The following is a 115,532-nucleotide window of genomic DNA, read 5'->3' on the forward strand; positions in this document are numbered from 1 at the left end:
GCCCTGGGATCTTTTAAACACATTTGATGGAACAAACTCACCAGAAAGAAAGTACTTCTGACAACGTAGCATTCCTTCTGTTATTTGAGATGGTTTCATTCAATGTAGATTTTCTTTAATTTTGTCCTGAAATGTATAGCAAGTCCTTCAAACATTTAACATTACACCATGGTACATTTAGACATCTGCCCTAACTTCCTTCAGTCATGACTCCGAGTTGGCCGCATTCCCTCCTCGGAGTCGGACAGTTTTGGGATAAAGTCCCACATCAGAGCCTTTAGCACAAAGATGTGGCTGACACTCCAGTGCAGAGCTGAGGGAATGCTGCCTTGCCTGAGATGCATCCTTCAGATGAAGCATAAAACCAGTCCCCTTCTGTCCTTTCACCTGGATATAAAAGGGCCCATGGCCCTGTTTCAAAGCGGCAGATGGGAATTATTCCCAGTGTCTTGACTAATATTTATCCCTCAACTACCATCCCTTTCCAAAACAAAATGACCTGGTCATTATCCCTTTGCGATTTGTGGGAGCTTGCTGTGTGATAATTGGGTGGTGTTTTTCCTACGTTGCAATACAAAAATACTCAATTGGCCGTAAAGAGCTTTGGAATATCCTGAGGCCGTGTATAAATGGAAGTGTTTTTACAACACTTCCATACACTTCTCCTGTTTAACGTGCTATTATGCTTCCTGGTATATAGAATGATGCAAAGGGTCCCATTTGAGATGTCAACCTATGTGTTTTATCCACAGGTGCTACCTTAACTGTTAGCTGTTCCTAGAATTCTATGTTTCTGTTTCAAGATTCCCTCATGCCTGTTCTCTAAAAGCTAGAACATGTTAACTTTTTATAAAATAAACTTAAAGTACCCAATTATTTTTTTTCCCAATTAAGGGGCAATTTAGCATGGCGAATCGACCTAAGCTGCACATCTTTGGGTTGTGGGGGTGAAACCCACGCAGACACGGGGAGAATGTGCAAACTCCACATGGACAGTGACCCAGGGCCAGGATCGAACTTGGGTCCTCAGCGTCGTAGGCAGCAGTGCAAACTGCTGCGCCACCGTGCTGCCCCTGCTAGAACATGTTTACAAAGTATAGAGCTACATTTGCACCTCTTTAGCATTTCATAGCATAAGTGGACAGTGGCAGTAGTTTGTAATAAATTCACTATGTTAGAGTGTAAGGGTCCTTCCTGTTGATTCCTTTAGTTTCTATTTTTATTTTGCCGTTATCGATTTTGGTCCATGGATCGTTAATGGAGACATACCTTTAAGTCGAGCAGAGGAAGTAAGGAACTTGACGTGTCAAAATAGTACACTGTGTTACAAGGTTTTGTATTTTGGGCAGAAGAACCCAGACTTTGTGGCACCCAAGAGATGTGGCCAATGGATTGACCCGGGACAATATTCTGTTCGGCAACCGACAGCGATTAGTTCCTGTCGGGTGGATTTTTTTTTGGAGAGAACCGTGGAGATGCCACTGGACTCTCAAGGTGGAAGCCACACCCTCAGGCCGTCACTCTCTCACCCAAATGCTGGCTGCCAGCTATTTCTGTGAGCCTGCAGGGAAAACCATTTCACGTTGAAAGAAAAGATCATATTCATCTGAAAGCCTGGACTGAAGAAATAATCTTAACTGGAAGATGTCCATCTGTAACAAAGACTCTTATCCTTTTACTTGCAGTGTTATTTTACACCCCTCTTTCCCCTTGTCTGTGTGTGTGCAGAGAGTGGGGGTGAGTTAAAGGGATGGGGGGGTTAGAGATTAGATAGTAGTTAACCCGTTGTATTTGTTGCCTATTTAATTATAGTTATTGTTAATGCTAAAAAGTTAATTGTGTTTAAATTTATAAATCTACAGACTGCAGTTATTGGGCAGCTGAAGACCTCCGGTATTTAAAAGTAAAAGTTAATTTCACCTGTGTTGTGTCCGGGTCAAAAGTAACAAGAGGGCAGTCTTACAGTGAGGTAAAATCTGCAAAGGCAGAAGCATGTTCTGATTTGTAGCAAATCAAAGCAGAGAATGTGAAAATGTCTGTTAAAAATAATATTGACCGAGCTGTTTTGTGACGAGACTGAGATGGATTGCATTGTTTGATTTTTTTAAATGTATATTTATCCCCATTGTTTGTTTTTTCACGCTCCCCATTCCTTTTGATGCAGTGGGCTTCCAAAGTATTTCAGAATGTAACCGTGGTGCCCCCAGGAAGTGGAGTAGTGCACCAAGTAAACCTAGAATATCTATCACGCGTCGTGTTTGACCTAAGAGACGTTTTGTTCCCCGACAGTGTGGTGGGCACTGATTCTCATACGACAATGGTGAATGGTCTTGGAATTCTAGGATGGGGTGAGTGTGCAGTTGATTCTGTTTATCCCTTGACCACTTAAATCGTAGGACCAGCCTTCCCCTTAACTTTGGCAACACTCAAATGTGTCTAGTTATTTGCAGTCTTTTAATTAATTTGTTCACAATTTGTTTTAAGGAGAGATATATCAGCGGTTCCATGTTGTTGGAATGAATTAGTCGTTGGTTTTGTAAATTGTATTTGCTGAATGGTGCTGTCGGAGCACTCATGACATCGGTGGTTTTGAGGCGGAATGTGAAGGAGTTAAACCAACCGTGTTCATCTATAATGCCGTCTTCATACATTGATGCATTTCTTGTACTGTAAGCCTCACCTCTTCTGGCTCCTTTAGATTTATTGTCACGTGTACTGAGGTACAATGAAAAGTATTGCTCTGCGTACAATTCAGGCAGATCGCTCCATACATGAAAAATATAGAATATACGCTAAGTATATGAGGATACATAATGAAAATACATAAACATAGACAGCAGATGAAGTATATGGTATATAGTGCTACACCTGTAGAGAAGATGCGTAGAAAGGATCAGTTCAGTCCAGAAGACCAGTTCAGACCCTAGGAGGTGTAACCCATTACTTAACAGGAAGGACATTCAGGAGTCTGGTAACAGCTGGGGAGAAGTTGTTTTTGAGCCTGTTGGTGTGTTTTCTCAAACTTTTGTATCTTCTGCCCGATGGAAGAGGTTAGAAGAGAGAATAACCCGGGTGGGAGGGGGTCTTTGATTATGCTGCCCGCTTTCCCAAGCGGGAGGTATAGACAGAGTCAGTGGATGGGAGGTGGGTTTGTGTGATAGACCGGGCTGTGTTCACAACTTTCTGTAGTTTCTTACGGTCTTGGGCTGAGCAGTTGCCGTACCTAGCTGTGATGCATCCAGATAGGATGCTTTCTATGGTGCATCTGTAGATAGAAATTCGTAAGAGTCGTTATGGACATCCTGAGGAAGTATAAGGCACTGTTGTGTTTTCTTGTTTGTAGTGTTGCCGTGGGTGGGCCAGGACAGATTGTTGGTGATGTACACACCTAGGAATTTGAAGCTGGGCACCATTGATGCAGACAGGGGTGTGTACGATACTTCGCTTCCTGAAGTCAATAACCAGCACCTTAGTTTTGCTGACATTGAGGGAGAGATTATTGTCATTACACCACGCCACTAGGTTCTCTTGTACTCTGACACATCGTTGTTTGAGATCCAACCCACTACGGTCGTGTCATCAGCAGACTTGTAGATGGAGTTGGAGCCAAATTTTGCCACACAGTCGTGTGTGTGTGTGTGTGTGTGTGTGTGTGTATAGGGAGTATAGCAGGGGGCCAAGTACGCAGCCTTGCGGGGCCCCGTTATTGAGGACTATCGTGAACGAGGTGTCATTGTTTATCCTTACTGATTGCAGTCTGTGGGTCAGGAAGTTGAGCATCCAGTTGCAGAGACAGGGGACGAGTCCTAGGTTTTGGAGCTTGGATATGAGCTTGACTGGGATTATAGTGCTAAAGGCGTGCTATAGTCAATGAACAGGAGTCTGGCATAGGAGTCCTTGTTTTCGGGATGCTCTAGGGATGAGTGTAGGGCCAAGGAGATCATGTCTGCTGTGGACCAGTTGTGGCAGTATTCGAATTGCAGTGGATCAAAGCAATCTGGAAGGTTGGAGTTGATGTGTCGCATGACCAATCGCTCAAAGCACTTCATAATAAGGTTTGTGTTAATGGGCCGCACAGTGACTAGAACTGTTGCTTCATAGTGCCAGGAATCTGGGTTGGGTCACTGTCTGTGCGGAGTCTGCACGTTCTCCCCGTGTCTGCGTGCGTTTTCCTGGGTGCTCCGGTTTCCTCCCACAAGTCCCGAAAGACGCGCTGTTAGGTGAATTGGACATTCTGAATTCTCCCTTTGTGTACCCGAACAGGCGACGGAATGTGGTGACTAGAGGATTTTCACAGTAACTTCATTGCAGTGTAATGTAAGCCTACTTGTGACACGAATAAAGATTATTGTGTTTGAAAGACAAAACCAGAATAAAGGGGAAAGGCACTCACTTTTAATTGTATACAAATTGAGTTTAATTATATGCAGGTGGTGGGCATGGGGGGGAGGGGGGTTGGCGGTGTTCACTTGTGCTTCTATATGTAGGAGGAAATGGAGCAGGAGTGATTAGATTTGGATGCGCATGTTTAGAATGAATATCTCTGTAAATAAACGGGTGTAAGATTAGGCTCCAGCTTTATTCTTCATTACCTGATTTCTGGGAGCCGCAGGTCAGTGATTTTTAAACGGTGGTCCGTGATATGTCATGGATGCGACAGGCTGCTGTGACGGCCTTAGCTGGGTGTGTGCTGTCATCCATTCTAGTTACTGGCGGAGTTGCAGGCTGGCAAACCCGCAGAGGGGAAGAGCAAAAACCTCCAACATAGCAGCTATTCCGTGAGAAGGCGGGTGGTGTCACTTGATGAAGTATTCAACATGTTGCTGAACCTGTCAACTTGCCTTCTAGATGAAGGGAAGACAAAAGTTTTCACCCCGGCAATCACATCAATGTTCACGTAACCCAGGTAGAATTTCATGCAAGTCCCTCTGGAGGACACTGATTAACTTAATATTCAGAAATATAAATATGCAAAAGTGTAATTCAGATGTTGACAAGGTGGAGAATCCGTGGTTATGAAGTTTGAAAAGGAATGCTTCAATTGAAAATGAGAACCACTGTAGTAGCCAATTCCGATATTTTACGTGTGTTGGAGCTTGTAGATTTGAGCATATTATTCCAGTAAAATTTTCACGCAAGTGTTGGTTCAGGCAATCAGCATTTTCCCAATGCCGTTTCTACTTAGTATAAGGTAAATTCCTGACTTGTGAGAGAAAGAGATGCTACTTTAAAAGTTTTAACTGAAATCTTTTCCCAATTATCCAAAACAAAATTAACGGAAGCTTAAACTTGCTACGGAGGGAAAATGGTTGCGTAGTTTAGTTGCTCACTCAATGTTCAGAAATCTTGAACTATACTGGAAGTCCTTTTTTATTTCTGTTCTCCTGCTTATGCATGTGCCAGAAATTTACCGCCATCCCTAATTTCCCTGTGAAGATGATAATAAACCTTCTGATCAAACCTGTGTAGCCCATGGTAATGGTGTTAACATCGTGGTGTTAGATACAAAATTATTTTGCAGGGACAGTTCTAATCTGCCTTTCATTGACTTTGACATTCTTGTTAAATATGATGGGGACATCTGGTTATAGAACCATTAGTATTGCACCGATCGCTGTATTTTAACAGGCGTAAACATGCCTTTTGTTTTAACTCGTGTGATGCGCAAAAGAAATGCCAGCTGTTTTAGACTAGTTTTTGACCAGATCCAGTGTTCTTCACCAATAAAGGAATTTTAAAAAAAATTGCACCATGCTATTCATTTAAAGACACTTCAGTTAAAACATTGGGCAGCGCAATTCTTGGAGTGACAGAAGCAACCCAAACACCTGAAACAAGCCACACCTGATGTTGCTACATGCTGGCTCGAAAGGTGTTTGATCAATAAGACGGTGTCTGGTATTTGTGACAAAGTGAGAGCTAATTGCTGGGTGGAAAATTAATTCCTGCCTACGCATTATCCGGACTAAACTGTTAATGTATGCTAAATTTGCACACACTGTGCAGTTATATCCAAAAGCCTTATGCAACGTGCTTGCTGGATCGCTGTAAATGTGCTCCTTTCTTTATCCCATGTACATGAATAAAGTGAGTGTTTGTTTGTGTTCCAGGGGTTGGCGGGATAGAAAGTGAAGCAGTTATGCTGGGCCAGCCAGTCACGCTGACTTTACCTGAGGTGGTCGGATGCAAACTGGTGGGGGCCACGAGTACTTTGGCCACCTCAATCGATGTTGTTTTAAGCATAACAAAGGTACGAGAAGGTTTTAGCGTTTTTATTCTGACCCTTCAGGCTGTAGTATAAACCAAATTACAAGCAAAGCGAGCAGAGGATTCATTCACTTTCTTTTTCTCTTTTAACCCCCCACACCACCCCCAGCATCTTAGACAAGTAGGCGTTTCGGGCAAATTTGTCGAATTCTTTGGCCCTGGTGTGTCCCAGCTGTCTGTAGCGGACAGAACAACGATAGCAAACATGTGTCCCGAATACGGTGCTACTGTGAGCTTTTTCCCAGTTGACGATGTGACTTTGCAGCACTTAAGACAGACAGGTGAGAGGAACCGAAGGATTTGTCGAAACTCAACCTTCGTGAAGTTCGCTTTTCCTTCGGCATTTTTAAAGATGACTATTTGTTGTTGAAACAAACAGGTTATGGTGAAGCAAAGATTGAAGCCGTGGAAACGTATTTAAAAGCTGTGAAACTGTTCCGAAACTATCAGAATCCATTGGAGGACCCGGAGTATTCGCAGGTAATTCATTTCGGTAGGAAAAATGAGGAGAGGCAGCTTGAAGCTAAATGATAGTGTTGGAGATGGTGCAGAAGCAGAATCACCTGTAAATGGACGTAGGCAAGTCTTTGCAGTTGGCAGGAAAAGTTGAGAAGTTATCAAAAAGATGTTGTTAATAGGGCTTAGGATCAGAGGAGCAGGAGTAGGCCATTCAGACTATCGACTCTTGCTCCGTCATTCAGTAAGATTGTGGCCCCATGGGTGTCTCTTTATATGCTTGTGAGTAAACCAATTAGCTAAATTAATAAATTAGCTATTCCTTAAAGGGGTAGAATGTCTCTTTTTGTGCATGTCATTATCCAATGAATTGCCCCCCCCCCACCCCCTAATAATCGTAATTTCTCTGGGCGGCACGGTAGCACAGTGGTTAGCACTGTTGCTTCACAGCTCCAGCATCCCAGGTTCGATTCCCAGCTTGGGTCACTGTCTGTGCGGAGTCTGCACGTTCTCTGTGTCTGCGTGAGTTTCCTCCGGGCGCTCCGGTTTCCTCCCACAATTCCCGAACGACGTGCTGATAGACGAATTGGACATTCTGAATTCTCCCCCATTGTACTCAAACAGGTGCCGGAATGTGGCGACTAGGGGCTTTTCACAGTAACTTCATTGCAGTGTTAATGGAAGCCTACTTGTGACAATAATAAAGATTATTATTATGCAGTTTATCTAGCCTTGAGGAGAGCCTCATGGCGAGTGCAGAGGACCTTTACCAGAATTGCAGCGAAGATTTACAAATCTCTGTGTGCTCAGCTCTTTCTAACTCTAATCCCCTCCAGCCCAGATATTTGGGCTCGTCCAGTTCTGGCCTCTTAAGGGAACCACATTTTAATTGCTCCCCCATCAGTGGCCCTGCCTTATGCTGCCGAGGCCCGATGCTCTGAAATTATATCTCTCTTCCTTTATGGTACTGCTTAAAACCTACATTTTTGACCAAACCTCTCCCCTTTCCCCCCAAAATGTCTCTTTATGTGGGCTCTCTGTTGGATAGTCTTTGATAACACTCCTAGAGTACCTCTGAATATTTTGCTGCACAAAAATCACAACGCAGGTTGTTGTTGTTAGAGCACATGAAGGGGGAGGTTTGATAGAAGTGTTCAAATTCACCAAGTGTAAATAAGGAGAGACTGTTTCCGCTGGCGAATGGTTGGTGACCAGATTTAAGGTCATTGGCGGAAGAGCCAGAAGCAACACAAGGGTAGAAATTGATGCAGTGAATTGCTACCATCTGGAATGCATTAGCTGAAGGGGCGGTGGAAGCAGAGTCCGTAGTAAGCTTCAGAAGGGAAGTGATAAATACCTGAAGGGAAAATTTTACAGGATTGTGGTGAAACGGCAAAGGAGTGGGACTAATTGAATAGTTCTTTCAAAGAGCTAACGGGCACAGTAGGCGAAAGGCTTGCCTCTGTGCTGTATCGTTCTACGAATCTAGGTTGTAGCCCACTAGAGTTGGTGTTACCAATTCAGTGGCACTATCCTGAAAATGGACCGGGGAGTTCTCCCCTTGTCCTGGATAATATTTATCCCTCAATTATCACCGTTAAAACAGATTACTGTTTGCACATTAGCTTGTTGCGTCACCTACAATACAACAGTGGTACAAATCAAAAGTGTTTAATTTGACTGTAAAACACTTTGGGGCATGAAAGGTGTGCAGCATGGTAGCACAGTGGTTAGCATTGTTGCTGCACAGCTCCAGAATCCCAGGTTCGATTCCTGGCTTGGGTCACTGTCTGTGTGGAGCCTGCACATTCTCCCTGTGTCTGCGTGGGTTTCCTCCGGGTGCTCCGGTTTCCTCCCACAAGTCCCGAAAGATGTGCTGTTAGGTAATTTGGACATTCTGAATTCTCCCTGTGTACCCGAACAGGTGCCGGAATGTGGCGACTAGGGGCTTTTCACAGTAACTTCATTGTAGTGTAAATGTAAGCCTACTTGTGACAATAAAGATTATTATATATTATAAATGCAAGTTTGCTGTGTTGTAGCATTTTTCGAGTGTTATAATCCCATAAAAACAATTATTGGATCATGTCTACCTAATGCAAAGTGATTAAGAGTGTAAAAACCTGAGGTACAAACAGAGACAAAGAATCCCATGGTTGAGTATGACCATTTTTGGGGAGAAAAAGTTTTTGTATTAAATCTATCAAAGCTCTGCTTACTCAATCCTACAGTTTGTGATTTTGCATTGCTGGTTAGACACAGCTTGGAAGCAGAAGTTTAGTGTCAGGCTCCCTCTGATTAAAATGGGGATTCCGAGTACGGCTGCCCACTTATATCACTGATGTTGAACATTGTGAAAACAAAGTTTCTTATGGAAACGGTATACCCCACAACTTTGACCAGATTCTAAAGTCTGAAACACCAACAAGAGCCAACTGTCAAAGAACTGTCTGCGTGCCCGATCTCTTCATGTGAGATTCTGGGAACGCAGAATAAAATTCGACACGCTTGTTCTGTTGAGATTTGTCTATTTGAAGTCTAAGCAGTTTATACTGATGTCTTCTGTGTCTGTTCCTCAGGTAATAGAACTAAATCTGTCAGCTATTGTCCCGTATGTGAGTGGTCCAAAACGGCCGCAGGACAGAGTCGTGGTAAACGACATGAAGAAAGATTTTCAGAACAGCCTGAATGAAAAGGTGTGTGCGCCTGGACTTATTGGAGATCGGCAAACTGCACCGTACTTTAATTCTCGATGTGGGATCTTGTGGCGGGTCACGGGAAAATAATTAATTTTACTTTCTTGGTGGAAGCTGGGGGAGATGCAAATCTTTTTCGTGCAGATGATCTTCACAGAACCAGTTTTTTAAAAAAAATTGCCTCATGTAGAGAAAAAGGAGATTTGCGCTCCACATTACAGTGAAGCTGTACATTGTAAATTATTCTCGATGTAAATTTGTCCAGTTCACATGGCTGGCTATTTATTCATTGAGTCATTAGATCTCGGACCCAGAATATCACTGATTTGTTGAGGATCATTTCACGGATAGGGAAATACAGATTAGTTTTGCCAGTGGCGAGTATAGTTCGCAGCTCAGAATCGCAGAATAATACAAGGTAGAAAAGGCCCTGCAGCCCATCCAGCTCCGGGACTTTGTTCGTGGAACCTGCTAATTTAACAAGAGAATTTAAAATGTTGACTTAACCCTTTGAGTTCTTGAACGCCTTTTGGCATTTGAACTCCTTATTAACTGCCAGAAAAGAAGCTGACTAACAAGAGGATCTTGCTCCAGGGTAAAAATTGCACTGGTGAGGTAGCTGTTTGTAACATTTCTTTGCTGCTTTAAGAATTTTTTACCAGTTGGGACAGTTGCAAAAATATCAATGTTAGAGGAAACAACTTTACACTGTATGAAAAGAGGATGCTGATTGGTTGGCAAGTGGACTCTGGTAGAGGCCTTGCCATGGAGAATGCACCAGTTGATGGTGGCTGACCGTTAACTGCCAAACATTGTCTGAAATTACTGGTTTAAATTAGAAACAATGCTTGCCAGTTAACTGTCAGTCACTAACAACTGATGCATTCTTCATGGAAACGCCTCTACCAAAGATCACTTTCCAACCAATCGCACTCGCTTCTCATACAGTATAAAATTATTGTTTCCCTTGATAATGGCACTTTAGCGATTGTCCTGATGACTGCAAGACAAAAAGCTTCGACAAAATATATTTTCAGCAATACTTAAGTTCTGTACTGCCTAACGACTAATTACCAACCCATTTAAACAAGTTCACAGCTCCTTATAAAGCAAATGGAAAGAGATTGGCTACCACATACTAAACACTGGACGTTAATGTTGCAGTGTTTCAGAACCATGGGGGGAAAACTGCTCTGTCAGGTGCTAGAAAATTCAGGTTCAAGTCTGCGCTGTTTCTTCAACTAAAGCTGCAAATTGGAAATATAAGCGGAGAATGATACAAAACATTCAGTATCCATGGAGTTAATGTTTCAAATCGCTGAACTTCCATCAGAACCAGCACTTGCTACCCAAGCAAATGGGGGCAATGGTTATGGTTTTTGTACTCCCGTGTTGAGGTTAGAAGGGTGTAAAGTGTCTTGTCTTTCAATGAGGTGTTGCTCCCCGAGCTTACGTTGCACTTCATTGAGCTCGGAGAGGGATAGAGAATTGAAATAGTAGGCGATTTAATCCCTATATACCTCCAACCTTCACCAGGATGTGGTGGAGAGCCTTGCAGGATCAAATACTTGTCTGGCCCTTCTCTTCATCCTGGGTGCAGTCATTGCTCTCCCAATTACTTACAATGACCGACTGAGTCACTCAGACTGGACAGGCTTCAAGCACCATCTGTGCTGAGTTACTTTACTGGATAGCAGGTGTAGTACTAAACTTGATTGGTGCATCGCTGATTTAAAATTGTACCTAGCGACCCTATGTGTAGCCTGCTGATATCAGTAAGCGTCATGATCATGGGCTCTTTCCCTTTCCCCTTCCTCCTCCCCCTGCCCAACCTGTGGTTTAATAGATGGCATTTGTTGCTGAGGTTCACACGTGATGGGAAATTAACATTGAAGGAATGAAGGGGATAGAGCGGGGGATTTCTCCACAGAGAGCCAGAATAGATTAAATGGGTCAAATGGCCTCCCTCTACCATAAATGACTCTCCATCATACCTCGGCTGGGCCACTGAAGGACTCTTGACACTCCACCCAATATGAGCTCCACGGACCTGGGAATAATTGGAACAGCAATGACTGAAGGATTAGTAGCTCATAGTAACTATATTTAGTAAACCACATTAGACCTTAAGTTTATTCAAATATCTTTTTTATATCCCGTTCAAAAGTGTATAATTCTGTACCATTTGTCTCGAGTTGTGTCTGACTGCATTTTAATTTCCATTGTGTGCAGGTTGGTTTTAAAGGGTTTCAAATTCTCCCAGCGAAGCAGAAGGAGATTGTTGCTATTGAGTTTGAAGGAAAAGATTATAAGCTGGCCCATGGTTCTGTTGTCATTGCTGCTGTAATAAGTTGTACAAATAATTGTAATCCATCCGTCATGCTTGCGGCAGGTAAAGTATTTATATATTTGTGATCAAAATGGTTTACGATGAAATTACATTTATTTCCTGTCTGGAACTTCTCTGACCCGGGGGGTACAAGATGTTGCCAAAGGTTTAAAGTGTTCCGAGTTCATCCTTGGGACCTTTGGTTTGAATACAGCTGAAGACGGATGAGAATGGAAGGAGTTTGGCGTTCTGAACTAGTTTCCTTGAAGATGAAAGGCAACAATCGGAGCTTGCAAGGGCAGCAGGGTGGTGCAGTGCTTAGCACTGCTGCCTCACGCCGCTGAGGTCGCAGGTTCGATCTCGGCCTTGGGTCACTGTCCGTGTGGGGTTTGAACGTTCTCCCCGTGTCTGCGTGGGTTTCGCCCCCACAACCCAAAGATGTGCTGGGTAGGTGGATTGCCCATGCTAAATTGCCCCTTAATTGGAAAAAAAATGAATTCAGTGCTCTAAATTTATTAACAAATGAGAAACCTATCCGAGCCTGCTAATTCAGCAGAAGTGGCATTTTGAACTGGTAATCAGGATGTTTGATGTGGGGAAGACCCTGGCAAGTTCAGGGAATGGAAGTAATGATTGATATCAATGGTGAGAGAGTTTCTCCGCCGTTTTGAGTACGGTGTGATTAAACCATGATTGTGACCAATTTCCCTGTTTCTCCCCTCTCTGATCCCATCTCATAGACATGGCCAGGGGGCTAGTTCCAAGTTCACTGGTCACCCCGTGGAAACTTGTCTGTTATTCACCTCTGTGAGGTTGACTGTAAGAAGCAGCAGGTTGTTCAGCTACTTCGGGTACAGCAGAGCAGTTGTAATATTTCCGCAGATAGCACTCTACACGCTGAGCCAGGGGTTACAGGTTAAGTCTCACTCCAGGGACTTGAGCGCAGAATCCAGACTGACACTCCAGTAAGGGATGGTTGTGGTATCGGAGGTGCTGTCTTTAGCCGAGACCTCTGCCCTAAAGCAATAAGCTGCAGACACTAGAAGTCTGGAATAAAGTCAGAAAATGCTGGGTATACTCGACAGGCCTGTCCGCATCTGTGGAGACTGAAACAGAGAAACTCTTTCAGGTTGTGGAGTGCAAGTTCCACCATTTTCTGGTCTTATTTTCCAACCTTCCTCTCGGGTGGATGTATCCATAGAACATACAGTGCAGAAGGAGGCCATTCGGCCCATCGATTCTGCACCGACCCACTTAAGCCCTCACTTCCACCCTATCTCCGTAATCCAATAACCCCTTCTAACCTTTTTGGACACCAAGGGCAATTTAGCATGGCCAATCCACCTAACCTGCACGTCTTTGGACTGTGGGAGAAAACCGGAGCACCCGGAGGAAACCCACGCAGGCACGGGGAGAACGTGCAGACTCCGCACTGACAGAGACCCAGCAGGGAATCGAACCTGGGACCCTGGCGCTGTGAAGCCACCGTGCTATCCACTTGTGCTGCCCAAAAGGTCCCATAATGCTATTCGGGGAAGAGCGAGGCAGTTCTCTACCCTGTCTTGGCCAATATTTATTCCTCAACTAACATCACTGCGGATTATGTGGTAAATCTGTTTTGCTGTTTGTGGGACTTTGCTGTGCATTATTTGACTGGCACCCCGCCTACATTCCAGCTGCACCTATACTTCCGAAAGTATTTAATCAATTGTACCTCTCTTCGAGACAGACAGCCTGAGGTTATGAGAGGTGTTAAATAAATGCAACCCTTTTGAATTGAACAATTGACAGTCCTTGCTCTGACCACATTAGATGCTCCTAGAGATTAATTCCTGCCTTTCTGTAAAACATATTGATTCAGAGTGTGATTATTTCCACCAGGTTTGTTGGCTAAAAAGGCCACTGAAGCTGGCCTATCTGTCAAGCCTTACATTAAAACCAGCTTGTCCCCCGGAAGTGGGATGGTGACCTATTACTTGAATGCCAGCGGTGTACTGCCTTATCTGCACAGACTCGGGTAGGTGCTTTCAAATGCTCAAATCGGCAGGTCCTATTGGGGTGGCACAGTGGTCCACACTGCTGCCTCACAGTGCCAGGGACCTGGTTCCATTACGGTCTTCTGTGACTGTCTGTGGAGTTTGCACATTTTCCCCTTGACTGCGTGGGTTTCCTCCGGGTGCTCTGGGGTCCTCCCACAGTCTAAAGACGTGCAGATTAGGTGGATTGCCCATGCTAAATTACCCCTTGGTGTCCATAGATGTGCGGGTTAGGTGGGGTTACAGGGATAGGGTGGGGGGAGTGGGCCTAGGTTGGGTGCTCTTTCAGAGGGTTGGTGCGCACTCGATGGGCCGAATGATCTCCTGCACTGCACTGAATATGGTTTTATTCTATGGTTGTATTCAGTAATGGAGTTAAGGTGACTCCAAATAAATTGCCTCTGTTAAAGTGAGAGGAGACCAACTACTAATGCTTTCGGTTCACATTCTTGGGTAGATTTACTTTGCTCGTTTAGGGGTAACAAACGGAGTTGAGGTTCCAATCCGACCATCCATGATCTTATTGAACAGTGGCCCAGGCTCGAGGGGCCGAGTGGCCTACTCCTCCTAATTCATCCTCACCCGTTCCATTTTCAAATATGCGCTCAAGTGCAATGAGTTTTTTTACCCGTTCATGGTATGTAGGCTGCGCCAGCATGTATTGCCCATCCCCGAGGGCATGTAAGAATCACTCACATTGCTGTGGATCTGGGGTCACATGTAGGCCAGACAGGGCAAGGATGGCAGATTTCCTTCCCTAAAGGGCATTAGTGAGTCCGATGGGATTTTATGACAATCGACCATGGTTTCAAGGTTCATCTTTAGACTTTAATTAGGAGTCCGCTACGTCACCACCTCTCCCAGAGTGAGACACAATAGAGAGTTCATTAACCACACAAGTGCTGAAAGCTATTTGTAGGTTGTGCAGGGAGAACTTGGTGATGGAATAGCTGCTAACTACAAGAATAAGACACGATCGGGTCGGGTCCTGCGCTCTTTTAGTAAGGTTGTGAGTTTTGTGTAGACTTTGAGTGGACTGAGTCCAGGAAAGCTTGTTCCTCTTTTCCATTTTGCAAATTAACATGGCACCTCTATGAAAATGGGATGCATGTAACTAACTGAATGACTTGTATTGGGTCACAATACTGGCCACCTATATGTATAAGCCACCCCACTGGTCTGGCATATACACTGCAAATGGATCGATCACTGATGCTTCTACAAAGGTAAATGTTAAGTGTATGTTAAGAATAGTAAGCAGCACAGCCGATTCTTTGAAGGATTAGAAGATGTGTGTGAGCATTGCAGGGGGGGGGGGGTTCCTTTTTGTCATTTTATTATGTGAACATGCGGGCTAATGTTTGGGGTTTGTTGGGAGGATGGGATCGTTGTTATTGATATGGGGATTTACATATTTGTTACTGATTATTGTTTATTGTTGGTGGGTGTAAATTTGGGGGGAAATGTGAAAAAGGAGGCGGAAAAAAAAAAATTTATTTAAAAAAAAAAAAAGAATAGTAAGCAACACTTGTCTATCTTTTTACAACAGGTATGACGTTATTGGCTATGGCTGTGCCACCTGTGTTGGGAATACTGCTCCTTTGCCAGAGTCTGTTGTTGCTGGAATCCAAAAGGTAAAATCAGGTGTTTTGCTTCGTAAATATCATTGCACCAAAAGGAGTCTCCTTTATGAGAGTGGAGACACGTGCGCTAAGAAACACGCATCAAAATGTCACTAAATAACCTACTTAATGCTTGGACAAAATGAATGTTACCATAGAAAAGATTTGGAAATGTTTGTGGCTAGGGGAACATGTCGCAAATGACCCAGCATTTTCAGACTTAATAACTTTGCAGTGATAGTGTGTCTCTCATTTAAAGTGCAATTACATCAGCATTGCTTAGAATCTGAAACTCTGCAAAGCTGTTCACTTGTACGTTTTAATTTGGGACCATCGTCTTTTTCCCAGCTCCAAACTCCTTTTATGAAAGAAGATTATTTGTTTAATCGATTACTGACTTTCTCTCTTTCCCTCTTGTCTGTCTGTCTCTCTCTCCCCCTCTTTTACCCACCATCGTATTCCGTCTCTTCCTCTGGCTGTCTCTCTCCCCCTCGCTGACTCCTTCCCCGCTGCCTCCCTGCCCCTCTGCCTTCTCCTGCCCCTCACCGCCCTGCCCCTCGCCACCTCTCCGGCCCCTCCCGCCCTACCTCTCTGCCCTGCCTCTCCCGTCTTGCCTCCCTGGCTCCTCCCGCCCTGCCCCTCGCTCTGGCCCCTCCCACCCGGCCTCTCCCACCCTGCCCCTCGCCACCTCCACTGCCTCTCCCGCCCTGCTTCTCTTCGCTCCCCCCCCCCCCACACACACACACACGCACACGCACACGCACACACACACACACACACACACTCTCCCTCACTATCTCTCTCGCCCCTCCACCTCCTTCGCTGTCTCTCCGGCTCTCTGTGATACAGGGTGACCTTGTTGCTTGTGGAGTTCTCTCTGGAAATAAGAACTTTGAGGGCCGCCTGTGTGACTGTGTTCGTGCCAACTACCTCGCATCTCCTCCATTAGTGGTAGCATATGCCATTGCTGGGACAGTTAACATAGACTTTGAAAAGGAACCTTTAGGTGAGTTCTTAATTTGTCAGCAGATCTTTGCCCTTTGGATACTTTTCATCTTAATTTGTAAAATGAGTTTAATATTTTTCTGCATTTTTCCAGGTGTAAATTCCAACGGGAGAGAAATCTACCTGCATGATATTTGGCCGAGCAGGGAAGAGATTCAGCAGGTGGAGGAACAGCAAGTGATCCCATCCATGTTTAAAGAACTGAGAGAAAAAGTGGAGGTTGGTAACAACACAGCTAAACTACACGAGTTAGACAACAAAACCCAAGAGGCCCTTTCTTCAATTATGAATTGAATGGCAGGCATTCTCCTTGGGTTCAATGTGAATTGGGGTCAGGCAGAGTGTGCCTATACCTATCCAAACCCCAGGTAAATGCAATACGTTTCAAGGGTTGAATAGAGAACCTTTGTCATCCATTCGCAGTTTCTCAGATATTGCAGCAAATTGAATCAAACAACGTTGGTGCCATGTAAGTGCCAGGTAATGAAAACCTCCCCCAAAAAATCGAACCGCTTCCCCTTGACATTCTATGGCAATTACCATTACTGAATCCACCAACAGTTGTTCAAGAAGACAGCTCACCACCACTTTCTAAATGGTAATTAGGGATGGGCAATAAATGCTGGCTTCGCCAGAGACGTCCACATCCCGTGAATTGAGTTTTTATAAAATCAACTAAGACAAAGCAGCCCACTTGATAGGTACCCCATCCACCACTGTAAGCATTCACTCCCTGCATCACCGACATACAGTGGCAGTAGTGTGAACTACGTTCAAGATGCACCGCAGCAACTCGCCAGGGTGACTTCAACAGCACCTTTCAAATCTGCAATCTCTACCATCTAGAGGTCCTTCATTGTCACTAGGTTAAAGTTCCTCCTGCACTGAGGAAAGTTACCACCCAGGTTGAGAGGGTTGTTAAGAAGGCGTACGGTGTGTTAGCTTTTATTGGTAGAGGGATTGGGTTTCGGAGCCATGAGGTCATGTTGCAGCTGTACAAAACTCTGGTACGGCCGCATTTGGAGTATTGCGTGCAATTCTGGACGCCGCATTATAGGAAGGATGTGGAAGCATTGGAAAGGGTGCAGAGGAGATTTACCAGGATCTTGCCTGCTATGGAGGGAAGATCTTGTGAGGAAAGGCTGAGGGACTTAAGGCTGTTTTCGTTAAGAGAGAAGAAGGTTAAGAGGTGACTTAATAGAGGCATACAAGATGATCAGAGGATTAGATAGGGTGGACAGTGAGAGCCGTTTTCCTCGGATGGTGATGTCTAGCACAAGGGGACATAGCTTTAAATTGAGGGGAGATAGATATAGGACAGATGCCACAGGTAGGTTCTTTACTCAGAGACTAGTAGGGGCGTGGAATGCCCTGCCTGCAACAGTAGCGGACTCGCCAACACTAAGGGCATTCGAATGGTCATTGGATAGACATATGGACGATAAGGGAATAGTGTCGATGGGCTTTAGATTTGTTTCACAGGTCGGCGCAATATCGAGGGCCGAAGGGCCTGTACTGCGCTGTAATGTTCTATGAGTGTATACTCTCACCAGATGGAGTGCAGTGGTTCAAGACGGCCATAGAATCCCTACAGCACAGAAAGAGGCCATTCGGCCCGTCAAGTCTGCATCGACCCTCTGAAAGAGCACCCTTAACCCCTTTCACACAATCTCTCAGATACTCTGGCCCCCACCAAATACTATTATTCCAAAAACTGGAATACCGAAGCCAACCTTACAATTGCTTCAGATCTTTGGCTTTTTCCTAGCCATTTTCACAGCGTCTGCCCTTTCCAAGTCTGCCTTTAACTTCAGTGAGCAGTATCCTGTTCAAGTTGCAGTTCCTGTTTTCCTTTTCATAGATCATAGAATTTACAGTGCAAAAGGAGGCCATTCGGCCCATCGAGTCTGCACCGGCTCTTGGAAAGAGCACCCTACTGAAGGTCAACACCTCCACCCTATCCCCATAACCCAGTAACCCCACCCAACACTTAAGGGCAATTTTGGACACGAAGGGCAATTTATCATGGCCAATCCACCTAACCTGCACATCTTTGGACTGTGGGAGGAAACCGGAGCACCCGGGGGAAACCCACGCAGACACGGGGAGGATGTGCAGACTCCACACAGACAGTGACCCAAGCCGGGAACCGAACCTGGGACCCCGGAGCTGTGAAGCAATTGTGCTATCCACACATCTGCACATCTTTGAACTGTGGGAGGTACCCACGCAGACACGGGGAGAAAGTACAAACACCGCACAGATATGATCCAAGATTGGAATTGAATCGGATCCCTGGCGCTGTGATACAGCAGTGCTAACCACTACCACCGTGCCATCCGTAAAACTTTACAACTTTGGTTGTCTACACCCCGACTGTCCAGGGTCATCTGATGTGCCACATAGCCCTTTGGACTTCATGCTGGCTATAGTCATACTCCAGGAACCATTTGAAGAAAACCCAGGAGAAAAATAAACTCACAAACTGTATTTTCCTTAATAACACTGGATTTAAAAAGCCAATTTTTTATCCCATTAACAAATAGCCGAGGATTAAGCGATGGCTGTAAGTAACAGCCCTATTGATTGGTATTGAATAGAATCAGCTTGATCCATTGATCAATTCCCAAGCACTTAGAGCGACCTGTTAGAAGGGTCCCCATTGTAGGACAGGGAAAGTAATCCATCACTGTAGCCTGCCTGTAGAAACAACAGGAAAGGATACATCTCCGTCTAGCTCATATGTTGCACAAGGGAAGTGCATCCAGCGCACGGACCTATCTTCCTTATATCACAATTTGCTTGTCACATTTTTCCGGTCAACTATTTCCATTATATAGTTCTGTCAATGTTTCCCATTCAAATTTGCAGTGTCGGCTCTCAATATAATTTCAGGCTCCAGTCAGTTAGGGTTTTTTTAGGATCGAGTTTCTGAACGGTCTCTTTCCCTCAACACTTCTAACCATCTTGTAAATTAGAAGCTTCTGTTCACCAACTGTGCGCTGGCCGTAGAAAATTTACTAATTGTAGCGAAAAATGCTTTGAGTTTTGTATTTTATTTTTGTGTTTGTAGAGTGAATGGCTGAATGAGGAACCTTTGCTCTGCCATAATGTGGCAATGCATTATTCTTGGACTTAAGAAAAAAAACACTAGTAACCTAAGTGTATTTTACAACAAACTGCAACTGTTTTCACCAGAAATTCCCTATTCTTGCTTCCTAGAAAGGAAATAATCGCTGGAATGCCTTGGAAGCCCCAGAGTCGCTTCTGTATCCCTGGGATTCAAAATCAACGTATATCAGATGTCCTTCCTTTTTTGATAAATTTGTAAGTAATATCAACTCTATAATCAATGCTCTTCCTTTGTTTGCTATTATGTCCTTATTTTTAAATTGGCACCCTGCACCCTTTTCACCTCCCTTTCACTCTCCCTCTCCTCCCTTTCACTCTCCCTCTCCTCCCTTTCACTCTCCCACTCCTCCCTTTCACTCTCCCTCTCCTCCCTTTCACTCTCCCACTCCCCCCTTTCACTCTCCCTCTCCTCCCTTTCACTCTCCCTCTCCTCCCTTTCACTCTCCCTCTCCTCCCTTTCACTCTCCCTCTCCTCCCTATCACTCTCCCTCTCCTCCCTATCCCTCTCCTCCCTTTCGCTCTCCCTCTCCTCCCTTTCACCCTCCCACTCCTCCCTTTCACCCTCCCACTCCTCCCTTTCACTCTCCCTCTCCTCCCTTTCACTCTCCCTCTCCTCCCTTTCACTCTCCCTCTCCCCCTTTCACTCTCCCACTCCCCCCTATAGCTCTCCCTCTCCTCCCTTTCACCCTCCCACTCCCCCCTTTCACTCTCCCTCTCCTCCCTTTCACCCTCCCTCTCCTCCCTTTCACTCTCCCACTCCTCCCTTTCGCTCTCCCTCTCCTCCCTTTCACCCTCCCACTCCCCCCTTTCACTCTCCCTCTCCTCCCTTTCACTCTCCCTCTCCCCCCTTTCACTCTCCCTCTCCTCCCTTTTGCTCTCCCTCTCCTCCCTTTCACCCTCCCTCTCCTCCCTTTCACCTTCCCTCTCCTCCCTTTCACCCTCCCTCTCCTCCCTTTCACCCTCTCTCTCCTCCCTTTCACTCTCCCTCTCCTCCCTTTCACTCTCCCTCTCCTCCCTTTCACTCTCCCTCTTCTCCCTTTCACTCTCCCTCTTCTCCCTTTCACTCTCCCTCTTCTCCCTTTCGCTCTCCCTCTCCTCCCTTTCGCTCTCCCTCTCCTCCCTTTCGCTCTCCCTCTCCTCCCTTTCGCTCTCCCTCTCCTCCCTTTCGCTCTCCCTCTCCTCCTTTTCGCTCTCCCTTTCGCCCTCCCTCTCCTCCCTTTCGCTCTCCCTCTCCTCCTTTTCGCCCTCCCTCTCCTCCCTTTCACCCTCCCACTCCTCCCTTTCACTCTCCCTCTCCTCCCTTTCACTCTCCCTCTCCTCCCTTTCACTCTCCCTCTCCTCCCTTTCACTCTCCCACTCCCCCCTTTCGCTCTCCCTCTCCCCCCTTTCGCTCTCCCTCTCCTCCCTTTCGCTCTCCCTCTCCTCCCTTTCGCTCCCCCTCTCCTGCCTTTCACTCTCCCTCTCCTGCCTTTCACTCTCCCTCTCCTGCCTTTCACTCTCCCTCTCCTGCCTTTCTGTGTCCCTCTCCCTTTCACCCTCCCTCCTCCCTTTCATCCTCCCTTTCACCCTCCCCCTCCTCCCTTTCACCCTCCCTCTCCTCCCTTTCACTCTCCCACTCCCCCCTTTCACTCTCCCTCTCCTCCCTTTCACCTTCCCATTCCCCCCTTTCACCCTCCCACTCCCCCCTTTCACCCTCCCACTCCCCCCTTTCGCCCTCCCTCTCCTCCCTTTCGCTCTCCCTCTCCTCCCTTTCGCTCTCCCTCTCGTCCCTTTCGCTCTCCCTCTCCTCCCTTTCACTCTCCCTCTCCTCCCTTTCACCCTCCCTCTCCTCCCTTTCGCCCTCCCTCTCCTCCCTTTCGCCCTCCCTTTCGCTCTCCCTCTCCTCCCTTTCGCTCTCCCTCTCCTCCCTTTCGCTCTCCCTCTCCTCCCTTTCGCTCTCCCTCTCCTCCCTTTCGCTCTCCCTCTCCTCCCTTTCGCTCTCCCTCTCCTCCCTTTCGCTCTCCCTCTCCTCCCTTTCGCTCTCCCTCTCCTCCCTTTCGCTCTCCCTCTCCTCCCTTTCGCTCTCCCTCTCCTCCCTTTCGCTCTCCCTCTCCTCCCTTTCCCTCTCCCTCTCTTCCCTTTCGCTCTCCCTCTCCTCCCTTGCGCTCTCCCTCTCCTCCCTTTCGCTCTCCCTCTCCTCCCTTTCGCTCTCCCTCTCCTCCCTTTCGCTCTCCCTCTCCTCCCTTTCGCTCTCCCTCTCCTCCCTTTCGCTCTCCCTCTCCTCTCTCCCTCTCCTCCCTTTCACCCTCCCTCTCCTCCCTTTCACTGTCCCTCTCCTCCTCCCTCCCTCTCCTCCCTTTCACCCTCCCTCTCCTCCCTTTCGCTCTCCCTCTCCTCCCTTTCGCTCTCCCTCTCCTCTCTCCCTCTCCCCCCTTTCACCCTCCCTCTCCTCCCTTTCACTGTCCCTCTCCTCCTCCCTCCCTCTCCTCCCTTTCACCCTCCCTCTCCTCCCTTTCACCCTCCCTCTCCTCCCTTTCACCCTCCCTCTCCTCCCTTTCACCCTCCCTCTCCCCCCTTTCGCTCGCCCTCTCCTCCCTTTCGCTCTCCCTCTCCTCCCTTTCGCTCTCCCTCTCCTCCCTTTCGCTCTCCCTCTCCTGCCTTTCACTCTCCCTCTCCTGCCTTTCACTCTCCCTCTCCTGCCTTTCTGTGTCCCTCTCCCTTTCACCCTCCCTCCTCCCTTTCACCATCCCTCCTCCCTTTCACCCTCCCCCTCCTCCCTTTCACCCTCCCTCTCCTCCCTTTCACTCTCCCTCTCCCCCCTTTCACTCTCCCTCTCCCCCCTTTCACTCTCCCTCTCCCCCCTTTCACTCTCCCTCTCCCCCCTTTCACTCTCCCTCTCCCCCCTTTCACTCTCCCTCTCCTGCCTTTCACTCTCCCTCTCCTGCCTTTCACTCTCCCTCTCCTGCCTTTCACTCTCCCTCTCCTGCCTTTCACCCTCCCTCTCCTGCCTTTCACTCTCCCTCTCCTGCCTTTCACTCTCCCTCTCCTGCCTTTCACTCTCCCTCTTTTCTCTTTCACCCTCTGTCTTCTCCCATTTGCCCTGCCTCTTCCTTTTGCTCTCCCTCTCCCCCCTTTCACTCTCCCTCTCCCCCCTTTCACTCTCCCTCTCCCCCCTTTCACTCTCCCTCTCCTGCCTTTCACTCTCCCTCTCCTGCCTTTCACCCTCCCTCTCCTCCCTTTCACTCTCCCTCTCCTCCCTTTCACCCTCCCTCTCCTCCCTTTCGCCCTCCCTCTCCTCCCTTTCGCCCTCCCTTTCGCTCTCCCTCTCCTCCCTTTCGCTCTCCCTCTCCTCCTTTTCGCTCTCCCTCTCCTCCCTTTCGCTCTCCCTCTCCTCCCTTTCGCTCTCCCTCTCCTCCCTTTCGCTCTCCCTCTCCTCCCTTTCGCTCTCCCTCTCCTCCCTTTCGCTCTCCCTCTCCTCCCTTTCGCTCTCCCTCTCCTCCCTTTCGCTCTCCCTCTCCTCCCTTTCGCTCTCCCTCTCCTCCCTTTCGCTCTCCCTCTCCTCCCTTTCGCTCTCCCTCTCCTCCCTTTCGCTCTCCCTCTCCTCCCTTTCGCTCTCCCTCTCCTCTCTCCCTCTCCTCCCTTTCACCCTCCCTCTCCTCCCTTTCACTCCCTCTCCTCCTCCCTCCCTCTCCTCCCTTTCACCCTCCCTCTCCTCCCTTTCACCCTCCCTCTCCTCCCTTTCACTCTCCCTCTCCTCCCTTTCACTCTCCCTCTCCTCCCTTTCACTCTCCCCCCTTTCGCTCGCCCTCTCCTCCCTTTCGCTCTCCCTCTCCTCCCTTTCGCTCTCCCTCTCCTCCCTTTCGCTCCCCCTCTCCTGCCTTTCACTCTCCCTCTCCTGCCTTTCACTCTCCCTCTCCTGCCTTTCTGTGTCCCTCTCCCTTTCACCCTCCCTCCTCCCTTTCATCCTCCCTTTCACCCTCCCCCTCCTCCCTTTCACCCTCCCTCTCCTCCCTTTCACTCTCCCACTCCCCCCTTTCACTCTCCCTCTCCTCCCTTTCACCCTCCCACTCCCCCCTTTCACCCTCCCACTCCCCCCTTTCACCCTCCCACTCCCCCCTTACGCTCTCCCTCTCCTCCCTTTCGCTCTCCCTCTCCTCCCTTTCGCTCTCCCTCTCCTCCCTTTCACTCTCCCTCTCCTCCCTTTCACCCTCCCTCTCCTCCCTTTCGCCCTCCCTCTCCTCCCTTTCGCCCTCCCTTTCGCTCTCCCTCTCCTCCCTTTCGCTCTCCCTCCTCCCTTTCACCATCCCTCCTCCCTTTCACCCTCCCCCTCCTCCCTTTCACCCTCCCTCTCCTCCCTTTCACTCTCCCTCTCCCCCCTTTCACTCTCCCTCTCCCCCCTTTCACTCTCCCTCTCCCCCCTTTCACTCTCCCTCTCCTGCCTTTCACTCTCCCTCTCCTGCCTTTCACTCTCCCTCTCCTGCCTTTCACTCTCCCTCTCCTGCCTTTCACTCTCCCTCTCCTGCCTTTCACCCTCCCTCTCCTGCCTTTCACTCTCCCTCTCCTGCCTTTCACTCTCCCTCTCCTGCCTTTCGCTCTCCCTCTCCTGCCTTTCACTCTCCCTCTTTTCTCTTTCACCCTCTGTCTTCTCCCATTTGCCCTGCCTCTTCCTTTTGCTCTCCCTCTCCCCCCTTTCACTCTCCCTCTCCCCCCTTTCACTCTCCCTCTCCCCCCTTTCACTCTCCCTCTCCCCCCTTTCACTCTCCCTCTCCTGCCTTTCACTCTCCCTCTCCTGCCTTTCACCCTCCCTCTCCTCCCTTTCACTCTCCCTCTCCTCCCTTTCACTCTCCCTCTCCTCCCTTTCACCCTCCCTCTCCTCCCTTTCGCTCTCCCTCTACTCCCTTTCGCTCTCCCTCCTCCCTTTCGCTCTCCCTCTCCTCCTTTTCGCGCTCCCTCTCCTCCCTTTCGCTCTCCCTCTCCTCCCTTTCACCCTCCCACTCCCACCTTTCACCCTCCCACTCCCCCCTTTCACCCTCCCACTCCCCCCTTACGCCCTCCCTCTCCTCCCTTTCGCTCTCCCTCTCCTCCCTTTCGCTCTCCCTCTCCTCCCTTTCGCTCTCCCTCTCCTCCCTTTCGCTCTCCCTCTCCTCCCTTTCACTCTCCCTCTCCTCCCTTTCACCCTCCCTCTCCTCCCTTTCGCCCTCCCTCTCCTCCCTTTCGCCCTCCCTTTCGCTCTCCCTCTCCTCCCTTTCGCTCTCCCTCTCCTCCCTTTCGCTCTCCCTCTCCTCCCTTTCGCTCTCCCTCTCCTCCCTTTCGCTCTCCCTCTCCTCCCTTTCGCTCTCCCTCTCCTCCCTTTCGCTCTCCCTCTCCTCCCTTTCGCTCTCCCTCTCCTCCCTTTCGCTCTCCCTCTCCTCCCTTTCGCTCTCCCTCTCCTCCCTTTCGCTCTCCCTCTCCTCCCTTTCGCTCTCCCTCTCCTCCCTTTCGCTCTCCCTCTCCTCCCTTTCGCTCTCCCTCTCCTCCCTTTCGCTCTCCCTCTCCTCCCTTTCGCTCTCCCTCTCCTCCCTTTCGCTCTCCCTCTCCTCCCTTTCGCTCTCCCTCTCCTCCCTTTCGCTCTCCCTCTCCTCCCTTTCGCTCTCCCTCTCCTCCCTTTCGCTCTCCCTCTCCTCCCTTTCGCTCTCCCTCTCCTCCCTTTCGCTCTCCCTCTCCTCTCTCCCTCTCCTCCCTTTCACCCTCCCTCTCCTCCCTTTCACCCTCCCTCTCCTCCTCCCTCCCTCTCCTCCCTTTCACCCTCCCTCTCCTCCCTTTCGCTCTCCCTCTCCTCCCTTTCGCTCTCCCTCTCCTCTCTCCCTCTCCTCCCTTTCACCCTCCCTCTCCTCCCTTTCACTGTCCCTCTCCTCCTCCCTCCCTCTCCTCCCTTTCACCCTCCCTCTCCTCCCTTTCACCCTCCCTCTCCCCCCTTTCGCTCGCCCTCTCCTCCCTTTCGCTCTCCCTCTCCTCCCTTTCGCTCTCCCTCTCCTCCCTTTCGCTCTCCCTCTCCTGCCTTTCGCTCTCCCTCTCCTGCCTTTCACTCTCCCTCTCCTGCCTTTCACTCTCCCTCTCCTGCCTTTCTGTGTCCCTCTCCCTTTCACCCTCCCTCCTCCCTTTCACCATCCCTCCTCCCTTTCACCCTCCCCCTCCTCCCTTTCACCCTCCCTCTCCTCCCTTTCACTCTCCCTCTCCCCCCTTTCACTCTCCCTCTCCCCCCTTTCACTCTCCCTCTCCCCCCTTTCACTCTCCCTCTCCTGCCTTTCACTCTCCCTCTCCTGCCTTTCACTCTCCCTCTCCTGCCTTTCACTCTCCCTCTCCTGCCTTTCACTCTCCCTCTCCTGCCTTTCACTCTCCCTCTCCTGCCTTTCACCCTCCCTCTCCTGCCTTTCACTCTCCCTCTCCTGCCTTTCACTCTCCCTCTCCTGCCTTTCACTCTCCCTCTCCTGCCTTTCACTCTCCCTCTTTTCTCTTTCACCCTCTGTCTTCTCCCATTTGCCCTGCCTCTTCCTTTTGCTCTCCCTCTCCCCCCTTTCACTCTCCCTCTCCCCCCTTTCACTCTCCCTCTCCCCCCTTTCACTCTCCCTCTCCTGCCTTTCACTCTCCCTCTCCTGCCTTTCACCCTCCCTCTCCTCCCTTTCACTCTCCCTCTCCTCCCTTTCACTCTCCCTCTCCTCCCTTTCACCCTCCCTCTCCTCCCTTTCGCTCTCCCTCTACTCCCTTTCGCTCTCCCTCCTCCCTTTCGCTCTCCCTCTCCTCCTTTTCGCGCTCCCTCTCCTCCCTTTCGCTCTCCCTCTCCTCCCTTTCACCATCCCTCTCCTCCCTTTCACCCTCGCTCCTCCCTTTCACCGTCCCTCCCTCTCCTCCCTCCCTTTCCCTTTCACCCTCTCTCTCCTCCCTTTCACTGTCCCTCTCCTCCTCCCTCCCCTCCTCCCTTTCACCCTCCCTCTCCTCCCTTTCCCTCTCCCTCTCCTGCCTTTCACTCTCCCTCTCCTGCCTTTCACTCTCCCTCTCCTGCCTTTCACTCTCCCTCTCCTGCCTTTCACTCTCCCTCTCCTCCCTTTCACTCTCCCTCTCCTCCCTTTCACCTTCCCTCTCCTCCCTTTCACTCTCCCTCTCCTCCCTTTCACTCTCCCTCTCCTCCCTTTCACTCTCCCTCTTTTCTCTTTCACCCTCTGTCTTCTCCCATTTGCCCTGCCTCTTCTTCCTTTTGCTCTCCCTCTCCTCGCTTTTGTTTCCCCTCGCCTCCCTTTTGCACTCGCTCTTCTCCCTTTCACCCTACCTCTCACTCCCTCCCTCCCCCCCTATCTCTCACTGTACCTCTCTTCCGCCCTTCGTTTCGCCCTCCTCTATCTCCTCCCTTTCGCCCTCTCCCTCCCTCCTCCCTCCCTATCACTCCCCCTTCCTTCCCCCCCCCTCTCTCTCTCTCTCTCTCTTCACCCTCTCTCTCTCCACCCTTTCTCCCCACCTTTGTCTCTCCCCATCCCTTCACTCTGCATCCTCTCCCTCTCTCCTCTGTATCTCTGTCTCTCTCTCTCTGTCTCCCCCCCTCTCTCTGTCTCACACACACACCCTCTCCCACCCTTCCTCATTCCAGTTTACAATGCTTCCAAATTTTGCATTGTTTGCAAAAATTGAAATTGTTTCCTGTGCAAAAATTCAAGATTATAAATCGAGATGCAGAAACTCAAGAGCCTAATACTGACCCAGGGGAATTCCACTACAAACCTTTGTCTCGCTCAGCAGACATCCGTTAACCATTTCTCTCCATTTCCTGTCACTCAACCGAGTTTGTATGCACGTTGCTGCAATCTCTTTTATTCCGTGAGCTATAATTTTCCTCACAGGTCTGCCATGTATCAAACCTGTATCAAATGCCTTTTGGATGTCCATATGTACCACATTAACAGCACCACCCTCATCAACCGCCTCTGTCTGCTTTTTCGCAAAATTCCATCAATTTGCTGTACTCAGGATTCTGGAGAACATTAACCGAACTTGTGCTGTTTATTGAAACCGTATTGTATTTCAAACTGAGCTTTTAATGTTTACAGATTCCATTGGAAGGTAAAAAAGATTGTTTTTTGTCTGAGCATGTCCTGTATTTTTGTGCATATGATTTGAACAAATGTTACTTAAAATGCCATTAGAAATTTGAAGTTCATTGTTAGCAGGCTAAGTATTGTGTTTTTTGACTTGTGTCATATTATTATTAAAATTGAGATCCACATGCCAGCAATACCACAACAAGAGTGACACTCGCATGTTGCAGAAGTCACCCGTTTATGTTCCTTTGTTCCTTATGCATTTTGTTTCTATGTTTTGGCCTATCTTGTTACCATTTCCTGCTGAAAGTAGAACAGCTACCAGCTTCTTGCTTGTAATTAAATGTTGGAAAACCAAGTGATGAAGTGATCTTCTGTTTCGGAACATTGGAATGTGCAGGATATTGGGCAGGACCATTTCGCCATCTTACAATATCCGTGAAGAATATAATGCTGTTGTATCACAAATCAATTAAGTTTCACTCCCCCAAAGTTTGATCAAGCCTTTATTTCAATAGGAATGGTGTATAAATTAGGGACGTCTTGCTTAAACTATATACATAATAATCTTTTATTGTCACAAGTATGAAGTTACTGTGAAAAGCCCTAGTCACCACATTCCGGCGCCTGTTCGGGTAAGCTGGTACAGGAATTGAACCCACGCTGCTGGCCTTGTTCTGCATTACAAACCAGATGTCTAGCCCCCTGAGCTAAACCAGCCCATGAAAGGCACCAGTTAGACCACACCTGGAATATCGTGAACAGTTTTGGTCCACTTATCTAAGGAAAGATAATCTGGCATTGGAGGCAGTCCAGAAAAGGTTCACTAGGTTGATCCCGGGTATGGGGGGATTTTCTGATGAGGAGAGGTTGAGTTGGTTGGGCCTGTACCCATTGGAGTTTAGAAGAATGAGAGGCGACCTTATTGAGACATCTAGGATTCTCAGGGGGCTTTGACAGGGTCGATGCTGAGAGGTTGTTTCCCTTTGTGGGAGAGTCTAGAACCAGAGGGCAGAATCTCAGTAAGGGGTCACCCATTTAAGACAGATGAGGAGGAATTTCTTCTCTGAGGGTAGTGCATCTGTGGAATTCTTTACCGCAGAGGGGTGTAGAGGCCGGGTCATGAAGTGTGTTCAAGGCTGAGATGGACAGATTTTTAATCAAGGTAATCAAAGGTTATGGGAATAAGGTGGGAAAGTGGAGTTGAGGATTATCACGTCAGAGAAGTCATGATCGCATTGAATGGACGATACAGTGGTTAGCACTGCTGCCTCACTGCGCCAGGGATCCGGGTTCAATTCCGACCTTGGACTACTGTGTAGAGTTTGTACATTCTCCCTGTGTCTGCATGGGTTTCCTCCAGATGCTCCGGTTTCCTCCCACAAAGATGTGCAGGTTAGGTGGGGCTACAGGGATGGCGTGGGGGAGTGGGCTGGGGTTAAGGTGCTCTTTCAGAGGTTCGGTGTAGATTCGATGGGCCAAATGGCCTCTTTCTGCTCCTATACATTAAAGTTTAAGCCTTCAGTTTTTGTCCTTGTCACATGTGAATTTAACATCTTTTCCTATCCCAAGACCAAAGAGCTCAACTGTCCTCAGTCCATTGAAAATGCCTACGTCCTGCTACACCTGGGAGATTCTGTTACCACTGACCACATCTCTCCTGCAGGCAGTATAGCCAGAAACAGTGCTGCTGCCAGATACCTCACCTGTAAAGGGTAAGTGTTTTTTAGTCATAGAAAGTATTTTAACTTAACTCTCAATTTATTAATTTGCAAGCATGACACTTAAAATAAAACTTGTTGGAATCCCATAGTTTCTCTCAAGCTTCCTGACCAAAAGCACGTGAACTTCTCTGACAAGTAGAGATAATTAAATCCTTGCTTTTATAAAAGGTGACAAAATATTCTTCAGAATGTCAAGTCAGCCCAATTCATTCCATCAGTGTTTAGTTCTTGGCTCGTTACACGTTTTGAGGAACATAGGAATAGGAGGAAGCCATTCAGCTCCTCTAACCCCTTTCACCATTGAATTAGATCATGACCAATCTGGCTAACTCTATCTACCTGCCCTAGCTCCATATCCCCAATTAACTTTGCGGACCAGTCTCCATATGGAAAGTTCCATTGACCCAGCATCCACGGCATTTGTATGCCAGATTTCTTGTGAACAAAACCCTTTCCAGATAGGCACAGTCACTGGAAATGCTGGCACAGAGACTGACGGCACTGAAAAGTAGAGGCAATCACCTACCCAGCTCAAAGCTATCCCGTTCACTTCATCAAGAGCAGAGTGGCGGGTTCGCAGAGCAGTCTTGAAAATCAGACTTGTGATTATCATTTATGTTTTTCTGTCTTATTTTCATCTGAACACTGGGAGAGTGACTAAACTAGACAGCATGTAGAAGTTCAATTACTATGTGTGGTAGGCTATATTAGGGGTATCGCGGTACCTAGGTGGGATGTGCCTTATACTGTAGTATGAGTGGTAGAACCTGCCCGTTCTGCCCAGCAGGCGGAGCATAAGAGTCTGTGTTTCACCCACAGCAGTCATCCTGTACCGGAGCTGTTGGGGTAACTACTTGTTCATTAAAGCCTTCAATTGGACTACAGTCTCGCTTCAGTAGTGATTGATCGTGCATCACTATGTACAATGGGATAGTGTGCAGAGCGGATCGCTGCATGGAATCCAGTGAGATGTGGACGCTTTGGAGAGGGTACAGGAGAGGTTTACCAGGATGTTGCCTGGTATGGAGCGCATGAGGAGAGGTTGGATAAATGAGGTTTGTTTTCACTGGAACGACAGAGGTTGAGGGGTGACCTGATAGTCTACGCAATTATGGATAGAGTGGATAGTTAGAAGCTTTTTTCCAGGGTGGAAGAGTCAATTACGAGGAGATGTAGGTTTAAGATGCGAGGGGCAAAGTTTAGAGGAGATGTACGAGGGAAGTATTTTTACACAGAGGCTAGGAGGAGGTGGTGGATGCAAGTGGGATAGTGACGTTTAAGGGGCGTCTTGACAAATACAAGAATAGGATGGGAATAGACGGTTACAGACCCCCAGAAGTGTAGAAGGTTTTGGGTTAGGCGGGCAGCGTGATCAGCGCAGGCTTGGAGAGCCGAAGAGTCTGTTCCTATGCTGTACTTGTTCTTTAAGCAGAAAATCACTGGTCCTGCATATGAGGTTCCCCTGGGTCTCTGCGAGCGGCACTCTAAATGGGGTGCGTGAATCACTATTCTTCCGATGTACTTCATATCAGGGAGCACTTTAGGGTTAATGACTACTTCTTCTGATCAAGTGGCTCACAGTGTCAGTTTATTCGCACCAATAACCCTCATTGAAACAACAATATATTAACTCTGAATTGTTTTCTTTTACTTAGTCTCACGCCCCGTGAGTTTAACTCTTACGGAGCACGAAGAGGCAATGATGCTGTGATGACCCGAGGGACCTTCGCCAGCATCAAGCTCCTGAATAAGTTTATTGGCAAAACTGCACCTAAAACAATACACATCCCGTCTGGGCAAACAGTAAGTATTTGGTGCCATTGGTGCTTTGAAACAGAAGTAGAAGTATTGCTGGAAAAAAGATACATTTTGTTTAAACTTTTTCTCTGCGGTCATCAGGACAATTTGCAAAACATACCAATGTGATGGGCAAACAACTGCTTAGCAGTTAACTGTCAGTCAACAACAACTGATGCATTCTCCATGGCAATGCCTCTACCAACCAGAGTGCACTTGCCAACCAATCAGCACTATCTTCTCATACAATATGAATTTGTTGTTTTCCCTGATACTGAATTGCTCTGATGAGTACAAAACTAAAAGCTTCAACAAAATGTCTTTATTTCAGCAATACTCCAGTTCTGTATAACCAAATGACTAAAAGTGTTAATATTTTCCTTTATTTCCTAAATTTAAGAAAAAAACTCCTTTTTTAAATCTTTCCAGCTCGATGTGTTTGACGCAGCTGAACGGTACCAGAGGGAAGGCTTTCCACTGATTATTTTAGCCGGGAAAAGATATGGCTTGGGTAGCTCGAGGGACTGGGCAGCCAAAGGACCTTATTTACTGGTAAAGCTCGATTGTGTCTGCCTTGTGAGAACTGTCCTGGGTTGAACCAAATTGCCGGTGTAACCCTACTGTTGTGCTCTTGCATTGCAGGGTGTCAAAGCCATTCTAGCAGAGAGTTACGAGAAGATGCACAAGAACCACTTGGTCGGTATGGGCATCATTCCCCTTCAGTTCCTTCCAGAGGAAAACGTAGACAAGTTAGGACTAACCGGAAAGGAGCGTTACACAATAACAATCCCTAAGGAACTGTGCCCTGGAACAACAGTCAATGTAACGGTACGGATATCAAACCGTGATAACTTGTGAATTGTGCTCATATAGTTTATTATAGTTTTCTTTTGCCTGTGCACGCACCTCGGATAGTATTGAAGGAGAGTTTTCAAAGGAGACGGTTCCCTCCTCGTGTACTCTGCCCAAAGAATCACGCATGGCTTTCTGTAACCACACATTATCTGGTTAAGACACAACATTTGGTCAAATTCTAAAAAGCTCATGAGATGGAAACTCACTTTTCTCTTTACCGCTGTAATCCTCTCTTCCTCCTTTCCAGGAGGAAGCAGTTCCATCCTTTGCATGTGAGCCTAGGCAGATAGTTTTGGAACATAATCCCAATGCTGCCCTCAAAAGCTCTGGTGTTATTCTCCCCGCCACCACCCCCAGGCCGCCAGAGCGGGAACCCCATCCCATTTAGTTTTCTTCCTTCTGCCGTCGCACCGTTAACAGTTCATATCGGCTGAGTTGGCACTGATGGGCGGGTGGCAGTGTCACGGTGTCGCATCCCGTGCATTTCGGGATTTACGTCACCCGGTGGTTGTCTTAAGCAGCTGAGAATCCAGAACGGGTCACCACCAGTTGATGCCCTGTCATTAGGGGGATTTGTTCTCATGATTTGTGAACAAGCAACAGTCGTAAACCACGTCAAAGTTTTCCCTTTTTAGTCCCACCCCTTTAGAGGTTGCCACTTGAATGGATGCTTTTTAAAGCAACAATTGGCGGGGGAAGAGTGGCACAGTGTAGCGTGAGGCTCTGTTGCACGGAGTTATTTTGAAAGGCATTTTATAAGTGACCACTTGTAATTCTTCCACTTTGCCAATGCAAAGCTGAAACATGAGATGTTCTGTCCACTTCTGCACAAGGGAACTTTCAATTTAGCTCAGTTGGCTGGACAGCTGGTTTATGACGCAGAGTGAGGCCAGCAGCAGGGGTTCAATCCCCGTACCGGCTGAGGTTATTCATGGAGGTTCCGCCTTTTCAACCTTGCCTCTTGCCTGAGGTGCGGTGACCTTCAAGTTAAATCAACACCAGTCAGCTCTGGACATCTTTTTATTAAATATAAATTTAGAGTTTCCAAAGAAGAACAAAGAAAAGTACAGCACAGGAACAGGCCCTTCGGCCCTCCAAGCCTGTGCCGACCATGCTGCCCGTCTAAACTAAAATCTTCTACACTTCCAGGGTCCGTATCCCTCTATTCCCATCCTATTCATGTATTTGTCAAGATGCCCCTTAAATGTCACTAGCGTCCCTGCTTCCACCACCACCTCCGGCAGCGAGTTCCAGGCACCCACTACCCTCTGTGTAAAAAAAAAAAACTTGCCTCGTACATCTACTCTAAACCTTGCCCCTCACACCTTAAACCTATGCCCCCTAGTAATTGACCCCTCTACCCTGGGAAAAAGCCTCTGACTATCCACTCTGTCTATGCCCCTCATAATTCTGTAGACCTTTATCAGCTCTCCCCTCAACCTCCATCGTTCCAGTGAGAACAAACCGAGTTTATTCAACCGCTCCTCATAGCTAATGCCCTCCATACCAGGCAACATCCTGGTAAATCTCTTCTGCACCCTCTCTAAAGCCTTCACATCCTTCTGGTAGTGTGGTGACCAGAATTGAACACTATACTCCAAGTGTGGCCTAACTAAGGTTCTATACAGCTGCAACATGACTTGCCAATTCTTATACTCAATGCCCCGGCCAACGAAGGCAAGCATGCCGTATGCCTTCTTGACTACCTTCTCCACCTGTGTTGCTCCTTTCAGTGACCTGTGGACCTGTACACCTAGATCTTTCTGACTGTCAATACTCTTGAGGGTTCTACCATTCACTGTATATTCCCTACCTGCATTAGACCTTCCAAAATGCATTACCTCACATTTGTCCGGATTAAACTCCATCTGCCATCTCTCCGCCCAAATCTCCAAACGATCTAAATCCTGCTGTATCCTCTGACAGTCCTCATCGCTATCCGCAATTCCACCAACTTTTGTGTCATCTGCAAACTTACTAATCAGACCAGTTACATTTTCCTCCAAATCATTTATATATACTACGAACAGCAAAGGTCCCAGCACTGATCCCTGCGGAACATCACTAGTCACAGCCCTCCAATCAGAAAAGCACCTTTCCATTGCTACTCTCTGCCTTCTATGACCTAGCCAGTTCTGTATCCATCTTGCCAGCTCCACCCCTGATCCCGTGTGACTTCACCTTTTGTACCAGTCTGCCATGAAGGACCTTGTCAACGGTCTTACTGGAGTCCATATAGACAACATCCACTGCCTTACCTGCATCAATAATCTTTGTGACCTCTTCGAAAAACTCTTATCAGTTAGTGAGACACGACCTCCCCTTCACAAAACCGTGCTGCCTCTCACTAATACGTCCATTTGCTTCCAAATGGGAGTAGATCCTGTCTCGAAGAATTCTCTCCAGTAATTTCCCTACCACTGACGTAAGGCTCACTGGCCTGTAGGTCCCTGGATTATCCTTGCTACCCTTCTTAAACAAAGGAACAACATTGGCTATTCTCCAGTCCTCCGGGACATCACCTGAAGACAGTGAGGATCCAAAGATTTCTGTCAAGGCCTCAGCAATTTCCTCTCTAGCCTCCTTCAGTATTCTGGGGTAGATCCCATCAGGCCCTGGGGACTTATCTACCTTAATATTTTTCAAGATGTCCAACACCTCGTCTTTTTGGATCTCAATGTGACCCAGGCTATCTACACCCTTCTCCAAACTCGACATCCATCAATTCCTACTCTTTGGTGAATACTGATGCAAAGTATTCATAGATTATCATAGATTATTCATTTAGTACCTCGCCCATTTCCTCTGGCTCCACACATAGATTCCCTTTGCCTGTCCTTCAGTGGGCCCATCCTTTCCCTGCCTACCCTCTTGCTTTTTATGTATGTGTAAAAAGCCTTGGGATTTTCCTTAACCCTATTTGCCAATGACTTTTCGTGGCACCTTTTAGCCCTCCTGACTCCTTGCTTAATTTCCTTCCTACTTTCCTTTTTCTTTTATTTCCAATTCGGGGGCAATTTAGCATGGCCAATCCACCTACCCCGCACATCTTTTTTTGGTTTTGTGGGGGTACGGCCCACGCAGACACGGGCAGAACATGCAAACTCTGGGATCGATCCCAGGTCCTCACGCCGGGAGGCAGCAGTGCTAACCACTGTGCACCTGGATGCTGGACGCCTGAGGGAAACCCAGAAAATGTTGCAAACATTCAGCTAGTCGGGCAACAACTGTGGAGAGAGAGAGACCGTGTTCAGATTACAGTTACCCACCTGCAGCATTAACTCCCGTTCTGTCTCCGCACTTGCTGGCCCGAGTATCCTCCAACATTTTGTGTTTCAAACGCAATAAGTTTGAAATCTTAATCAGCAGGAGGGTGAAAACTGAACTGTTGTTTGTTCCATGATATAACCGGAGACCCAATGTTTTGTCTTGCAGACGAACACAGGAAAGACTTTCAAAGTTGTAGCTAAGTTTGACAATGAAATGGAAATCACCTTTTACAAGCAAGGTGGCATTTTGAACTATGTCGCTCGAAAGATGTTATAACGGCTACTGAATCTTTTTGACTTGATCTGCGACTGTGATCGAAACGTGGCTTGGCGTTCGTTCCCATGCCCGGTGACATTATTTCCATCCGGTGCCCTCGGGGGTGATGGGTGTAATTGTTGAAGTCTCTCCTACTAGGTGTGCTGTATGTTTCAGAACTGTCTGCTTGCAGCTCAAGAAACCAGCTGTGAATGGAGTCCTGGCCTTGCAAGTACACATTGAATTGTTCCTCTTGAGTTTATAATCATTGTATTAATTTTTTCATTTTTTTAATATAACTTAAACTCGTGTATAAAATGTGTGTCGCAAAACTGACCCATTCAGACCTAAAGACAAACAACTAAAACAGCATTGCTCCTTCAGTTCACTACTGCCTTCCCCCGCGCAAGGTTTTGTCACTGTGGGATATGTACATTTTTTTTAAAGTAGTCTTGTTTAACAGCCGACACCTCTTTTTTTTTTTTTTTTTTTTTTTTTTTTCCTTTGTTTTGAGATTTTATTTGCAGTCTGTGCAGGCAGGCAAGAACCATCTCACATTTAAAGCCACAATGTATGGCAGTGTATGATAAGTGTCCAAGCAAATGTATTTCGGTGGGATGTCTACCGTACAAATGCCACTGGTGAACTGTACATTTTTAATAGGTTGTACGAATAAACGAGTCAAACCATCAACCTGGGTCATGCTGTTTGATGCTCTGTAAAATGTCTGACTTGCACAAAGCTCTCAGAATGTTGTTAAGATCAAGAGTTGCACTGAGTCAGTCATTGCTTTGCATGCTTTTGTTGAGAAGCAGTTTTCTTTCAGTGCAGATGTGTCTGGTGCAGTGCAGAATCGTGAAATGTTTGTTCTAATAATCACTAAAAGCACAGTGGCCCAGTGGTTAGCACTGCTGCCTCACTGAGCCAAGGGCCCGGGTTCGATTCCGGCCCCGGTTCACTGTCCGTGCGGAATTTGCACATTCTCCCCGTGTCTGCGTGGGTATCACCCCGACAAGTCCAAAGATGTGCAGGCTAGGTGGATTGGCCACGCTAAATTGCTCCTTAATTGGAAAAAAAGATGAATTGGGTACTCTTTTAAAAAATAAAAATAAAAAAAAAACATTTTTAAATCATTAAAAAAATAGACCCACCCCACCCAGGCCGCCGTTCCCCAAAATGTCTTTGATGCAACTGTTACCATGTGATAAAACTAACACTCCAGCTGACTTATTTCGAGGGCAACTTCTCCAGTCAGCTTGGCTCCCTCAGAAAATGTCCACTGACTTTTGAAGGAGTTACAAACTTGTGAATTAATGAACACGCAAATAGCCGAGGAAGTGAATGGTGATTCCCAATCGGCCTTTGTTGAGAGAATGCCTGCAAAGCGACGGTCTCCGAAAACTGAGTTTGGGTGTGTTTCAGATGAAGGGCCCTATTTACTAATACTGAATCTTATCATTTTACTGCACAGATCTATAAGCACTGCTGTCCTCCCAGCATTGACTACCATCTTGCAAAGACCTTTCCCCTGAAGCCAGCACTTCATCTCCCTATTAAGCGAACAAAAGTCACAGAATTACCAGAAATTGCACATGGGCTGTGTTTACCCTCCAAATAGGCTTTTTGGGCTTTCAATTGGTTTCACAGGTCGGCGCAACATCGAGGGCCGAAGGGCCTATATTGCGCTGTAATGTTCTAATTCTAATTCTAAAATAAGCAGCAGTCCTGATCCCATTGTTTCCTTCGACCACCTACCGAGGAGTTTAGAAAGAGGCCAAACTAGCCCCTCGTGCCTGTTTTTACAAATCAGAGCTGATCTGCTCATATAAACCCCATATCCAATTATTCCTTTGGTTTACTCGTAATCCAGAGGTCCAGGCAAATGCTGGGGGGCCACGGGTTCAAATCCCACCACCAGCACCCGGTGGGAGTTAAACTCGAGTTAATAAATCTGGAACGCAAAGTTAAGTCACAGTAATGGTGACCATGACAACGATCGTCGGTTGATGTAAAAACCCTTCGGCTTCACCTTGCCCGGTCTGGCCTACGTGTGGCTTCAGACCTCTTGACTCATAACTGTCCTCTGAAATGGCCCAGCAAGCCACTTAGTTCAAGGGCAGATAGGGATGGTCAACAAATGCTGACCTTGCCAATGATGCCCGCGTCCCATCAAAGAACATAGAACAAAAGTAACTAAAATCTATCCATCTCCGGTTTAAAATTAACAATTGATCTGTTGAGCTGCTCGCAGAAAAATACTTTTCACTGTACCTCGGTACACGTGACAATAAACAAAACCAATCCAATCCATCACTTGCCACTTGCAGAAGAGAGTTATAAACTTCTATCACCAATTATGTGGTAAAATTTAAATTTTTGCTTAATTTTACCTCGGAATAGTTGGGCTCTAAGCTTTAGACTCGTCCCCATGCCGGCCGAAGTGAGACTCAATGTACAGGAGAAGGTCACCTGAAGGAACAAAGCAGGTACATCTATTTTAGAAAGGATCTTGCAGAAGTGAAACAATGTCTCCATGGGGTGGACTTCATTAAAAATGGGCTTGCCTGGCACCTCAGCGACTGTGTGGGATAGGTGAGCGTGTTGTGACTGTTTGGCTCACTCTTAACAATGAACCAGCAAATCACTGTCATCAGAGCACATGCTCCGACAGGTCTCGCAACAGATAAGACGGAGGAAGGCTGGGAAGTAGAGTAGATTGGATAATACCTTTTTTGGCCAGCAAAGGCACAATGGGCTTAGTGGCCTCCTCAGCGATGGGCATGTTCTGTGTCTCTAACTTTACTCCACCGACCATGACCCTGCGGCTGTGTCTGGTCCATCACAGTTAGCCGAAATACTCCAACTGTTCTTGGGTCCTGGGGCTGGTTTAGCACAGTGGGCTAAAGAGTTGGCTTGTATTGCAGAACAAGGCCAGCAGCGCGGGTTCAATTCCTGTACCAGCCTCCCCGAACAGGCGCGGAATGTGGCGACTAGGGGCTTTTCACAGTAACTTCATTTGAAGCCTACTTGTGACAATAAGCGATTATTGTTATTGAGATTGAGATGTTCAAATATCAGTTTGGGGAACCCTTAAACCCCTCCGTGTTACTTTGTACTGTATGACCAACCACAGGCTGTACAGAGGGCTAGGGTGCAACTAGTATGAGGACGCGACTGCTGTCCCTGTTTGGAGACGCACCAATCTTCAATGGAAAAGCCTGTTCGCAATTCAAGAGCGTTTAAAACTATTTTTTTTAATGGGATTTGGGCATCATTGACCAGGCCAGCATTTGTTGTCCATCCCTAATTTCCCTTGAACTGAGTGGCTGGCCAGGCCATTTCAAAGGGCAGTTAAGAGCCAACCATATTTCTCTCTTCTAAGGGAGACATTTCTCTCTTCTAAGGGAGACATGTCCTCCATATCCACTTTGTATCATCCCCTTATAATTTTAAATAATCTTTGTTGTCACAAGTAGGCTTACATTAACACTGCAATGAAGTTACTGTGAAAAGCCCCTAGTCCCCACATTCCGACACCTCTTCGGGTTCACGGAGGGAGAATTCAGGATGTCCAATTCACCTAACAAGTATGTCTTTCAGGGCTTGTGGGAGGAAACCGGAGCACCCGGAGGAAACCCACGCAGACACGCGGAGAATGTGCAGACTCTGCGCAGACAGTGACCCAAGTCACGAATCGAACCTGGTGCAGTGAAGCAACAGTGCTAACCACTGTGCTACCGTGCTGCCCTCAATTTTATGCACCTCAGTTAAATCTGAGTTTCCTCTGTTCTAGAGAAAACAATCCAGCTTCTCCAATTTCTTTTGAACCTCCTTGCCCTCTTCGCTCACTTTACATCACTTTGGACCACCGCCCGTAAAAACACATTTTGAATCCTGGTCTTTATTCTTGCCTCTAGTTAAAGTGGCCTGCTGTGCCTTGAACCAAGTTCAAACCACGCAGCATTATTCGAAAACCGAGAACTGATCTGTTTGCAGTATCTGAGCAGCCGTCATGCGGAGCAGGTTAGATTGTCCAAGTTCTAGATGCAGTAGGGTCCCAGTGGACTGGAACTGTATTTCAGATGGTATCTCAGTCCTGGCAGGTCTGCTAGAAAACATAGATCAAAGTGATTGATTGACACAAGGCTGTTATGAAACCTTGTTTTTAGTACCTAGTCCAAAGCAAACAGGCATGATGAAATACGATAGACGATTGATGGAAGGCAACGAAATGGAGGTTGTTCACATGGACTTTAGGAAAGTGTTTGATAAAATACTGCACGATAGGCTGGTTAACAAAATAGGGGATTGGATTGGATTTGTTTATTGTCACGTGTATTGAGGTACAATGAAAAGTATTTTTCTGCGAGCAGCTCAACAGATCATTAAGTACATGGGAAGAAAAGAAAATACATAAGAGGGCAACACAAGATATACAATGTAACTACATAAGCACCGGCATCGGATGAAGCATACAGGGTGTAGTGTTAATGAGGTCAGTCCATAGAGGGTCATTTAGGAGTCTGGTAACAGCGGGGAAGAAGCTGCTTTTGAGTCTGTTCGTGCGTGTTCTCAGACTTCTGTATCTCCTGCCCGATGGAAGAAGTTGGAAGAGTGAGTAAGCCGGATTATGCTGCCCGCTTTCCCAAGGCAGCGGGAGGTGTAGATGGAGTCAATGGATGGGAGGCAGGTTCGTGTGATGGACTGGGCGGTGTTCACGACTCTCTGATGTTTCTTGTGGTCCTGGGCCGAGCAGTTGCCATACCAGGCTGTGATGCAGCCTGATAGGATGCTTTCTATGGTGCATCTGTAAAAGTTGGTACGGATTAATGTGGACACACTGTGTAGTACAATAGTGGCACACTGAATAGAAGGGGCAATGTCAACTTGGCTAACAAAGACTTAAGGGCAGAGGACTGAGTTGTGGTCGATAAAGCGGAGGCAGTGATGGTGGTATTGTCACTGGACTAGTAATCGAGAGACCCAGGGTAACGCTCTGGGGATCTGGGTTCAAATCCCGCCACAGCAGACGGTGAATTCAATAATAATTTGGAATTAAAAATCAAAAGATTTGGGGGGGGGGGGGGGGAAAGAGAGTGTTCTCCATTGCCGATTGATGTAAAAACTCATCTGGCTCACTAATGCCCTTTAGGAAAGGAAATCTGCCATCCTTACCTGGTCTGGCCTACCTGTGACTCCAGACTCACAGCAATGTGGTTGACCCTTAAATGCCCTCTAGAATGGCCCAAACAAGTCAACCAGTTCAAGGGCAAGTAGGGATGGGCAATAAATGGTGGCCCAGCCAGCAATGCCCACACCCCATGAACAAATTTTTAAAAAGAGTATTTTTCAGACTGGAGGACGGTAGACGGTAGTGTCCCCCAAGGGTCAGTGCTCGGGTCAATGTTTTGTTAAACTTGATACTAAACTTGAAGTGAGTAGTAAACACTGCAGATGTAATTGACTGCAAAGGAACATAGGCTAGTGGAATGGGCAGACAAGAGGCAGATGGAATTTAATAGGGAGCTGCAAAGTGACAAAGGATAGGGAGATGCAATTTTTAAAAAACATCCTTTTATTGATTTTCAAACAGGGAAAGGAGCAGGGAAACCGAGAACGATTCGTGGCCATAAATTCAGCTCCTGTCCCTGTTAACAGACAGATCTACAACACACAAAAATACTACAGATAGAAAACAGTAAACTTAACAGTCAGCAGTAATTGATTCTTTAAAGAAAGAGACAAATGGTTGCCCGCTACAAATACATTTCTCAGTTGAACCCCTCATGACATGTTTAATCTTTCCAAATATAAAAAAAGGACAGCAAGTTTTCCAACCAGGGTGGAGCACTGGGTGGGGAATTTCCAGCTTAATAAAATCTGCCGGCAAGCTATTAATGAAGCAAATGTGATAATGTCTGCTTCAACCTTGGTGAAATTGGTCAATGTAGATGAGATTCCGAATATGGCTGTTAAAGGACAGGGCTCTAGATCAATGTCCAGAATATTGGCGAGTGTGTCAAAAAAGGATGACCAGCTTTGGACAGGACCAGACACGCAGGTGTGGTCAGCAAGAGCATGCGGGCATCTGTCGCATTTGATGTCTGTCTTGGGGAAAACTAATTCTGGCTTTGGTAATGAGAATCCTGTGCAGAACTTAACCGAGCACAGGAGGCCATGGAATAACCCTAGATAGGGCCTCCCTGTAGGTTCAGAACTCAATTCAAATCTTCCCCTGATTCAACTGGTGTATATCCATTTCTGGTATAGCCTCCAGGATCCTCTTCATGAACGCCACATCCTCCCAATTCGGAGCGTACACACTCGCTAAATCCACGAACGTACCTTCCAATGTTCCTGTAACTATGACATACCAGGGCAGCATGGTGGCGCAGTGGGTTAGCACTGCGGCCTCGTGGCGTTGTGGTCCCAGGTTCGATCCCGGCTCTGGGTCACTGCCTGTGTGCACATTCTCCCCGTGTTTGCGTGGGTTTCGCCCCCATAATCCAAAAATGTGCAAGCTAGGTGGATTGGCCATTCTAAATTGCCCCTTAATTGAAAAAAATGAATTTGCATAGAATTTACAGTGCCGAAGGAGTCCCTTCAGCCCATCGAGTCTGCACCGGCTCTTGGAAAGAGCACCCTACCCAAGGTCAACACCTCCACCCTATCCCCACAACACAGCAACCCAACCCAACACTGAGGGCAATGTTGGACACTACGGGCAATTTATCACGGCCGATCCACCTAACCTGCACATCTTTGGACTGTGGGAGAAAACCGGAGCGCCCGGAGGAAACCCACGCACACACGGGGAGGACGTACAGACTCCGCACAGACAGTGACCCAAACGGGAATCGAACCTTGGATCCTGGAGCTGTGAAGCAATTGTGCTATCCACAATGCTACCGTGCTGCCCTATTGGGTACTCTAAATTTAAATTTTAAAAAACAAAACTATTACATACCCACCACCTTTCCCTCCTGAAACCAAACTCATTATTAATTAATTAATTATTAATAATTAATGTCTTCTTCAATGCCAGGAGCATCCGGAATAATGTGGGTGAACTTGCGGCATGGGTTGGTACTTAGGACTTCGATGTTGTGGCCATTTGGTGATAGTGACCACAATTCGATTACGTTTACTTTAGTGATGGAAAGGGATAGGTATATACCGCAGGTCAAGAGTTCTATCTGGGGGAACGGCAATTATGATGCGATGAGGCAAGACCTAGGATGCATCGGATGGAGAAAAAAACTGCAGGGGATGGGCACAATGGAAATGTAGAGCTTGTTCAAGGAACAGCTACTGCGTGTCCTTGATAAGTATGTACCTGTCAGGCAGGGAGGAAGTGGTCGAGCAAGGGAACCGTGGTTTACTAAAGCAGTCGAAACACTTGTCAAGAGAAAGAAGGATGCTTATTTAAAGATGAGACATGGACGGTTCAGTTAGGGCGCTCGAGAGTTACAAGTTAGCTCGGAAGGACCTAAAGAGAGAGCTAAGAAGAGCCAGGAGGGGACATGAGAAGTCTTTGTAGGATCAAGGATAACCCTAAAGCTTTCTATAGATATGTCAGGAATAAACCAATGACTAGGATAAGAGTAGGGCCAGTCAATTGGCTAGCTGGAAGAAGACAAAGGGTGGTGGTTGATGGGAAATGTTCAGACTGGAGTCCAGTTACTAGTGGTGTACCACAAGGATCTGTTTTGGGGCCACTGCTGTTTGTCATTTTTATGGAGGGCGCAGAAGGATGGGTAAATTTGCAGATGACACTAAAGTCGGTGGGGTTGTGGACAGTGCAGAAGGATGTTACAAGTTATAGAGGGACATCGATAAGCTGCAGCGCTGGGCTGAGAAGTGGCAAATGGAGTTTAATGCCGAAAAGTGTGAGGTGATTCATTTTGGAAGGAATAACAGGAAGACAGAGTACTGGGCTAATGGTAAGATTCTTGGCCGTGTGGATGAGCAGAGCGATCTCGGTGTCCATGTACATAGATCCCTGAAAGTTGCCACCCAGGTTGAGAGTGTTGTTAAGAAGGCGTACGGTGTGTTAGCTTTTATTGATAGAGGGATTGAGTTTCGGAGCCATGATGTCATGTTGCAGCTGTACAAAACTCTGGTGCGGCCGCATTTGGAGCATTGTGTGCAATTCTGGTCGCCGCATTATAGGAAGGATGTGGAAGCATTGGAAAGGGTGCAGAGGAGATTTACCAGAATGTTGCCTGGTATGGAGGGAAGATCTTATGAGGAAAGGCTGAGGGACTTGAGGCTGTTTTCGTTAGAGAGAATGTTAAGAGGTGACTTAATTGAGGCATACAAGATGATCAGAGGATTGGATAGGGTGGACAGTGAGAGCCTTCTTCCTCGGATGGTGATGTCTAGCACGAGGGGACATAGCTTTAAGTTGAGGGGAGATAGATATAAGACAGATGTCAGAGGTAGGTTCTTTACTCAGAGAGTAGTTAGGGCGTGGAATGCCCTGCCTGCAACAGTAGTGGACTCGCCAACACTAAGGGCATTCAAATGGTCATTGGATAGACATATGGACGATAAGGGAATAGTGTAGATGGGCTTTAGAGCGGTTTCACAGGTCGGCGCAACATTGGGGGCCGAAGGGCCTGTACTGCGCTGTAATGTTCTATGTTCTATTAATTAGTATTTCCAACCCCAGGCCCTGCTATCAAAGCCTGAGTGGAACACTTGGCTCACCCAACCCTTACGGAGCCTCATCTGGGCCCTCACCCACAGGTGGGTCTCCTACAAAAGCACCACATCAGTCCTCAAACTCTTCAAATGAGAGAAAGCTACTGCCCGCTTCACTGGGTCTCCCAAACCCCGCACGTTCCATGTAACCAATCGAATCGGGGACCTCTCAGCCCCCCTCCCCTTCAAGTGAGCCGTTCCCACCGTGAGGGGTTGTCCCCTCCTCGCCCCATGTTTCTGAAACCAGAGCCCACCCAAGATGGCAGCCAGTCCCACCCACCAGATGGAACAAAGGACAACCCCCAGTCACCGTCAGAACTCCACCCCCTCCTCCCCATCCCAGAGATCCCCCAGCCATTGCCTGTCGAACCAACGCCTCTCTCCTCCATCCCCCTCCCCACCATTCACATCTTCTAGGCTCATCAAAACCTGCCTAAACTGATCCATCAAGCCGTAGCCCCTCCCTCACCCACCTCGCTCCCGTTCACCAGCCAACCTCAGCTTACACGCGAGGTAGCCCCTCCCTCACCAGAGCCCACACCACTCAAATAAAGAACCACCGAAAGAAACCAAAGCCCAAACCACCACACCCAAGAGTCGAAACCCCCTCCTTCAATCCTGAATCTACTCAACGCCCCTCCCCATGCCCCCCAGCACAATACTGCCTCCAAACCACAAAACCCCACCAAAAAAAAATTGAAAAGAGAAAAAGCCTCAAACAAAACTCACCAACTTCAATTAACCGCAATTCTGCCCAAAGAAAAAAGGGGAGAAGGGAAACATCAACGTCCCCATACAGCCCGTCCCAACCACCAGCAAACGTCCCTTTCAAAATCACTCCGTTTAGTCCAAGTCCTTCAGCTTCCTCCACCGTCTTTCCAGGGTCGGGAGTACTACCTCACCACACCGGCAGAAGCAGACGAATTTGGGCACAAGCGCAGGCTGGGAAGGCAACAACGCGGCAATGAGCCAGACCCCTCGTCTCAAGGGGTAAAAAGAAAAGGAGAGAGTATTAAAGGTGGACTGATCTGCCTCGCCTTCGATCTGACGATGAGTCTCAGAAAGGATGGGGTGCGAGCAGCAGGACTGAGAAGGGGGTGAGGAGGGGGAAAGAGAAACGCAATGGTCGGGGTAAGGTATGGATCGATGCCGGGTGGTGGACCACTACACGATCGGGTGGACTAGCACAGCGAGGTACGAGCGAGGGGGGGGCCGGCAGCACAACTTCTGATGGGGGGGGGGAACTCTAGAGGGGGGGGGAAGAAGGAGAAGGGGAACAGCTGGGGAGGGGAAGCACGGAAGAACATGGGGGGGGGGGGTAGTCGAGGGGTAGGTTGGTGAATCCCCAACATAGACACACGCAGACTCATCATGGGTGGGTACTTTAACTGCATACAGGACAGACCGATCAAACCCCAGGTGGGGGGGGGGGGGGGAAATCAAACATGGCAAAGGAACTAAATGTGCTCATGGACCAGATGAGGACAGTGGACCCATGGAGCTTCACACACCCAGGGGAGGAGGAGTTCTCCTTCTCCCAGGTACATAGGGTATATACTTGGATCAACTTTTTTTGTAGTGGGGCTAGCGGTGCTTCCTGGGGAATGGGGTGCTCTGCAATCGTTATCTCCGACCACGCTCCACACAACGTGGCTGTGAGGCTGGAGACGGGCATAGCACACATGCCACCCCTCCATGGAGACTGGACTCGGACCTGGCTGAAGAGGCATGCTGCAAACGGATATCACTGGCCATAGACGGGTACGTTCCAACAACCAAAATGGGGAGGTCTCAACCTCCACATTCTGGGAGGCACTGAAGGCGGTGACGAGGGATAATTATTGCCTACAAGGCGTGCAAAGAGGACAGCTCTGTAGCTGTGGAACCGGGCTATAAAGGTTTGTGGGGAGTCACCAGGGTGGGGCGTCGACGGGGCGCGCGGTGGGCCCGGTCCAACTTCGGAGGCTCAGGGAACGTGTTTTCGCCCGAATTGGGTGCGGCCTTCGGTCCCTTCTGCTAACCCAACAATGCGTAGGTTCTGCCGCCTGGAGACCTTCCAGGTCGAGTCTGTTCCTCAGCGCCACACTCTCTTTACCCCGCGCAGCCAGCTGGCACTCCAGTGCGCTGACCCTGCCGCTGTGGCCAGAGAGGGCCGTCTCCATATCGGTGATGGTGTTGGCGTGGGAGTCGACGGTGAGGTGAATGGAGTTGAGGGAGGATCGAATGGAGGACAGAGCTTCCTCCAGTGGGTTTTTCAGATGCAGAACCAAACTCCGTCGAGGCTTGTTCATCTTGACAATCAGAATTTTTTGCTGAAGAGTGTCAGATGTTAGTAGCTCGGGAAAGGCGGCCGCCACCTTGGTTGTGCCCGAATCGGCACAAGTCTCTACTTCAGTCAAATTTATTTGGCTGGAATTCTTTCATTGTTTTAGGCATTCTTGTTGCTTGCTCATTTGCCAACGATTCACGGTGCCATGAAAGGGAGGAACAGCGAGAATGATGGGGAGGGGAGGAAGATACCCCATGTGCACGCTTCACGTGCATCGCGCAACCGGAGGTCCTGAATGGCATAGTGTGTAGTGTTACAATAATGAGATTTGTCAAATTGTAATGTATGCACAGACCCGAAACCGAGATGCCCGTCAGAGAAATCTCGGCATTCTGAATTTACCCTCTCCCTCCACCAGTGGTGTAACAAAGTTCCTGCCCAGCAGGAACCTCATTTGAATACATTTAAATATCATTCGCTGGCTTACCCGCTGTATAGTCGGCACCATGCCGGCGAGGTTTACAATAGGTTTTTCAATATGTGAATCAAGCCCAGAGAACCCGCCAAGGACGCGCAAGTAGGTGTAGCCCCGAAGGGGGATGGACATGCATAGGAAGTACCCTGGCACTGTTCCAAGCAGATTAAATAGTGTTTTTCAAAAAGGAATTGGCTGTTTTGAAAAGGAGTACTTTTCAGGGATGTGAGGGACAAGCGGGGGAGCGGGACTCTGGTTAAGAACATAAGAACTAGGAGCAAGGGTAGGCCACTTGGCCCCTCGAGCCTGCTGCGCCATTCAATAAGATCATGGCTGATCTTTCTGCGGACTCAGCTCCACTTACCCTCCTGCTCACCCTAACCTTTTATTCCTTTACTGTCCATAAATCTATCTACCTTTGCCTAAAAAACATTTATCGAGGTAGCCTCAACTGCGTCACTGGGCAGGGAATTCCAGAGATTCACGACCCTTTGTGTGAAGAAGTTCCTCCTCAACTCAGTCCTAAATCTGCTCCCCCTTATTTTGAGGCTATGCCCCCGAGTTCTACTTTCACCTGCCAGTGGAAACAGCCCCCCTGCTTCGATCCTCTATCTATTCACTTCAGAATTTTATAAGTTTCTATAAGATCCCCCCTCATTCTTCTAAATTCCAATGAGTACAGTCCCAGTCTACTTAGTCTCTCCTCAACTCCAGGGCTGGCACAGATGTGATGGGCTGAATGGCCCTTTGTGCTGTATGATTACAATTTACTGCAATAACAATCTTATCCAAAACAGATACTTGGCTTTTTAGCTTCATAAAGGGTTAAGTGAAGTCAGTTGAAAAGGTTTGACTCATTCAATGACTACTGAATTTGAATGCGACCTGGTGCCAATTCAAACAAAGACCCGACCCTTTGCATTGACCTTTATTTCCATTGGTGAGGAGTTGGTTGCAAAATCGCACAGCTCTGAATAGCAGAGCAGTGATCAGAATTTCAGATTGCAAGGTAATATTTTACTTTCACTCATGTGGTCCGGAGGTTTTCAAGCGGTGGGGTAAGTGGGAGCTGAGAATCAGGCTTGGCTGTAAAATATCTGAACTGAGAGCACCTTCTGCTTTTTAATTTGACATTACAGCTTGTGGGCTGTTTCGAGACCTGGCAACAACAAATACTTCTATTTTGGCTCAGAACCCTTCAACAATAGTTCACGTCAAAGACTGCACAAGGGACGGAGGGGAACTTTTGGATTGTTTACTCAAGGACACAGCCAGAGCTTGGAGGACAGCACAGGTACAGTAAGGGAGAACGTGACCATCAGTCAGCAGAACTAAGATTGGGGGGGGGGGAAAGAGGGGGGAGATCCTACAAAGACTGGTCCTGTCCAGTGGGGACAGGACAATGTACTTAAAAAACCTAAGGATAAGGGGAAAATCCATAATGCGAAACCCTGCTCCCTCCGTTGTACACAAGGATCAGTATTATTATAGAATCCCTACAGTGCAGAAGGAGGCCATTTGGCCTGTCTAGTCTGCACTGACCCTACTAAGGACACCCTCCCCCACCATATCCAGTCAACCCATCTAACCTGTACATCTTTGGACACTTAAGGGGCAATTTAGCATGGCCAATCCACCTAACCTGCACATCTTTGGACTGTGGGAGGAAACCAGAGCACCCGAAGGAAACCCACGCAGACGCGGGGAGAACGTGCAGACTCCACGTGGACTGTCGCCCGAGGGTGGAATCGAACCCGGGCTCCTGGCGCTGTGAGACAGCAGTACTAACCCACTGTGCCACCCTGCCACCCTTTAACCTGGATCTTCTGGCACAGAGGCAGGGATACTACCCACTGCCATGCGACCTCCACTAGAGTGTAATGAGCCTGAATTAGTCAATAATTTAACAGGAGCCAACACTGGCAGTACAGTGATCAAATTTAATCTTGGGGTTTGAGAAACAGAAGTGCAAATCAAATACCAAAGTTTAAATGAGGATGACCTTGGAGGAAAGAGGCAGGAATTGACCACATTAGACTGGACACAATTATTATTAACCGAAAGTATGTCTAATGAATAGGGCAGATCTTCATAAAAGTGTTTGATAGAATCCAAGACCTGTATGTCCCCAAAGAGGGCCAAACGCTCTGGTTGTTGAATGAAGCAACCTTGGTCAACCAGCAAAGTAAGAGAGGGATGTGCAAGAGGCCAGAATCAGAGGCGTGCAGGTATCCCCGGAGGGCTGTGGGATTGGGGGAGGCTGCAGAGCTACGGAGGAGTAAGGCCAGGGAGGGGGTTTGAAAACGAGGCATGAGAGTTTAAAATTCCAGGTGGTGCCAGATTGGGAAGCAATACAAATCGATGAGCACAGAGGCGATGCGTGAATTTGGGTCTGGGCAGGGAGCTCCGAAGGGTGGAAAGTGAATCATATAAACGTGGTGCTGTAGTTGCTTCTCATGCAGCAGAAGGGGTGTGACGGGAAATACATGAGTGGTGTGCAGAAACGACTTCTCCCAGAGGCTTGTGAATCTGTGGAATTCGCTACCCCAGAGCGCGGTAGATGCTGGGACAGTGAGTAAATTTTATTTTTAAAAAAATATATTTATTAAAGTTTTTTAAGACAGTGAGTAAATTTAAGGAGTTAGACGGATTTTTAATTAGTAATGGGGTGAAGGGTTACGCAGAATGGGCAGGACGGTGGAGTTGAGGCCAGGATGAGATCAGCCAAGATCATATTGAACGGTGGAGCGGGCTCGAGAGGCTAAATTGACCACCCCGTGCTCCTAGTTCTTGTGTTCTGAGAAAGAACTGTTCTGTACAATTCCACCTTCCAGTTCTTGGTCTGTAGCCCTGTGGGTAACAGCACCTCAAGCACAAATCTGCGTTCTTGATTAATCAGTGGATATGGGGTTATGGGGAGAAGGTAGTAGGAGAATGGGGATGAGGAACATATCCGCCATGATCGAATGGCAGAACAGACTCAATGGGCTGAATGGCCTGATTCTGCTCCCATATCTTATGGTCTGATGACAGATTGTAGCTATTTGAACAGCACGCACAAAAATACGCCCACATTTTCCTCCTAATCAAAACTGTATGAAAAAAACTGGAGAACTTTAAACCACTCCTATCCAGGCAAGGACAAGGAAAGCCAGCACACTGGCAGTCTCTTGATGAAGAATCTTTTACCGGCGCGAGTTATAATTGATATTGATCCTTGTGTTACTTTGCAAAATATCTCCCGTTAACCAGCGGTCGCAGGTCCTGCTGAAGAAGCGAGCTTCGCAGGTTAGACGAGAGGGAAAGCTGAAGAGGACACACACTTTGCAGGACTGTTTCCGACCTGAGAAAATCCGGGGCCTGGTTTTATTTTGGGTTGAGGGTAAGTTGTAAAGAATTAAAAATATTTGAACAAGAAATTTCTATCAGTATTGCTACAGCGAGACAAACAGATATAACCCTGATTCCAACACTCACAAAACAAATTGTCTGTTTAACAAGGACATGGGGAGTCCACACCGAGTAAAATATGAACGAGGTAAATGGGGCGGAGAATGGCCGTCAACCGGGAATCAGGACCGGCGCCGCTTGGATGTCTCTCGTGCGCGAACTATGTGGCGTGGGTAGGGGGCCATTGACAGAGGCCCTCCCCCTGCAATTCGCCGCGCAAAACTGGCCGTGTTCCCGATGGAGTGATTCTAACCATCTATCGGCCGTCGGGTGGTGGCTGCGGATTCAGTCTGTGGCCGCCCTGGTGAGGGGTGGGGGGATCGATCATCAGGGGGGGGGGCTCATGGACGGCCAGAGCAGCGATCGGGCGTCACGGACCCGCGGGATCTGGGGGGGGGGGGCTACATTTCTTGTGCAGCTCCGCGGTCCAAGTCCGCCATGTCCCACGGGGCGGCCGTTGCAGGCAGCCGCTGTGCGCATGCACGGATTCCCGACTGGAAGTGCGGGTCCCTGTATCCGCAGCCAGAGCTGCGAGGAGACTTCCGGGGCCGTACCAGCCCCCTGCAGGTAAGAGAATCGCTCAGGACTTTCTTAAGGAACGTCCCGAGTGAAACGCCAGCATTTTTACGCTGGAGTGGGGACATAGCCCCATTATTGGAGAATCCAGCCCATGATCCCTGGGAAAGCACTTCAAAACCAATTAACGCAAATCTTTTTCCCTTCTGTGGGCTATGTATGAATCTCTTTACAGTCTCTGTCCTCATAATATTATGATGACTAGGTCCGATTCCCGCTTGGGTCACTGCGGAGTCTGCATGAGAATGTTTCCAACTCTAAGCGTCAGAGACTTTGACAGTTCCAACTTACTTAGCTGAATAGTGTTAGACAGAAAAACCCTTGTCCAACTCCTAGACAACTGAGCCCCTCCAGTTACTCATATTGAACATAGAACATACAGTGCAGAAGGAGGCCATTCGACCCAACGAGTCTGCACCGACACATTTAAGCCCTCACTTCCCCCCTATCCCCGTAACCCAATAGCCCTCCTAACCATTTTGGTCACTAAGGGCAATTTATCGTGGCCAATCCACCTAACCTGCACGTCTTTGGATTGTGGGAGGAAACCGGAGCACCCGGAGGAAACCCACGCAGACACGGGGAGAACGTGCAGACTCCACACAGACCGTGACCCAGCGGGGAATCGAACCTGGGACCCTGGCGCTGTGAAGCCACAGTGCTATCCACTTGTGCTACCGTGCTGCCCACATATTGACGACCTCGACCTCACCCTGACCTGCTGACTAGCTCTCTGACTCCCCAACCACTCTTTCCTGCCCCCCACCCCATCCCAACCTGCCTAGCCCCAGACCCCATCTGACTATCACTGATCCAACTCCCGACCTGTCTCAACTGTTGTACCTGTAAAACCTCAGGTACTTTTGACCAGTGTACTTATTCAAAGGTTTAACCGAGGGTGTCTTTATTTACAAAGGCGACAAACCACAAACAACAAGTTCAAAATTCAACAATATTTATTAACACAATTAACCCTTATATTACCCACATAAACCAAGAGAGTACCCCAGATCCAAGTATATTACCCGCAAAGGTGGCTTGATAGGGCTGTGGCTTTGATCGCTGGAATTCCTGTGGCCCGTCTTCACAAATGGGCTTTCCAATCCTGATCGGAAGGTTTGGGCCCTATGGAACGGAACAATGGGTGATCTTTAAGGACAAAATGTTCCCAGTTCGGTCTTGGGGCATTCCAACAGGCGGGAAAACAGGACTCCTTGGAGGACGATGGGGATAGAGAAGAAGATGAAACAAAAAGAGAGGGAGTATGATGTCAGGTGAGACAGTCAAGCAAGAGCCAGATTCAATCAGTTATATGGGGAAGTGAAGTGGAAAATGAGACTGACAAAGAAAGAATAGGAGATTAAAATGACAGTCAATGTAAAAGAAGATCCACAAATCCTCTAGTGGTTGGACCTTAAGAGTGGGTATTATTAAGGAATAACAAAGGTGATTTGTGCTTAGAGGCAGATCGTTTTTGACTAATCTCGTTTTTTGGATAAAGAACTGGCTTGGGCACAGAAGATCGAGGGTAACATAGAAGGGTGCTTTTCTGAATGAAATGAAATGAAAATCACTTATTGTCACAAGTAGGCTTCAAATGAAGTTACTGTAAAAACACGGGGAGAATGTGCAAACTCCACACGGACAGTGACCCAGAGCCGGGATCGAACCTGGGACCTTGGCGCCGTGAGGCAGCAGTGCTAACCACCGTGCCACCGGTGCTGCCTAATGGAAGGCTGTGACTAGCGGCGTTCCACAGGGACTGGGACCTCCGTTCTGCGACCTTTGTTGGTCGTAGTGTACATAAATGATTTGGAAGAAAATGTAGCTGGTCTGATTAGTAAGTTCGCAGACGACACAAAAATTGGTGGAATTGCGGATAGTGAAGAGGCTTGTCAGAGGATACAGCAGGATATAAACTGAATCATAGAATCATAGAAGTTTACAGCATGGAAACAGGCCCTTCGGCCCAACCAGTCCATGCCGCCCAGTTTTTACCATTAAGCTAGTCCCAGTTGCCCGCACTTGGCCCATAACCCTCTATACCCATCTTACCCATGTAACTATCTAAATGCTTTTTAAAAGACACAATTGTACCCGCCTCTACTACTACATCTGGCAGCCCATTCCAGACACTCACTACCCTCTGAGTGAAGAAATTGCCCCTCTGGGCCCTTCTGAATCTCTCCCCTCTCACCTTAAACCTATGCCCTCTAGTTTTAGACTCCCCTACCTTTGGGAAAAGATGTTGACTATCTACCTTATCTATGCCCCTCATTATTTTATAGATCTCTATAAGATCACCCCTAAGCCTCCTACGCTCCAGGGAAAAAAGTCCCAGTCTATCCAGCCTCTCCTTATAACTCAAACCACCAAGTCCCGGTAACATCCTAGTAAATCTTTTCTGCACTCTTTCTACTTTAATAATATCCTTTCTATAATAGGGTGACCAGAACTGCACACAGTATTCCAAGTGTGGTCGTACCAATGTCTTGTACAACTTCAACAATTCGTCCCAACTCTTGTATTCAATGTCCTGACCAATAAAACCAAGCATGCCGAATGCCTTCTTCACCACCCTGTCCACCTGCGACTCCACCTTCAAGGAGCTATGAACCTGTACTCCTAGATCTCTTTGTTCTATAACTCTCCCCAACGCCATACCATTAACTGAGTAGGTCCTGGCCTGATTCGATCTGCCAAAATGCATCACCTCACATTTATCTAAATTAAACTCCATCTGCCATTCGTCGGCCCACTGGCCTAATTGATCAAGATCCCGTTGCAATCCTAGATAACCTTCTTCACTATCTACTGTGCCACCAATCTTGGTGTCACCTGCAAACTTACTAACCATGCCTCCTAAATTCTCATCCAAATCATTAATATAAATCACAAATAACAGTGGACCCAGCACCGATCCCTGAGGCACATCACTGGTCACAGGCCTCCAGTTTGAAAAACAACCCTCTACAACCACCCTCTGCCTTCTGTCGTCCAGCCAATTTTGAATCCAATTGGCAACCTCACCCTGGATCCCGTGAGCTTTAACCTTCTGCAACAACCTACCATGCGGTACCTTGTCAAAGGCTTTGCTAAAGTCCATGTAGACAACATCTACTGCACTGCCCTCATCTACCTTCTTGGTCACCCCCTCAAAAAACTCAATCAAATTTGTGAGACATGATTTTCCACGCACAAAGCCATGCTGACTGCCCCGAATCAGTCCTTGCCTCTCTAAATGCTTGTAGATCCTGTCTCTCAGAATACCTTCTAGCAACTTACCTACTACAGATGTTAGGCTCACCGGTCTGTAGTTCCCAGGCTTTTCCCTGCTGCCCTTCTTAAACAAGGGCACAACATTCGCCACTCTCCAATCTTCAGGCACCTCACCTGTGGCTGCCGATGATTCAAATATCTCTGTTAGGGGACCCGCAATTTCCTCCCTAGCCTCCCACAACATCCTGGGATACATTTCATCAGGTCCCGGGGATTTATCTACCTTGATGCGCTTTAAGACTTCCAGCACCTCCTCCTCTGTAATATGCACACTTCTCAATACATCACTATTTATTTCCCTTAGTTTCCTAACATCCATGCCTTTCTCCACCGTGAATACCGATGAGAAATATTCATTCAGGATCTCACCCAACTCTTGTGGCTCTGCACATAGATGTCCTTGTTGATCCTTAAGAGGCCCTACTCTGTCCCTAGTTACTCTTTTTCCCTTTATGTATCTGTAGAAGATCTTTGGATTCTCCTTTGCATTATTTGCCAAAGCAATTTCATGTCCCCTTTTTGCCCTCCTGATTTCCCTCTTAACTCTATTTCGACAATCTCTATACTCTTCAAGGGATCCACTTGATCCCAGTTGTTTATGTACGTCATATGCCTCCTTCTTCTTTTTGACCAGAGTCTCAATATCTCGAGTCATCCAGGGTTCCCTACTTCTACCAGCCTTGCCCTTCACTCTAAAGGGAATGTGCTTACCCTGAACCCTGGTTAACACATTTTTAAAAGCCTTCCATTTACCAGCCGTCCCTTTGCCTGCCAACAGTCTCCCCCAATCTACCTCTGCAAGTTCCTGTCTGATACCATCAAAATTGGCCTTGCCCCAATTAAGAATTTTAACTCTTGGGCCAGACCTATCATTCTCCATAGCTATCTTAAAACTAATGGAGTTATGGTCACTTGTCCCAAAGTGATCCCTCACTAACACTTCTGTCACTTGCCCTTCCTTATTTCCCAAGACGAGGTCAAGTTTTGCCCCCTCTCTAGTCGGTCCATCCACATACTGAATGAGAAATTCCTCCTGAATACACTCAACAAATTTCCCTCCATCCAAGCCCCTAATGCTATGGCTGTCCCAGTCAATGTTGGGAAAGTTAAAGTCCCCTACTATTACCACCCTATTTTTCTTGCAGCTATCTGTAATCTCCTTACATATTTGCTCCTCAATTTCCCGCTGACTATTTGGGGGCCTGTAGTACAGTCCTATCAAGGTGATCTCTCCCTTCTTATTTTTCAGTTCCACCCATATAGACTCAGTGGGCGAACCCTCGGATATATCCCCTCTAAGTACTGCCGTGATGTTCTCCCTAATCAAAAACGCCAGTCCCCCTCCTCTCTTACCTCCTGTTCTATCCTTTCTATAGCATCTGTACCCCGGAACATTGAGCTGCCAGTCCTGCCCCTCCCTTAGCCATGTTTCAGTCATAGCTATAATATCCCAGACCCATGTGCCCATCCATGCCCTGAGTTCATCCGCTTTGCCCGTCAGGCCCCTTGCATTGAAATAAATGCAGTTTAATGTAGACTTTCCTTGCTCTCTGCCCTGCTTTCTCTGGTCATGCTTTACACACTATCCCTTCCTGCCTTTTGATTCCGTCCCCACTGACTTCCTACATCAGTTCCCATCCCCCTGCCACATTAGTTTAAACCCTCCCCAACTGCACTAGCAAACACACCCCCGAGAACATTGGTTCCGGTCCCACCCAGATGCAGACCGTCCGATTTGTACAGGTCCCACCTCCCCCAGAACCGGTCCCAATGTCCCAGGAATTTGAAACTCTCCCTCTTGCACCATCTCTCAAGCCACGTATTCATCCTAGCTATCCTGTCATTCCTACTCTGACTATCACGCGGCACTGGTAGCAATCCTGAGATTACTACCTTTGAGGTCCTACTTTTTAGTTTAACTCCTAACTCCCTAAATTCAGCTTGTAGGACCTCATCCCGTTTTTTACCTATATCGTTGGTGCCTATATGCACCACGACAGCTGGCTGTTCACCCTCTCCCTCCAGAATGCCCTGCAGCCGCTCCGAGACATCCTTGACCCTTGCACCAGGGAGGCAACATACCATCCTGGATTCTCGTTTGTGTCCGCAGAAACGCCTGTCTATTCCCCTTACAATTGAAACCCCTATCACTATAGCTCTGCCACTCTTTTTCCCGCCCTTCTGTGCAGCAGAGTCAGCCACGGTGCCATGAACCTGGCTGCTGCCACCTTCCCCTGGTGAGCCATCTCCCCCAACAGTTTCCAAAACGGTAAATCTGTTTTGGAGGGAGATGACCACAGGGGATCCCTGCACTGCCTTCCTACTGTTCCTCTGTCTGTTGGTCACCCATTCCCTATCTGCCTCAGTAATTTTAATCTGCGGTGTGACCAACTCACTGAATGTGCTATCTACAACTTCCTCAGCATCGCGGATGCTCCAAAGTGAATCCATCCGCAGCTCCAGAGCCGTCAAGCGGTCTAACAGGAGCTGCAGTTGGACACACTTCTTGCAGATGAAGGAGTCAGGGACACCAGAAGGGTCCCTGAATTGCCACATCTCACAAGAGGAGCATGACACGGGTCTGAGCTCTCCTGCCATGACTTAAACCTGAAGTTAAATTTGAACTACACTACACAGCTAAGAGAAAGTCAAAGAGAGAAAAGAAAAATCACTTACCAGTCACAAGTCACTTACCTGCTGGCTGTGATGTAATTGCTCCCGAGACTCCCTCACAGGTCTGCTTCTCTGCACCTCCTTAAGATGAGCACCAAATTCCCTTAACTAGTTAATTAATTTACTTAATTAATTGTTTTTTTTTGGGGGGGGGGGGAAACTCAACCCCAAACACCAAACTCCAAAAAAACACAGCCCTCACTCACCTCTTACCCGAACTCAGGTACACTCTGTTTGCTTCCAGCACTCTGTTTCTAAAGGCACTTCAACCACACCTTTTGTATTCTTCCTGATTTACAGTCAGCCAATAGGCCTGCTCCCGAAACTGATCTCCCGAAACTAACAGCTGACCTGCAAGGTAAGGAAGTTTTTAAACAGTACTTACCTCTCCCAGCACCACTTACTCCTCGTGGCCGCTCCCGAAACTGATCTCCTGGAACTAACAACTGACTTGCAAGGTAAGGAAGTTTTTAAACAGTACTTACCTCGCCCAGCACCACTTGCTCCCTGTGGCCGCTCCCAAAACTGATCTCCCGAAACTAACAGCTGACCTGCAAGGTAAGGAAGTTTTTAAACAGTACTTACCTCTCCCAGCACCACTTGCTACCTGTGGCTGCTCCCGAAACTGATCTCCCGAAACTAACAGCTGACCTGCAAGGTAAGGAGGTTTTTAAACAGTACTTACCTCTCCCAGCACCACTTGCTCCCTGTGGCCGCTCCCGCAACTGATCTCCCGAAACTAACAGCTGACCTGCAAGGTAAGGAAGTTTTTAAACAGTACTTACCTCTCCCACCACCACTTGCTCCCTGTGGCCGCTCCCGAAACTGATCTCCCGAAACTAACTGGTTGGAGTCTTGGGCGGAGAAATGGCAGATGGAGTTGAATCCGGACAAGTGTGAGGTTATGCACTTTGGAAGGTCCAATGCATGTCAGAATTACACAATAAATGGTAGAACTCTTGCGAGTATTGACAGGCAGAGAGATCTGGGAGTGCATGTCCACCGATCACTGAAAGTGGCAACGCATATGGATAAGGTGGTCAAGAAGCATGCTGGCCTTTGGGGCATTGACTATAAAAATTGGCAAGTGTCATGTGAGAATACGTTTAAGAAATGGGGGTTTATAAAATTGCTTTAGTGGATGTACCTTTAAGAAATGGGTGTTTATCAGTGATGTCAGAGTGTGGGTGGAGCTGGGCTGTCTGTGTGCTTTTACTTTCACTTTGGGCTTGCAGCTACAGGGTGTGTTTTAGTTTTGTTTTAGATTTGGAGAAGCTGCAATCACAGCAGGATGTGTATCAATCTCTGCAAGCTAAAGAATGTTAATTTGGTGATTTCAAAGTGGTTACTGTTCTCAGTAGTGAAGTTAAACCTGATGTCTTTCTGTAAAAAGGGTTCTTTTTGTCTTATGGATGTTGCAAGGAAAAATTAAGAGTTACTTAGAGAGTACTGTATTCTTTGGTGGATTTATTGGTGTTGATAGTTGTTAAGATGTTTACTGTGCGTTTATAAAGTGTCAACTGGTTTCATAAATAAACAGTGTTTTAATTTAAAAGTACTGTTGATGTCTGTTGCATCACACCTGTAGAGTGGGCCGTGTGCTCCCCATACCACAATCTATTAAAAGTTGTGGGTCAGGTGAACTCCATGATACACTTTGGGGTTCTCTAAACCCTGGCCCATAATACAAGTCATGTTGCAGCTGTACAGGAGCTTAGTTAGGCCTCATTTGGAATATTGTGTACAATTCTGGTCGCCAGAAGGATGTGGATGCTTTAGAGAGGGTACAGAAGCGGCTTACTCGGATGTTGCCTGGTATGGAGGACGTTAGCTATGAAGAGGGGTTAGGTAAACTCGGTCTGTTCTCACTGGAACGACGGAGGTTGAGAGGAAACCTGATAGAGGTCTACAAACCTATGAGTGGCATGGACAGAGTGGATAGTCAGATGCTCTTTTCTAGGGTAGGAGTGATGTGGAGATGCTGGCGTTGGACTGGGGTGAGCACAGTAAGAAGTCTTACAACACCAGGTTAAAGTCCAACAGGTTTGTTTTGAATCACTAACGTTCGGAGCACTGCTCGTTCCTCAGGTGAATGGGTAGGAATGGGTATGGGTAGGGGAGTCAAGTACTAGGGGACATAGGTTTAAAGTGCATGGGGAAAAGTTTAGAGCAGATGTGCGAGGCAAGTGTTTTTACACAGAAGGTGGTGAATATATGGAACGGGCTGTCTGGGGAGGTGGTGGGAACAGGTACGATAGCGGCATCTAAGGGGCATCTAGACAAATATATGAATAGGTTGGGAATGGAAGGATATGGACTCTGTAAGTTTTAGTTTAACCAATTACCATGGTTGGTGCAGGCTTGGAGGGCCGAAGGGTCTGTTCCTGTGCTGTATTGTTCTTTGTTCTTTAATGAAATAACTTGCAACAGGACATAGATGGGCTAGCAGAATAGGCAGACTAGTGGCAGGTGGGATTTAACATAGAGATGTGCGAGGTGGTACATTTTGACAGATGTGGTAGAGAGAAGCAATATAACTGAGAGTTTCTGCAGAGTGTGCAAGAAGGAGACGCCTGGGGTGCACGTGTGCACCGATCTTTGAAGATGGCAGGACATATTGGGAGCGCGGTTAGCAAAGCGTATGGGATCTTGCTCTTCATAAGTAGAGACACTGAGAGCAAACACAGGGAGGCAATGCTGAACCTTTACGATTTATTTAGGCCACAACTGGTCCAACTTTGGTCACCACATTTTAGGAAGGATGTGAGGGTCCCTGAGGGGGTGCGGGGGAGATTTACCAGAATGGTTCCAGGGACGAGGGACTTTAGCAACAAGGTTAAGTTATGGGGAAGCTGGGGCAGTTCCCATTGGAGTAAAGGATGCTGAGTTGATCGCGTTATCAAAGAAAATGAAAGATTTCGATACGACAGATGGAGGAACGCTGTTCCCATTGGCTGACCCTGCAAAGACCAAGGGGCACGCGGACTTAATCTTTTGGGTAAGAGATGTAGCAGGGAAATTTAAGGAAAGGCGTTTTTATGCGAGTCTTTGTCTTAATGACCGGGAACTCTCTGCCCATGAGGATACTGGAAGCGGGGATTATCAATAATTCAAAAGGAAATTGGATGGGCACATGAGACAAATAAACCTACAAAACTGCTGGGATAGAACGGGGGAATGGCCTGACTGGCGTGTTCTACAGAGGGCCAGCATAGATTTTGATGGAGCAAACGGCCTCCTCCTGTGCCATAATGGCATTATATCAGACTGCCTGTTTTCAGTATATGTAATTGTAATAAATTAGATTTTGGCCATCGATTATGTTGGCCGCATTAGTTGTCCACAAACGAGCAACCACCTTTCCTGGTGCATTTCATTCCCTTATTTAATCAGCTTCATTATTTTGGTATTTCTCAGATGTCCACCATGGAGGAACCTGTTCTAATCAAACCCTTGCTGAATGAAGCGCAGGTTGTTGAGTTGGTCGAGCGTTTGTACGGTCTGAGGGTCTCCAGTGTCCAATCAATGCCCAGTTACGTTGATCAGAACTTCCACGTCCTGGCGTCTGAGAGCCAGGAGACTGGAGATCACAGTAAGAGCTATGTCCTCAAAGTGATGAACAGCGTCGATAGCCAAGATACTGATTTGATTGAAGCACAAACACGAGCCATGATGTTTTTGAACGAGAAAGGGTTTCCTTCACCCATTCCTATCCCAACCACTGATGGCAAGATTATGTCATTGGAAAGTATTGGTAAGTATCAGTTCTTGGTTACTGGGGTCAGGTAAAAGTCACATTGAAAAATGTCAAACGTTGAATTTCCTTCATCGAAATCACTAGATGAGAAAAGACTGAGACCCATTTAGTTCACCTTGGTGGACACACAATACAATAAATGATGGGCTAGCTGACTATTTTTATTGTTCATCTACAACATCTGGTGAGGAAGTCGCCAATGATGACAAGCTTTGGGTGCCACATTTATCAACGTATTCCAATTACACCGGGGAAGAGGGGGAGGGGGAAGGATGGATGGGATTTACAAGCGGTGGAGGGAGGGGTTTGGAGCGGGCCAGGTATATGTTCATGGATGGGAAATTTGCTGGGATCGATGAACTGCGGGAGAGGTTCAAGTTGCCGAGTAGACGGAGTTTAGGTACTGGCAGGTGCGGGGCTTTGCGCAAAAGGAGCTACCTACCTTCCCCCAACTACCGGAGTACACGCTGCTGGAGAAAATGCTGCTCCCAGATGAGGTGGGAGAGGACAGGATCGGGGCATATACAGGTATTTGGAATAAGATCGGGGACATATACAAGTGATTGGGACAAGATCGGGGACATACACAGGTGATTGGGACAAGATCGGGGACATATACAGGTGATTGGGACAAGATTGGGGACATATACAGGTGATTGGGACAAGATCGGGCACATATACAAGTGATTGGGACAAGATCGGGGACATATACAGGTGATTGGGACAAGATCGGGGACATATACAGGCGATTGGGACAAGATCGGGGACATATACAGGTGATTGGGACAAGATCGGGGACATATACAGGTGATTGGAACAAGATCGGGGACATATACAGGTGATTGGGACAAGAACGGGGACATATACAGGTGATTTGGACAAGATTGGGACATATACACGTGATTGGGACAAGATCAGGGACATATACAGGTGATTGGGACAAGATCGGGGACATATACAAGTGATTGGGACAAGATCGGGGCATATACAGGTGACTGGGACAAGATCGGGGAAATATACAGGTGATTGGGACAAGATCGGGGACATATACAAGTGATTGGGACATGATCGGGGACATACACAGGTGATTGGGACACGATCGGGGACATATACAGGTGATTGGGACAAGATTGGGGACATATACCGGTGATTGGGACAAGATCGGGGCCATATACAGGTGATTGGGACAAGATCGGGGACATATACAGGTGACTGGGACAAGATCGGGGACATATACAGGTGATTTGGACAAGATCAGGGACATACACGTGATTGGGACAAGATCGGGGACATATACAGGTGATTGGGACAAGATCAGGGACATACAGGTGTTTGGGACAAGATCGGGGCATATACAGGTGACTGGGACAAGATCGGGGCATATACAGGTGATTGGGACAAGATCGGGGACATATACAGGTGATTGGGACAAGATCGGGGACATATACAGGCGATTGGGACAAGATCGGGGACATATACAGGTGATTGGGACAAGATCGGGGACATATACAGGTGATTGGAACAAGATCGGGGACATATACAGGTGATTGGGACAAGAACGGGGACATATACAGGTGATTTGGACAAGATTGGGACATATACACGTGATTGGGACAAGATCAGTGACATATACAGGTGATTGGGACAAGATCGGGGACATATACAAGTGATTGGGACAAGATCGGGGCATATACAGGTGACTGGGACAAGATCGGGGAAATATACAGGTGATTGGGACAAGATCGGGGACATATACAAGTGATTGGGACATGATCGGGGACATACACAGCTGATTGGGACACGATCGGGGACATATACCGGTGATTGGGACAAGATTGGGGACATATACCGGTGATTGGGACAAGATCGGGGCCATATACAGGTGATTGGGACAAGATCGGGGACATATACAGGTGACTGGGACAAGATCGGGGACATGTACAGGTGATTTGGACAAGATCAGGGACATACAGGTGATTGGGACAAGATCGGGGACATATACAGGTGATTGGGACAAGATCGGGGACATATACAGGTGATTGGGACAAGATCAGGGACATACAGGTGTTTGGGACAAGATCGGGGCATATACAGGTGACTGGGACAAGATCGGGGCATATACAGGTGATTGGGACAAGATCGGGGACATATACAGGTGATTGGGACAAGATCGGGGACATATACAGGTGATTGGGACAAGATCGGGGACATATACAGGTGATTGGGACAAAATCGGGGACATATACAAGTGATTGGGACAAGATCGGGGACATATACAAGTGATTGGGACAAGATCGGGGACATATACAAGTGATTGGGAGTGCAGGGCAAGGCATTAGTGAGAGGATCAAGCAGAAGTGGGAGGAAGAGTTGGGGAGGGAGATAGGATGGGGATTCTGGTGAGAGGAACTCAACCTTTTCCTGTGCCAGAATGAATTTGATTCAGTTTAAAGCGGTGCACAGGGTCCACGTGACTCGGGCTCGGATGAGTGGGTTCTTTCCCAGGGTATCAGATGGATGCGGGAAGTGTGGCCGGGGGCCGGAATGATGTACACAGGTTTTGGAGATGCGGGAGGTTGGAGAGCTACTGGGAGGTGGTGTTTGGGACCCGGTCGAGGATAACGGGGGCCGAGGTGAAGCCAGACCCCGTGGTGGCGGTCTTTGGGGTTTCGGAGGTGCCGGTGCTGCTGAGGGGTGGAAGGGGCTGATGTCGTGGCCTTTGCCTCTCTGATTGCCCGATGACGGACTCTTTTGGATTGGAGGTCAGATACGCCACTGGGAATTGGTTGGGAATCTGTATGAGATTCGCTGGTTGGAGAAGATTAAATTTGCCTTAAGGGGGTCAGAAGAGGGCTTTGAGATACAACGGGGCATGTTCATGACAATGTTTGTGGAGTTGTTCATCATGGGGTGGGGAGGGGGAGGGATTAAAAGGTGAAAAATGTACAAACTTAACTTTGTTTGTTGGGATGTTGTTTTGTTGCTCTTGTTTACGTTTGGAATAGATCATAGCATTTACAGTGCAGAAGGAGGCCATTCGGCCCATCGAGTCTGCACCGGCTCTTGGGAAGAGCACCCTACCCAAGGTCAACACCTCCACCCTATCCCCCTAACCCAGTAACCCCACCCAACCCAACACTAAGGGCAATTTTGGACACTAAGGGCAATTTATCATGGCCAATCCACCTAACCTGCACATCTTTGGACTGTGGGAGGAAACCGGAGCACCCGGAGGAAACCCACGCACACACGGGGAGGATGTGCAGACTCCGCACAGACAGTGACCCCAGCCGGAATCGAACCTGGGACCCTGGAGCTGTGAAGCAATTGTGCTATCCACAATGCGACCGTGCTGCCCTATTCTACCAGTTGCCGTGGTGAGATTCGAACCCATGCCCCCAGAGCAGCATCCTGGGCCTTTGGATTACTGGTCCAGTGACAATCCTAGTGTGCCACCATCACCCCCAAATACAATACCTTTCAAAAGAATATATATCAATGTACTCCAAGAGAACCTATCTTAGTTGCATCTGCTTCTACATTCTCCCTTGAGAGCTTGTTCCATGGATTGACCATTCATAGTCATTACAGCAGAAAAAGCCCATTCAGCCCATCGGGCTCATGTCAACGCCACACGGACGGTGACCCAGAGCCGGGATCGAACCTGGGATCTCGGCGCCGTGAGACTGCAGTGCTACCCACTGCTCCACCGTGCTGCCCCTTGTAAACCCATTTTAAGCCTATCTAATCACATTCTGATATTCTGCAATCCCCATTAACACCCACCCTCTCACTGGAATCTTGTTTTCTCAGATTAGCCATAGTTATTATTTATTAGCGGCGAACACAATCTCTGCCACTGCCGACCACAAGCCCCTTCATTGGTCAATATACACCTTGGGGGCGGGGTTCTCTGCACCCGCCGCGTGGGAATTCCCATTGAAGCCACCCCATGCCACCAGGCACTATGAGAAGCACAACCTCTCGACCTCCAACCAGAAGATCCAGTTTGGATCCGCATCCAAGTTCGCAATGGGCGAGTGGTTGAATAGAGACCACTTCCACGGTCCTGCCTCACCCAAACTGGACATGGTACAAAGCATAAGTGCCCCGGCTACCACACAGAAGCAGCCTTCCACCCCATGGGAGCAGTCATCTATCCATTTGGACAAACCACTGATATTGCATTCAACAACTCATCCATGACTGGTGAGCCTGAGTCATTGTATCGAGTCTCCCGCTGCCCAGCAGAATGTAAGAGACCACTCGCAGGATTCAAAACCCCCAACTTGCCCCACAGGAGAAGACGGTAGACGTGAAACCGCCACAGCGACTGCTCTTGTACAGTAGCACAGTGGGTAGCACTGTTGCTTCACAGCGCCAGGGTCCTAGGTTCGGTTCCCGCTTCGGTTTGAGCTGAGTCAGCACGTTCTCCCCGTGTCTGCGTGGGTTTCCTCCGGGTGCTCTGGTTCCTCCCACAAGTCCCGAAAGACGGGTTTGTTAGATGAATTGGACATTCTGAATTCTCCCTCTGTGTACCCGAACAGGCGCCGGAATGTGGCGACTAGGGGCTTTTCACAATAACTTCAATACAGTGTTAATGTATGCCTACTTGTGACAATAAAGATTATTATTATTTTATTATTATATTAAAACAAAATGGAGGAAAGAATTAATCTGAAGGAAAGGAACAGATGAAGGATGGAAACTAATCAGAGTTTGTACTTTACAATATAGATTTGGGGGAGGGGTGATGATGTATAAGGTTTAATTCTAACTGTGTAATATGCAAATCAGAAACTGTGCACATCATCACAGGAAGTGATGCAACATCACATGGTTTGCTCTCTCATGTAGTCTCGGGTAAGATACAACCAACACAATATGTGGTGTCATGGTGGTTGTGGTGATGTGCATCACTGTAAATACATGTAAGCTAGCCAGACACTAGAGGGAGCACCAGAAACATCACACACACACACTCAACCAATAGATAAGTTAGATAGGAGGCGACCAATGGACAGTCACGATACACAAGGAGGTACCACGACCACAGGGGGGCATTACACCAACCCATATATAAAGGACACCACACACATGTTCAGCCCTTTGGCCAGTGGAGACAGTCAGTAAGGACAGGCACAGGGTTGATTCAATATCACACCCACCACGTGGAAAACAGCAGCTGGTTGGTCAGTCTGGGTAGCTATAATAGGATTAGCAGTAGTGTCGAACTCAAGTTATAAAAGTGTACATAGTGTAAATAAATGTGTTGAAGTTATCTACACGTCTGAACCTTCCTTTGACAAATGCAACACAAGGAAGCCGCTTATGTTACAAAGGCAACATAACAAAACATGGTACCAGTAGTGAACTGTTTAAATCCAGATAGCCATACCTTAGCGTACAGTGACAACCAGCAATACCCAGGCAAGATGTTCGAGCTCCCAGTTCCGCAGCAGCTCGAGTGCCACAGCAATCTCCGCGAAAACTGGCAGGTATTCCGGCAAACGTTTGAACTCTCCCTGGTGGCAGCTGAACTTAAAGACCTGGCCGATGATGAAAAATCAGAGCTTCTCCTCACCATAGACGGTGCAAGAGCAGAATAAATCTTTTAAAAATTCAAGTTCTCCAAGGGGCAAAACAGGTGCGACTTCCAGGCAGTCCTGGACAAATTCGACAAATACTGTGAGGAAAACACACTCCAATCGGCAAGAAAAGGTAAGAGAAGCGCCAGTAATAAGAACATAAGAACTAGGAGCAGGAGTAGGCCATCTGGCCCCTCGAGCCTGCTCCACCATTCAATGAGATCATGGCTGATCTTTTGTGGACTCAGCTCCACTTTCCGTCCCGAACACCATAACCCTTAATCCCTTTATTGTTCAAAAAACTATCTATCTTTATCTTAAAAACATTTAATGAAGGAGCCTCTACTGCTTCACTGGGCAAGGAATTCCATAGATTCACAACCCTTTGGGTGAAGAAGTTCCTCCTAAACTCAGTCCTAAATCTACTTCCCCTTATTTTGAGGCTATGCCCCCTAGTTCTGCTTTCACCCGCCAGTGCAAACAACTTGCCCGCATCTATCCTGTCTATTCTCTTCATAATCTTATATGTTTCTATAAGATCCCCCCTCATCCTTCTAAATTCCAACGAGTACAGTCCCAGTCTACTCAACCTCTCCTCGTAATCCAGCCCCTTCAGCTCTGGGATTAACCTAGTGAATCTCCTCTGCACACCCTCCAGTGCCAGTACGTCCTTTCTCAAGTAAGGAGACCAAAACTGAACACAATACTCCAGGTGTGGCCTCACTAACACCTTATATAATTGCAGCGTAACCTCCCTAGTCTTAAACTCCATCCCTCTAGCAATGAAGGACAAAATTCCATTTACCTTCTTAATCACATGTTGCACCTGTAAACCAACTTTTTGCGACTCATGCACTAGCACACCCAGGTCTCTCTGCACAGCAGCATGATTTAATATTTTATCATTTAAATAATCCCTTTTGCTGTTATTCCTACCAAAATGGATAACCTCACATTTGTCAACACTGTATTCTATCTGCCAGACCCTAGCCCATTCACTTAGCCTATCCAAATCCCTCTGCAGACTTCCAGTATCCTCTGCACTTTTTGCTTTACCACTTATCTGAGTGTCGTCTGCAAACTTGGACACATTGCCCTTGGTCCCCAACTCCAAATCATCTATGTAAATTGTGAACAGTTGTGGGCCCAACACTGATCCCTGAGGGACACCACTAGCTACTGATTGCCAACCAGAGAAACATCCACTAATCCCCACTCTTTGCTTTCTATTAATTAACCAATCCTCTATCCATGCTACTACTTTCCCCTTAATGCCATGCATCTTTATCTTATGCAGCAACCTTTTGTGTGGCACCTTGTCAAAGGCTTTCTGGAAATCCAGATATACCACATCCATTGGCTCCCCGTTATCTACCGCACTGCTAATGTCCTCAAAAAATTCCACTAAATTAGTTAGGCATGACCTGCCCTTTATGAACCCATGCTGCGTCTGCCCAATGGGACAATTTCCATCCAGATGCCTCGCTATTTCTTCCTTGATGATAGATTCCAGCATCTTCCCTACTACCGAAGTTAAGCTCACTGGCCTATAATTACCCGCTTTCTGCCTACCTCTTTTTTTAAACAGTGGTGTCACGTTTGCTAATTTCCAATCCGCCGGGACCACCCCAGAGTCTAGTGAATTTTGGTAAATTATCACTAGTGCATTTGCAATTTCCCTAGCCATCTCTTTTAGCACTCTGGGATGCATTCCATCAGGTCCAGGAGACTTGTCTACCTTTAGCCCCATTAGCTTGCCCATCACTCCCTCCTTGGTGATAACAATCCTCTCAAGGTCCTCACCTGTCATAGCCTCTTTTCCATCAGTCACTGGCATGTTATTTGTGTCTTCCACTGTGAAGACCGACCCAAAAAAGTAGAAGACATGAGTAATATCCCAACAATTCCGGAAAGTCAGGGGACAGAGTTGAATATGGTAGCCATCACAAAGGAGAAAGTGCTAGAGAAACTAAGAGGTCTAAAAATTGACAAATCTCCGGGCCCAGATGGGCTACATCCTAGAGTTCTAAAGGAGATAGCTGAAGAAATAGTGGAGGCGTTGGTGATGATGTTTCAACAGTCACTGGAGTCAGGGAAAGTACCAGAGGATTGGAAAATCGCTGTTGTAACCCCCCTGTTCAAGAAGGGAACAAGGAAAAAGATGGAAAATTATAGGCCAATTAGCCTAACCTCGGTTGTTGGCAAGATTCTAGAATCCATTGTTAAGGATGAGATTTCTAAATTCTTGGAAGTGCAGGGTCGGATTAGGACAAGTAAGCATGGATTTAGTAAGGGGAGGTTGTGCCTGACAAACCTGTTTGAGTTCTTTGAAGAGATAACAAATAGGTTAGACCAAGGAGAGCCAATGGATGTTATCTATCTTGACTTCCAAAAGGCCTTTGATAAGGTGCCTCACGGGAGACTGCTGAGTAAAATAAGGGCCCATGGTATTCGAGGCAAGGTACTAACATGGATTGACGATTGGCTGTCAGGCAGAAGGCAGAGAGTTGGGATAAAAGGTTCTTTTTCGGAATGGCAAACGGAGACGAGTGGTGTCCCGCAGGGTTCAGTGTTGGGGCCACAGCTGTTCTCTTTGTATATTAACGATCTAGATGACGGGATTGAGGGCATTCTGGCTAAGTTTGCCGATGATACGAAGATAGGTGGAGGGGCAGGTAGTATGGAGGAGGTGGGGAGGCTGCAGAAAGATTTAGACAGTTTAGGAGAGTGGTCCAAGAAATGGCTGATGAAATTCAACGTGGGCAAGTGCGAGGTCTTGCACTTTGGAAAAATGAATAGAGGCGTGGACTATTTTCTAAACGGTGACAAAATTCATAATGGTGAAGTGCAAAGGGACTTGGGAGTCCTAGTCCAGGATTCTCTAAAGGTAAACTTGCAGGTTGAGTCCGTAATTAAGAAAGCAAATGCAATGTTGTCATTCATCTCAAGAGGCTTGGAATATAAAAGCAGGGATGTACTTCTGAAGCTTTATAAGGCATTAGTTAGGCCCCATTTAGAATATTGTGAGCAATTTTGGGCCCCACACCTCAGGAAGGACATACTGGCACTGGAGCGGGTCCAGCGGAGATTCACACGGATGATCCCAGGAATGGTAGGCCTAACATACGATGAACGTCTGAGGATCCTGGGATTATATTCATTGGAGTTTAGGAGGTTGAGGGGAGATCTAATAGAAACTTACAAGATAATGAATGGCTTAGATAGGGTGGATGTAGGGAAGTTGTTTCCATTAGCAGGGGAGACTAGGACCCGGGGGCACAACCTTAGAATAAAAGGGAGTCACTTTAGAACAGAGATGAGGAGAAATTTCTTCAGCCAGAGAGTGGTGGGTCTGTGGAATTCATTGCTACAGAGGGCGGTGGAGGCCGGGACGTTGAGTGTCTTTAAGACAGAAGTTGATAAATTCTTGATTTCTCGAGGAATTAAGGGCTATGGAGAGAGCGCGGGTAAATGGAGTTGAAATCAGCCATGATTGAATGGTGGAGTGGACTCGATGGGCCGAATGGCCTTACTTCCACTCCTATGTCTCATGGTCTTATGGTCTTAAAAAACCTGTTCAGTTCCTCAGCCATTTCCTCATCTCCCATTATTAAATCTCCCCTCTCATCCTCTGAAGGACCAATATTTACCTTAGCCACTCTTTTTTGTTTTATGTATTTGTAGAAACCTTTACTATCTTTTTTTATATCTTACTATTATAGTTTACTTTCATAATCTATCTTACTCTTCTTTATAGCTTTTTTAGGAGCTTTCTGTTGCCCCCTAAAGGTTTCCCAGTCCTCTAGTCTCCCACTGATCTTTGCTACTTTGTATGTTTTTTCCTTCAATTTGATACTCTCCCTTATTTCCTTAGATATCCACGGTCGATTTTCCCTCTGTTTACCGTCCTTCCTTTTTGTTGGCATAAACCTTTGCTGAGCACTGTGAAAAATCACTTGGAAGGTTCTCCACTGTTCATCAACTGTTTCACCATAAAGTCTTTGCTCCCAGTCTACCTTAGCTAGTTCTTCTCTCATCCCATTGTAATCTCCTTCGTTTAAGCACAAAACACTAGTGCTTGATTTTACCTTCTCACCCTCCACCTGTATTTTAAATTCCACCGTATTGTGATCTCTCCTTCCGAGAGGATCCCTAACTATGAGATCCTGAATCAATCCTGTCTCATTACACAGGACCAGATCTAGGACCACTTGTTCCCTTGTAGGTTCCATTACATACTGTTCTAGGAAACTATCGTGGATACATTCTATAAACTGCTCCTCAAGGCTGCCTTGACCGACCTGGTTAACCCAATCGACATGTAGATTAAAATCCCCCATGATAACTGCTGTACCATTTCTACATGCATCAGTTATTTCTTTGTTTATTGCCTGCCCCACCATAATGTTACTATTTGGTGGCCTATAGATTACTCTTATCAGTGATTTTTTCGCCTTACTATTCCTGATTTCCACCCAAATGGATTCAACCTGATCCTCCATAGCACCGATGTCATCCCTTACTGTTGCCCGGATGTCATCTTTAAATAACAGAGCTACACCACCTCCCTTACCATCCACTCTGTCCTTCCGAAAAGTTTGATACCCTCGGATATTTAACTCCCAGCCGTGACCATCCTTTAACCATGTTTCAGTAATGGCCACTAAATCATAGTCATTCACGATGATTTGCGCCATCATTTACCTTATTCCGAATACTACGAGCATTCAGGTGAAGTACACTTGTGTTGGCTTTTTTTACCTCTGTTCTGAATCTTAACACCTCAATCAGTAACCTCTCCTGTTATATTTCCTCTTAACCTTTCTCCTAATTTTCCTTGTCGTTGAACCCATATCTTCATGTAACAACCTGCCACGTCGCTTACCATTAATGTTTTCACTTCCCGTTTTAATTCTTTTAGTATTCCTGGTCCTATTCACTGAGCTCCCCTCAGTCACTGTACCTTGTACTGTCACCCTTTTTGATTTTTGACTATGGCTTCTCTGCCTTACACTTTCCCCCTTACTGCCTTTTGTTTCTGTCCCTGTTTTACTACCTTCCAACTTCCTGCATCGGTTCCCATCCCCCTGCCACATTAGTTTAAACTCTCCCCAACAGCTCTAGCAAACACCCTCCCTAGGACATCGGTTCCAGTCCTGCCCAGGTGCAGACCATCCGGTTTGTACTGGTCCCACCTCCCCCAGAACCGGTTCCAATGTCCCAGGAATTTGAATCCCTCCCTCTTGCACCATCTCTCGAGCCACGTATTCATCCTCTCTAACCTGACATTCCTACTCTGACTAGCTCGTGGCACTGGTAGCAATCCTGAGATTACTACCTTTGAGGTCCTACTTTTTAGTTTAACTCCTAGCTCCCTAAATTGAGCTTGTAGGACCTCGTCCCGTTTTTTACCTATATCGTTGGTGCCTATGTGCACCACGACAGCTGGTTGTTCACCCCCCCCCCCCAGAATGTCCTGCAGACGCTCCGAGACATCCTTGACCCTTACACCAGGGAGGCAACATACCATCCTGGAGTCTCGATTGTGTCCGCAGAACCGCCTGTCTATTCCCCTTACAATTGAGTCCCCTATCACTATAGCCCTGCCATTCTTCTTCCTGCCCAGCTGCGCAACAGAGCCAGCCATGGTGCCATGAACCTGGCTGCTGCTGCCTTCCCCTGGTGAGCCATCTCCCTCAACAGTATCGAAAGCGGTATATCTGTTTTGCAGGGAGATGACCGCAGAGGACACCTGCACTGCCTTCCTACTCTTGCTCTGTCTTTTGGTCACCCATTTTCTATCTCCCTCAGTACCTTTCACCTGCGGTGTGACCAACTCGCTAAACGTGCTATCCACGATGTCCTCAGCATCGCGGATGCTCCAAAGTGAGTCCATCCGCAGCTCCAGACCGGCAGTGTCGCAACCTCAGTGATGGCACGCTCAGGGTGACAGCAGATGCCACAACGACAGGAGATGGATCACTTAACAATCACACTGGGTCAGCAATAACAAGCAGCGGCCACAGTACAAGAGGAATACACCAATTTTCACCACAGCTACGTCCACACATTTGTTCCACACCGACAGTGCGGCCAATGACAGCTCATGCTGGACAAACCCAGTATTCAGGCATGCAGCAGCCAGCAGTCTATGCAGCATATTCTCAAACAGGCCAGCACTACGGATTGCCCACTAATGGAATCAAGACCGAAGGAGGACTACCGCCAGCGCAATCTGCACTACAGACTGGATACCTTAGTGACTGCCCAGGATTTGCTGCACCCCAGCCTGGCCAGACAGCATATTCCTATCAGATGCAAGGTTTTAGTTTCACACCATCACCAGACATTGATGCGAGCAGCAATTCTGTTTCCAATTCGACATGCTTCAACGCTTCTCAGCAGAATCACCCTTCCAGCACAGCATGTGGCCAGAACCAGTCTGCACAGTCTCATCCGACTTCAACATCTGGCACATCCATGACCTCGAATGAAACTGTTGATGGTACCTCTTCAATGTCAATGACCTATCAGCTACAAGATGCCATCCGACAGCACCATCACAAACATAAAAAAAGAAAAATACTCCAAATCAGACAGCGAATTGATTTGACCACTTTTTGGTTCCTGTGGCTCGGAAATGTTGATGGCGTTCATAACCAAGAGAGACGTTTGACCATGATGATTGATGGTTTATGGACTCACATGAATGATTTGGACTTATTGTTTAATCACCGTTCCCATGACTTGTATATACCTTACCTTATCTACCTGTTCTTTGTTCAGTTTTTCTTAAAGTGTACAGAAAATATGAACATATAAAAAAGGGAGGATGTGGTGATGTGCATCACTGTAAATACATGTAAGGTAGCCAGACACTAGAGGGAGCACCAGAAACATCACACACACACACTCAACCAATAGATAAGTTAGATAGGAGGCGACCAATGGACAGTCACGATACACAAGGAGGTGACACGACCACAGGGGGGCATTACACCAACCCATATATAAAGGACGCCACACACATGATCAGCCCTTTGGCCAGTGGAGACAGTCAGTAAGGACAATATCAATATCACACCCACCACGTGGAAAACAGCAGCTGGTTGGTCAGTCTGGGTAGCTATAATAGGATTAGCAGTAGTGTCGAACTCAAGTTATAAAAGTGTACATAGTGTAAATAAATGTGTTGAAGTTATCTACACATCTGAACCTTCCTTTGACAAATGCAACACAAGGAAGCCGCTTATGTTACAAAGGCAACATAACAAAACAGTGGTTAGCACTGCTGCCTCGCAGCACCACAGACGCGGATTCGATTCCAGCCTTGGGTGACCATCAGGGTGGAGTTTACACGTTTCCCCAGTGTCCGCGTTGCTTTCCTCCGGGTGCTCCGGTTTCCTCCCGCGGTTCAAAGATGCGCAGGTTGGGTGGATTAGCCATGATAAATTGTCCCTTTGTGTCCGAAGATGTGCAGGTTTGGTGGGGTTCGGGGGATAGGGCGGGGGAATAGGCCTAGGTGGGGTGCTCTTTCAGAGAGTCGGTGCAGACTTGGTGGGCTGAATGGCCTCCTTCTGCACCGTAGGGATTTTATGTTTCTCAATATAGCTCCTGTTTTCCATACCTCAGTAGGCTCAGTACAAATTCTGCATTAGTCAAACAATAACAAGAATATTGCAGCAATCTGGACTCATTAACAGCTAGTATAATTCTATCGAATTTCCACAGTTCCTCTTGCAAAGTCAGTAGCACAGTGGGCTAAACAGCTGGCTTGCAATGCAGAACAAGGCCAGCAGCGCGGGTTCAATTCCCGTACTGGCCTCCCCGAACAGGCGCCGGAATGTGGCGACTAGGGGCTTTTCACAGTAACTTCATTGAAGCCTACTTGTGACAATAAGCGATTATTATTATATCTTTCCGAAAGGTCCAGTACTCCATACCGAACATGATACTCTGGGTGGAGCCTAACCAATAGACCTCCAGTTCCCTTTAAAAAAAAATCCTTTCACATGATGTGGGTGGCGCTAGCGAGGCCAACATTTGTTGCCCATCCCTAATTGCCCTCGAGAAGGTGGCGGTGAGCTGCCTTCTTGAACCGCTGCAGTCCACATGGTGTAGGACCACCCACAGTGTGGTCAGCAAGAGCATTCCAAGATTTTGTCCCAGCGACAGTGAAGGGACGCAGTTTGTGAAGAATTCAATTCGCCGCCAGAAATATCTGAACAGAGAGCATGAGCCTTTTCAGCTTTACTTTGAAACCTAGACAGCAGAATTATTGGAACCAGCTGCAGTACTCCGAGTCGTAAAGTCATAAAGGCACAGAAGGAGGCACATTTCATAGAATTTACAGTGCAGAAGGAGGCCATTCCGCCCATCGAGACTGCACCAGCTCTTGGAAAGAGCACCCCACTTAAGCCCACGCCTCCATCCTATCCCTCTAATCCAATGACCCCAGCTAACCTATTTTGGACACTAAGGGCAATTTATCATGGCCAATCCACCTAACCTGGACATCTTTGGACTGTGGGAGGAAACCGGAGCACCCGGAGGAAACCCACGCAGACACGGGGAGAACGTGCAGACTCCGCACAGACGGTGACCCAAGCCGGGAATCAAACCTGGGACCCTGGAGCTGTGAAGCAACTGTGCTAACCACTGTGCTGCCCAAAAATCAAGCACATGATAATGTATCAAATTGTAAGCTCAAAAGAAAAAGGAGCAGGAGTAGGCCATTCAGCCCCTTTAGCCTGCTCTGCCGCTCAATAAGATCATAGTTGATCTGATTTGTGGCCTCAACATTATGATGGAAAATCTTGTCTAACTGAGCCTTGAATATGTTCAAAGACCCAACCTCCACTTCTCTCGGGAGAAGAGGGTTTCAAAGATTTACAATCCCTTGAGAGAAGAAATTGCTTCTTATCTCTGTCTAAAATGGGAGACCGCTTATCTTTAAACTGTTCCCCCTAGTTCTATATTCCCCACGAGGGAAAATAACCCTTCAGCATCCACCCTGTCGAGCTCCCTCAGAATCTTATATGTTTCAATAAGATCACCTCTCCTTCTACACTCCAGTGAGTATAGATCAAACTGTACACCTTTCCACATTAGGAAAGCCCCTTCATCCCAGGAATAAGCCCAGTGAACCTTCTTTGAACTGCTTCCAATTAAAGTATATCCCTCCTTATAGGACTTACTTCAGGTGTGGTCTCACCAATGTCCCGTAGAGTTGTAGCAAGTCTTTATAGGTGCAACCCTACCTAACCGTTGACCACTTAGGAGCAATTTAGCATGGCTAATCCACTTAACCTGCATACCTTTGCACCCGGAGGAGACCCACGCAGAAATGGGGAGAGTGCGCAAACCTTTTTTTAAAAATATATATTTATTAAAGTTTTTTAACACAATTTTTCACCCTTACAAACAAAAACCCCTCCTGACAGGCGACTCCAGACACACATCAATGTAGTTGACTCTTATCTGCCCTCTGAGGTGGCCTAGCAAGCCACTCAGTTTTTGGGCAATTAGGGAAGCATATACTGGCCTTCGCAGTGACACTCTCAACCCATGAAAGAATTAGAAAAACACCAATTAATTTGAATACAGTTAACACTGTTATGGGCCAGGGTTTAGAGAACCCCAAAGTGTATCATGGAGTTCACCTGACCCACAACTTTTAATAGATTGTGGTATGGGGAGCACACGGCCCACTCTACAGGTGTGGTACAGCAGAAATGGAAAAGTATTTTTTAAAGCAAAATAATGTTTATTCTATGAACTCAAGTTAACCTTTTTGAAACATACAGTGAACATCTTAGCAACCATCAATTCAAATACAACCCCCAAAGAATACAACACTAAGTAATCCTCAATAAATTCCCAAACAACATCCAGAAGACAAAAGAAACACCTTTCAACAGAAGCACATCAGGTTTACATTCACTACGGAAAACATTTATAATTCTGAATTCACCATATGATCAAGAGATAGTCTTGTGATGGCAGAGAGAACAGCAGTACACCTGCTTGGTCTGACTTCAACTTCAACATTGAAAACAAAACTAAAACACACCCTGCAGCAAACGGACTAAAATGAAAGTAAAAAGCTGGCAGACAGGCCAGCTCCACCCCCTCTCTGACATCACTGCTGTAATAAACACCCATTTCTTAAAGGTATTCTCACTACAGATATTTATATACACACCCATTTAGGTACTCTCACATGACAATACGTATTCTGTTAAAGTCATGTTTATGCTTATTTTCTCTATTGGTTGTGATTGTTCTGAGTACCTCCCATAATTTTGCTCTCTCTCTCTGTGGAGTAATCCAATCGGTGCCATATTCCTCTGCAGATTTATATCCTCCACCTGTCCATCCAATTTCCATTGAACATCTCCGCTTCCACCTCACTCATGGGCAATGGGCTCCAGGTCATCATCAATTTGCTGCATAAAAGTGTTCTTGCTCTCTTTCCCCTTGCGTCTCTTCCCCAGAACCTTTGAATGGGAGAAAGGTTAACAATCTAATGTTAAAGTTGACCAATGCTGAAAATACTTTTTACAGAGCAAGGGAATGAATGTACACAAAACGTGATCAGGATGCTGACATACCTGCCCGGTGTCCCCTTCGCCAAACTCACTTTGGATCATCGGACTTTCTACAGAGTGGGTAGAACTATTGCCCAGATGGACAAAGCTCTTCATGAGGTATTTGAATATTTTGCTCCTTGTTTTAGTGAGTGGAGACACGGGCGCAGAATTTCTTTGACTTTCTTGATGTGACAGTTTTATATCAATTATGCCACATCCACTTACAAAAGCCACTTACATCAGATGGAGATGATGGGATTGTGGGAATGTCATTGGGCTGGCGTCCGAGGTTACGTCTCTTGGTTCAAAGCCCACCATGGCGACTGGTGGAATTTAAACATTTTTAAAAATTCTGGAATTGGAAGTTTGACTCAGTAAACGTAGCTACATAGCTGCAGTTGGATTGGCAACATAGCCTCCAAGTAGGATCTGAAGGTCTGTGTACGATACTGAGCAAATTCCCAGAGGTTTTCCAGTCTGGTTTGGCTACCATTAAAAGGGCTGTGGCAAAAGTCCAGGTGGACCCACCGCCCAACCCTGACACTTTTGTGGCCGCCCGGTTCCCCAAGCTATAGTGGGGTTCAGACCGAATTTCAGCGTTTGGAGAGTTTGGGCATTATTTGGCCTGTGTTCCTCGCTGAATGGGCGACACTGATGGTTCCCGTAATGAAGCCAGATAAGACTGACCACCTCTGACAGTGAACACGGCTTCGAGGTTAGTCTGTTTAACCATTACCTTGCATCGAGGATTTATATGCAACACTGGCCGTGGCTGTCCATTCACAAAATTTGACATGAGCAACACTTATCTACAGCTTGAGCTCGATAAAGCCTTACGTAAGTATGTCCCGATTAATTAACACAAGAGACTATGAGTATATCCGGTTTCCATTCGGAGTTTCCTTGGCGTGCGGAGTCTTCCATTGGATTCAATTTGATTTATTGTCACGTGCACTAAGGTACAGTGAAAATTATTGTTCTGCGTACATTCTAGACAGATCGTCCCATACATGAAAAAAACACAGGACATACATAAATATACAAAGTAAATACATAGACACAGGCAACGGGTGAAGTATACGGAGTGTAGTACTACTCAGTAGAGAAGATGTGTGAAGAGATCAGTTCAGTCCATAAGAAGTGTCTGGTAACAGCGGGGAAGAAGCTGTTTTTGAATCTGTTCGTGCATGTTCTCAGACTTTTGTATCTCCTGCCTGATGGTTGGAAGTTGGAAGAGTGAGTAAGACGGGTGGGAGGGGTCTTTGATTACGCTGCCCGCTTTCCTCATTGTAGCACAATCAATTACTCATGAGTTGAGAAGTGATGAAGTCAATCGAGGTTTTATTAAGCAAGACTTGTTCCCCAGCAGCTCAGTTACAGAATGCGGCTGCTGGGAGAACCCGGGCTCTTATACTCCGCCTTATTGGGTGGAGCCAGCAGGCGGCAGATCCAACCAGGACCCAGTGTTTGTCTACAAATAGCCTCTTGGCATCACAGGTACTGTACTACCCCTAATACATACCACCACAATCACCCCTTGTTAAAAAGGAACCCAGAGGGGTGGTGGGTCGCATAGTGGTAGGGGTTTACAAAGCTGGTTCTGGAATTATTTTCATACAGTGGCTATGCATTGAGCTCAACAGTTAACTATTTACAGGTTTTGTCAGAATTATTTACAGATTTTTGTCACACGGATTCCACGAGTCGAGCGGGTGCCCTGGTCGTCCTTGTCGATCGCCTCAGCCCCGGTGGTGGTGCAGGTGCTGGCTCGGGCACTGTCGTCTCTGGGAGCGTTGCGCTGTTTGTCCCTGTTTCCTTACTCCTGCGGGCACGGGAGGAGGACCGATCCACACGGGAAGGGAGCGGCCGTGGGGTGCGCCGGTAGGAGGGAGGGGGTGATTGGTGTTGGGGGTGTGTGTGTGGTTCCGGCGGGCGCCAGGTCCCGCAGGGAGACCGTGTCCTGTCGGCCGTCGGGGTACGCGTAGGCGTACTGAGGGTTTGCGTGGAGAAGGTGAACCCTCTCGACCAACGGGTCCGATTTGTGCGCCCGCACATGCTTTCGGAGCAAGATGGGTCCTGGGGCTGCCAGCCAGGTCGGCAGCGACGTTCTGGAGGAGGACTTCCTAGGGAAGACACGGAGGCGCTCGTGAGGCGTTTGATTAGTGGTGGTACACAGCAGCGACCGGATGGAGTGGAGGGCATCCGGGAGGACTTCCTGCCAATGGGAAACTGGGAGATTTCTGGACCATAGGGCCAGTAGGACGGTCTTCCAGACCGTACCATTCTCCCTCTCTACCTGACCGTTCCCCCGGGGGTTGTAACTGGTCGTCCTGCTCGAGGCAATGCCCTTGCTGAGCAGGAACTGACGCAGTTCGTCGCTCATGAAGGAGGACCCCCTGTCGCTATGGATGTATGCGGGGAAACCGAACATTGTAAAGATGGTGCCGAGGGCTTTAATGACTGTGGCCGCGGTCATGTCGGGGCAGGGGATGGCGAAGGGGAAACGGGAATACTCGTCCACCACGTTTAGGAAGTACGCGTTGTGGTCGGTGGAGGGGAGGGGGCCTTTGAAATCCATACTGAGGCATTCAAAGGGACGGGAAGCCTTTATCAGGTGCGCTCTATCTGGCCTGAAAAAGTGCGGTTTGCACTCTGAGCAGATTTGGCAGTTCCTGGTGGCTGTACGGACCTCCTCAACAGAGTAGGGGAGGTTGCGGGACTTCACAAAATGGTAGAATCGAGTGACCCCCGGGTGGCAGAGGTCCTCGTGGAGGGCTTGGAGGCGGTCTACTTGTGCGTTGGCACATGTGCCGCGGGATAGGGCATCGGACGGCTCGTTCAGCTTTCCGGGACGATACAAGATCTCATAGTTGTAGGTGGAGAGCTCAATCCTCCACCTTAAGATCTTGTCGTTCTTGATTTTGCCCCGCTGAGCATTATCGAACATAAAGGCTACCGACCGTTGGCCAGTGAGGAGAGTGAATCTCCTGCCGGACAGGTAATGCGTCCAATGTCGCACAGCTTCCACTATGGCTTGGGCTTCCTTTTCCACTTGAGGAGTGGCGGATTTCTGAGGCGTGGAGGGTCCGGGAGAAAAAGGCCACGGGTCTGCCCGCTTGGTTGAGGGTGGCCGCCAGAGCTACATCGGATGCGTCGCTCTCGACTTGGAAGGGGAGGGACTCGTCGATTGCGTGCATCGTGGCCTTTGCGATATCCGCTTTGATGCGGCTGAAGGCCTGGCGGGCCTCTGTCGACAGGGGGAAGGTAGTGGACTGGATTGACGGGCGGGCCTTGTCTGCGTATTGGGAAACCCACTGGGCGTAGTACGAGAAGAAGCCCAGGCAGCGCTTCAGGGCTTTGGAGCAGTGGGGGAGGGGAAATTCAGGGCATGCGTTCGGGGCCGGGGCCTATCACTCCATTACGCACTACGTATCCCAGGATGGCCAGACGGTTGGTGCTAAACATGCATTTTTCCTCGTTATAGGTGAGGTTCAGGGCGTTAGCAGTCTGGAGGAATTTGCGGAGGTTGGCGTCGTGGTCCTGCTGGTCATGGCCGCAGATGGTTACATTGTTGAGGTATGGGAACGTGGCCCGCAAACCGTGCTGGTCAACCATTTGGTCCATCTCCCGTTGGAAGACCGCGACTCCGTTAGTGACGCCAGATGGGACCCTTAAAAAGTGGTAGAGCCGCCCGTCTGCCTCGAAGGCCGTGTACTTGCGGTCACTCGGGCGGATGGGAAGCTGGTGGTAGGCGGACTTTAGGTCCACGGTGGAAAAGACCTTGTACTGTGCAATCCGATTGACCATGTCTGATATGCACGGGAGAGGGTACGCAACTAGCTGCGTGTACCTGTTGATGGTTTGACTATAGTCTACGACCATCCTCTGCTTCTCCCCGATCTTTACAACTACCACCTGGGCTCTCCAGGGACTATTGCTGGCCTGGATTATGCCTTCCTTCAGCAGCCGCTGGACTTCAGACCGGATAAACGTTCGATCCTGGGCGCTGTATCGTCTGCTCCTAGTGGCGACGGGTTTGCAATCGGGGTGAGGTTCGCAAACAAGGAAGGCGGTTCAACCTTGAGGGTTGCAAGGCTGCAGATAGTGAGTGGGGGTATTGGGCCGCCGAATTGGAACGTTAGGCTCTGGAGGTTACATTGGAAATCTAACCCTAAGAGAGTGGGAGCGCAGAGGTGGGGAAGGACATAAAGCCTATAATTCTTAAACTCCCTCCCTTGCACCGTTAGGTTCGCGATGCTGAACCCTTTGATCTCTACGGAATGGGATCCCGCTGCCAGGAAAATCTTTTGGGTGCTCAGATGAATGGAAAGAAAACAGCGTCTTACCGTATCCGGGTGGATAAAACTTTCCGTGCTCCCAGAGTCGATTAGGCATGGTGTCTCGTACCCGTTGACCAGCACCGTTGTTATTGCCGTTTGGAGCGTCCGGGGCCGTGATTGGTCCAGGGTCACCGAAGCCAGTTGTGGTTGTTGCATCGCGGCGTTTTCTTCAGACCCCGTGGAGCCGTCTATGCTGGGGTCCTTGGCTAGCAGCCAAGATGGCGGCATCCATGGATCACACGCAGTCGGGGGCGGACAAAATGGCCGCACCCATGGATCGCACGTGGCCGGGGGGGTCACAAGATGGCGGCACCCATCCTCCCCGCGTGGAGTCCGGGACCCAAAATGGCAGCGCCCGCTGGCCGCACATGGATCGTTGTGGGGGTTGAGTCTGCTGTCCCCGTTCTCCCCCGGAGATTGCGGCGACCCCCCGGGACTGGCACACCGCTGAGTAGTGCCCCTTTTTGCCGCAGCTTTTACGTATGGCCTAGCGGGCCGGGCAGCGCTGCCGGGGGTGTTTCGCCTGCCTGCAAAAATAGCAGCGGGGCCCACCCGGATGGTCTGGTGCTCTGGCCGCGCAGGCTTGCGGAGGGGTGGGGGCTGCCGGGGAGTCGGTCGCAACGGGGGTCCTCGGAGCCCAAGGGGCTGCCGCGCGGTCGGGGCCGTAGGCGCGGGCATTTTGTGAGGCCACGTCGAGGGAGGCCGCAAGGGCCCGTGCCTCTTGTGAGTCCTAACGAGTCTCTCTCTAGCAATCTTTGGCGAATTTGAGAAGAGGTCATACCTGCCACAAAAGCATCCCAGATTAGGAGCTCCGTATGTTCGTTTGTGCTCACTGACGGGCAGTTGCAGTTCCTTCCCAATATCAGCAGCGCACTGTAGAACTCGTCCAGCGATTCTCCGGGGATTTGCCGTCTCATCTCGAGTTGGTGGCGTGCGTAGACTTGGTTTATGGGCCAAATGTAGACCCCTTTCAGCAGGGTGATCGCCGTGGGGAAATCCTCCGCGTCTTCGATGCGCATGTAGATCTCCGGGCTCACCCTGGAATGCAGGACCTGCATTTTCTGGTCTTCCGTGGTCCGGCAGGTGGCCGCTAGGAGGTATCCTTCGAAGCATGCTAGCCAGTGTTTAAACACGGCCGCCGAGTTTGCTGCATGGGGGCTGATTCGCAGACACTCCGGGGCGATCCGGAGCTCCATAGTCTCTTTAAGTCTGCTCAATAAATTGTAGCACAATCAATTACTCATGAGTCGAGAAGTGATGAAGTCAATCGAGGCTTTATTAAGCAAGACTTGTTCCCCAGCAGCTCAGTTACAGAATGCGGCTGCTGGGAGAACCCGGGCTCTTATACTCCGCCTTACTGGGTGGAGCCAGCAGGCGGCAGATCCAATCAGGACCCAGTGTCTGTCTACCAATAGCCTCTCGGCATCACAGGTACCGTACTACCCCTAATACATACCACCGCACCCAGGCAGCGGGAGGTGTAGATGGAGTCAATGGATGGTAGGCAGGTTTGTGTGATGAACGGGGCTGTGTTCACGACTCTCTGAAGTTTCTTGCAGTCTTGGGCCGAGCAGTTGCCATACCAGGCTGCGATGCAGCCCGATAGGATGCTTTCTGTGGTGCATCTGTAAAATTTGGTAAGAATCAATGTGGACATGCTGAATTTCCTGAGAATATCCTGCATAGATTTCTGCGCATTGAGGTTTACTTACGCGATGTGTAAGTCACAGTGGCCATGGAACAAGAACATTCGAAAACCTCGAGGCGGTGTTGAAACGGTTTTCTGAATATGGACCAGGATGGCCTGCACCCGGTTGCCGAGGAGGTATGGGCAATCGAAACGGGTCCCGTTCAACGAGATACCACGGAACGTCGCTCTTTCCTTGGATTAGTGAATTATTATGGGTGCTTCACTCTGAATCTGGCTACCATCCTCACCCCCCCCCCCCCCCCCCCCCCCCGTCACTCGCTTCTGAAAAAACATCAGTCTTGGGATTGGGGCAAGGTCCAGGATACGGCATTTAACAAGGCGAAGAGGCGATCATCTTCCTCAGGGGTGTTGACACATTTTGACTCCTCCAAGCCGTCGTACGTCACTTGTGATGCTTCACCGTATGACATTGGGGCGGTTTTGTCCCATCGAATGGACGACGGCCGTAATCGCCCAATCGCTTTTACCTCCCAGACACTGGCTGCAGATTAAAGTGTGCCCAGATCGTGAAAGAGGATCTTGTGGGCGTATTTAGTGCAAATGGCCACCATTTTTTATCATCACAAGCCATTGCTGTGCCTCTTCCAAAAGCACAAGTCGGTCCCGCCCATTGCATTTGCAAGGCCTCTGTTATTGGCTGCCTATGACTTCTCTATCAGGTACTGCCCAGGGACCCAGATTGCGCATGCTGATGCGTTGAGCCATCTTCCTCTGCAGGTCGAATCCACGAACCCTCCTACGGTGGACAAAAGTGATTGCTTCCTGGACAAAGTGATCGTGCCCTGAACTTCATGGACTCCTTGCCTGGCACCGCCTCGTGTGTTCGTGACTGGACACAGATCCACCCTGTACTTGCCAAGGTGCATCACCTGGGTCTATACGGTGAGCAGCATCGGTGGCTACCAGGGATGGTAAAGACTTTCTCCCCAAAATTGTCGGAGTTGACCATGGAGGATTGTATCCTGTGGGGCAGCAGGGTTGTTCGTCCGACGAAGAGACAGGCTGTTGTGTTAAAGGACCTTCACAATGGACATCCTGGAGTGTCCAAAATGAAGATGCTGGCGAGAAGCTACATTGGGTGGTCGGGATTGGACTCGGATATAGAAACGTTTGCCCAGCAATGCTCCTTCTTCTAGGAGCAGCAGAAGCTCCCCGCGGTGCGCCCCTGCATCCTTGGGGGTGGCCGGGAAACCCTTGGGCCCACATGCATACGAATTTCGCCGGTCCCTTCTTGGGTTCGATGTTCCTTGTCCTATAGGTCGTCCACTTGAAGTGTTTGGAGGTACACACAATGGCGTCAATTGAGCGATTGCGCATTTCTCTTTCCACCCTCGGAATCTCGGAGGTACTCATGACCGATAACAGGGCCTCCTGCATGAGTGAGGAATTTGCCGCTTTTGTGAAGAGCAACGGGATTGTCCACGACCGTGCCATTCCGTACCATCCGGCTTCAAATGGTTTGAGCGAGCAGTTAAACGGGGGGCTCAAGAAACAGACAGTTGGCTTGAGACACGAGACTGACAAAATTATTGTTTTCACACAGGATCACGCCGCACACAGTGACTGGGTAGCCCCTGCTGAGATATTAATGGGTCGTAGACTTCGTACACGGCCGAGTTTGATTCTACTGGACAAGGGTGTAAAGGTGCGCCGTAACCAAGATTTGCGAGGGCGTTGCCTAGAGCGACGTCGACCTCTTCGCCACTTCACACCTAACGTCCCGGTCTTCGTTCATAACCTCCACCACGGTGCTCGCTGGCTCTGAGATTGTCGCCTGGTAAATGGGACCAGTCTCTTACCAAGTTCGAGTCCGGGGGCAACTAATGAAACGACACCCGGATCACATTCGCTCACGGAGGTTGCTCCCTTGTGAAGTGTCTCAAAAGAAGCCTGACCCGGATCCTCCGGCTACAGTGCTGAACCAGCCTGCCGTGACGCCTCCAGTCTCTTTCGATGCCGACTCGCCCGACGTTGCCTCCTCAGACTCCGAGCTGGAGATGCAGACGTCGGAGGTCTTGGACGCTGACTCTGTAGTTCAGCCGTCTCCTGACAATCGTCTACCACATCGTTCCTGCTGCCAACAGTGTTCGCTAACTGACCAAGTGCATCAGCTCCACGAGGACTTACCGGAGCCGGAGATACTCCTCCATTCTCCGTCTGCTCCTCCTCCTCCATCTCGTCGCTCGTCGAGAGGGTCTTCGGACTTTGGGGGGGGGGAGGAATGTAATATCCTGCACGGAAGCCTTTGGAATCTTGTCTTCCCTGTGTTCCTTGTGTGGTAGGAGCTCCCCTGATAGGGGCGGGGTATCTCAATTACCTAGAGTATCTAAAGTCGGTCAAGATCCCGGCCAGAGAAGATCCGGTAAGTGTCTACCTGGGAGCGTAAATTTACTATTTGTAAATAATACTTTGTTCTTTTTCTCAGCTTGGACTCCTCGTCCTTATTAAAGTTTCCAACAGCTACTGTCTCTGGTCAAAGGTTGTGAGGTTGACACCATTCACTGGTCTGAAGAAGGTTTGAAGTGATGAGGGGGGGTTTGGTTGGGTTGACCAGCATTTCCCCGCTCACACTAACCCCCACCTTTTATGAATCAGTAACGGATTTATCCCACCGTTAGGGCTTCCGGCACCCAAACATGAAGTGTTTGCATCGCAAAGGATTCAGGTGGGATCTTTCTAACCTGCACCTGCTGGAACAGTACCTGTGTGAATTGAAGGAGGAGGCGACACATTCAATTGTCCAGCAAGTTATTCAAGAGTTCAAGGAAAAGATTCTCCCCAACCTGAGCCACTTTCGCAAAGGTAAGTTGGCCCTTATTGAGGAACTGCTCGGGTTCCCGATGCTGGCGGTTCATGGGGCTGTAGAATGTTCCAGCACAGAGCCAGGCCGTTTGGCCCATTTGGTGTTGGTTTCTATATGAGCCAACCAGACTAATCCCACTGTTCTGCTCACTCCTAACGCCCAAAGCCCTATTTAACTCCAGGCAGAAAGGTTTCTTGAAGGGGCTAGTGGCAGTTTTTATCTTTACCACAGGGTTAGCGGGGTTGTGGGGAGGAGGGGCGATCTGAAGCAGCAGCTCATCCCTCCTCTCCAAGGTTCAGTTCCCACCCGTCACCCCGTTCTATCACCTCCCTCCCTTCACCTCTGTTTCACTCATGGTCCCTCAGCCCTCCCAGCTCCCAACCTACCTCCCCACCACTGTCTCAAACTCCAATCCACCCTCCAAACCCCTAACTCGCCCCCTCTCTGCCGCACCCCCCCCCCCACCCCCTCTGCCACCTCCCCCTCTGCCTCTCCCCTCCCAGGCCGCCTCCCTCTCTGCGCCCCCCCCTCAGCCTCTCCCCTCCCAGGCCGCCTCCCTCTCTGTGGCCCACCCCCCTTCCCCCCTGCCTCTCCTCTCCCAGGCCGCCTCCCTCTCTGTGGCCCACCCCCCCATCCCCCCTTCCTCTCCCCTCCCAGGCTGCCTCCCTCTCTGTGGCCCACCCCCCCTTCCCCCTCTGCCTCTCCCCCCCCACTTCCCCCTCTGCCTCTCCCCTCCCAGGCCGCCTCCCTTCTGCCTCTCCCCTCCCCCTCTGCCTCTCCCTTCCCAGGCCGCCTCCCTTTCTGCGCCCCCCCCCCCTCTGCCTCTCCCCTCCCAGGTCGCCTCCCTTTCTGACGCACCCCCCATTCTGCCGTCCCCCCCATTCTGCTGGCCCCCGCCTCTCTCCCCCCCGCCTTCCTCTCTGTCGTCTCCCCTCTGCCACTCCTCCCCTCTCTATCGCCCTCTCTCTGCAGTCCCCCCATTCTGCTGCCCTCTCCTCTCTGCGTCTTCCCCCTCACCCCCCACCACCCACCCCCTCTGCCGTGCTACCCATTTAACCCCCCCTCCCCTTCCCCTCCCCCCTCCCCCTTCCCCTCCTTCCCCCTTCCCCTCCCCTCCCCATCCCCTCCCCCAGCCCGGATGCAATCTCGCCAACTGTTACTCCTTGGACAATCTGTGCACTGCTAACCCCAACATGTGGAAAAGAAAACTCCTCGACTCTCCTCCCAAACATTTGGCAATCGCCTCCCTCTTTTTCCCTTTTGCAACCTCCCTTTGTGTTAAACACCATCTGATCCCCATCAACAATATCCTTAACTCAGTTATTCCCAAAGTGTTGTCTCCAGTCCTAACAATAACAAATACATTGCTTTCTAATTCTGAGTCTATATTTCAGGACCAGATAATAATAATCGCTTATTGTCACAAGTGGGCTTCAATGAAGTTACTGTGAAAAGCCCCTAGTTGACACATTCCAGCGCCTGTTCGGGGAGGCCGGTGTGGGAATTGAACAGTGCTGCTGCCTTGTTCTGCATTGCAAGCCAGCTATTTAGCCCACTGTGCTAAACCAGCCCCTATTGAAGCCCTAGATCCAATTACATTATCTTCTAACATCTAGTACAATGATAATAGAAGAAGCATGTGCTATGGGGTGGGGGGGGGGGCATGTTTGCACAGTGGTTAGCACTGTTGCTTCACTGCGCCAGGGTCCTGGGTTCGATTCCTGCTTGGGCACTGTCTGTGCGGAGTCTGCACGTTCTCCCCGTGTCTGCGTGGGTTTCCTCCGGGTGCTCCGGTTTCCTCCCACAAGTCCCGAAAGACATGTTTGTTAGGTGAATTGGACATTCTGAATTCTCCCTCCGTGTACCTGAACAGGCGCCAGAATGTGGCGACGTGTGGATTTTCACAGTAACTTCATTGCAGTGTTAATGTAAGCCTACTTGTGACACTAATAAAGATTATGATTATGGATAAAGGTGAACCGGTGGATGCACTATACTTAGATTTCCAGAAGGCAATTGATAAGGTGCCACATCAAAGTTAGTGTGTAAAATAAAAGCTCATGGTGTAGCAGGTAACATATTGGTATGGGGAGAAGATTGAGTAGCTAACAGGAAAGAGAGAGTGGATCTTTTGCTGGTTGGCAGGACGTGACAAGTGGTGTGCCACAGGGATCTGTGCTGGGGCTTCAACTGTTTACAATTCATATAAATGACTTGGATGAAGGGATTGCTCTTAAATTTGCTGATGACGCAAAGGTAGAGGTGAATGTAATTTGGGAAGGAGGCCAAACAAAATGTAAATAGATGAAGTGAGTGGGCAAAGATCTGCAAATTCAGTATAATGTGGCAGAATGTGAAATTGTCCATTTTTGCAGGACGAATAAAAGAGAACATAGAACGTAGAACAGTACAGAACAGGCCCTTCGGCCCTCGAAGTTGTGCCGAGCTTTGTCCGAAACCAAGATCAAGCTATCCCACTCCCTGTCATTCTGGTGTATCCATGTGCCTATCCAATAACCGCTTGAAAGTTCCTAAAGTGTCCGATTCCACTATCACAGCAGGCAGTCCATTCCACACCCTAACCACTCTCTGAGTAAAGAACCTACCTCGCACATCCCTCCTATATCTCCCACCCTGAACCTGATAGTTATGCCCCCTTGTAACAGCTACATCCACCCAAGGAAATAGTCTCTGAACGTCCACTCTATCTATCCCCCTCACCACCTTATAACCCTCTATTAAGTCGCCTCTCATCCTCTTATTATCTAAATGGTGAGAGATTGCAGACGTACAGAGGGATCTGGGTGTCCTAGTGCATGAATCACAAAAGGCTGTTATGCAGGTACAGCAAGCAATGAGCAAAGCTAATAGGATGTTCTTGTTATTGTGAGGGGAACTGATCATAAAAGTAGAGTGGTTATGCTTGAGATATACAGGGCATTGGTGAGATCACATCGGGAGTACAGTGTGCAGTATCGATCTTATTTAAGGAAGGACGTGGAAACATTGGAAGCAGTTCAGAGAAGGTGTGCTAGACTAATACCAGGAATGGGCTGGTTGTCTTGTGAGGAAAGGTTGGAGAGGCTGGGCTTGTATCCATTAGAGTTTATAAAGAGTGAGAGGGGACGATCCTGAGGGGATATTGACAGGGTGGATGTGGAGAGGATGCTTCCTCTTGTGGGGTAACAGGTACAGGGGTAGATCCCTGCCTGCTGGCTCCGCCCAGGAGGCGGAGTATAAATGTGTGTGCTCTCCGAACAGCAGCCATTTTGTAAGTTGCTGTAGGAGGCCACACATCTCTGTGTAATAAAGCCTCGATTACATTCTACTCTCGTATCGTCGTAATTGATAGTGCATCAGGGCCTAGTGGCCTACTCCTGCTCCTAATTCATATGTTCTTATGTATGTTCGTATAAGTATTGCTAGTGATCTCTCTCTATCAGTTAGTCTATGACAATTAACCCAGAACAGACCCAGATGTAAGGTGATGAAATTCTGCTTGGTCAAAGTCCAAAGTCATAGTTCCTCCAAACCATGCATCGCATAATATTGTTTCTGTCAAGGGTGGTACGGAGGTGCAGTGGCTAGCACTGTTGCCTCACAGCGCTGAGGACCCAGGTTCGATCCCGGCCCCGGGTCACTGTCCGTGTGGAGTTTGCACATTCTCCCTGTGTCTGCGTGGGTTTCACCCGCCACAATCAAAAGATGTGCAGGGTAGGTGGATTGACCACGCTCAATTGCCCCTTAATTGGAACAAAAAATTGGGTACTCTATGTTAATTTCTAAAATATATATTGTTTTTGTCAAGAAATCGTATCTGAATGAATCAATGCTATCTGATTCCTATAACCAGTGTTCTTCCCTCAGAAATGTATGGTCAAAGTTTTTTTCCATTTCTCCAGGCATTATTCATGGAGACTGCAACGAAAACAACATCCTGCTGGAACCCATGGATCCATCAGCGGGAGGTGTGGAGGGGAGACCCGGCCCGACTCACCCACAAACGGAATTCCGGATTTCTGCTATCCTGGACTTTGGCGACATGAACTACGGCTGCTTTGTCTACGAACTGGCTATAAGCATCACGTATCTAACCATTATGAACAGTGACCCCATCAGGGTGGGGGGCCACGTTATTGCCGGTTTCGAGAGTGTGATCCCACTGTCGGAGCAGGAGAGAGGCGCCCTCTTCCTGCTGGTGCTGTGCAGGCTTTCTCAGTCGCTGCTTATTGCCGAGCACAGTGTCCTGCTAGATCCAGAGAATGAAGAATACATCATGATCTCAGTGAGGAAAGGCTGGAGGTGTCTGCTCCAGCTACGGGATCTGGGTAAAGAGGCAGTGGAAAAGATCTGGTTTGATACTGCCAGCTCGTATCAGAGATAGAGTGGAAAACGTGAAGGGACTCCTCTGCAAACAAAAGATATACGTTCAAGCCTTGTTCTTTTTCGGGATTACCCATAAACTTGGAAAGCCTATAATTCCCCATTGTTCTCTCCATGGCAACGCCTCAGCCAATCGCCCATTGTTTTCTCCACGGCCAATCAGAATCAACTTGCCAACCAATCCGCAGCCTTTCCTCCTGCAACATAAATTGTTGTCACTGTTTGAAATTTGGTGCTCTTGCATTTGTCCCGATGAGTGCAAGACATGTCTCTCTTTTCAGCAAGATTAACGGGATCTTTAACAGTGAGGACAAAGATCCCAAAACGATTATTGTATCGCCTGTAACAGTGTGCGCTCTTCCCCAAATGGCTGAGCAGTAGTATATTACCTTCACCGACTCCTCTTTTTCATGTCAGGAGTTGAAAACAGAAAGCTGGGACCAGGGAAAGGAACACTAAGCCCGCATCTGACCTTTCCATGAACCCTGGGCCACTTGATCTATTGGAAATATTACAGAGCCAGTTTCATACCCACTTTGGGGGTAAGTGGCTGCTACCCACTGACACCTGATTCCTGGGAAGGGGAAGAGGCCTTATGGTAAACCTCCCCATGGGTTTGAGCAATGTGTTTGAACAACCCGTGTCAGACGGTCCCGTGTCAGACGGTCCCGTGTCAGATGGTCCCGTGTCAGACTGTCCCCTGTCAGACTGTCCCCTGTCAGACTGTCCCGTGTCAGACTGTCCCGTGTCAGACTGTCCCGTGTCAGACTGTCCCGTGTCAGAATGTCCCGTGTCAGACGGTCCCGTGTCAGACGGTCCCGTGTCAGACGGTCCCGTGTCAGACTGTCCCGTGTCAGAATGTCCCGTGTCAGACTGTCCCATAAGACATAGTAGCATAAGTAAGGCCATTCGGCCCATCGAGTCCACTCCACCATTCAATCATGGCTGATTTCAACTCCATTTACCCGCTCTCTCTCCATAGCCCTTAATTCCTCGAGAAATCAAGAATTTATCAACTTCTGTCTTAAAGACGCTCAACGTCCCGGCCTCCACCGCCCTCTGTGGCAATGAATTCCACAGACCCACCACTCTCTGGCTGAAGAAATTTCTCCTCATCTCTGTTCTAAAGTGACTCCCTTTTATTCTAAGGCTGTGCCCCCGGGTCCTAGCCTCCCCTGCTAATGGAAACAACTTCCCTACGTCCACCCCATCTAAGCCATTCATTATCTTGTAAGTTTCTATTAGATCTCCCATGTCAGACTGTCCCGTGCCGGACTGTCTCGTGTTGGACTGTCCCATGTCAGACTATCCCGTGCCGGACTGTCTCGTGTCAGACTGCCCCGTGCCGACTGTCTCGTGTCAGACTGTCCCATGTCAGACTGTCCCGTGTCGACTGTCCCGTGTCAGACTGTCCCGTGTCGACTGTCCCATGTCAGACTGCCCCGTGCCGACTGTCTCGTGTCAGACTGTCCCGTGCCGGACTGTCTCGTGTCAGACTGTCCCGTGCCGACTGTCCCATGTCAGACTGTCCCGTGCCGGACTGTCCCGTGTGACCTGTTGTCCTCCGGAAGGTCTCAACAAAATGTATCTGTTGATTGCAGCAAAAGGCTCCACCTAGTGGCTGCTTAGAGCAAAATCCTCATTCCAAAATATCCATGATATCAATAAATTTTCAGCTGTTATTCCCATGGATTAGGGTAATGCTGGATCCCATCCTGTGCATCGCCACTCTTACTGTGACCTGGTCCAAAATCCAGCAAACCGGTGTATTCTCTAACCTGGGCCCTGCCCTTGGGCGATAAAGAACCGAGGAGAGTTTAAATGTGGCTGACCTGGGTTTAGACGGGAGGAGAGTGAGACAAATCCAGCCTGGATCAGGCCCATCGGGTTTAACTGCGTTCAGTTCTGAGCCCCTCCGCTCAGGAAGGACGGAATGCCCGTGGGGGGGGTACAGTAAGATTCTCCAGAGCGCTACTGCGGCTAAATGAGAACAGGCAGCTTGTGCTGCCCCGATTCTGTGCTGTACTGTTCCATGTTCTGTGAGCTAGAAAATCAACAGCTGATTTTATTGAGGTGTTCAAAATATTTGACAATAATGTATTCAATAGGGCAGCGCGGTGGCGCAGTGGGTCAGCACTGCGGCCTCACAGCGCCGAGGTCCCAGGTTCGATCCCGGCCCCAGGTCTCTGTCCGTGTGGAACAAAGAACAAAGAAATGTACATGATGTGGAGATGCCGGCGTTGGACTGGGGTGAGCACAGTACGAAGTCTTACAACACCAGGTTAAAGTCCAACAGGTTTGTTTTGAATCACTAGCTTTCGGAGCGCTGCTCCTTCCTCAGGTGAATGAAGAGGTCGGTTCCAGAAACACATATATATAGACAAATTCAAAGATGCCAAACAATGCTTGGGATGCGAGCATTAGCAGGTGATTAAATCTTTACAGATCCAGAGATGGGGTAACCCCAGGTTAAAGAGGTGTGAATTGTACCAAGCCAGGACAGTTGGTAGGATTTCGCAGGCCAGATGGTGTGGGATGAATGTAATGCGACATGAATCCCAGGTCCCGGTTGAGGCCGCACTCATGTGTGCGGAACTTGGCTATAAGTTTCTGCTCGGCGATTCTGCGTTGTCGCGGGTCCTGAAGGTCGCCTTGGAGAACGCTTACCCGGAGATCAGAGGCTGAATGCCCTTGACTGCTGAAGTGTTCCCCGACTGGAAGGGAACATTCCTGCCTGGTGATTGTTGCGCGATGTCCGTTCATTCGTTGTCGCAGCGTCTGCATGGTCTCGCCAATGTACCACGCTTCGGGACATCCTTTCCTGCAGCGTATGAGGTAGACAACGTTGGCCGAGTCGCACGAGTATGTACCGCGTACCTGGTGGGTGGTGTTCTCACATGTAATAATGGTATCCATGTCGATGATCTGGCACGTCTTGCAGAGATTGCCATGACAGGGTTGTGTGGTGTCGTGGTCGCTGTTTTGAAGACTGGATAGTTTGCTGCAAACAATGGTTCGTTTGAGGTTGCGCGGTTGTTTGAAGGCAAGTAGTGGGGGTGTGGGGATGACCTTGGCAAGATGTTCATCGTCATCAATGACGTGTTGAAGGCTGTGAAGAAGATGACGTAGTTTCTCCGCTCCGGGGAAGTACTGGACGACGAAGGGTATTCTGTCGGTTGTGTCCCATGTTTGTCTTCTGAGGAGGTCGGTCCGGTTTTTCGCTGTGGCGCGTTGGAACTGTCGATCGATGAGTCGAGTGCCATATCCCGTTCGTATGAGGGCATCTTTCAACGTCTGTAGATGTCTGTTACGCTCCTCCTCGTCTGAGCAGATCCTGTGTATACGGAGCGCTTGTCCATAGGGGATGGCTTCTTTAATGTGTTTAGGGTGGAAGCTGGAGAAGTGGAGCATCATGAGGTTATCCGTAGGTTTGCGGTAAAGCGAAGTGCTGAGGTGACCGTCCTTGATGGAGACCAGTGTGTCCAAGAATGCAACTGATTTTGGAGAGTAGTCCATGGTGAGTCTGATGGTTGGCTGGAACTTATTAATGTCATCGTGTAGTCGTTTCAGTGATTCTTCGCCGTGGGTCCAAAGGAAAAAAATGTCATCGATGTATCTGGTGTATAACATCGGTTGAAGGTCCTGTGCGGTGAGTAGGTCCTGTTCAAACTTGTGCATGAAGATGTTGGCGTATTGGGGTGCGAATTTGGTCCCCATGGCTGTTCCGTGCGTCTGGATGAAGAACTTGTTGTCGAAGGTGAAGACGTTGTGATCCAGAATGAAGCGGATGAGTTGCAGAATTGCGTCTGGAGATTGGCAGTTGTCGGTGTTGAGTACTGAGGCTGTTGCAGCAATGCCGTCGTCATGGGGGATGCTGGTGTAGAGTGCCGAGACGTCCATTGTGACGAGGAATGTTCCTGGTTCAACTGGTCCATGGGTGCTGAGTTTCTGTAGGAAGTCCGTCGTGTCGCGACAGAAGCTGGGTGTACCTTGTACGATGGGTTTCAAGATGCCCTCGATGTAGCCAGAGAGGTTCTCACACAAGGTCCCATTGCCTGAAACGATAGGGCGGCCTGGTGTGTTGGCCTTATGTATTTTCGGGAGGCAGTAGAGATCTCCAATGCGGGGAGTACGTGGGATGAGAGCACGTAGGGTGCTCTGAAGATCTGGATCCAAGGTCTTGATCAGTCTGTTAAGTTGGCGGATGTGTTCCTTGGTCGGATCTGCGGGTAACTGTCTGTAGTGTTCTTGGTTGTTCAGTTGTCGGTATACTTCTTTGCAGTAGTCCGTTCTGTTCAGTACGACAGTGGCCCCCCCTTTGTCTGCTGGTTTGATGATGATGCTGTGGTTGGTCTTGAGAGCGCGGATGGCATTGCGTTGTGCTTGGGTGACGTTCGGGGCTGTCTTGTGAATGCGACTGATGAATCTGGCATTGACGCGACTCCTGACGGCTTGAGCATACATGTCGAGTCTAGGGCAGCGGCCTTCCGGAGGGGTCCAATTCGACTCTTTCCTCTTCGGTTGCCGCACCGCAGATCTCTCGGTCTGCTGTTCCGGTTCATTGGTAGTCTGCTTGGGTTCGCTGTTGGCCTCTTGGGGTCTGTGGAAGAATTCCCGGAGCCTCATTCGCCTGATGAATTCCTCCGTGTCTGCCGCGAGACTGTTGGGGTCCATTTTGGTGGTGGTGCAGAAATTGAGCCCTCTGCTGAGGACTTCGATTTCATCTGGTTGAAGGGTGTAGTCTGACAAGTTGACAATAGATTTCCCTGTATTGTTTTCTACTGTGACACCGGGGGTGGCTTGGTTGCTGCCGGTGGTGATGCCAAGTTTCTCAAGCTTTCTGTTCTTGGTATGCATATAGGTGGCATAGTATTGTTGTCTCATCTGTTTGGCGGTGTTCCGCAGCTGGTCTGCTGCATCCTGAGCGCAAGTTGAGAATATGGCCTCTATCTTGGTTTCCAGGTTGCGTCGTCTGCTGTAGAGCTGGTGTACGAGGTGGTTGAGGAGTGTGAGAGAGGTGCGACGGCAGAGTCTCTCACCGAAGTCTGTGTTGTAGGTCGACTTGAGTGGGTTTGTGATCTGTAGCCCTTTCGGGATCTTGTCTGCTTTCTTGCATCTTTGTAGAAACTTAATGTCAGTGTCTATATGCGCGATCTTCCTGGAGATCCTCTCCACTTTGAGCCGGCAGTTTGCGGTGTCGTTGGTAGCCATGATGTGGAGATGCCGGCGTTGGACTGGGGTGAGCACAGTACGAAGTCTTACAACACCAGGTTAAAGTCCAACAGGTTTGTTTCGATGTCACTAGCTTTCGGAGCGCTGCTCCTTCCTCAGGTGAATGAAGAGGTCTGTTCCAGAAACACATATATAGACAGATTCAAAGAAATGTACAGCACAGGAACAGGCCCTTCGGCCCTCCAAGCCCGTGCCGACCATGCTGCCCGACTAAACTACAATCTTCTACACTTCCTGGGTCCGTATCCTTCTATTCCCATCCTATTCATATATTTGTCAAGATGCCCCTTAAATGTCCCTATCGTCCCTGCTTCCACCACCTCCTCCGGTAGCGAGTTCCAGGCACCCACTACCCTCTGCGTAAAAAACTTGCCTCGTACATCTACTCTAAACCTTGCACCTCTCACCTTAAACCTATGCCCCCTAGTAATTGACCCCTCTACCCTGGGGAAAAGCCTCTGACTATCCACTCTGTCTATGCCCCTCATAATTTTGTATACCTCTATCAGGTCTCCCCTCAACCTCCTTCGTTCCAGTGAGAACAAACCGAGTTTATTCAACCGCTCCTCATAGCTAATGCCCTCCATACCAGGCAACATTCTGGTAAATCTCTTCTGCACCCTCTCTAAAGCCTCCACATCCTTCTGGTAGTGTGGCGACCAGAATTGAACACTATACTCCAAGTGTGGCCTAACTAAGGTTCTATACAGCTGCAACAGCCCTCCAATTAGAAAAGCATCCCTTCATTGCTACTCTCTGCCTTCTATGGCCTAGCCAGTTCTGTATCCACCTTGCCAGCTCACCCCTGATCCCGTGTGACTTCACCTTTTGTAATAGTCTACCATGAGGGACCTTGTCAAAGGCCTTACTGAAGTCCATATAGACAACATCTACTGCCCTACCTGCATCAATCATCTTAGTGACCTCCTCGAAAAACTCTATCAAGTTAGTGAGACACGACCTCCCCTTCACAAAACCGTGCTGCCTCTCACTAATACGTCCATTTGCTTCCAAATGGGAGTAGATCCTGTCTCGAAGAATTCTCTCCAGTAATTTCCCTACCACTGAAGTAAGGCTCACCGGCCTGTAGTTCCCGGGATTATCCTTGCTACCCTTCTTAAACAGAGGAACAACATTGGCTATTCTCCAGTCCTCCGGGACATCCCCTGAAGACAGCGAGGATCCAATGATTTCTGTCAAGGCCTCAGCAATTTCCTCTCCAGCCTCCTTCAGTATTCTGGGGTAGATCCCATCAGGCCCTGGGGACTTATCTACCTTAATATTTTTTAAGACACCCAACACCTCGTCTTTTTGGATCACAATGTGACCCAGGCTATCTACACCCCCTTCTCCAGACTCAACATCTACCAATTCCTTCTCTTTGGTGAATACTGAGGCAAAGTATTCATTTAGTACCTCGCCCATTTCCTCTGGCTCCACACATAGATTCCCTTGCCTATCCTTCAGTGGGCCAACCCTTTCCCTGGCTACCCTATTGCTTTTTATATACGTGTAAAAAGCCTTGGGATTTTCCTTAACCCTATTTGCCAATGATTTTTCGTGACCCCTTCTAGCCCTCCTGACTCCTTGCTTAAGTTCCTTCCTACTTTCCTTATATTCCACGCAGGCTTCGTCTGTTCCCAGCCTTTTAGCCCTGACAAATGCCTCCTTTTTCTTTTTGACGAGGCCTACAATATCACTCGTCATCCAAGGTTCCCGAAAATTGCCGTATTTATCTTTCTTCCTCACAGGAACATGCCGGTCCTGTATTCCTTTCAACTGCCACTTGAAAGCCTCCCACATGTCAGATGTTGATTTGCCCCCAAACATCCGCCCCCAATCTATGTTCTTCAGTTCCCGCCTAATATTGTTATAATTAGCCTTCCCCCAATTTAGCACATTCATCCTCGGACCACTCTTATCCTGGAGTTTGCACATTCTCCCCGTGTCTGCGTGGGTTTCGCCCCCACAGCCCAAAGATGTGCAGGGTAGGTGGATTGGCCGCGCTAAATTGTCCCTTAATTGGAAAAAATGAATTGGGTACTCTAAACTTAAAATAAAAAGTTTGGAAAAAAATGTATTCAATAAGGTTGATGCGAAGGAATCAAGAACAGGGGCATAACTTTAAAACTAGATCAGGCATGATCTTAGTGAATATCGGAACTGGCTCGAAGTGGCCTATTCCGAAATCTAGGCTGGAATACTCCAGCCATTGAGGTTCTCTTTTCCCACTGGCAGCCCACGCTGCCCACGGATTTATCGGCAGTGTGGGATGGCTTCAATGGGAAATCCCATTGACAAGGGGTGTTAAGAGGGAATGCCACCGCCAGTGAACGGCACGCCGGCAAGAAACACGCGGTTGGGGCGACCGGGGAATCCAACCCGTATGTTCGTATGATGCTATTTAGGAAGCATTTCTATCCGCAAAGGGCAGTGGTAAATGGTGAACTCTCACCACTGAAATACCCTGGATGCTGAGGATCAACTAGAGGTGTCAGGATTGAGATGGACGGCACGCTAGCCCAGTGCTTAGCACTGCTGCCTTGCAGCACTAGGGACCCGGGTTCGATTCCGGCTTTGGGTCACTGTGTGGAGTTTGCCCGTTCTCCCCGTGTATTCGTGGGTTTCCTCCGGTTGCTCCGGTTTCCTCCCACAGATGTGCAGGTGAGGTGGATTGGCCACGCTAAGTTGCCCCTTAGTGTGTAAAAGGTTATCATAAATTATCAAAGAATTTACAGTGCAGAAGGAGAAGGAGGCCATTCGGCCCATCGAGTCTGCACCGGCTCTTGGAAAGAGCACCCTAACCAAGGTCAACACCTCCACCCTATCCCTATAACCCAGTAACCCCACCCAACACTAAGGGCAATTTTGGACACTAAGGGCAATTTATCATGGCCAATCCACCTAACCTGCACATTTTTGGACTGTGGGAGGAAACCGGAGCACCCGGAGGAAACCCACGCACACACGGGGAGGATGTGCAGACTCCGCATAGACAGTGACCCAAGCCGGAATCGAACCTGGGACCCTGGAGCTGTGAAGCAATCCACCTACCCTGCACATTTAGGTGGCGTTACGTGGATAGGGCAAGGGAGTGAGCCTGGGTAGGGTGCTCTTTTGGAGGTTCGGTGCAGACTCAATGGGATGAATGGCCTCCTTCTACTCTGTAGAGATCCCATGGATTCTATGGATAGATGGGTGGGGGTGTGAAGGGACATGAAACAATGTCAGATGAATGGAGTTGAAGCACTGTTCAACCATGATCTAACTAAAGGGTGGGACTGTCTTACTGGGCTGAATGGCCTCCTCCTGTTCCTATGTCCATAAGTCCTGCCACAGCCAATCCCCACCTCGAGGTGAATTTGTGCCACTGTCTTAATTTAATTCCTTCCGTGACAGCAGATATCAAGGACTGATTGAAAGACTAGACATTTGCTAGTTGCTCCTGTGCAATGTGATACCAAGTCTAACCCTCTGGACTGCTACAGAAACACTGCACTCTGGTAAAACTGTGTTGAAGGATAGACCACATAGGTCCTGGACAATAAATGGACCATTTCTGCTCATTTCTTTGGCATTTTGAATTTTTAAAATTTCATTCAAGTTATAAGTTACACCTCAGGTGATATTGAGGTCGATGGATAAAAGCTTGGTCAAAGAGGTAAATTTGGAGGAGCATTTTAAAAAAGGAAAGAGAGGGAGCGAGACACGGGGACGGAATTCCAGAACCGAGCGTCCACAGTTGACGTGGTGGTGAGTGATTAAAATTGGGAATGTACAGGAGGTTAAAGTTAGGTGGGAGCAGATCTGTCGGAGGAGCTGGAGGAGATAACAGTAATAACCTTTTATTGTCACAAGTATGAAGTTACTGTGAAAAGCCCCTAGTCGCCACATTCCTGCGTCTTTTCAGGTAAGCTGGTACGGGAATTGAACCTGCGCTGCTGGCCTTGTTCTGCATCACAAACTAACTGTCTAGCACACTGAGCTAAACCAGATTGAAGGGCAGTTTCCTCCTTCGGGGGGGGGCCTCTGTTTAACAGGAAGACGAGGATCCACAGTCTGGTTACTGTTTGTAAAATCAGATCCTTTTCGAACACCTCTCTGACCCCCGAGCTTTCGATATACGACTTGGATCAACTGGAATATGGTCATCCTGGACACCAGGACGCCTTTAGAATTGTTCCCAAAATTCGCCATGTTGAGCACATCAGGATATATCGTTCTTCAACCCAAAAGTATTCACCGACCTTGCTGCAATTATTAACAGCAGTAATGATCTCACAGACATGTTAACCATATGTTAGAAATAAACATAAAACTTTTTCCAGTTGAGTATTGTTATTTTGATAAGACACAGGATCCATCAACGTTACAGCAAAATGTCCCTGTGGGGCAGCACGGGAGCATTGTGGATAGCACAATTGCTTCACAGCTCCAGGGTCCCAGGTTCGATTCCGGCTTGGGTCACTGCCTGTGCGGAGTCTGCACATCCTCCCCGTGTGAACGTGGGTTTCCTCCGGGTGCTCCGGTTTCCTCCCACAGTCCAAAGATGTGCAGGTTAGGTGGATTGGCCATGATAAATTGCCCTTAGTGTCCAAAATTGCCCTTAGTGTTGGGTGGGGTTACTGAGTTATGGGGATAGGGTGGAGGTGTTGACCTTGGGGTAGGGTGCTCAAGGGTGCAAGAGCTGGTGCAGACTTGATGGGCCGAATGGCCTCCTTCTGCACTGTAAATTCTATGAAAACAATTCTGACAAGGGTCAAGTTTCACATTATTTGAAATTCTGACATTTTTCACGATCTCAGCCTTTACCACAGGATTTTAAGAAATAAAACATGCAAACCCTCAGAACATCCGCTCCCCACCCCTGCAGACACCTCAGGACTTTACCCCTTACTCCCTCCTCCTCTGGGGCTACGCACATCCCTCAACCTCTCGCGGGCTCTGTTCACCCGGGTGCATGTCGTGATTGACGTCAGCGTTCCCTCGTGACAACGTGAATGTACAGTCCAACGGAGAAGCACGGTAGCACAGTGGTTGGCACTGCTGCATGGGAGGGTTTCGTGTCTGCGTGGGTTTCCTCCGGGTGCTCCAGTTTCCTCCCACAAGTCCCAAAAGACGTGCTGTTAGGTAATTTGATCATTCTGAATTCTCCCTCTGTGTACCCGAACAGGCGCCGGAGTGTGGTGACTCGGGTCTTTTCACAGTCACGTCATTGCAGTGTTAATGTAAGCCTACTTGTGACAATAAAGATTATTTTTAAAAAGGCAATCGGGTGTAAATGCTTGATATGAATGTTCAAATTGTCATTGGTGGGGGAAGGGGATAATCAAGTGGGGAAATTCGTCGGTGTAAAAGCCGTTTCGGGGTCTTCTGTCCCTTCCGCCATTCCCCCCCACCCCCCCACCCCCCCCCCCCAAAAAACCAAGGGGCTGCTTTATCTCAGCTGGCTTTGACGGCTGGTTTGTGATGTAGACTGAGGCCGTCAACGCAGGTTCAATTCCCGTACCGGTTGAGATTATTCATGAACCTTCTCAACCTTGCCCCTCGCCCGAGGTGTGGTGATCCTCGGGTTAAATCACGATCAGTCAGCTCTGCCCCTCAAAGGGGAAAGCAACCTATGGTCACCTGGGACTATGGCAAGTTTGCCTCTTTACTAAAACAGGAAAAGTTCCCCCCATATCTTTGCATTACTGTTTAGACAATGAAGAAAGATTTGCATTTAGATATTGGCAACACAGAACCAACTGGATTTGCATCAAGTGCAGTGGGGTTTGGCTGCCTCGTACCAAATTTTTTCCACTGCCTCTTTACCCAGTGACCACAATTGGTGCAAACACTTCCAGCCACTTCTTGCTGTGGTCAGGAGGTATTCTGCATTTCCAGGGTACAGCAGAATATTGTATCTCGCCAGAACCAGCGACTGGGAAGAGCGGCAGAGAACCAGCATTTTGGTTACGAAGAGCACAAGGGCCAACTTTTCAGGTGTTATTCAACAGAGGCCGTAAGCACTTTAAACAAAACAAAGTTTATTCTACAAATTCAGTTAACATTTTATAAACATCCACAGTAGCATTTTTTTCAGCTACAAACATAAATACCTCACACAGCTACAGTACTCTATATATAACCCTTAATAACATCCATTCACTGTTTCACTGAAGTAACAACATCCAGATAACCAGACAAAAACTCTTTTACCCAAAATAGTAGTTTGAGTTCTTTCCAGAAATAAAAGCTATCACTTTTAAAGCATCAAGTGATCTGGACACCTTTTAACATGCAGAGAGAGAGAGAGAGAGAGACCAACATCCTTGTAGTCTGAATACAGTTTCCAACTGTCGAAACCGAAAGTAAAACTCAGAGCCACAGCCCAGCTCCCAGCTCAAAATGAAAGTAAAAACCAGAGCCACAGCCCTGCTGCACCCACACAATTACATCACTGAAGCTATTTGATAAACACAAATTTCTTAAAGGGACACTCACATGACAACATCTCACACTGTTAAAGGAATTATTATATAGCACACACTTGTTAAAACAGCAGCAAAGTGGTGGAAGGGTCATCAATAATGCTATCAAGCAGCACTTACTCAGCAATAATCTGCTCTTTGACTCTTTCAGTTTGGGTTCCGCCAGGGCCACTCAGCTCCTGACCTCACTGCAACTTTTTTTTAAAGATCTTTATTGTCACAAGTAGGCTTACATTAACACTGCAATGAAGTTACCGTGAAAAAGTTACCCTAGTCGCCACACTCCGGCGCCTGTTTGGGTACACCGAGGGAGAATTCAGAATATCCAAATTACCGAACAGCACATCTTTCGGTATTTGTGGGAGGAAACCGGAGCACCCGGAGGAAACCCACACAGACACGGGGAGAACATGCAGACTCCGCACAGACAGTGACCCAAGCCGCGAATCAAACTTGGTACCCTGGCGCTGTGAAGCAACAGTGCTAACCACTGTGCTACCGCGCTGCCCATGGGTCCAAACATGGTCCAAACATGGAAAAAAGAGCTGAACGTTGAGGAGAAGTGCCCTTGACATCAAAAGACAGCATTTGACCAAGTGGAGCATCAAGGAGCCCCAGCAAATATGGAATCAATGGGAATCAAGTGAAAACTCACCACTGGTTGGAGTCATGACTAGCACAAAGGATGGTGGTTGTTGGAGGTCCCAGGGTATCATCGCAGGAGTTCCTCAGGGTAGTGCCCTGGGCCCAACCAATTTCAGCCGCTTCATCAAAACTTTCCATCCATCAGAAGGTTCGATGTGGGGATGTTTACTGATGATTGCAAACAGCGTCATCGACCACAAATGTCGTAGTGATGCAAGCCGTGCCCATATAAGACCGGGACAACATTCGGGCCGGGGCTAATAAGTAACAAGTAACAAGTGCCAGGCAATGACCATCTCCAACAAGGGAAAGCTAACCATCTCCCCTTGGCATTCAGTGGCATTGCCATCACTGAATCCCCCACTATCGACATCCTGGGGGCTCACTCTTGACCAGAAACTGAGCCGGATACAACCAAATTAATATTGTGGTACAAGAGAGATTGGAGGCTGGAAATTATACGGAGAGTAACTCACCTCCAGACTCATCCACTACCTCCAGACTCATCCACTACATCCTTAACTACCTTTCTCACCCACAGACTACACCCCTTCACACCGCCCCCCCCCCCCCCCCCCCCCCTGCCATTCAATAGGATCATTGGAGTTTATAAAAGTGAGAGGGGATCTCGTAGAAACTTATAAAATTCTAACAGGATCAGACAGGGTAGATCCAGAAAGACTGTTCCCGATGGTGGGGGAGTCCAGAACTAGGGGTCATAGTTGAGGATAAGGGGTAAACCTTTTAGGACTGAGGTGAGGAGAGATTTCTTCACCCAGAGAACATAGAACATAGAACAGGACAGCACAGAACAGGCCCTTCGGCCCTCGATGTTGTGCCGAGCATTGTCTGAAATCAAGATCAAGCTATCCCACTCCCTGTCATTCTGGTGTGCCCCATGTGTCTATCCAATAACCGCTTGAAAGTTCCTAAAGTGTCCGACTCCACTATCACAGCAGGCAGTCCATTCCACACCCTAACCACTCTCTGAGTAAAGAACCTACCTCGGACATCCCTCCTATATCTCCCGCCCTGATTCTTATAGCTATGCCCCCTTGTAACAGCTACATCCACCCGAGGAAATAGTCTCTGAACGTCCACTCTATCTATCCCCCTCATTATCTTATAAACCTCTATTAAGTCGCCTCTCAGCCTCCTCCGCTCCAAAGAGAAAAGCCCTAGCTCCCTCAATCTTTCCTCATAACACCTATCCTGCAAACCAGGCAGCAGCCTGGTAAATCTCCTTTGCACCCTTTCCAATGCTTCCACATCCTTCCTATAGTGAGGTGACCAGAACTGCACACAATACTCCAAATGTGGTCTCACCAGGGTCATGTACAGTTGCAGCATAACCCCGCGGCTCTTAAACTCAAGCCCCCTGTTAATAAACGCTAACACACTATATGCCTTCTTCACGGCTCTATCCACTTGAGTGGCAACCTTTAGAGATCTGTGGACATGAACCCCAAGATCTCTCTGTTCCTCCACATTCCTCAGAACCCTGCCGTTAACCCTGTAATCCGCATTCAAATGTTTTCGACCAAAATGAATCACCTCGCACTTATCAGGGTGAAACTCCATCTGCCATTTTGGAGAGCGGTGAATCCTCCTGCTTCTATTTTCTATGTTATAGGCTCTGCCCAATATTCGCTTCCATTGGCTATAGGACCTGAATATCAAGAGAACCGTACAACTGGCAGAATATTAATCCCACCAGTTCCAGAAATTTCCACCCAGTAGCTTTCAGGCACAACAAAGGTGGACACTTACTTTTCCGAAACTTGCTGAAATTTGGAAGTATCTTTTCCTTGAATTGCTGAATAATTTGCTCCACCATTTGGCGATCGCTTCCCTCCTCCATCACGTGAAGGTACTTGTCCAGCTTGTGAGTGTTTGAGAGCTTCCAGAGGAAATCCTCTCGCTGCAGACTCTCCCGGGTAGGATGCTGGAATTCCTGACAAAGAGACCAATCCATTAGCAGCTCCCAAACAATACATGGATCGTGCTGGGCGATTAATCCCCAGGGATCTGTTCTGGAATTCTGTCTCCCTGCACAATTCATAGAATCCCGACAGTGCAGAAGGGAGCCATTCAGTCCATCGAATCTGCACCGACACCCCACCCAAGCCCACTCCCCATAACCCCACCCAACCTGCAAATCCCTGCACACTTCAGGGGATATTTAGCATGGTCAATCCATCAACCCACCTCACCTGCACATCTTTGGACTGTGGGAGGAAACCGGAGCATCCGGAGGAAACCCACGCACACACGGGGAGAACGTGCAAATTCCACACAGTCACCCAAGGCCGGAATTGAACCCGGGTGCCTGGCGCTGTGAGGCAGCAGTGCTAACCACTGTGCCGCCCTCAGCATCAACAGTCCCAGGATCAGGGGCGGGATTCTCCGACCCACCGCCGGGTCGGAGAATCGCCGGGGGCTGGCGTGAATCCCGCCCCCGCCGGTTGCCGAATTCTCCGGCACCGGTTATTCGGCGGGGGTGGGAATCACGCCGCGCCGGATGGCGGGCCCCTCCCGGCGATTCTCCGGCCCGCGATGGGCCGAAGTCCCGCTGCTGGAATGCCTGTCCCGCCGGCGAGAATCAAACCACCTCTCTTACCGGCGGGTTCCGGGGTCCTGGGGGGGCGATCTGGCCCCGGGGGTGCGCCCACGGTGGCCTGGCCCGCGATCGGGGCCCACCGATCCGCGGGCGGGCCTGTGCCGTGGGAGCACCCTTTTCCTTCCGCCTTCGCCATGGTCTCCACCATGGCGGAGGCGGAAGAGACCCCCTCCACTGCTCATGCGCGGGGATGCCGTGAGCGGCCGCTGACGCTACCGCGCATGCGCCGCACGGCAAAGTCAGTTTTGCGCCAGCTAGTGGGGGCACCAAAGGCCTTTCACGCCAGCTGGCGGGGCGGAAATCAGTCCGGCGCGGGCCTAGCCCCTCAAGGTTAGGGCTCGGCCCCTCAAGATGCGGAGGAATCCGCACCTTCGGGGCGGCGCGATGCCGGACTGATTAGCGCCGTTTTTGGCGCCGGTCGGCGGACATCGCGCCAATTGCGGAGAATCCCGCCCCAGGTGTTTAAAATGTTCATTCCTGACCTGGGAGCAGGGAACTATGAGGTTGGACTATGAAATTGGCTGTGCTAAAGAGAAAATTGAGTTAAACTCAGTTTGCACTGCCAGCTGCCCCCTACTGAGCAGCAGCGTGGAAAATCTATAATAATTCTGATTGCCTTCTGGGCTGCTTTGGTGGCTGGAGCCTGGAGGTAGGTGGGGAGCACGGAGAACTGGAATGCAAGAGGTGTGAATTGTATTCAATCCGGGAAGGGGAGTGGCAGAGGGAGCATCTAAATTCAGACTTTGTGAAATTTGTTTGAAGTGATTTTATTGACCGAACGCTCTGCAGCCGGCAGGGTGGGGAGCAGGGGGTGGGGAGCAGGGACGTGTTCCATGACACCACAGTTTTATTTGATGCTTTCTGCTTTGAGGATGATGCAGGGGTAAGCGGAATGCGTGAGGCTGCCAACGGCTTCAGGCAGTGGCCCCTGGGGCAGGGCAGGGTGGGGGGGGAGGGGTGGTGGGTGTAGGCGATGGAGAAAAAAAGAAGCATTGTTGCAATAAAGGTACTAATCTCACCGCAAATGTTTGGTGAGTCTCTGCTGGTTGATGTTCAATAAACCAAAGGAATCAGATTCCATTCCTAACGTGCTGTGATTATCCAGCATTTTCTGTTTTTAAAACAAGAGACAGATGGCCTGGTGTGGGGGGAGGGGAAAGGGAGGGTTTATGCATTGAGAAAATAAATGTCTGGGATAGTAAAGAAAAGATGGAGGAGAAGGTCAGAGTCTAAATGTGTTGAACTCAATGTTGAGTCCAGAGGGCTGTAACATGCCTCATCGGAAGACGAGACTCTGTTCCTCCAGCTTGTGATGGACCTCACCCGGAACATTGCAGCAGGCCAAGGGCGGGTATGTGGGCATGGGAGCAAGGTGCTGAGTGACAGCGCCAAGCACCAGGAAGGCCGAGGTCATGCTTGTGGACTGAGTGAAGTTGGAGTGCAAAGCAATCACCCTGCCTGTGTTCAGTCGCCCCAATGCAGTGGAGACCCCACTGGGAGCAACGAAAGGAGTGTTTGGGGCCTTGAATGGCGCGGGGGAAGGGGGTTAAGGGAAAGGCGTTGCACCTTCTGCGATTTCAAGGGAAGATGTCACGAGTGTGGTGATATGCATCACTGTAAGTACACAAAGGGTTAATGTACATACACTACACCTGGCTAGACACTAGAGGGAGCACCAGAGACATGACACACAGGCAGACAACCAATAGATCAGTAAGATAGGACACGGCCAATGGGCAGTCATGATACACACAGAGGTGACACTACCACAGGAGGGCATTACACCAACCCATATAAAAGGACACAGCACACATGCTCAGCCTCTTTCCAGTGGAGACTCTCAGTGAGTACAGACACAGGGTTGATTGAACATCACACCCACCACGTGGATTGTAGCAGACTGGTTAGTTAGTCTGAGTAGCTATAGCAGGATTAACAGTAGCGTCGAATCCAAGCAGGAGAATTGTTAACAGTTTCATAAACGTGTGAAAGCTATCTCCAAGTCTGAACCTTCCTTTGTCAGAGTGCACATCAAGGAAGCAGCTCATGCTACGTCAAGAGCATAACACAACAATGAGAAGGGGACGGCAGTTGAGTGTGTTGGAGGAGTGGACAAGGGTGTCACGGAGGGAGTGGTCCCTGCAGAACAGGGAGGGGGGGGGAGGAGTGGGGGGGGGGGGGGAATATGTTTTGTGGTGGCACCTTGCTGGAGTTGGCAAGAGGGACCCCGCCCTGGTTCCAGTCTGTTTTGAAGCTTCTTTAGCCTTTATGGTACTGAATACATTTAGAAGGGATTCTTCCAAAAGCTTTCCTCATTATTTGTGATCTCACCAGCAGCTGGATTTTGGAACTTTTGTTCTTTACAAAGAAAACTTTAAAAGATCCAGATGTCCCCCACAAGGGCTGCTTTGTTCCAATGCAGAAATCTGAGCAGCAGACGGAATAGGCCAGATTGTATTGGCGCACATGAAGCGCTGCTTCACTTGAAAAGAGTGTTCAGGCCCTGGATGGTGAGCGGGGAGGAGGTAAAGCAGCATTTCCTGCTCCCAATGCCGTCTGCTCTACATTGGGGAGACGAAACGCAGACTGGGTGACCGCTTTGCAGAACATGTCCGGTCCATTCGCAAGCAGGACCCAGACCTTCCTGTTGCTTGCCACTTAATATAGTATAATTTTTATTATTGTCACAAGTAGGCTTACATTAACACCGCAATGAAGTTACTGTGAAAATCCCCCAGTCGCCACATTCCGGCGCCTGTTCGGGTACACAGAGGGAGAATTCAGAATGTCCAATTCACCCAACAAGCACGTCTTTCAACTCACCGTCCTGCTCTCACGCCCGCGTGCTCATCCTCGGCCTGCTACAATGTTCCAATGGAGCCCAGCGCAAACTGGAGGAACAGCACCTCATCTTCCAGTTAGGCACGTTCCAGCCTTCCGGACTTAACATCGAGTTCGACAACCTCAGACTGTGAACTCTCTCCTCCACCTTCACCTTTGATTAGAACAGGTTCCTCCATGGTGGACATCTGAGAAATACCAAAATAATGAAGCTGATTAAATAAGGGAATGCGATGCAGCAACGAAGGTAACTTATTCTTAATTTACTCAAACATAGTCGCTGTGATGCCATTTGCTGGCGTCTTCGACTATTATGGACACCTGTATTGGGGGGGACCCCTGTTATATGGGGACCCCCCCAGGGACCCCTGTAATAGGGGACCCCCCATAGGGAACCCTGTAATAGGGAAGCCCCCAACAGGGACCCCTGCCTGAAGGAAACTCTTCCACAGACCCCTACCATACACACAGACCCCGACCCTCACACTAAACCCCCGTCCCCCTCCAGAAAAGGGAGCCCTGTTCAGGAAGCTAGAGAGCAGTACAGACAGGGGCAGTGGGAAGCGTTATAGCTGTACTACTTACCTTGCAACTCTTCGTGTTCCTCGAAGGAGAGCAGTTGCGACCTGCGTCTGGATCCCACAGATCTATTAGCAATCAAGCCTTTCATAGCTTTCAAGCAGTGGTCTGTGGTTGATAGCTTTTACAAACCACCTGTAGCTTTGATCCATTCATATCCCTCCACACTTCAGTGGCCTAAGTGGTGAAACCAAAATGTTTGTAAACATTGACCACATCAAAGAGGTGTAAGTGCATTCCATCACTCAAGTGTGTGATTTCACTGCACTTACATCTCTTTGATGTGGTCTACTCATCCTACACCAACCGCAAGCCCCCATGCCCTGAAACCCACTGTGATTCCTAACTGCCAGTGCGGGCCCTGGATTGGCAGTAACAGCGGGACTGGTCCATGGGCTGGAGGGTGATGATGGCCCGCTCTGCAATAGGCTCTGGTGCTCCACATCGTTTTGACAACGTCTGCCTTCTGCCCACGGTAGTACTTTCCACTGTCCGCCTGGGTGATCCCTGCATGCGAGCTGGCCATACCATCACATGGTCCCCCTGATCCTTTGGGATGGCGGAGGTGGGGACAGGGTGGGGAGGGGGAGGGGGGGGCGAGAGGGAGGAGGAAGGGCAGCTGACCAGGGTAATGTGCGACCCTAGCCTGCGACACCTCCACCGTCTGCCCACCACCCCCCCCCCCCACCAAGCGCCCCCTCTGCGGGAACCTCCACCGCCCGCTCACCTCCCCCCACCCCACCCTCCCTGCAGCACCCCCTCTGATCCCAGCCCAGCCCATCTCTCATGCCCTTTTGAACGAGCACTGACGCAGGCTGGAACTTTTGTACAATGTGCTTATTTAACAAAGTACAAGTGAACATCAATATAAAGGTTTGTGCCCTAGCCCCTAAGCCTACCCTAAGTGGTGCACATGCGCCATCTTAACTGGTTCCTACCTTTCTGGCTTTCCGGGCCCTAATGCTATGTCTAGGTGGATCCCCAGGCGGTACATCTGGAGTGGAGGCGGCCTGCTGCGAATCCTGCCCTGTCACCTGGGTCCCCTTTGGCTGCCAGCCTCAGGAGCAACTGGGCCTGAATGGGCCCGGCTGTTGCTCGGAGGTCCCAGGCGATGTACTGCCACCCTGCTCTTCCCACCACCCAACGGGTACACCAGGGATAGGAGGGGGGGGGTGGCCTGAGGCACTGAGGTGTTCTAGCATCGCCCCTGCAGGAGTAACTGGCACGGTCCCCTTCTCCTCCTCCCCCCTCGGTGAACAGGGCTGGTGGAAGCCTCCTTCCCCCCCTCGGTGAACAGGGCTGGTGGAAGCCTCCTTCCCCCCCTCGGTGAACAGGACTGGTGGAAGCCTCCTTCCCCCCCTCGGTGAACAGGGCTGGTGGAAGCCTCCTTCCCCCCCTCGGTGAACAGGACTGGTGGAAGCCTCCTTCCCCCCCTCGGTGAACAGGGCTGGTGGAAGCCTCCTTCCCCCCCTCGGTGAACAGGACTGGTGGAAGCCTCCTTCCCCCCCTCGGTGAACAGGGCTGGTGGAAGCCTCCTTCCCCCCCTCGGTGAACAGGGCTGGTGGAAGCCTCCTTCCCCCCCTCGGTGAACAGGGCTGGTGGAAGCCTCCTTCCCCCCCTCGGTGAACAGGGTGACCCACCTCTCCTCCACAGTGCTCGGCAAAGTCTCCAGCTCCGTATCCGCAATCGGGGTGCCGCTCTCCCGACTGCCACCTTCTTGGCTGGAATGAGTGTGTGCGGGGGGTGGGATTGAGTTGGAATCGAGTTCCATACAATGTCGGTGCTAGCCCATTAACGGCTCATCAATGGCTCCGGGGCCAGCACCAATTTAGTTGTTGTTGAAGTCCACCGGTTCAATCTTGGTGACAACACGTAGCGCCACGATTTCCCGGCCCGGATGGGCCGAGCGGCTGTCCGAAAAAATCTGTGTCCCGCCAGCACCGTTCTAACATGCTCTGGGCCGACGGGACCTCGGGGTTGAAGGGTCTGGGGGCGGTCTGTGGGGGGGGGGGGTACAATCCCGGAGAGGCCCACCGTAGTGTCCTAGCCCGCCATCGGGGCCCACCAATCGGCGAGCCGGCCTCTCTGGCTGCGGACCTCTTTCCTTCCGCACGGGCTCCTGGATCCCGATTGGCGTCGGGGCCGGCGCGGGGATGGCGGCCCGTGCGCATGCGAGGACACCGCGGCGCAGCGGCGTTTACGTGCCGCCGGATCTCTGACGCCGCTCCCAGGCCGCGCCCCCATGCTTCCCGCCACGCCTCTACTAGCCCCCTTGTCAGCCGGAGAATGCCGTCTCGGAACGGGCGCCGGCAGCGAGGTAAAACGCGCCCGTTTTCCCGCAGGCACCCACACTCTGTCGCCGGAGCGGAGAATCCCGCCCATGGAGTTAGGTCACAGATCAGCCACGATCTTATTGAATGACAGCAAAGGCTAGAGGTGCTAAAAGGCCTACTCCTGTTCCTATGTTTCCTATGAGTTATTTCCGTTGTTCTTCCCAACGGTTATCCCTCGATCAACATTCCAGAATATAGGTGATAATAATCGCTTACTGTCACAAGTAGGCTTCAGTGAAGTTACTGTGAAAAGCCCCTAGTCGCAACATTCCGGCGCCTGTTCGGGGAGGCCGGTACGGGAATTGTACCCGCGCTGCTGGCCTTGTTCTGCATTACAAGTTAGCTGTTTATCCCACTGTGCTGAACCAGCCCGTGATTACCACATTGGTGTTTGTGGAGGTTTTTCGATCGCCGTGTTCCCCCCATTACAACAGTGACCACTCCAAAAGGTACTTTGTTAAAACGTGAAGAGATTTCAGGTGGCTCGGGATCGGGAAACTCGTGATATAAATGCAAGTCCCTCTTTCTTGTCGCAACCCTTTAGTTTGAAGGATCCTCTAACCTTTCAACTTCAGACAATTTCTCTGCACCAGCTGAGCGTTTACAGTATTAATTCCTCACTCGGAGAGAGTGAAAGTGGCTCAAGGCTTTTGCTGTTCCTACTTTAACCCCTTCGTATCTGCGATTTGATGATGCTACAGACTAGAAACTTCACATGAAGCAGACAGCTCCTGTCGGAGAGGTTGGTGTCTGGGATCTCAGCTGATATAAACAGAGAGGGTGTCCTTGTAATTGTTCGCGTTCCCATCCCTCTGTTGCAGTAGTACTGAGTTCACGCATACGGAAAGCTGCCAACATTTAAGACTAGTCGGAGGAGCCAAACACAGGGGCAGCACGGGTGGCACAGTGGTTAGCACTGCTGCCTCACAGTGCCAGGGACCCGGGCTCACTGTCTGTGCGGAGTCTGCTCTTTCTCCCCGTGTCTGCGTGGGTTTCCTCCAAAGATGTGCAGGTTAGGTGGAGTTGCAGGGATAGTGTTGGGGAGTGAGCCTAGGTAGTGTACTCTTTCAGAGGGTCGATGCAGCCTCAATGGGCCGAATGGCCCTCCTTCTGCACTGGAGGCATTCTATTCCATTTTTCAACCTTCCCCTCTCTGCATCCACCCACCAGAACATAAGACAAGTGAGAGCTGAGGGTATTTCGGAGCGAATCGGGAATGTATGGAGGGAAACTGGGAAAAGGGAGAGTAAGGAATTCTGGAGGAGGAGAATGGGGAGGGAGAGAGCGGGAGAAATACTATTCAAACCTCCATTTAGATTTGTTTTATGAACGACAATAACATTACAGCTCCTGACAGCTCACTCAGACACAAACCCTTCGAGGGGGGCGAAGTAAATCTCAGGGAACACAGAATCCCAGTATTTTGACTTTGAGTAGTGGTTGAAGGGAGTGTCTCAAAATGGAGAAAGGTGACTAGTGGTGTTCCACAGGGATCCGTGCTCGGACCACTGTTGTTTGTGATATACATAAATGATCTGGACGAAGGTATAGGTGGTCTGATTAGCAAGTTTGCAGATGATACTAAGATTGGTGGAGTTGCAGATAGCGAGGAGGACTGTCAGAGAATACAGCAAAATTTAGATAGATTGGAGAGTTGGGTAGGGAAATGGCAGATGGAGTTCAATCCAGGCCAATGTGAGGTGATGCATTTTGGAAGATCTAATTCAAGAGCGGACTATACGGTCAATGGAAGAGTTCTGGGGAAAATTGATGTACAGAGAGATCTGGGAGTTCAGGTCCATTGTACCCTGAAGGTGGCAACGCAGGTCGATAGAGTGGTCAAGAAGGTATACAGCATGCTTGCCTTCATCGGACGGGGTATTGAGCACAAGAGTTGGCAGGTCATGTTACAGTTGTATAGGACTTTGTTTAGGCCACATTTGGAATACTGCGTGCAGTTCTGGTCGCCACATTACCAGAAGGATGTGGATGCTTTAGAGAGGGTGCAGAGGAGGTTCACCAGGATGTTGCCTGGAATCTTTCTCATTTTTAGCTTTGCCTTCTGGTAGTGTGGCGACCAGAATTGAACACTATACTCCAAATGTGGTCTAACTAAGGTTCTATACAGCTGCACCATGACTTTCTAATTTTTATACTCAATGCCCCAGCCGATGAAGGCAAGCATGCTGTATGCCTTCTTGACTACCTTCTCCACCTGTGTTGTCTCTTTCAGTGACCTGTGGACCTCTACACCCAGATCCCTCTGCCTGTCAATACTCTTAAGGGTTCTGCCATTTACTGTAAGGCAATACCTCACATTTGTCCGGATTAAACTCCATCTGCCATCTCCCCGCCCAAGTCTCCAACCAATCTATATCCTGCTGTATCTTCTGACTGTCCTCATCGCTGTCTGCAGTTCAATCTAGCATTGTGTCGTCCGCAAACTTACTAATCAGACCAGTTACATTTTCCTCCAAAACATTTATATATACTACAAATAGCAAAGGTCCCAGCACTGATCCATGCAGAACACCACTAGTCACAGCCCTCCATTCAGAAAAACACCCTTCCACTGCTACCCTCTGTCTTCCATGACCAAGCCAGTTCTGTATCTATATTGCCAGCTCACCTCTGTTCTGTGTGTCTTCACCTTCTGTACCAGTCTGTCATGAGGGGTCTTGTCAAAGGCGTTACTGAAGTCCATGTAGATAACATCCACTGCCTTACCTTCATCAATCATCTTCGTCACTTCCTCAAAAAACTCGATCAAGTTCGTGAGACACGACCTCCCCTTCACAAAGCCGCTCGCTAATATGTCCATTTGCTTTCTCACCTATTTTTGTGTCATCCGCAAACTTGGCAATAGTACACTCACTTCCCTCGTTCATGTTATTAATATATGTTGTAAATAATTGAAATTGCAATATGGGCAGCTGCTACAACTCTTGCAATGGTGGCGAGGGGCAGGATTTCCAATCCTCAGCACCTTGATCCGTAGCCTTGTGCGCGACGGAGTTTCAAGTGCTCATTGAAATGCTTCTTAAATGTTGTGAGGGTTCCCGCCTCGATCACGTTCTCAGGCAGCGAGTTCCCGATTCCCAACACCCTCGGGGTGAAAAAGGTGTTTCTCAAATCCCGTCTAAGTCTCCTGCCCCCTGGTTATTGAGCCCGCTACGAAGGGGAAAAGTTCCTTCCTATCTACCCTTGTCAATGTCCGTCATCATTTTGTACACTTCGATCATGTCCCCCCTCAGTCTCCTCTGCTCTCCAGAGAACCACCACAACCTAGCCAGCCTCTCTTTTGTTTTAAACAAATATTTTAATAAGGCATTTATGGCTTTGTAACAACAAAACATACAAGTACAAATGTAAACATAATTCAGTGCGTACACACTCCTCCAACGCCCACTGTTCCCGCCTAAACTAGACAAAAATAGCCTAACTCTCCCTACCCCCCTTACTCCCTATCCCCCCCCCCCTTATTGAATCTGCTAACAGTTTAGTTTTCTCTAAAGAAGTCGATAAACGGCTGCCACCTCCGAACGAACCCTACTGTTGATCCTCTCAGGGTGAACTTCATAGCTGGAATGCTCCAGCCTAGGCTACATCCAGGTGAATCTCAGCTCTTTTTTTGAAAAATATTTTATTGAGACATTTATATTATAAATTTTAACAGGATAAGCAACCGCACACCAAGAGAAACAAAACCCAGCCAACATGGCTTACATAAGCAACACCCCAACAGTAATTCCCCACCAACCTAATCTCACCTTACCCAACTCCCCATGCCTCCCCTTTTTAACCCCCCCTCCGGGCGAACCCTAGCATCGATCCCCTTCGGACGCGCCCAAAACATGATTCACAGGCCCATTCGCACGCCGGCCACACCTGTCTTCCGCCCTTCAAAAAACCTGCTCACCCGGGCCACAGTCATATGTGGCCTGTGGACCACCTTAAACTGTATAAGACTCAGGATGCATTGACTCGCCTCAGGGCATCCTCCCATCACCCAGCCTCCAACTTCCAACCCAGCTCTTCCTCCCACTTCCGCTTAACCTCCCGTATCGGGGTTTCCCCCAGTCCATCAGCTCCTTATACATTTCCGATACTTTCCCCTCCCCTACTCCCGTTTTCAACATTATCTTATCCTGTAGCCCCTGGGACGGCAGGTGTGGAAGGGTCGATACCTGCCTCCACACAAAGTCCCTCACTTGCAAGTAATGGAACCCACTCCCACCGGGCGGCTCAAACACCTCTGTTATAGTCCTGGCCTTTTTCTCCAAGATAACCAGATATGTAGTGTTGACAAAGAATATAAAAATAAGAAGTTTGAATCAAAACAAATTTATTTTACCGTACTTACTTTGATTAGATTCGCACACTTTACTATTACTAAACTAATAATGCTGAATCTGTAGTACAGTAATCAATATTCTATCTAACTAATAAACTACACTGTGACTTGACCTTGTGCTATATATCTCCAATCGATTCTCACTCTGCTCACATCATGTTCCCTTCAGCTTCTCCCAGAATTCCTAGAGTTGCTGTTTTATATACCGTGAATTAGTAACGCCATCTAGTGTTTGATTTACACACAGTTTCAGATGTTAACCCTTTACTACACTGGCACTAAAAGTAGCATTACAGCCTACTCCAACTCTGCCAAGCAGGGAAAGACCCCGTCTAAAAACAAATCTCCAAACCGCTCGATCCCC

At 48.7% G+C, this 115,532-nt stretch overlaps 2 protein-coding genes and 1 long non-coding RNA gene across 11 annotated transcripts in view; 2 read left to right on the forward strand and 1 right to left on the reverse strand.

Annotated features, from left to right (window-relative positions):
• Positions 1 to 36,182, forward strand: part of ireb2 (iron-responsive element binding protein 2) — a 74,719-nt gene extending 38,537 nt beyond the window's left edge. Inside the window, exons 7-22 of the mRNA XM_072492982.1 lie at positions 2,165 to 2,348; positions 6,111 to 6,250; positions 6,377 to 6,548; positions 6,647 to 6,747; positions 9,303 to 9,419; positions 11,652 to 11,811; positions 13,630 to 13,765; positions 15,334 to 15,418; positions 16,256 to 16,412; positions 16,506 to 16,630; positions 19,634 to 19,738; positions 29,161 to 29,303; positions 30,968 to 31,115; positions 31,539 to 31,661; positions 31,752 to 31,937; positions 35,400 to 36,182. Of these exons, the coding sequence (XP_072349083.1) occupies positions 2,165 to 2,348; positions 6,111 to 6,250; positions 6,377 to 6,548; positions 6,647 to 6,747; positions 9,303 to 9,419; positions 11,652 to 11,811; positions 13,630 to 13,765; positions 15,334 to 15,418; positions 16,256 to 16,412; positions 16,506 to 16,630; positions 19,634 to 19,738; positions 29,161 to 29,303; positions 30,968 to 31,115; positions 31,539 to 31,661; positions 31,752 to 31,937; positions 35,400 to 35,510 (2,193 nt within the window). The 3' untranslated portion in view covers positions 35,511 to 36,182. The remainder of the gene's footprint in view (positions 1 to 2,164; positions 2,349 to 6,110; positions 6,251 to 6,376; positions 6,549 to 6,646; positions 6,748 to 9,302; positions 9,420 to 11,651; positions 11,812 to 13,629; positions 13,766 to 15,333; positions 15,419 to 16,255; positions 16,413 to 16,505; positions 16,631 to 19,633; positions 19,739 to 29,160; positions 29,304 to 30,967; positions 31,116 to 31,538; positions 31,662 to 31,751; positions 31,938 to 35,399) is intronic.
• An 11,794-nt stretch (positions 36,183 to 47,976) lies between these two features.
• Positions 47,977 to 90,319, forward strand: LOC140404444 (hydroxylysine kinase-like). Of its 9 annotated transcripts, none has more exons than XM_072492993.1 (8): positions 47,978 to 47,997; positions 48,132 to 48,233; positions 49,387 to 49,510; positions 50,192 to 50,321; positions 60,335 to 60,671; positions 76,829 to 76,971; positions 85,524 to 85,707; positions 89,611 to 90,319. In XM_072492993.1, the coding sequence occupies exons 5-8, from the start codon at positions 60,335 to 60,337 to the stop codon at positions 90,090 to 90,092; spliced, it is 1,146 nt and encodes a 381-aa protein (XP_072349094.1). In that variant the 5' UTR covers positions 47,978 to 47,997; positions 48,132 to 48,233; positions 49,387 to 49,510; positions 50,192 to 50,321; the 3' UTR covers positions 90,093 to 90,319. The 9 variants fall into 9 exon arrangements, with proteins under 9 accessions (XP_072349095.1, XP_072349094.1, XP_072349092.1 ...); XM_072492991.1 differs by adding an exon at positions 57,218 to 57,275 and having other exon boundaries at positions 47,982 to 48,233; XM_072492994.1 differs by lacking the exon at positions 49,387 to 49,510 and having other exon boundaries at positions 47,977 to 47,997.
• LOC140404447 (uncharacterized) lies at positions 76,447 to 108,036 on the reverse strand. The gene is made up of 3 exons (XR_011938508.1): positions 107,885 to 108,036; positions 104,212 to 104,395; positions 76,447 to 76,761 (listed from the first exon to the last, which is right to left on the reverse strand). It is a non-coding gene; the product is annotated as an uncharacterized lncRNA (long non-coding RNA).
• Positions 108,037 to 115,532: the final 7,496 nt, after the last annotated feature.

The sequence above is a fragment of the Scyliorhinus torazame genome, chromosome 30 (genome assembly GCF_047496885.1).
Source record: "Scyliorhinus torazame isolate Kashiwa2021f chromosome 30, sScyTor2.1, whole genome shotgun sequence".
Classification (NCBI taxonomy): domain Eukaryota; kingdom Metazoa; phylum Chordata; class Chondrichthyes; order Carcharhiniformes; family Scyliorhinidae; genus Scyliorhinus; species Scyliorhinus torazame.

Coding starts and splice junctions, on each gene's coding strand:
- LOC140404444 (XM_072492994.1), top strand. CDS start 60,335: ATGTCCACCATGGAGGAACCTGTTCTAATCAAACCCTTGCTGAATGAA. Junction 76,972..85,523: donor TGGACAAAGCTCTTCATGAG/GTATTTGAATAT, acceptor TCCCACCGTTAG/GGCTTCCGGCACCCAAACAT. Junction 85,708..89,610: donor CCTGAGCCACTTTCGCAAAG/GTAAGTTGGCCC, acceptor CCATTTCTCCAG/GCATTATTCATGGAGACTGC.